A 129674-nucleotide genomic window follows, 5' to 3' on the forward strand; every position below is an offset into this window, starting at 1 on the left:
GGACATTTTTTCGTTAATGACAATTGCAATTCTTCTGTCTAGCAAGGCAGATCATAGAATTTGCGCAACTGTAATTTTGGTACAGGTAGGAGAGATTCTCACGTAAGGAAGATAGTTTAATTTTCATTCTGATTTGACTGCTAGGAGATGGGTCAGAGGAACTATCCATTCAAGTAAATCATAGTACCTCAAGACAATAAGAAGTGCGTATAATCCACCCTGCTCCCTTTTTGCTTTGAATGCCAGGAGGCTCAAAGCCAACTATACTGTTCAGTTAAAACATTAAAATTAGCCTAGGGCACTGTTTTAGTTATCTATTGCTGTGAACAAACAACCCCCAAACTCAGTGACTCAAAACTATTTTTATCTTTCATGGTTCAGTGAGTTGACAGGACTCAGCTGGGCAGCTCTTGCTTGGAGATGCTTATGCAGTTTCAGCCTGATGGTGGCTGGAGTTGGAGTCATCTAAAAGCTCAACTGGGGTAAGCATGCAAGATGGTTTGTTCATTCACAGGTGTGTCCTTGGGTTGAGAGGGCCGGAATGGCTGGAGGCTGGCTGTCTCTCTCTCTCCAGATGGCTAGCTTGGGTTTTCTCACATCATGCCAGTGGTCGCAGTTCACACATGGCCACTGGCTTCCCCCAGAGGTCATACTGGGGGGATTTATTCCTCCCCTGCAAGGTTATAATGGGAGATGTGGTCCCTGGGTGGGGTCATCTTTGGAGACATGTTACCACAGCTATTTATTAACCTTTTATTATTTTTCATGGTCTCATCAGGGATGTATCTTTCGTTGCGAGCCTTTTTTTTTTTTTTTTTGAAGTAGGTGAGCATGAATAATATCTATATGATGCTTTACTCTGGTCTAGGGCTTGATAATTGACAATGCACCCACCTGTGCTACATTACCTGGCCTTCATGACACCATGTAAATGGGCAGATCCAGTGACTTTATCCTTATTTTTACAGACGTGGAGATGGTTTCAAAAAGGATTAGTGGTTTGCCCAACATCACACAGCTGGAAGTGGTGGGACAGCACAGCTGGACAGTGGTGTCTGAGATGGCAATCTATGTCCTCAAGCACTGGGTGAAGCCCAGACAGAGCCCTAAGCCTAAAACTCAGGTGTGACTCCCCACCACGCTGCACAACACCTGCTTGCCTCTCCGTCACCCATTCCCAGCAGGAGTTCAGTGCAGTGGTGCAAGCACGAGTCCTTGAGCAAAACTGAATCCAACCTGGCTCTGCTGCTTCCTAGCTGTGGAGCTGGGATCTTTCAGACGACTCAGCTTCTGCATCTGTAAAATGAGGTTGTTGATGACGCTGGTGCTTATTCCCTCTCAGGGTTGTCATGAGGATTAAATGAATTAATGCATCAAAGTCATACTTGATAAGAACTTTAAAAAGAAATCTCTCGGTGAAAAGCTGTAGAGATAAGTAGCTATTAAGAGGACTCTGGTCTAGTTTTCTCTTCTTTATGCTTTTCTTGATTTTATATGGACCATACTAAGCGCCCCAGCTGATACTGACATTTTACTTTGCTGGATATTTCATATTATCGGATAGACTAAAAGCCCTAAGTCAATGTTATTGCCTGACTGAGTATCACGATTTCAGCTGCAAGATGTAGTTATAAAATATTGTCAGGACTTGTCGACACAAGCTGTTTTCCCCAAGCTTTAGTGTGCACTCACTTTCCCTCTGCAGTTATTTACACTGACATTCTCTCCTTTGGTGCCCAGTGGCTCTCTCCTCTCACTCTCCATCCCAAGCAGATCTGCACATTCACACCCAGCTTCTCTCCACTCTGCTGCTTTCCACACACATGTTCTTCTCAACACACTCAGCCAAAGACATCCTTGCACCTATGGACCTTCTGCATCCCAGGGCACCTTCCTTCCTCAGACCCCCAGTGTACAAATATTTCTGTGCTCACTGAGCCTGAAATGTGCCCTCCATCCCAGGTTCCCCCGGGGATATGCTGGAGAAGATTTGCAGCCACGCCACACAGGGCAGAATGCAGACCTGTGTATGAGTGAGGAGGCTCTAGACCCTTGGCTGCACCTGCCCAGGGATGTTCGGTTCACACAGCTCTTCATCAGTGGCCAGAGAGTGGATTGCCCTACTGCCCACCTGGACACTGCACAGACATCCTGGGCGCAGTCCAGAGAGCAGACGACAGCTGCTGCTTAAGGGGACAAGTGTTCCCGACCCAGGCTAAGGGAAGCTGCCTGTTTTTCCCAGCTCGGGGTTGGGGGAACATTGAGCTGAATATGCACCTATTCAGAAGGGCAAAGAGCCAAAAATAACTAGGAGCAACAGCATTTCATCTGACAGGCCCAGAAATAGAGCTCATTTCAGAGCTACAGACCGAGTGATTCCAAGACCTTCACCATCCCCATAGAAATACACCTTCAAATTCCCACAGGAAAATTCTGAGGTGACACACGAACTACCATCCCCTCTTCACTACAGCTTCTCAGAGTGAGGGCTCTGGGGCCCATAGGAAGAGAGTCTGCAGAGTCAAAGACCTGAGGCTCGAAAGACAAGGTCTGGGGATCAAGACATGAGGATGCTATCCGGTGGAATGTTCTAAGGAAGGAAGAAGTAGGAAGTAATTGATCAATATGGAGATTGCAAAACAGGAAGAACAGAGATAGAAAAGGGATGTAGGGAAGGTAAAGAATAGGTGTTATGAGAAAAACAGAAGTACTGAACATTAAGAACAGTGTGCAGTGGACTTCCCCGGCGGTCCAGTGGTTAAGACTCCACCTTCCAAAGCAGGGGGCGCGGGTTCAACCCCTGGTCGAGGAATTAAGATCCCACGTGTCTCACGGTGCGGCCAAAAATTTAAAAAATAACAACAACAACAAAAAAAACACAACAAAAAAACCCAAAACGGTGTGCAAGATTTAGCTGAATCCTGAAGGTCACCCTTGGCAGAAAAAAAAGCCATGGTCTTCCAATCAGAATGGGAGTATGTTGCCTTCTATTTTTGTTTTCTTCTCTTCTATTTTGATGTAAAAGGCAAATGTCACAGTTCAGTCTATGTTCTGAATATCAGAAATTGCAGGAAGGAAGTTGGGGATGGAAGAGGCTGCAGGATTCCAGAGACCCCTGACTGTGGGGAAAAGCTGTGTTCTATTGGAAGAAGATCTGGGGAAGAGTAATGAATAAGAAAGGAAAAGGAGGAAGGAAGATAAAAAGGGACAGGAAAGGGAGGATGGAAGAAAAATTGAAAAAGGAAGATGAGGGGTTCAATTTTATTTAGCGAATTTGTCTAGGAACTTTCTATACAAGGCATGAAGGGTTTACACAGAGCTGACTAAGAAACAACCCCTGTTTGCAAGGAGCTTATAGTCTATCTGAGGAGGAGAACTGGCCAGCAAACCAGCTACAAAATAAATAAAGCAGGATTACACAGGCAATGCTTGGTGGGGCAGAGAGAAACGACCAATTGAGTTTTTTTCATATGTTTACAATTTTATTTAGTGGCTTTTTAAAATTGAAGTATAGTTGATTTACAGTATTGTGTTCGTTTCAGGTATACAGCGAAGTGAGTCAGTTATATATATATATATTTTTTTTTTTCAGATCATTTTTCGTTAAAGATTATTACAAGATATTGAAGTTTGTAATTGAGGTCATGAGGGGAGCTCCCTGGAGCTGGGGCCCTAGGTTTGTCCAGGGCCTCCTGAAGGGCCTCTCTGCCACCTCTGTAACCCCTAGGTAAGCTCTCTCTGTAAGAGCAGATTTCTTGACCCTACACATCCTTAATATTTAGAAATGTGGCTTCCACGTGCCCAGCAACGGACAGCACTGATCTGAAGGTAAGTTGCTACTCATCCACAGCAAAATAAGACCAAGACAAGTTAGGAGTATTTCACAAGCAAATGATATTCAATTCAAAGGACTGTCTTTTATTACGATGTTAGGTCTTTCCTAACTTTTTGCTGGTTAAAATGCCCTGTCTTTTTAACGAAATAATGTTGATAGAAGATTGTGTATTGGGGGGTTATTTTTTTGTTGGTTGGTTTGGCTTAAATATTTTTACTTGGCAAGTTGATAGCTGGCCAACTGCATTGGTCCCTGAGATTTTTCTGATCTCCAACCATTTCAGAGTCTGAGAACTACCGGCCTCGGATGTTATTCAGTGCCCACCCAGCAAGCAGATTCTCCCTAGCCCCTTTCCCTCCAGGTCCCTGGGTGCTCCTCCACGGAGCTTGGATAAGCGAGGCTGCCATCCTCCTTCCAGACTCCGTTGCCTTTGTCCTTTCCCGTGTTCAGGTGTGGCGTCATTTACCTTTCACTGTCTCTTTAGAGGGGACGTGATGAACTGACTTATACTTCAGCAGTAATGAGCAATACCAGATTAATATACTCTCCCCAGGGGCCTTCACATTTCAGTGGAGTATTAAAACTTAAGTCAAACCAATGAATTGTAATAGTGGAATTTTAAGCCCTTCCACAGGACAATGGAAAAGAGGGCTATTTTTAAATAAAGGCCCTCTGAAATCAGACCACACCCTTCAAATTACCGACACAAACATCTAGAGAGAAGGCAAGGGCAATAATGGATTCTGTCTTCTGGATCAAAATTTCACACTCCACTGTGAGTAGAAATTCTGACCTTCTCTTCCTCTACCCCTCTGCAATACAGAATTAGTCAATCCCATCACCCCCTGCCCTGGGCCACAGAGCAATGTGAAAGTCACTTTTAAAGGACGGAATTGTGTTTTGGTGAGTTTTCTGCATGACTGATGCTCCTCAGGATTCCCAGGGCCTGGGGCGGTGCCAGACGCACAGTAGGAACACAGTAGAAGATGAATAAGTGAGACATTGGCTATACCAGGTTAAAAATAGCCCAGGCCCCTAGGGGGTGCCTCCACATTGACTATAGTTAGGTAAATTCAAACCTTTAAAGCTCACAGGCTTGAAAACTCCAATTCCATAAATCCTGAATGCCTGAGGGACTCAGTTCTCTGAAGACCAGCCCAAACCGGGTGCAGTGAAGGAGGAGAGAAAATCCAGAGGAAGGGCCAGGAAGACAGGTGGAAACCCCAGAAACGCTGTGAAGTCCTGTTCTCTTGAACTGGAACAGTTTTCCTTCCACACACATTAAAAAGTATAGTCTACCATACTGATAGAAAAAACATGGACATGATCTAGGACAAAGCCACCAAATCTTTTATCCCCTTGGACACTCAGTAGCATAAATGGAATGGTTTTCTACATCACACAGGAGAATTTTGAGAGCTTTGGGTCTGTGGAAGTGGGACGAGGCATTGTCAAAGAAACCCTCAGATGCTTTAATGTGGTGGCCTGTGGATGAGAGAGGAGCAGAGTGACCCTTTCTTATCAGCCGGTGGTTCTGGAAATGGGGTCTCTGGATTGGTGGCAGCGTCACCTCCCAGCTTGTTAGCAAGGCGGCTTCTCAAGCCCCACCCAGGACCAGCTGAAGCTGCAATTCTAGCCCAGCAGTGTGTGTTTTAACAAGCCCTCCTGGTGATTGGGATGCACGCTGAAGTTTGAGAACAGTTGACATAAGTCATGACTTTGCAGTAAGTGACTTGGAGCCAGGAGCCTGACCCAGCGCCACAGCCCTTAGGTGACCTAAAAAAGGTAAGGGATGACTCAGCTGAGGTGCTGAGTGTGGCCAGGGCTGTACTGAGATGGCTGAGGGCACATCCAGGCACGGGCGATTCCAAAGCTGTTCTAACCCCACCCTGGGCATCCTGTCTTCACCACCAGCCTCTCCTGACGCCTGTCGAGACTTGACCTGCTATGGTGGCACCTCCACTGGGAAAGGGCTGTATCCTCTCAGACTCCCATTCTTTTATTAGTTCCAATCCGCACAAATCCACCAGTGCCAAAGGGAAGCTTCTGAGAACTTTCGAAGGTGGGTTAACTGTTTCAGAGCAGCCGCGGGCCCAAGCAATTATCTGAGTCGCTAGACACAGCCACTCTCTTCCCAGAGCGCCAGGGCTGGTGCGAGCTGGGGATCCCTCTGTCCAGCCGGGCCCCTCGGCCTGGCGGCAGAATCCGGGTCGCCGAGCAGCCAGTCCCAACCTGTGTCCCCAAGGCCGAGGATGTGCCTGAATTTTTTTTTTTTTTTTTTTAAAGCTGTGCACTTCAAGAGCCTCACGCCTTTCACTTGGGGCTTGAGCACAACTGACTTGGCCTAATTAATTCATTTTCTTTTCGGTCCAAAGTGGAAGCCGGGGCACAGGGATGCAAATCAAATACAAACGCGATTTGGGCGCCGGCACTCTGGACAATTAAAACAAAGAGCTCGGCGGCAGCGGCGCCGGCCCGGCACAAAACCCTCGGGAAACATCCAGAACGTGCCGCGAACCAGCCGGCAGGGTGCGGCGCACCCCGGGCTAAAACTGTGCCCGGAGGGAGGAGGCCCCGCGCCTGCAGGTGGACAGGTGGAGGTTGGTAAGGGTCAAAATCCAGCCTTAAAGACTGGAAGCTGGGCCACAGCGCGGCGCGAGTCCACGGGGGCACACTCGCACTGCGCCCGACGGGAATGGCGCCCTCGCCAAAAAAGCAACCAAACAAAAACCCATTGCACGGGCGGGAACTAGGCTGCAGGACCCGCCAAAGGAGTGGGTGGGAGAGAGAGGATGCGCAAGAGAGGAATAGAATGAGAAGAGGAGGGAGTGGAGAGAGGAAACGGATTGAGAGAGAAGGAAGCAAGTGAAAAAAAGAAAAAAGAGGGGGTTAGGAAGAGAGAGGTGAGAGTGAGAGAATTGTAGAGAAGGAAAAAAGGGAAGCGGAGGGCGGGGAGAGGGATCGCGGAGAGAAAGAGCGCGGAAGGGGGGGTGGGGAAGGAGGAGGAAAGGAAAGAAAGGGAAAGGGGGTCTGGCCGGGAGCGGGGGGGCGGCGGCCAGGGGGCGGGGCCCGGGTCAGTCCCCACCTGCGTGGGCGCCTGCTGCCCGCCGGGCCGGAGGGAGCGGCCGGGAGGCGGGCTGGGCCGGGAGCGGAGGGGAGGGGAGGGAGGGGACGGGGACTGGGAGGCTGGGAGGAGCTGGCGCTCGGCTGGGGCTGCGGGGGCGGCGACGGCGGGAGCGGCAGTGGAGGCGGCGGCGGGTCCGGCGGCGGCGGCGGCGGCGGCGGCAGGTGGCCCCGCGCGCAGCGGCCGGCCCGGCCGGGGGCGGGCGGGAAGGTGGCGCCTCGGGCGGGGGCCGGTCCCTGCACCAGGTGACCTGTTCCGGCCCGGATCCGGGCGGCCTCGCCATGCAGCGGCGCGGCGCGGGGCTCGGGTGGCCACGGCGGCAGCAGCAGCAACAACCCCTGCCGCTCGCGGCCGGCCCCCGGGCCGCAGCCATGGCCCCCCCGAGCGGCGGCGTCCCCCCGGGCCTCGGCGGGCGCCCTGCCTGCGCGCTGCTCCTGCTCTGCTACCTGGTGAGCGCCGGACCCTGCCCGGGTCCTCCCCTCCGCGCGGGGCCCCGGGGACGCGGGTGGGGGCGGTCGGGGACCTCCACCTCGCGGGCGGGTGCGGCACGGCTAGTTTTGTCTCTTCCTCGCCGCCGCACCCTGGGCGCTCCCGGCACCTGGGACGGGTACCCGGGGCGCAGAGAGCGGTGCGTCGACCGGAGTTGCGGCGCTGCGCTCTCGCCGGGGTCCCTTCCTCTCCTTCCGAGACCCGCTCCAGACCCGGGTCAGGTTCCCCTCGACACCCAGTGCTGTCCCCCACTCCACCTGGGAGCCTCGCCACCCCGCGTTTCCTCCCTCCCCGCTGCGCACGGCTCTCCAGCTCCCTCCCTGCCGGCCCTGGGCGTCCCTCACAATCTTCTCGAGGTTCCTTTCCTTCCCGAGCCCAACTTCGCCTCTTTCTCTCTGCGAATGCCACCGGCCTCGCCCCTCCTTTTAGTTTCCACCCGGTCCTCATGGCCCGGACCGTTTTGTGCGGACGCACCCGGCGATGAACCTCGTATTTCCAGCGCTCTTCAACTCCTCCATGGTCACTCCAGCCAAGTTGCGGCTGCCAGAAAGAAATCTAGTTCTTTGTAGCACGCTTACCGCCAGAGTGGGGACTTTAGCTGCGTCTTGAACATTGTCATTTCAGAGAACACGTTTGGCTCATGCGTGTCCGTTTACAATTTGCACACTTCCTGGCTTTTGTTTTAGTCATCAACTAAATGGCAGTAACCTGTTTTTCAAAACCAACTCATTTAAAATACCAGAGTAATTTAGACCCTCGGAACAAGGTGGGGGAATATTCCCCAATTCCTTTGCTGGCTTGCTTTCTTCTGCTTTGAATCTCCTAAACAACAGTAAATTTACAGGAGGTGACACCCTTTCTGTCCAGCCTACCTTATGTTCCAGGATCCTGCAGAAACCTTGGGTTATCTCGCCATATATTACTGTAAATAAATGAAATGGAAAATGCTGAATCATGAAACTGATGTAATAGGAAATTCACAGAATGCTGAAAAAAAAAAGAAAAGAAAAAAAATTGAGTAGTGTTATTGTCCAGAATTCTTTTCATTTATGTGGCATTGCCATTATTTGGAGACTTTCTTCTTGGAGGCAAAAAACTGCTTAGGAGACACTGGCAGGAATTAGAATTTGATTCCAAAGAAATTTGCCACTCAGCCCAAGTTTCTTTTGACACCCTTTACTTGTTGAATGTTTCATTTCTTGAAGCAAGAGGATGTAAAAATGCAAATTGTAATTCTGCCTCTTCATCTACCTGTTGAGCAATCCATGCTTTTCCTCATATTGTAAAATAAGCCAGTACCAGATTTTGTGGTTGGCTTTAGTTCATATTTTTATAAGAAGTTGTCAGTTAACATGAATGATTTTTTTCACCCAGGAGATATTATTATTTAATATTTATGCCACAGGGTTACAGCACACAGGCTCATAAATAAAACTGCCATAACAGATGACAGGGTTGCAGTTTAAACAGATGATTCCCGTCCACAATGCACTGGTTACCCACAGAGGCAGAAATGATGTAGTAGAGCAGTGTGTGAAACATTAATGTACAAGTGGTCAGGAAAGTTCCACGTGGAAATACCAAGACCTGGCAAGCAGAGACTGCTTCTTGACAGTTACAAGAAATCAGAGAAACAAGAGCAATAAAGGCCTAAGTGGTCCACAGGAGCAAAGAGAGATGATGGAGCAAGTATAAAAGTGCTGTATGGGGGCTTCCCCGGTGGTGCAGTGGTTAAGAATCCGCCTGCCAATGCAGAGAACGCGGACTAGAGCCCTAGTCCGGGAGGATCCCACATGCCACAGAGCAACTGGGCTGGTGAGCCACAGCTGCTGAGCCTGCGCTCTAGAGCCCACGTGCCACAACTACTGAAGCCCGAGACCGTACTCCGCAACAAGAGAAGCCACCGCAGTGAGAAGCCCGCGTGCCGCAGCGAAAAGTAGCTCCCGCTCACCGCAACTGGAGAGAGCCTGTGCTCAGCAATGAGGACCCAACGAAGTCAAAAGTAAAATAAATAAAATTAAAAAAAATAAATTTATAAAATTTCTGTGTGGACCAAGGGGGATTTGAGACAGCAGATCACAGAGAGGAGAAAAATGATGCCATGGACAGACTATGGTGAGTTAGTGAAGTGGTGAGATAGGGCTCCAAAAAGAGAGATTACAGAAAATACTGTAATGTGGAAAATTACTAGAGCATGGATGAATGTCTTGGCAGACAAGGAGGGGATGGATTTTGGAACTACCATGGAGAGGGAAATGTCAGTGCTTCCTGAGTATGTGTGTTTCCTTCAGATGGGCTTCGGATGTGCTACTGTTAAAAAAAAAAAAAAAAAAAAAAAAACCTTGAATAAACAAGAAAACCATTTTTCAACTGAATGAGAAAGTTTAGCAAAACCCGGGGGAGCAAAAGTGTGACTTGGAAAATGGGCTTCACCTTTCTTTCTAAAGGTCTAGCCATTGGTAGGGATTTTGCTCGAGAGGTATGTTCTACCAGAGAAACTGCTGAAAGGTAAGCCTTCTTGACCTTGGAGAAATTCAGTTGCAAATTGGGGAAAATGTAAAACAGCTGCATGAACACATGAAAAGCATAAACTACTGAGAAAAATGCATAAGTGTGTGTCTTGTACATCAAGGAATACTTCCTAGAGAAAGTGATTGGTCAGGGCAGGGGGGTGGACAGATAGAGGGCAGAAGTCGAGCAGAGTAGCTAAGCAGGACCTCAGGAATAGTTAGACACTAGAGGAAGAAAGCTATCCCATAATTTGGAAACCTAAATAATAATAGTAGTAGTAGTAGTAGTAGTAACAATAATAGTTTGCATTGTGCTAGGTTATTTATATGCATTATCCAATATTAATCTTAACAATAACCTTGTGAGGTAGGAGCTAGTATGATCCCCATTCAGATGAGTTAACTGAGGCTCAGAGAGGTTAAGTTAGTTGCACTAGGCCACACAGGTAGTCCAGGTTTGAAACCCAAGTCTATCTCCTTCCAGAGCCCCAGTTCTAGCCGTTCATTGCCTTCTAGCTTATTGCCTTCTGGATTTTGCTGCTTGTAACCCATTCCCCTTATTCATAGATGTATGGGCCATTAGCAAAGTTCTCAAAATTAGCAGCTTCTGTGAAATTGGCCAGGATGTGAGGTCATGTCTAAAGTAGCCTAAAATATGCAAAGCTGGAAGCCCAGGCCACAGAGTAGAAGCAGGATGTTAAAGAGGGGAAAAAAAAAAAAAAAGTAAAGCCAGAAGATATTTGCCATCACAATAGAGAGGTAAAGTATGGGGTCCTTGTATAATCCAGAGGCAGCTGGCAGAGTTTAGCACTTGAGTTTGTATGAACATGTGTCCAAGAGTATAGCCAAGTGTGCCTTGGAATGTATTCCAAAGACAAATTGTCCGTGATTTGGGGACTGACTCCTGTTTTGTGTTATCCCTACGTATTTGCTGGTTCTCAAGAGGTTGAGAGAGGCCTTCTAGTCAGATGCCTTTAAGCCCCTGCCACCCTCATGGAGAACAGGGTCCTGAGGTGATGGGCACATTCCTTCTCCATCGGCTGGGACAGAATAACCTTCAGTAGCAGCCCAAGAACAGTACTGTGACTGTAGCTAGCGTACTGCCAAAGCATGAATAATTGTGACGAGGCCTGAAAGATAAGTCACGGGACGATGCCAAGCAGATTTCTGAAAAGATGATCCCTGGTTCCAGCAGCTGCCCCCCAAATTCTGAGATCACCAAAGGTCAAGATGCAGAGAGCCTCCTCAGAGAGGGTGGGGCCTTGAAAGCAAAAGGTCACGGAAAGCGCTTCCACTGAGGTTACGGGTGCTGAGTGGTGGGGTCCATGCTGGTCTTTCTCTGCCTCAGAGACCCCCTAGCCATCCTCGTTCATCGTTAACTCTTACCTTCCACCAGACTTGGCTAGAACAGCCTGAGACTGCCCAGCCCCATTTGTGACAATGGCACTTGGAGAAGGCAATTCTGTCTCTTCCAAACTGATCTCGAAGTATAATTTTTTTCTAAAATGAGAAAACAAATCTCACAATGGCTGGTATTGGTGTCAGCTGTAGAGCTGAAATAATCCGAGTGGACATTTGCACTTGTGAGACAACCAGAAGACAAAGAAACAAGAGGGCATTAGCGGCACAGATGCAGATGTATGTGAGGCTCATTAGCAGACAGTGACTGTGAGAGTCTTGTACAGAATTCTCTGTAAGCGACCACAGACCATCAGTTATCCCTCCAGAAGTGTTCATTAACTCCTTGCTTTGTGTAACACAGGACCTAGGGACTTCAAAACAAGGTATAGAGACCTTCAATTATCCAGTTTGTGCAAGAGTGATTATGGATATTTGAAATACAGAGACCCATCCTCTAACTTCACATCAGCCAATAGCTGCCACATTCATTCCAACCAGAGTCCCTAAAATCTCCCAACTGGCCGTGTTTGCCTCTCGCCTTCTCTTCCTGCTGGCTGCCCGTTGGCAAAAGTGTGGGAGCCACCAATTGGCTGAACGGAGCAGCTGGAGGGAAGGTAGCAGAGAAGGCGTAAAGAAGCCAGGCAATTCACGGAGAAGTTGGATAGACTGGAGTAGACTGTAAATAGCCTGAAGTGAATTCAGTTACCCTGTTTATTGGCTCATCCCATTCCCCGGAGAAAGGAACGGAGGGGCACGAGGGCATGCGGGATGTGAGGAATTGCTGAGGAGGTTCTGCTTTGGTGGCTTGTCATTTGCCTCCCAGCCTCACCCGAAGAAGGGCTGAACCAAGCGGGGGAGTCGGCTCAGTGCAGCGTGTGTGTTTGTGAGTAAGATAACATCTACCCTCCCCAGACATAATGCATGGTGATCTGATGTGATTTTAGCCCCTCACCCCACACTTTCAAGACGGGAGTGAGCCAAGTCCCAAGATTCCCCCACCTGTAACCAGAAGGTGGTGACAGGTGTAGAAGTGGATGAGGTGAGGGCATCATTTTGGGTGTTTCTGGAGGGCAGCAGGCACACCATCACCAGCTTTGGAGTCAGCAGCTATGGATTTGAATTTTGGTTCTGCTTTTTAGTAGCTGGTTGTTCTTGTGCAAGTTACTCACCCTCTCTGAATCCATTTCATTTCCTCAGCTGTTAACTGGAATGTTGTGTCCCTCAGAGAGCTCTTGTGAGGTTAGAGGGGAGAAGTTCTATGAAATTCAGTGTGAGAGGATGAGGTTAGAAGTGAATGAGAAGACTTACTGCGTTTGTCCCCGTGCCTAGCACGTAGTAGGTACTCAATGAAATTAAACTGCACCAAACTTGGTTACCCTCTCATAATTTGTGTTAGCAAGAAATAGCATATGAAACAGTATTAAAAGGGGGAGAGGATCCAACACAGCAAGGAATGTTGATCGTTATTGCAATGGCGTTTCTCTAGCCAGCTCTCAGGTTTGGGAAGGCATACGGGTCGGCTGGGAAATGTTTCCCAAGGCTCATCTTGACCTCGAAGTCCATATTGATGTCATCGCTCATTCTGCTTAATTGCGTGCTTTGTTGACATAAACAGAATTTTTGCTTATTTCTAGTTGGCAGATATCGGAAACGTAGGCCTCTTAAGCCAATGCAATTACCTTTTGACCTCTGGAAAGTTTGATCCAGCCAGTTTGGAGAGAGGGCGCTCAAGAGCCAAGGTTTTCTTAGGTGACTGTGGGGCAGAATGGACAAGGATGAGAAAAATAGTCAATTGTTGTTTGCAATCAGACATACCCACATGCACATGTAAGTGTAAATGGACTGCCCATAGAGAGACACAAGTGACGTGAGTTAAGATTTTCTAATCTCTGTTTCCTTAAATAATAAGTGGATCATATAGAGAAAAGAGCCAAGTTTTCTCACATCTTTGGAACAAGGGAAGGTTATTTGAATAGAGTTTCCTCTTACTGATTTTTAAAGGAATGAGATGGACTCATCCTAAAAAAAGTTCAGGTGGTTTTGATAGATTATTTTTTCCATCCAGAAGATACATTAAGTTCATCTGTTTCTTGATTCCCAGGCTGAACGGAATGCATTTAGAGTTCCAATTTTGGGTCTTTTATCAGGAACACACACGAAATGACCCATTTCTGTCTTTTTTTAAAAAAAATTACAAAACATACACAATTACACAAAGACAAAGGAATCTATGTTTTGTGACTGTGTGGGATGTTGTCAAATTTGACTTTGATTAGGGCTTCATTCTGGTATAAACAGATGTTTGAGGGCTCAGGCATCTTTCAGGGCCCAGCTCCGTTGTGTGCGGAGCAGATCAGCAGCTTCCAAGGTGAAACATCTATGTGGTTGCCTAAATGGCATAATTTGAGGGGCACAGAGGTGCCCTTTACACCGCAACTATCTTGCTTACAGCTGCAGTGCATTTGGCCTTTGTTTTTAAGGCATTATCTCCACCAGGCTGGCCTAGAAATGCAGAGATGTGACATTACCGCAGTGTTTCTTCATTATCACATTAATATGGGTGAACTCGCCAGATGAGCACGAGTCCAACGGGGGTGGAGGGGCAGGAAATTTAAAATTTTTAATTTATATTTTTTGGTGTGGGGAAATGGAAAAGTTCTAGAATGTAGGGCAGTTGTCTGAAAGGGAGAAGTCCACCCTAACGGGACAAGGTGGGTGCGAGTGCCACCTTCTCTGACCTCACAGTCCCCCGGGTCAACTCTGACCCCCAGGGGCCCAGTGAAATGTTCTTTGGAAGGAGATTAATGAGGCTGGATGAAAAACAGAGACGTGCCAACCCCCATCCCCCCACCTGCCCCAAAGAACTTGTGAATGTCAGGAAAGTTTCGTGGGGATTCAAGATTGGATCGAGTGCTTTGGTTTATATGCAGGTGCCCCCAGGGCTGTGGGGCAGTTGATCTGAGTTGGACCACCGAGGCACCTGGCAGAAATGCCCACGCCTGGTACTTATTTCAGCAAAAAACCCTTAGCCAAACTCTACAATGTGCCGAGCTCTATCTTATAAGCCGGGGACGTAACAATGAACAAGACGTGGACTCTGGCTTCATAATTTCTAAACAAAGGAACGTTTGGGTAATTTTTAGCTTATGTTAATGCAACCTGGCATGTGAAAATACCTATGAAGGTTGGACACGTGTCATGCCCGTAGCTGAAACTCTTCAAGTTAATTGCCTTATTTTCCTGGCAGGAAATAGCTCATAACACACACATAACTTGAGCCAGGAAATCAGCTGCAGCTTAATCAATATTTAGAATGTGATGTGTCTCTAATCGGTGTTGGTTTTGTACATAACAGAGGTAGCCACGACTCATGGCGTAGCAGCTGCCCGCTGGGTCTGCTCCAACCCGCAAGATGCCAGCTTCCTATGTTACATAGGTGCCCACGAGAAGGAAGATTGCAAAACCTTCCTGAGGGATTTAGACCATGCTCCTCAAATCACATACAGTAACTCTGAGGTCCTCTTTGGGGCTGGCATACCCCCATCATATTAGGGACATCACCCTATCCCTGAAGTTACTCTTCTCTTGTTCCCCAGCTGTCACTAATGTTTCTCTCACTTCTTTAAATATCTATCTCAGTCCATGAAATTCTCGTTGTTGTTGTTGTTGTTTTTTGGCTGCGCCAAGTGGCTTTCGGGATCTTAGTTCCCCAACCAGGGATGGAATCTGTGCTTCCTGCAGTGGAAGCGCGGAGTCTTAACCACTGGACCGCCAGGGAAGACCCGTCAGACCATGAAATTCTACCTCTTTTCCTAGCCTAGCTCCAACTTCTCATCCTACTTAGATCTTTATTGAAACATTAGCAAGGTGTCAACATACCTATGAGGGACCCTTGGCAAAATAGCAAATCAAGCCCCATCAACCACATGTATAGGAAATGATGCCTGACTGGGTTATTCATCTTATTTCCCCTATGTGATTGTTCCTTTAAAAAGTCTATCTTCTGTCACTCTGTGTTCTTTAAAACTCTATAGCACTTTAAGTGGTCTTCTAATTCAGCTGATTATTATATGATCTTGTCATCTTTGAAAATGGCTGTAATCTAAAATAATGAGAACACATTTTCATAAAAATGACAAAATAAATAATACCTAATAATACAAAAACTCTATCTAGAATAAAAGCTTGATAGTCTATAACAGTGATCTGCAAACTATGGCCCCCGGGCCAATCCGGCCAGCTACATTTTTCTGTAAACAAGGTTGCACTGGACCACAGCCATGCTCACTGGCTTGTGTGTTGTCAATGTCTGCTTTCTTGATACCACACTAGATGGACATCAAGCGGCTGAAAAACCCAAAATAATTACCATATGGCCCTTTTTTACAGGAAAAGTCTCTGACCTCAGATCTAGCATAGCACCACTGGGTAGAAATATGTGAGCCACAAATTTGAGCCACATATGTAATTTCACATTTTCTAGTAGCCACACTAAACAAGTAAACAGAAACAGGTAAAATTAATTTTAGTAATGCATTTTATTGAACTCACTGTATCTTAATCTTATCATTTCAACATGTAATCAGTATAAAAATTATTAATGAGATTTTTTTTTATCCTTTTTTGTGTTCAGTCTTTGAAATCCATTGTACCTTTTACACTTACAGCACATCTCAGTTTAAGTGCTTAGTATGACTTGTGGCCACCATATCGGATAGCATACATCTAGGACCCATCAACCTGGAATTTACTTTTACTTCACTTGAGACTCTGAAGCCAGTGAAAACAAAATGATCTTCATATGCGTATATGGAGATTTCCTTAAAAACAGAATTTCAATAAAAAGTCCTGGAGAGAATACACAGTCAGGTGTCCCATACCTTTATCATTATCATCTGTCACCACCCACCTCCACAATGATGAGCCTGGGGTCTGGAAATTTGTGGGTCACCAAGCAAAAGTGAAACTATATTTAGCATGATGCTGTGCTTATTAATGTGGAAAAGTGGGCTGGGGCATTTTTAGCAATAAGATGTAAATGAATTAACTGCACTTTCCAATGAAATTTAAGGAAATCAGACAGCTCTGTTTAAAAGAGGTTTTCACTGGAGTTCCTAGCATCAGCAATAAAAATGTGATTTAAAAAAACTGAGGTGGGAGAACGGGGCCTGGGTGAGGTATTAAGGTATACGTGAAAAGAACGAGGAAGAGGTTTTAAGTCATTCTTTGAGAAGGGACACAATGTGATATTTAATATACCACAGCATATCCTGGACTCTGCTCCCTATTGTCTCACTAAATAAGCAAATGTCTCCTTCCGGGGAGCTGAGAAAGGGAAGCCTTGGGGGCATTTGGACGGAGGAGCGCAGGTCACCCATGGGCACCACTCTGGTCCAGCTCCCATCAGCACCAGCAGTCTCTGGCTTCGGCTAAACGCTGCTATGGGCTTAATAGCTCGATTTGAATCTTGAGAAGGGGGCCACGTCTCAGCACATCTGGCCAAATGAATAAACCATCCCTTGTGGACAAATGCTGGCTGTATCTGTCTTCATATGAAAGCAGAATCAGCCTGGAGGTCTTAGGCAGCTGTGGAACGGCAAATCTTTGGTTTCATGGTGTGTGCTGTGGGGTGGAGAATGTCAGAGTGGGCATGAGGAAAAGGAGCCCGGCTTCCGGGCCGGCCTCTGCTAAGCCTGCAGCTGCGGGATGTCGGAGAACATCCCCTCGGGGTTGCCATGTCCTCGTCTGAAAACTGGGGTGGGCTGGCTTATCACCAAGGGCTTGTGACCCTCATATTCCCGTGTCCTTTTGTGTCTTTATTTACCCCCCTTCTGTCCTCTGGCCAAACCCGGCTGCTTGCTAGACCCCCAGGACAGCCGCCTGTCCCTCCTTTCATGTCTCTACTTAAACTGTTCACACCACTTGCAGTGTCCTCCCTTTGCCTCTCTACCTAAAGAACTTCTCTTCATCCATCGAAGCCCAACTGAAATGCCATTTCCTCCATAAAGCCTTTCCCAGAGCCCCCAGTCAGAATTACTGTCATTTGGTGCTGTGTTCCCTTAGGATTTGCATTTAGTTTGACTGGAGTGCAGGCCATGTTCTGCCATGTGTCTGTTATTTGTAAACGTGATTCTCTGATTCCAGACTTCGCGTGTTACTCACCTTTGGCCCTCCTACAGCCTTAAGCCAGAATTGAAGAAAGAGGTCCCTATTTCTTCCTTCTTTGGAGAAGACCACAGTGACCTTTTTCTTTAAACTTGTGGTTAAAATATTTATAGCCTAACATTTACCACTTTAGCCATTTTTAAATTTATAGTTCGGTGCCAGTAAGTACTTTCACATGGTTGTGCAACCATCACCAGAACTCTTTTCACCTTGTAGAACTGAAACTCTGTACTCATTAAACCACAGCTCCCCATTTTCCCTCCCCCCAAGCCCTGGTAGCCACCATTCTACTCTCTGTCTATGAATCTGACTACTCTTGGTACCTCATATAAGTGGAATCAGACAGTATTCTTTCTTTTGTGACTTTCATTTCACTTAGCATAATGTCTTCAAAGTTCATTCATATTATAGCATGTGTCAGAATTTCCTTCCTTTTTAAGGCTGAATAATATTCCATGTGTGTATATACCACATTTTGTTTATCTGTTCATCCATCAGTGGACAGTTGTGTTGTTTCCACCTTTTAACTATTATGAATAATGCTGCTGTGAACCTGGTGTAAGTCTATGAACATATCTCTTCCAAGCCCTGCTTTCAACTTAGATATAGACCCAGAAGTGGAATTGCTGGATCATATGACAATTCTGTGCTTAATTTTTTAGGAACTACAGTACCGCCTTCCACAGTGGCTGCACCATTTTACATTCCCACCAGCAATACACAAAGGTTCCAAATTGCTCTGCATCCTCTCGAACACTTGTGGTTTTCTTTTTTTAAAAAAATAGTAGCCATTCTAATGGGTGTAAATTGGTCCAAAGTAACCTTTTTGCTATTGTGTTACGGATGTCTAAATCTCAAAGTCACATTTAGAAGAAGAGCTCTTAGCATCCATCCATCCGTGCCTCATGATCAAAACATTGCCTTAATTTCAGGACCAAACTTTCCAGATTTCTTCTGGAAGGAAAGTCCACACTGAGAGGGCTTCATCATCTAAAGAACTAGATAACTAACACAACATTGTAAATCAAGTATACTTCAATATAAAATAAAAATGGAAAAATGAAGAACTAGATAAATAAACCTGCAGCTAAAATCTTTCTTGGCACCTGTGGCACCATGCATGATGAAAGAATCAGACAACACAGCTTGTGGTCCACGCCTGCCTGTGTGTGATTTGGAGCAATAGAAACCTCTTGCTGGCCCATTCATCATGCATGCCTGTCCTAGCTCAGAACTTATGGAGAAAAAGCGCCCCAGCTGGCATCCCTGATATGTGTTCTCTCCGGTGCACTTTGAACTCTTCTCCCATCCTTTGATTTGGCTGCATTTGACCACCATTTGAAGTCAGGACAATAGTTTGGAAATGTCTGGAGTCGGATTGCCTCTTTTTCACTTTAAGGCACGTTCACTGCTCCTGGCTTTGTCGTGAACTAGCTCCATCATTTGGAAACCAACTCTGGAATGTTTGCCACGTAGATTTGAAAGTCCCATCTTGATGAGCAGATGCTACTGAGTCTGGAGAGGGAGTTTAATGTGGCCTAATCTTCATTTGTGTGTATGTTGGTTTTTCTCCAATTATTCGGTAGTGCTTTCGACATCTTTTATCTTCCACTTTCATTACATTATGTAAATGGATATTTTTTTCTTCCAGGAAAATAATGATTCACGTATCTGTTAATATGATCATTTTTTTTTTAATATGATCATTTTTAAGGTTTCTCTATTTTTTTTTTTCTTTTCAGAATTTTGTACCATCTTTGGGTAGGCAGACTTCCCTGACGACGTCGGTGATACCCAGAGCTGAGCAGAGCGTGGCTTACAAAGACTTTATTTATTTCACTGTCTTTGAAGGAAATGTTCGCAACGTTTCTGAAGTCTCGGTGGAGTATTTATGCTCTCAGCCTTGTGTTGTCAATTTGGAAGCAGTGGTTTCATCTGAGTTCAGAAGTAGCATTCCCGTGTACAAAAAAAGGTGGAAGAATGAGAAACATCTTCACACCAGCAGGACACAAATAGTACATGTGAAATTTCCAAGCATCATGGTTTATAGAGATGATTATTTCATCAGACACTCCATTTCGGTATCTGTGGTGATACTACGCGCCTGGATTACTCACCGATATAGCGGTGGAGACTTGAATGTTAAATGGGAGGAAAACTTGCTACATGCTGTAGCGAAGAATTACACCCTGCTGAAGACCATCCCACCTTTTGAACGCCCTTTCAAAGATCATCAGGTGTGCTTTGAGTGGAACATGGGTTATATTTGGAACCTTCGAGCAAACAAGATTCCCCAGTGTCCTCTCGAGAATGGTAGGTCGTTTGCCTTGCTAGGAACCTAATTCTCATTTTATTTCAGACAGCTTTGATCATAAGAGGAGGGCAGGGGAAAATTCTTGTATTAGTGGTGGGGGACAAAGCAAATGGAATCTGTAATTTTGGACTTTGGGGACGAAAGAGGAAAAGTGAAAAGGTGTTGAGAAGAGACAGAGTAGCAGAGAATAGGATTGAACAGGGAGGTGAGAGAGGGACAAAGAGCCATGGAAGGGGTACCTTGAGAGGCTTGGATCTGCTTTGCATTGGAAAGGAGCTTTAGTGCCACTGAAATGAGGATCAGGAGAATCTTCCTCCCCGTCTCCCTCAAAAATCCCACATGTGTCAGTTTTCGTGCAGCATTGGCTTTTCAGCCAAGCCTACCTGGGTTCAACTCCTGGCTCTGCCACTTTCTGCCAGTGTAACTTGCAGAGTCTCAGTTTTCTCATCTGTAAAATGGGGGTAATAAATAACAATTCCCTCAGGGCAGTATTGTGAGAATTAAATGAAATGTGCTCAGCACAATAATCATCACTCAGTAAAAAGTAGTAGCCACAGTGATGATAGAATGCAAACTCTGTATTGTATCCTAAACGTCACAGGGTCACAGCCACTGAAGGATCAATAGAGGAGGCTCCCGTGCCCTTTCTCAGCCTCTTTGAAGCACTGGGTTTGGAGCTCTCTGGCTACGTGCATTTAGAAGAAGGGGGGCTGAAGTTCTCTCCATTGTTGCGCGGGCACCTTGCTGTATGGATGCTGAGTGCCTGCCAGCTCCTCTCCATATCCTGCAACGGAAAGCCTATCCAGGCGTGCTCCCAGGCGCCCGCCCGGAGTCGGGCAGTGTTTCCTAAAGTAGGAGCCTAAGACCACCTGCAACAGAACCACCAGGGCTCTTGTTGCAAATGCAGTTTTCCAGTCCTCATCTATTTCCTGCTCAGCCAGGATCTGTGGGGCGCAGGGCCCTGGAATCCACATTTTAAATACATTCCCATGACTCTGATGCACCTTAAAGCTTGAGAACCTCTAGAGCAGGGATAGAGCTGGTGGGACTTTGAGTTGCAGTGGCTGGACCCCCAGGCGGGCTTGGTGGGTGGAGGAAGTCCACAGGCCTGTGACAGCAGACCCAGGGACGTGCCTGACACCTCTTAGTCTCCAAGAGGACTGGTTTGGAGCAAGGTGACTTCAGGACACAGTGAGAACACTGGCAGTGAGTATTTCCTGGGGCTACCCCGGAACATCCCTGCATATAATGAAAACTTAAAGGGCCAGAGCCCACTTGCTGTAGAGCCAACACATTTGGCAGTAAAAAAAAAAAAAAAAAAAAAAAAAACAAAAAAAAACTCTTTATTTTGAAATAATTAGAGATTTGTAAGAAGTTGTAAAAATGGGAGAGAGTCCCCTGTATCCTTCCCCCAGCTTCCCCTAACTGTGACATCTTCCATAACTATAGTACAATGTCAAAACCAGGAAACTGACGTTGATCTAATACTCTTAACTAGACTGCAGACCTTATTCAGCTTACACTGGTTTTTACATGCACTTTGGAGTGTGCGTAGTTCTAGACAATTTCATCCTACATTTTATTTTAATAGCCCTCTTCTGTGTCTGGCTTATGTTTGTGCAGTGCTTTAAATACAGAAATAACTAGAAGAAGAAGACAAATTCCCTTCCTGTGTGTGCGCACATTGGGGGTAGGGTGGGGTGGGCAATTAAGCCTCTGAAATCGTTGAGCTGCATGCGTTTTGATGATCAGTGTGCGTCCCTCTTCCAGGCAGAACCCCATGCTAGTATCCATCTGGAATGCCTTCCGCAGGGATATCTAATTTGTTAAGGAGAAGGAAGCATGGGGCGCACGCAGCCACAGTTTTGCTTTGCCTCCGATTGATTTTGTCAGGGCTTAATGATTCCATTTCATGTTTGGCAAATCACATATTTCTCATTGAAGAATGACTGAATTGCAAGCTGGAAGTTTTCAAATGAAGTCATTTACGAACCGGTTGAGTACTTAGGGCTCCTGAACATACCCTTAAACTGTGAAACGTCTTTTCTTTTCTTTTGTTGTTCCTTCCCCTATTCACAGGGCTCAGGAACAGCACAGAGGGATTTTTGTTCTCCCTGCCTCCTTCAGACCATTACTTTTGGGGTGAGAACCAGTCTAATAACGCAGAGGAAAACCTTTTCTAAGAGTCACTGGAAATAGGTGCGGGGAGCTTCAGCCACCCTCAAAACCAACTGTTTGTATGGCTAAGAAAAGGGGAGCACTTCCTCTCCCTCCCTTAAAAAGACAAATCAAAAGAGTGCCTGCAGCAGTCCTGTCAGAGTGTCCACGACCTCTGTTCTTGATTTTGTCTGCGCGATGGAAGGGGGCCAGGCCTCTGGCTTGTTCCCAGCAGGGGCTTCTTTATTCGGCTCTTGAAGAGCAAGAGTCAAGTGGGAACAACAAGGTGGCATCAGGGCGCCACGGGGGAGCTCTCAGGCCTGGCCTCGTCACAGTCTGCAGCCAGCCCTGGGGTGGGGTGGGGGGGGGAGACATTTTCTGTGTCAAGTGCCTGATGTCATACAAGAGGTCTGCGTCTGAACTAAGTACCCCCTGACTCGCTTGCCTTTTCTCTTTTTCTTTGCAAAGAGAGCCCAGTCCTCACTCACCAATGTTCTGTGAGTGTGGCTGCAGTCCCCCTCCATCAGAGCCTTAGCTTCGGCTCCCAGGCCCCGAGCTGTGTGCGCCCAGACGCTCTGCAGCTTACCTCCTGGGCTGGGACTCTGCCAGGCCGGGCCGGTGGGCTGATTGTCGGTGGAGGTGCAGCCGGCTTCTGTCCCGCCCCGCTGAGTAAACCGATCCCAGATCAGAAGCCGGCAGCCTTTCAGGACACGTGTGTGCCAAGGCTCGGCCACGTGCCCTTCGGATGCACCTGTTCCTCCTGCATCCTGGGTGTGTGGGCCATCGGCGGCTGGGTCCCCCCTGCCTGAGGCCACTTACTGTCCATTCCCCCGGGGGAGGGCACCGGCCATTAGCTGCTGCCCCTCACCAGCCACACGTGTGCCTGACTCACCCAGAGGAAGAAATCAACCACACAGGCCGGTAGCTCTAGGGGCGCACCTGGACTTGACGTCCTATTTTGACAGGTCAGCTAGCCCTGCGGCCTCTATCTTCGGCCCGTCACTGCATATTCAGTTGCTTCTCACCAGTGTTTGCTGTCATCCTAGTCTAAGCCACCACTGTCCCTGTCTGGACTCTGGCCATAAGCTGCAAATGGCCTCCCCACTTGCCCTCGTTCCTCACACGGCAGCCGGTGCAAGCAGCTCACCGCACCCCCTGCAGGCGGCTCCTCCCATCACATCAGGAAGGGTCAGCCATGTCCCTTAGCACGGCCTGTGGAATCTGTCCCTGTCCCCTTGCTGGCCTCATCTCCTGCCACGCTCTGCCACGCTCACCCTTGCCCACCTGTCCCAGCCACGCAGACCTGCTTGCTTCTCCCTTGATGTACCAAGTTCGCTCCCATTTTCGGACATCTGCATTACTGTCCCCTCCGCCTAAGATGCTCCTCCCCCAGATCACTACGTGGCTTGCTCTCTTATCTCATTCCTACCTCTGCACAAATGGCGTCTCATCCGGGACAGCTTCCTTGACCACCTTATCTAAGGCGGCAGCTCCACCCCTGCTACTCCCGTCCCATCGATATCCACCTTTTATTTCCTTCACAGCCTTGGCACGGCTGGACCTTGTAATTAAATATATGTAATGGCTTATTTGCCTGTTGAGTGTCTCCATACTAGAACACAGGCTCCATAAGTCCCGCTTTGTCTGGTGCCAGTGCCCAGCGCGACGCCCTGCACGCGGCAGGCTCGCGGTGACTGTTTGTTGATTGAGTGATGAATGCTGTGGGCCAAGGGGCAAGGACCCTTTCTCTCTTAGCTGATGTGTGACCATCACACTGTGACAGCACCCTCACACGGCTATCGTAGGGAGCATGTGGGGATGGGCGGCACCCTCCACTAGCCTTCCCTAGGGCCAGCACACTCTGAGGCTTCCCCGGTGGAGCCCGTTTGGGCTGAGCTGGATAAAGCTGCAGTGATTCTCCTTTGCAACCACACATGAGCTCACCTGCACCCTGCACATGCCCTCTAGTTTGAGTCTGTGATCTCCCACCCCTATGCCTCGGCTAAAGAAGCTTCTTTTACAGGCAGCTGCTGTCCCTGGCTGCCCCCCAACACTCCCCCACCCCCAGTGCCATCTTTCATGTCTTCCTGGCAAAATCATACTCATATTTCAGTAGACAGCTCAAATTTCCCCTCCTTCCCCCAAAGCACTTTTCTTTTCTTTTGACTCCCACATCAGAAATTAACTTTCTACCCTCCAGCCTCCCCTAGTTCTCTGTTGGTACCCACCACCCCCTTATGATGTGTATCATGTTCAATTCAATAAAGATTGATTGAACACCTATCACGTACCAATTTCTTTACTAAGTCTGAAGGCTCCAAGATGCAGACATGGTCCCTCTCTTTAAGGTGGTTTTACAGGAAGTAAACACAGCTACCAATCGTAACAGCTACTTTCCCTTACTGAGCACTCGCTATGTGCCGGGAACTGGGCTAATTGCTTTGTGCGAGTATCTAATTTAATCCACCCCGTGCTCTACTGTCGTTATTTACAGAGGAGGAAACTGACTCAGAGAGGTAGAGTAATTTGTCTAAGGTCACACAGCTAATAATGGAGCTAGGACTTGAACCCAGGTCGTTTGGTTCCCAAACACCATGCCTAACCATTAAGCTATACTGCCAGATGACATCATGAAGCCATTTACTTATTGAAGTCACTTATTCATTGAAAAAAGTTACTGAGCAGTCGACGTGTTAGGCACTTTGCTAGGGTTCTTCACAGAGGAAGTGCCATTTGAACAGAAACTTGAAGGATGAGTAGAGTTTTCACTGTCAGAAAAGGAATAAAGGAAAGGCATCCAAGCAGAAGGGAAAAAAAAGAGGAGGCAATGCAGACTGATGGGGGAGTGGGGACGAGCCTGCATCCCTTGGTGTGAGGGATGGCAAATGAGTTTCATCCTGCACGCCAGCCCAGAGCGATGGGGGTAGCCACCTAGAGCACAGTGCTGAGAGGGATTCTGAGGCCGAGTCTGTGCTTAGTGAGAAAGAGTGCCATGCGGATTGCTTACCGATGTCTGCCACGGGTGAAGTGTGGAGTAGCAGCACTTGAGCCATTATTTGTTCAGGTAGAGTCTCAAGTGTGAGATAGGCAATTCAGGAAATAAGACTGGGAAGGCAGGTTGGGGCCGCACTTTGGAGGTTCTTAAATGCCAGGGTCAGGTGCAGTAAGCATTCTGTCCTACTTCTACCTATATGAACGTTTTCCTGACCTTCCCTCTTAAGTCAGAAACTGGGGAACCTGGAAGTTTCCTTCTTCTCCACTCTCTTTTCACTGACAATTCATTCTCATTTTCAGGTCCAATAGATTGGAAGTGGAATTTCTTATAACAAAATTCCTTTACAACAAAATCATAGAAGACTAAGTCAAATTTTGGAGACAGACTTTACGTGTCTCTGTGAAAATATCAGTTTATTCAGTGAGACAATTCAGGTTAATGACATGACAATACTTTTTGTAACTATAAGAACTACACATTTGATACTTCTGGAAAAAAAAAGACACAGTTCTTTCTTTCCCCCAGTTAATCACTGTAGACTGGATTTTTCAGTAATACTGCTAATGAGTACCTAGCATCTGCATTGCCCTTTACGATTTTTGAACCACTTTTCCTATGCAGAATGTCTCATTTAATCCTTAGTAGCCCCAGGGAAGGACAGTATTCTCATTCTCTCCTTACAGAGGGGAACACTGAGGCCCAGGGAACTCGTTAATGGAGTCCCAGTTCTTGATTCTTTCAACTTTGCTAAGCCACCTCTCTGAAATATGCTAATACAGTCCTAACCCAGGTTCTAACTTAGAAGGAATACACTTTTTTATAAGTTGAATTTTCACTGACCTGGATCATCCTGTTTTCCTCACCCACTGGACTTTGCCTCTTTGAAGCGGATTGAACCACCACAGCGCCCAGCGCGGGGAGACCTCTGCATGCGAGTGGGAGACCTCTCCCCGCCTGCACGGAAATGCTCAGAGATGTTGTTCTCTTCCCTTGTAGCCAAAAAAGTAATACATGTACCTGGTGGAAAGTTCAGAGAGCATAAAAGGGTTTGGGGGAAGAGTAAATTCCCACCCACCCTACTCTTTTGGTCCTATTTCTAGAAGCAAACTCAATAACACTAGTTTCTGTGTCTCCTTCCAGAAATGTTCTCTGCCCTGTAAGCATTAGGTTGATAGCCCCTTCTCTTCATACACACATTGGAGGATACTATAGACTCGGCCCTGCGTTCATTAACAATACGGCAGAGATTTTTCTATGTCAGTACTTGCTACACAACCCCATTCTTTTCAATAGCTCCTTAGCATTGCGTTGCCTGACACTCCATAATTTATTTACTTTGTCCCCTGCTGATGGTCATACAAGTCATTTCTAGTCTTTTACCAGTAACAACAAGGTTTCTCCAAACATCCTTGTACATGTATCTTTGTACACACAAATAAATATTTTTGGAGGATAAATTACTGGGAGTGGAATTTATTTATTCTTAAGACTCCTGGTATTGAGTATGTTACAGACTTCCTTAGTCACTCACTTCACTGCCTAGTATCCTTGGGGTGGAAGTTCTGACCTAAATCATACTTGCTAGAAGGTAGGGTTTTTGTTCTCAGGCTTTGGCTTTAAGGAAAATAAAACTCCAGATCGCTGCTGCCTGTTTAGTGTCCTGCATTTGGAAAGCAGATTGAGTTATCGACATTCTAATTTTACTTCTCTGGGTGGGAAACTCTTAGCTTCTTTTCCTCCAGGTTCCCCTTACAAACTTTTAACCACAGTTATTCCTTGCCTCAAGACTATCTCTAACTTCCCCACAAAGGGACTGAGGATCTCAGCTGCATCACTGTGATGTATTTGAAGCTCATCCTGAATAGGGCTTTGTTATGTAGAAACGGGCCCTTCCCCAGAGCAGGTGTCCTCTCAGGGCTCTGATCACTAGGCTGAACTGGAGAATGGGCTATGTAACCCCCCCAGCCACTCCACTCAGGATGATACTCAAAATACTTAACAAATAGTATGAGCTGGGGGCCCCAGTCAGGCTCCCCCGGGCGCTGGCCCTGGTGCTGAAACAGGATGGTGCTGGAGATCCTTGCTGAGCCGGGTTCTACTCTGAAGGAGAAGCCAGGGTGGATGGGTAGTGGGTGGGGGCTTTGGAGGTTCAGGGCAACACCAATCATCTAACCAATACACTGACATGTTTCAGTACTTTAACAACCAGTACAGCCGCTCAGGGGCATGCCAGCTGAACACCAGTCCTAGCTCTCTCTGTGAGAGCTTGTGAGATGTGATGTGGTTTAATAAAAAGCTCATTGTTTTGCAGTGGCAGACCAGGTTTGAGTCATACCTGGGTCTCTTATTAGTTATACAGCCTTCAACAAGACACTAACCCTTTTCTTGTTGCCAAATGAAGGAGTTTGCACCATGTTATATCTAATGCCTCTTTTTGCTCTAGAATCTGAGGAAATAAAACAAGCAAAATGACCAAGGGGGTAGGTTCCAAACCTGAACTGTTTTCCTGGCATTTTGTGTTTACGTCATAATGATGCCTTTTCCCTACCTAACTTCCTCGTTCAAGATTAGCCAAAGAAATGGATCTGGGGGAAGGACCTGAAAAAAGAGAGACTTAATTTTTGGCTTGGGCAGCATGGGGCACGTTATAAAATTATGGAACGTGTTGGGTGAAAGACACGTTCAAATTCTGACTTGGCCACAACTATGTTCATTTGATCATTCATCCATTCATTCATTCACTCCCTAAATATTTATGGAGGCTCTATCAAGTGTTGGCCACTCTTCTGGCTCTGAGGATGGAATAATGAATGAAGTAAAGTGCATGCTCTCTTGGAGCTTACATTCTATGTAAGCGAGCCATTTAACCTGTTTGGGCCCAAGTTCTGGGCTTAAGTGTTCCTACCTGTAAATTCTTTAATGGGGCATGGCACTGGTACTGTTACTCCCCATTCTAATGCCTATGACACCCATCACTCATCATTTATAGCACTCCAAGCAGCCAGTCAGTTACTAGAAAATGTTATCCTGGGCTAGGTGAATTCTGAAGTCCTTCCCTGCCCCCAAATTTCATTCATATTAGTTATTTCTAATGAAATGGAAAGACAATATTATACTGAGGGAAAATTGTAATAGAACTCCAAATCAAAGAACCATTAAAGCTACTGATTTTACAAGAGAACCACCATCGCTTTGGTTTGGTTGGATACAAAAGATATGTGTTTATAAAAATTATTTTAGATCTTTGCATCTTAGAGTTTCCCTCCACAGGCTTTTGCTGCAAGTTCTCCTATTCAGCCAGCTTTTCTTTGATCACTGGATAAAGGAATGGCTCATCAACATTCACTTTTAACTCCCTTCACTTTGGAAACCTCCTTTATGAAGCCTCCTTTTACTGGAGTCAGGTTGGGCAGAATGAAATCCTGTTCATTTTGATAAATGTTTCTACTCTACACTGGATAACTCAACATCAATCACTAGCAGAAGGCTTCCCAGGGGGCAAACATGACCGTCTGGTCTCTTATGTTCCACTCAACATGGTGGAAGCCAACCAAGGTTGGCTGATATCAACCTCTTGGTGAATTTTTTCCTTGGATTCTGAAGACACCCTTGCAGTATTTCCACTTCTAATCCCCTCCCTCCACTCCCGTAACTAACCAGCAAGCCCGGTGTGCGCAAATTGAGCTCAAATTGCAAAGAAATAAGGTTTGAAGTATTTTTGTTGGAATTGATAACTCCACGCTTTTGGATTTCCAAATGCATTTCTGAGACTATGAAAACATTGCTCTTATGATTTCCAAGTTGTAATGAACCAGAGGTACCTCTTTATATAATAAAACATTTTTCCCCCTTGAGGAATGAGAGCTGGGGTGTCCAATATCCCGGGCTGAGGCTCCTGTAATTTCTTCCAATATTGGCATTCGGTAACTTGCGCAGAAGTCAACTCTAAGAAGCCCAGGAAAATAGATTATTTCCACCATTTAATTATGGATATTTAAACCAAGGAACATTTTAAGAAAGAGAAAAGTGATCTTTATTTCTAGGTTGTATTCGGTGAATTTTTTTTCTTTGAAGGGGGGTGGGGTATTGGAAATAAAAAAATCCATATTAGCCTTGTAGGTATTAAATATAGATGAAATAATTCAGTTTTCCCTTTCAGATTTGTTATGGATGCTCCTCTTTTCTAGAACCACAGAATTCTCACACATTTGCAAAATAAAGTGGAAGCCTCCCTAGTTTTAAGGAGTATGGTTAGTAATATTTGCATAGGGTAACACGTTGAGGTTATGTGGAAAGTCTGCACAGATGAAAAAAAAAAAAACTATGCAATTTTAAGTGCATAGATTCTGAAACCAGACTGCTCGAGTTTGAATCCCAGCTCCACCTCTTATTATTCAACCTTCTCTAAGGCTCAGTTTAAAGGGGGACAGTAATAGAATCTACCTCATAAATTGTGAAACTAAGCAAGATTATTCCTGAAATGTGCTTAGCATGTTGCTGGCATATTCTAAGTGTTAAATAAATGTTAGCATTTTGGCAGCTGTGCATCTATTTCCTCATCTATAGACTGGGGATAATAATGAGGATTAAATGAATTTATATATAGATATATATTTTTTTATACAGTAGTGTGGACCATAGTGAGTGCTACTGAAGTGTTAACTATTATTACTATTACATAAATTCAAAATGCTTTTCTTAGCATTAGAAGGGCAGGATGTGAAATGGTTAAGCACATAGACCCTGAGCTGGAAACTTGAAATTTCGCTCTACTACTTATTAGCTCTGTTACCTTAGGCAAGTTATTTTACCTCTCTATACCTTGGGCTTTTCATTTGTAGAATGGGACTAAAAAAGAATCTCCTTTATAGGGTTGCTATGAACACAAATTGAGATAGCTCTGTAAAGTGCTTCTCAGGTGCCTGGCATATATTCAGTGTGCAATAAATGTTTGCTAATATTTTCAGACTCTTCATTTAAATGTTTGATGGGAGCTAGGCAGTGGGTTCCAGGAAGAATGTGATGTTGGAAGCAGTGTTTTTCTGGAAATAATTAAAAGGCAGCCGTCTTGCTGTTTACAGATGTGGTCACCCTCCTGGGCTTTCTCTTTGCCTCCAGTGGAGAAAACACAGGCATTGTGAAGAAGTTCCCGAGATTTCGGAATCGAGAGCTAGAGGCCGCCCGACGCCAGCGGATAGATTACCCAGTGTAAGAAGAGGCCGGTGATGGGGGCCGGTGGGGCGGTAGTGCTCTTTTTATCTGAGGACCAGAGCAGGCTAGTGGAGCCAGTTAGGAAGACCTACCTTTGTAATATGCTTTGGAAAAATGATGAGATCTACATAGCTTAGGCAGAATTTGTGGACCTGGGAACCTCAAAGCATTCTGAAATTATTCTTGCACTTAGCAATCAATCCTCGCTTGACCTTGTATGTTGGTGCTGGGAATGACCCAAGTAGGTGAGTCAGGTGTTGGATCCTGAGGCTTTGCAAGGTGTCAGGTGCAGCCAGCCACAGCCCTGCCAGATTGCAGCCTTCACTTTGCCTTTTCTGTCTTGGAAGATTGGATGAACTGCTTGAAATCTCACAACTTCTGATCTCCTCCACTGATTTCAGCAAAACCCAGATATATTTTTTTCCTTCTGCTGAATTGAAGATGCTGAAAATTGTTCGTGGTTCACCTCAGACTGGATGGATTTAGCAGGGTGATTTTAATTCTTCCCATGCTGCTGGCTGTAGAAAGATCTTGAGTCACTTTACTAAGCGTATGTTCTTGCTAAGCTTCCTTTGTAATAACTTATCTTCATGAGCTTGCTCAGCTGGGTGGGTCAGGAGGGAGCTGTGTGGTACCATCTGTTTGCATATCTTACCACCGATTCGAAGGCCAGATGATAAAGCCCAGAATATTCTAAAGGTCTTGTTGGGATGAGTCCCCAAAGAACCTGGGGCTGCTGCCCCTTTAACCCAAACTGTGAATTGGTTACTGGGGTAATGGAGAGCATTCTCTGTACGGGTTTTGACCTTGATTCATGTTTCACGTGCAGAATGCATTACTCCCAGCTTATCTTTAAACTGCTGGTCACTAGCACAATGTGTGGCATCAAGCAAGTGTTCTAACAGCAAATATTTGCTGAATGATTGGTGGATCACATAGCTTGGCTAAATGTGTCCTAGTTAAGTTGACCACTGTTATTTTATCCTCACTCCACAAATCACAGATGGACAATATTTTTTCAACTAAAATAGCCCTAGTCCAGAAATGGAACAATTAGAGTAGTTGTTCCACATTGGTCAGCCAGAACTGTGATACTGAATAACCTAATATGGGCATTAAAATTGTATCTGTGTGTCCTGATTAGCATATAGTGGTGCCATTTGCAAATTATGGCATTTTTCTGCCTTACGGCTTTTATCTTTGAAAGAAACAAAATTGCTCAAAAAGCCCTAATTATGTTTTTTTTTAAATCATTGAAATTAGAACAGCTTCTTATCAAGTCACCTCTTATTAAAATCCAGATTTTTATTCTGTGTCTGGCTTTATAAGCCTTAATCAAGGATTCAAATGGTGGGCCTGTGCGAAGCTCAGAAAGGCACAGGAAGAGTTTTTGGTGCAAGGTACCATGTCTGCTAGTTTTGTACAGCGACGCTTAACTCCTGTCTTTTGCAGTTACTATAACTACCTCCTTTGTCTCAAAAATCAAGCTTTGCAAGCTGATCTCCCATGATGAACACGAAGGCAAATTCATCCCTTCATTGGAAAGAAAGCAATTTACTCCGTCATTGTTAACTGTAATTACCTGCTCTTGGATGATATCAATCTGCAGAATTTTTTTTCTCCTCACTCTTACAGGTTTACTGTTTCACTGTGGCTTTATTTACTCCATTATTGCAAGGCTAATCTCTGTGGGATTCTGTATTTTGTTGATTCTAATGAGATGTACGGCACGCCTTCTGTATTTCTTACTGAAGAGGGTAAGTATGAAACAGAACCTTTAGAACGATAGTGTAGTTTTCTTATGCTCTGTCTACTGGCAGATACGTCTGTCTAGAATAAGGAATGTTGTCAACGTGGCAATTCAATGAGAATGATGGTTTCCAAATATGGGATTCAAGTTAAACTTTTTTTCTGGAAGCTTAAAACAAACATATACAGATGAATGCACATATGTGTTTTGTTTGTTTTGCTTTGCTTTGCTTTTATTTAAAGGAAGAAGGAATGTGATCTAGTCTTATAGCTTTTTAGGACAGTCGTCGAAAAGATATAGCCCCTTCATTCACTCCTAAGTATTTTCTGTCATTTTCACAAGCTTTCATTTTCCTTTTAGGCCACTTGCATATTCAAATGCATCTTGTCAAAGGAGAAGACCTTGCTGTAAAAACGAAATTCACCATACCCTTGAAGGAGTGGTGTCGCCTGGATATGTCTTTTAATGGCGGCCAGGTACTGAAAGCTGGCTCCACCGTGATTCATATCAACATCGTCACTTAACTTTAAGCATTGCTGTAAAGTCAGGGAGCTAGGAAATCTGCAAAAACAAATTTGTGGTATCTGATAAACTTTTACAACCATAACACTTTTTTAATCAAATTTTTATAGTTGGAAATTTAAATCATAAGAATTCTATCCCATTTAATTAACTTTTAAAGTGCTTCTTTCGACTATATTGTGAATGAGTAAATAATATAGCCAGCTACATAACCACAATTATCTGAGCAATTGAAGCCTTTTCTCCTAGCGAGATAGGCTTTGGGGAGATAAATGTTAAGACAGCTTTGGCCATATTTATATAGTGTTATCAAATCTACAACTTTTTTACAGGAAATTTATTGGTTAGTTCAGCCAAGAAATGGTATGACTGTTTTGGGCAGTTAAAACAATTGCTTATGCTTGGCATTAAACCGACAAATAGCAACCAACAAACCTAAGTGATAATTCTGGTGAGATGGAGGTTCTTTAACTACTTTGTACTATAAAACACTGCACATAATAGTTTCAAGCTTTCATAACACAGATTTTATGGATTATGGCAAACCTCTTGCTATAATTGAAGATAATTCCATTTCTTCATATATACGGTGTCAGTATGCTCCTTTTTTCTGGTTACTTTATTTTCTCATCAGCTTTTCTTGTTCATTTGTAATTTTCCGATAACAAAACTGGAAAAGACATTTTGTTTGTCTTGTGTATTGGATAATACACAGACTTCCCTTGGCGGTTAGGTCTATCACATTTCCTTTTTCTGAAGAGAAAAGAAATCAAGTCAGTCCTTGTAGCTTTCCTGAGGAGAGTCTGTAAGATGTTAGCTGGCAGTTTTTGTATGTTTGTTTCCTTAATGCTGTTAGGTGACATTGCTGTGGTCCATGTTTTAGCTTCTCATTTGCATGAGGATTATGGCGGCATAGCTTGGCTGCTGCATTCTCTTAAGGTCAGCTCAGTACCATGTGTCACTTAGGTATCAAATCATCAGAGCAAATCACAGATATTATTTTGCACCAGCTGTATGCAAGGCACTCTGCTCAAGGAGCTTACAGACTATTTATGGAAGTCACATTAAGCAGGTGAAGGGGTGTCATAAGGCGAGCTTAATTGCCAAATGATTCGTATTGATTCACAGAAGAGAGACAGCACTTCACCCTGGGGTGCTCAGGGGAGGTTTCATGAAGAAGGTTCCTACGGATGGGCAGAGTTTAAATGGAGAAGCAAGGAGGGGGTACTTTAGCACATCATTGGAGGTTGGCAGATAAACCAGTTTGGAGTAGAAATTCGCTGCCTATAGAACGCTAATAGAAGAAAAAAATGTCTTTAGGGCTAGAATGTGGAGAATCTTGAATATCATGGAATTTAAATTTCTAGTTGCAAGGCAGCACAGCGTCATCGAAGCTTTCGGAGCAGGAGAGTAAATCAAAGTAGTTCTTTAATTAAAGAGATGAATTTAATGGCAGAGTACATGATCGGGTAAAACAGGAGAGGAGAATTAGGAAGACCAGATGCAGTGGAAAGAAAAAAGAAGTAGATTTTTTTTAGTAAACTTTTGCCATTTGCCCTTTCGTCTTTCCATCCCATCTGGTCTCTCTGATCACATAGGTTCCAAAATAGTACTTATTGTTTTTCTACACAAAATCCAGCTCTGTGGTGAGACTACTATATTCATTGCTTTGACTAAATGGACACATTGGCTTAAAGTAAATGGTTGGTTTAGAGAAACAACTGGTCTGACTCATTTTCTTCTCTGAACCAACATGCTCTATATGGCTGAATTGGGTTGGATTTTATGGGTTAGCTTTTCTTTCATAGACATGGTGTTGGAGCCATATCTTCGACAATCTAATTAAGCCAGAATGTGTTTCCTGAACACTTGCTCTGCGCTAGCACTGGGGGGAATAAATTAAGCCCCTTAACCCCAGGGGCTTATGTTGTAGTCCCAGACACGAGAAGAATACATGACAGCTAACAACATTCGCGACGAAAACATTGTCACCATTGAAATGACAGTGACAATTCTCAGCGCTGAGGGAGAGAGGTTGGGAAGCCACAGTGCATGAAGAACATTCATCCCCTGTCTTGTTTTTCCCCCTAAGGCTCTCCTGGAATCACAGTCAAATTCCAAGAACTCCTTGTTGTATCTTACACATTTCCTTGTCTTTTTACGCAACAAGCTTTCAAGCACGAATACACCAAATGAACCTTTGGCTGGTAGTGTGGAAGTGTCCACAACCCACTGGGGGAAACTGCATTATAGATATTTTTATCACATTAAGTCATTTGGAGGGACTTTCCTGGTGGTCCAGTGGCTAAGACTCGGAGCTTCCACTGCAGGGGGCATGGATTTGATCCCTGGTCGGGAACTAAGATTCCACATGCTGCACAGTGTGGCCAAAAAAAATTTTTTCAATAAATAAATAAAAATAAAACGACCAAAATACTTCTTTAAAAAAAAGTCAGGACTTCCCTTGTGATGCAGTGGTTAAGAATCCTCCTGCCAATGCTGGGGACGCGGGTTCGAGCCCTGGTCCGGGAAGATCCCACATGCCGCACAGCAACTAAACCCATGCGCCACAACTACTGAGCCTGCTCTCTAGAGCCCACGAGCCACAACTGCTGAGCCTGTGTGCCACAACTACTGAAGCCCACACGCCTAGAGCCCGTGCTCTACAACAAGAGAAACCACTGCTCGCCGCAACTAGAGAAAGCCCACTCAGCAATGAAGACCCAATTCAGCCCAAAATAAATAAATTAATTAATTAATTAAAAAAAAAAGTCATTTGGAGAAATTGTGTCTTAAGTCTCAAAATATACACAGGGCTAGTAAACTGCTCCTTTTATTTTTTGCAGAAACTGATCAGGTGAAAGACTATGAAGCCTATTTTACGAGTAACTGATATCCAGGACTGTATTTATGATGTGGGGTCTTGAGGCATAACTGATCCTTGTGTATCTCTCCCAACATAGATAGTAGTAACCACCAGCACTGGACAGGATTTGAAAGACTACCATAATCAGACCATTAGGTAAGTGTGATTTTTCTTTTGATTCAAAATTTGCTGGATGAGGGTTAAGGAACCTTCATACGTTAGCCCTCAACCCTGAAGTTATTCCCACCCTGTCTGATTCAGTTTTTTCAAGCATGGACTGTGGCTAATCTGCCCTGGAGCTAATCTTTGTACTATTTTTTTTCTTTTTTAAATGTACAAAAACTCTCCGTGTTTTCCCCACAACCTTTTTTTTTTCCAAGCAAGAGAAACTTGTTCTCTCTCCAGATCTCACTGTAAATTATTCCTTTCATGACACTTTATAATTTGTTTTCTTTGAAAATTATCTTCTACAAAGGATTCGGAAAAATAAGAGTATTAATGTTGCTTATTGAGAAGGGTTGGTAAGTTTGGCCTAGTATAGAACATAAAAGCAGACAGCCTTCATATTTATGTTTATAATGTAAATTTGAAACGTATGCAACTATTGATATTGGGGTAACTTTTCAGTCTTATATAACGATTCTCTACAAGAGTTACAGAAACTGAGAATTGGGTCTTTTTCCTCATTTGTCATATATTTTTAATTTGCTTCTACATCCCTGTTTAAGAGTGGGTCTTACAGTGTCAGAAAAATGGGGCATGAGCTCTTCTTTAGGAACTCGGGATATCTCATCATATCTAGATTTTATATATATATATCAATATATATAATGTGTATATATATATATATAATGTATATATATATATATATAGATATATAGATATAAATTCAAATGCTTAAGAATAAGTAAAGGACAGAAACAAAAATTAGCAGCTTAAAAAAATAAAATAAAATTAGCAGCTTCATATGTATAATTTTAAAAAATTTATCAGGGGAATTCCCTGGCAGTCCAGTGGTTAGGACTCCACACATCCAGTGCAGGGGGCATGGGATCAGTTCCTGGTCGGGGAACTAAGACCCCGCATGCTGCACAGTGCGGCCAAAAACAAAAATGTATAAAAAAAAATGTATCAGGACTGTTGGGCACTTTGGCTGGCGGATGGGGGGTGGTTCATTCCTTCATCCTTTAGTCATTTCACTACGCTCAGCCAAAAACCATCTCTCCAAACAGGCTCCATTCACTCAGAGTCTCCACACAATCCAAATTTTCTTGGAAACCAATTATTAGAGAAAGGAAAGCAAAGAGGGGTGATGACAGCAGAGTAGGGGATGTACATTCTACTTCTTTTTTTTTCCCCCACCATTTCTGTTTACATTTAAGTCAAACAATTTCTTTTAGGCTCTGGGCACATAGAACAATTCTTTTTTTTTTTTTTTTTTTTTTTTTTAGAACAATTCTTATTTTCATGACTGGATTAAAGGATTAGAGTTATAGCGAAAGGCTAAAGCAGTGTTATTCCTTAGCCTGCGAAGAGAAAGTCAGGGGGTGACTTGATAGCTATATTGAAGCATAGAGGCTGAGGCCTTAGAACAGAGCAGAAGTCTTAAGTGCACCAGGTGGATTTAGACCAGTGTGGAAGAATTCAACAGATATGCGTTTTGTTATATAACCAGCGGCCATGGGCTCTTCTATGAAGAGTTTGAGAATAGGAAAGGCCTGGGAGTTTGCTTTGGAGAAACAGCTGATGTGTGGCCCGTTTAGAAATCTCTTCGAGTGCCCTGTTTTGCCCCAGAAATTAAGGGTTTGCATTTCAGGATGTGAGGTCTAAAATAATGCCTGCCCTTTCTCCCCTGACACCCACATGCAACCTCAGACACTTTTGACAACCGATTGAATTTCATAAGCTTTTTTTCATTTTCGATGTAAGGGCTTCCTTTCCTCTTAAATCCCAGAAGCGTAGCTGCTGACACGAGTGGAGTGAATCACAGTAAGATCCAGGGCTGGGACTAGGGTGAGGCAAGGGAGGCACCTTCCGCATAAAATGTAAGGAGACACCGACAAAACTTAGTCATTATATTAGTTTGCCAAGGCTGCTGGAACACAGTACCACAAACTGAGTGACTTAAACCACAGAAATGTATTGCCTTGCAGCTCTAGAGGCTAGAGGTCCGAGATCAAGGTGTCAGCAGAGCTATGCTCCCTCTGAAGGCTCTAGGGAAAGATCTGTTCTAAGCTTCTCTCCAGCTTCTAATAGTTCCTTGGCTTGTGGCAGCATAAAGCCAAACTTCACGTGGCATTTTCCCTGTGTGAGTGTCTGTCTTTGTCCAAATTTCCCCTTTTTATAAGGATACCAGTCATATTGGATTAAGGGCCCACCCTATTCCAGTATGATCTCATCTTAACTAATTATATCTGCAATGACCCTATATCCAAATAAGGTCACATTCTGAGGTACTGGGGGTTCAGACTTAAACATGAATTTTGGGGGGAACACAATTCAGCTCATAACGATAGTCATGATAAATAACATTTAATACAGTATTTTTTTTTGCGTTTTTTTTTTTAATTAATAGCTACTCTATTTATTTATTTATTTATTTGTTTGTTTTAGCTGTGTTGGGTCTTCGTTTCGTGCGAGGGCTTTCTCTAGTTGTGGCAAGCGGGGGCCATTCTTTATCGCAGTGCGCGGGCCTCTCACTATCGCGGCCCCTCCCGTTGCGGGGCACAGGCTCCAGATGCGCAGGCTCAGTAGCTGTGGCTCACGGTCCCAGTTGCTCCGCGGCATGTGGGATCTTCCCAGACCAGGGCTCGAACCCGTGTTCCCTGCATTAGCAGGCAGATTCTCAACCACTGCGCCACCAGGGAAGCCCCTAATACAGTTTTTTTAAAAATCAAGATTAATGTAAAGAATCCATGATGAACAAAATTACAAACTTTTAAGTAAAGATGGAATCAGTATGATCATGTAAGATTCCTGAATTCAGGACTGATTTTCAGGTACATACCAATTCAACATCCCGGTGAAAGCTTTGAAATGATTCCTTACCTGGTAATACGCGCAGTCCCCAGGCCCAAGACTTCCCCTTACCACTGTCTCAGCTGCCCTTCCCCTGGGACCCCCTCCATCAATAGAACAACTAAAGAATTAATGTTGGGCCCACCTGGGATTCCTGTGGTTAGCTATTTGGAATCTCATTCACCAGAGAGATTTCAGAATGGGCCAAGGTAGTAAACTAAACATCAAATATTGTAGATGGTTATAGGTGTTCCAAGGAAAGCCTCTTAATCCTTTTTATTTGTTCTTGTAAAGTAAACATAATGATAGCTGTTATCCCGCAAAAGTGGTGTAGGAAGATCAGGAATTAAGTGCTCAGAAGTTCAGTGCTGCAGTAACAACTGCAGACTTGTCTAGTGTTGAATTCATTCATCTGTCCATCCATCCATCCATCCAGTATACATTCATTCACCCAACACATTTACCACATGCCTGACACAGTGCTGGACTCTGGGAATAAAACGATGAAAATCAAGAATACAGTCCATCCCTGCCTTCATGGAACTAAAAAATCTAGTGGGGGGAAGACAGATCTTAAACAAATACATTCACAAATAAATTTAAAATTACAGATTGTGATGAATGCAGGGAAGGAAATAAATAGGTTGGCTTGAGAGGATCTCAAAGGGGCCAGAATTTAGGCCAGGCCCTGAGGAAGTGACACTTAAGATGAGAATTACTTTAAGCGGTGAGAGGGACAGCTATTTTGAGGCTTTAAATTCCCCTGCTAAAGAACCCATGAGCAGGGAATTCCCTGGTGGTCCAGTGGTTAAGACTCCGCACTTCCACTGCAGGGGGCCCGGGTTTGGTCCCTGGTCGGGGAACTAAGATCCCACATGTCCCTGCCATGTGGTGTGGCCAAAAAAAGAACCCATGAGCCAAAACTGTTCCCTAATTCTGAGTGAGGCCTAGTTAAAGACAGAGGCAGGCAATCTTTCCCCACTGCTGGGTCCTCCACAGTAATAAACCAGGGCACTCTCCCACATCCAGATAAGAATAAAGATAGTTTGCCAGCTTGTCTGAGGCTTGCGGAAGGGACTGGCTTGGACTTTTGAACTGTCTAGCTCAGCTCTTATGTCAGCAAAATTGATGACCATCAAACAATGCACAGTGCAAGGAATCTCTTGCAGTCTTGGTGCAGCCACTGAGAATTTTAGAGGAGAAAAATTTGGAGGCACCGCTGTGGAGGGAGACGGAGCTGGAGAGATCTGTTAGTTGTATTATACTGACGATAAAGAATTGCAATCTAGTACCATAGGGACCAAGTAATTTATTGATTAGTTGAGAATTCAGTTAAAGCAAAGATCCATAAAAAAAAGTGGGTAAATATTTTATTTTAATTTAAAATATCGAAATGTGCATTAATTTGCCAATCTTTCTAGCTAGAGCCTTGCCTTTGAGTATGGGTCTACTGATTGGAGTTCCCTGTGATCTTTCTTGCATAAACGGTACCCAATTTCTGTTTCTCCCAAATGAAAAGAAAACAAAGACACTTGTGAAACTATCAGAGCCCAAAATCCATCTAGATTTCTTCAGTTTCTTTTTCCAGCCTTTTCCAGCTGTCCTAATTCCACAACAATTTTTTTAGTAACCATTCTTTACTGAGTCTACTGAAAATATTCAACTTAATTTTTAAAGAATGAACATCTCTTTCTTCTCCATCCCTATTTTATCGGATCACATAAGATTGAATTACATTGTATGGTTACAATGACCATACAGTTGGCAATTGACAGGTTTGGGAACAAACACATCTTACGTAAGCATGCAACTCAAAAAATGGCAGCAGGGACTTCTCTGGTGGCGAAGTGGTTAAGAATCCGCCTGCCAATACAGGGGACACGGGTTCGAGCCCTGGTCCAGGAAGATCCCACATGCCGCACAGCAACTAAGCCCGTGCGCCACAACTACTGAGCCCGTGCGCCACAACTACTGAAGCCCATGTGCCTAGAGCCCATGCTCAGCAACAAGAGAAGCCACCACGATGAGAAGCCCGCATGCTGCAACAAATACCCAACGCAGCCAAAGATAAATAAATAAACTTAATTTTAAAAAATGATAGCAAAAGTCCAAGTTGGAGTAGGTTAATAATAATAACTGTAGTTAACAGCTATGGTGCCTGCTATGGTGCCTATGATGTGCCAGGCACTGTTCTAAATGCTTTGTTTAAATATTAAATAAATTTTCCCAACAACCCTGTAGATAGGTACTATTTTTATCTCCATTAAAAAATGAGAAGACAGGGAATTCCCTGTCGGTCCAGTGGTTAAGACTCCGTGCTGCCACTGCAAGGGGCCCAGGTTCGATCCCTGGTCGAGGAACTAAGATCCCAGAAGCCATACGGCGCAGCCAAAAAATAAAAAACCATTTTTTTTCAAATAAAAAATAAAATGAGAAGAAGCCTCCAGAGAGGAACCTCCAGCTGGCAAGCATCCAGCGTGTTGCAGGGATGAGCCGTGAGGTGAGCTGGTGAGTTGATTAAGCAGAGTTCTATTACGAGAGCTTCTACTGCAGAAGCGTTGCTTTGCGTCCCCTGAGTGCTGGGTAATACCTCATGAGGGTAGTCGGAATGTTCAAATCTTTCGAAGGTCTTGAAAATTTTAATCAATTCGCAGCTCTCAGAGATAATAACTTTGTGGTCCCACGTAAAAAAAAAAAGGAGACGAGACCATCATCTTCTTAGTGCCCTTCAAGCCTGAGATTCCAGAAAAAGAAATAGCAGGAAATAAAGCATTTCTTTTCCATGTTAGTTGCCTTTGTAGAAAGCTGATTTCTAAGTGTTCCCGCTTGCCGCCATCGGTTGATGTTGTCAGAGTGCCCATTTCTTCACCTTTTTGTCTTCCTTCCAGCCGGGAGCACCTGCCCAGGGTTGGGTTTCTGCTTAACAATCAGCCCGTCCTCTCTCCTGGGATGACCCCCCCCTTGCCTGGCTTCTCCGACCCGACCACTGGGGGCTGCTCTGTCCCGTCCGTGTCACCCTGGCCCATCGCTCTTGAGGCTGCCGGGCTCCTGGCGGCCTGCCTGACATGCTGTGTTCTTCCCTTCTGCTGCCATCTGCCCTCGGTGTTCCCTGGCTCTTTTTGTCTTTGCCTGGCTTCTCACTTGATGCCGATCTTGATCCCTCCTTGCTGTTCACATATGCTCTGATGGCACTTTGTCCACGCATTCCTATTTTACTTTCTAAATAGGTAATAAATTCACATCGTATAAAAATCAAAACAATGTGAAAAGGTCTACAGTTAGATGTCTTGCTTTCAGCTCTGTCTCCATCCACTCCATCCCCTAACCCCCATGCCATGTGGAAAGACTTTTATTAGTTTCTTATATATACCTCCAGAGTTTTTTTTAATGCAAATACAAAAAAAAAATCCATTCTCCTCTTTCTTGGATAAAAATATATTTATTGTTCTGCTCTTTCATTTTTATTTTTTCACTGAACAATGTATTTTAGAGATTATTCCAGGTCAGTACACAGAGCCCTTTGTCCCTTTTTAAGCTGTGTAGATGTCCAGGGCCCATTGGATGGATGTGGGTACCAGTCCTCACTGACAGACACCTAAACTTTTTCAGTCTTTGGTGGATGTAAATAATGCTGCCAGGAACAACTTTGTGCATTTTATTCATGCTGACCCATTTTTTCCCTCCATTTTCCTTCCTGATCCTTTAAGTCTTTCAGGACAAAGTGGACTTCCAACAAATCACCTGTGCTGACCACTTATCTTTGGCCAAGCCCTTTGACCTTGCTGTGGCCTCCTTCTCCTAACTCTGAATTTGACCTCAGTTCTTATCTAATAGGGTATGTTTTTATTTTCCTCCACATCCACCTTCTATCTACTCAACAAGTTTTCTTTTTTTCCTTTTAGAGCAAAATACTTCCAATTAAGATCAGCAATTCCAAATAATTCCAATGATGCTAAACAATTTCACCAATATCAATAGGCAGCATGTATTAAGTACTTATGGTGGAACTTAGGATTACCAGAGGGGAAGGGTAGGGAGGTAGTTAGGGAGTTTGGGATTGACATGTACACACTGCTATCTTTAGAATGGATAACCAACAAGGACCTACTATATAGCACAGGGACCTCTGCTCAATATTCTGTGATAACCAGGAAAAGAATTTGAAAAAGAATAGATACATGTATATGTATAACTGAATCACTTTGTTGTATACCTGAAACTAACACAACATTGTTAATCAACTATACTCCAATATAAGATAAAAAGTCAAATAAAAAATAAATAAAAAGGAAAAAAAGGTACTTACGGTGGGCCAGGTGCTGCTAGATGCTGTACGTCTTTACTTAATCCTCTTATTAATCCAGTAAGAGAGGAATTATCATTTTACTAATGAGAAGACTCAGTCTCAGAGAGGTTAAGCAACTGGTCCAAAGTCACACAGCTGGTAAATAGCAGGGTTGGGATCCTAGCCCAAGTCTGCCTGACCCCACCATGGTCTCATCTTCTAGAACTAGAGTGAAGGGTTTGCAGAAATTTGGAGTTTTAAGTCAAGGAGAAAGAGTCTTTAAAAAAAAAAAATCTGTTCAAACCCAGAACTCTCTTAATCCTTTGTTCTTCTCTAGCTTCCGAGAGGATTTCCATTATAATGACACTGCTGGGTACTTCATTATTGGAGGGAGCAGGTATGTGGCTGGCATTGAAGGGTTTTTTGGACCCCTGAAGTACTATCGCCTCCATGCTCTGCACCCTGCACAGGTGAGCCCAGGGGACCAAGGAGTTTTCGAATGCTTATGGGTAATGGGCGTGTGGCTCAGGGCTGTGGAACCAGTCCAGTGTAAACAAAAGATTTATCTGAGCCGGACCTCGCATCGGCTCTGTCACCAAACATAATTAATATTGAGGCTTCCCCTTCCACCCTGCAAACGTGATAATAGATTTTTGTTAACGTTTGGTTCATTTAGTACTCATAAAATGGAAACCATTTACTTCCTCTGTTTTTATAACTAGTAGCTTAATTATAGAGTCGATTTTTATCAGGCTCTTGCCTATCCAGTGATTAAGCTAATGAAAGGAGAGAGTCTTAGTTATTTGGTAAAGCTTCTTTTATATGCTATTATTTAAAGTATCAGAGAGGAGACAGTTCAGCAAATAGGACTCTTGGTTCTGCTTACTGCTCGCTCCAGAAACATGAGCCTTTGGCTCACACTGGGTGGGTGGGCTGCGGTGGTGGAGATCATAGAGGGCTTTGTAGTCAGCATTGAATTCTCAAGTCCAAAACCCACCCACAAATGGAATGGAATTGTCCGAGTCTCCAGGCCAGCTCCAGCAGGGCTGGTGGGTATTAGAGGGGGGGCTGCCCCACGAGGGAACATTCACCCTGATTGCTTTTTGTGCCTTGGTAAGGAGATCACCGGATACCTAAAAAAGGAACATTCTTTCATTCCTGTGACCTTGTGGGATTTGTTCTGGGAAAAGCAGGGGTCACTAGGCAAAGTCAATTCGGAAAAATGGGGCACCTTATCACCCATAGGTCATCTTAGAGCCCCTGTTGAGATACCTCTATAAGAGGAAAAAAATGAAATTCTTTTATTCATGTGTGCAGCCAATACTTATTAAGCACCTACTATGTGCCAGGCTCTGTGCAAGATGCTGAGGCGTCCAAGATGAATTAAGGTGGTGGCTTTCAAACTTTTTTTTGAAGGTGGTCCACAATAAGAACTCTAGTTAATAGCATGAGCAGTACATACATAAGCATATATAATACACATATACATACATACATACACACATAATATATACATATATATATATAAAACACAAAACTGAAATAAGAATTTTACTAACGATACAGATTCTTGCTATGTTCAGTGTACTCTGATATTCTGTGTTCTGCTCTATAAAAAACAAAATCACTGCTGGTTACAAACCACTGAAATAATTTCACAACCCTCCAATGGGTCATAACCCGTATTTTGAAAACCACTGAGTTGAGATAAGGTCTCTGATCTTGAGGAGCTCCTGGCCTGGGTCTTAAACAGATAAGTCATGAAAGAATGGGGTACATGCTTTAATGAAGATGTGAGCACTGTGTCTGGCAGTGCCGAGGTGCGGTCCTCTGCATCGGTACATGTACGAGGGTGCGGTAGGCTGTTAGGGAGGCTGCCGTGAAGGGATGACCTTGGATCTGGCTCTTGGAGGTTGAGTAGGAGCCTTCTAAACAGAAGAAAAGGAGAGGAGGCTTCCAGGCCACAGGTGCAGCACTGGTAGACTTGGGGTCCTTTGGGAACTCAGGGGAGATGAATGTCATTTTCTGGGGATAGCACATAGCGGCGGGGAAGGGAAGAGGATGAAGGCCTGGTCTCTGGGAAATCCTGACACTTAAGAAGCTCTGCAGAGGAGAAGATGACACAAAAAGAAGCTAGAGGGAAGCAGTCAGAGCTGGCGTGTCCTTGAATTACTAGTAACACCCTTCCTTTGAGAATCCAAAGCAGATGATCTGTGTACAAGCAAGCCACCTGTTGCTATCAATGGGAGAAGGAAATCCACATGAACGTAGCCTCATGGGTACCCATGGGTGTTTGATGACAATTGTTGTTCATTCTGTTTTCTTGCCCTCTTGTAGATTTTCAATCCCCTACTTGAGAAGCAACTTGCTGAACATATCAAGTTATATTATGAAAGATGTGCAGAGGTTCAAGAAATAGTATCTGTGTACACATCCACGGTACAGCAGGGGGACAGGAGACAAGAAGCATGTAAGTATTGAACTTCAGGAGAGCGATTTTTAGCTCCAGGCATTTGTAGCAACACGCTTGGCTTCTTTCATAAGGGGGTTGAAATAGAACATATGTGACTTGACCAATGGGGGCAAGTATGACCTCCCCAGATGGATGCAAATGATAGTGTGCCTTCCACCTAGATCCCACCAAGACCAACAGCCAGCAAGAACCCAAACCTGCCTCATAGCTTCAACTAGCTGTAATTTAGTTTAAGAATATAAATGAGAGTGTTTTGAGCCTCAAATTACATTATTCCCATCCATAATGGGATCTTAGGCCAGTCTAAGAAAATAAAAATGAATTGGAAAATAAATTAATCATTAGAAATGTTTCCCCGTCAGTGCACTTTTGTCTTGGACCATTAATATCTGAATATTAGCCTTCAGAAATGTTGAACAATGGCTTTGTTGTTTGGGGCTGGGTTTTATTTTTTAAATCTTTGAAATTGACTCATTCTGGAAGACATCGGTAACTTTTCAACAGAAGGAATGAATTTCAAATAGACTGCTTCCGTGCCTGCCCATATTTGCAGACATCCTTTCATTCATACAGAGTGTGTATCTGTTATAAAACTCATCCCGTCTTGTCTTCCAATGTTCCAGCACTTACAAATTTCTCTGGCTATAGCTCTTCTTGCATGATACGGTGGCACTAGAGTTAGTCACATATGTTCTTTCTGGAAGAGAAATTCCTGTGGGGCCTTTGCCATCAGCAAAAGTAAATTGAGTATTTCAGTCCTGCCTAAATAATCTCAACATCTCCAGAGCCGAGCTTCCCATTTCAGGCCATGGAGGAATGGATACATGTTGAACATACCCCATTCTGATAGGGTTCACATAAAATGGTCATAGGAAGTGATTAGAGACGGTGATAGGTAAGTGTAGAAAGGCAGCACTTCTGCAATTTAATTTAAGAATAGGCTATACTAGTCTCCCAGCTGCTGCTCTCACCGCTGAATCATCCAGAAAATATGATGCTGTCAGAAGAAGGGAAGATATATAGGAATAGTAATACCCCAAACAGGAAAGAAACTGATTTTGATAGCTGATGTAATTTCAGGAGAGATACCCAGAGTCAGAAGGCCGGTCTTGCATGCTGATCTGTTTGGTGGCATTGGGAAGATTCTCCTAACATCTTCTACTGCCTTGCCTCCCTGGGGGTCCCTGTGCTTTGCTCCTCAACTCACACTGCCAACAAAATGGCCTAGATATTGTCCTCCTGGGGACCAGTCGGAGGCCAGCTGCTCATTCTGTGGAATTATTCAACAGCTATCAGCAACTTTGGCACATTTCCCTTGGACTTGGCTTTGAATTTGTGACCTCGAGGCAGAGGCATCGTAGCCAATTTCAAATCCCTGATGCACCCAAACCAACATCCAGTAACGCTAAGTCTGACCTCTTATTTCTAGTTCCCCGTGGAGGAAGGGAGTTAGAGAGGCAAGGCTTCCCTCTAATAGTATCCTGTACTTCCCTTTCCTGTAGGCGACCTCCGGAATTCCTACCTGGACCTGAAGCTCAGGTACGGGCGGCCCTCGATGTGCAGAGCCCTCCTCTGGGAGAAGGAGCTGAAAGCCAAGCACCGAAGCTTGTTCCAGGCCTTGCTGGAGATGGGTTTGGTGACAGGTAATTGAGTCTGTGCCTAGCTCGCCTTTGGATGCTGGTTAGGAAGGTCCCTGTTTTTCTCCTTTCCCTCACCCTCTTTAGTGATTTATGCCTTGAAGTTATTTTTAACCCTAGTGTTCTAGCTTAATTTCAAATTTAAATTCTGCCCTTAATGTGTCCACCACTCAGTGTATCTGTGCACATTTTCAACCCTAAATACAAAAACTTAAATTTAGGAATCACTTGAGCAATTCTTTATTTAAAGCCAAGGCCACAAACAAGCAGCTGACAGCCAGAGCTGGCCCCCAAATGTGGTTGCTTTGGCATACACATTGTTGTCAATTTAAAAAAAATTAGTTACAGGGATCTAAAAACTTCTATGAAAATGCAAATTTCTAGCTTTTCTCAGAAGATCCAAAGATCTGGCGACGCCGGGCCTCCGTTCCTGAGTGGCAGCAATTCCAGAGGTGTGTGGATGGGACAGGCAGTCTCTGTCCATCCACAGCCCTTCCTGCCTCTGGTTGAGCACCTCCTGCCGACTTCAGTCATGGATCTTACCTGCCCGGGCCCTCGGGCCCTTGAACTTGAGACCTTTGATTTGAAGTACATTTTTTTTTTTTTTTAGAGGTTTTTTTTTTTTTTTTAAACTTTGGGTTTATTTATTTATTTATTTTTGGCTGTGTTGGGTCTTCGTTTCTGTGCGAGGGCTTTCTCTAATTGCGGCAAGTGGGGGCCACTCTTCATCGCGGTGCGCGGGCCTCTCTTGTTGCGGAGCACAGGCTCCAGACGCGCAGGCTCAGTAATTGTGGCTCACGGGCCCAGTTGCTCCGCGGCATGTGGGGTCTTCCCGGACCAGGGCTCGAACCCGTGTGCCCTGCATTGGCAGGCAGATTCTCAACCACTGCGCCACCAGGGAAGCCCTGAAGTACATTTTAAGCAGCATCTCAGGAATCTGTGTATGTTTTGCAAATGTGTCCAGCTTAAGTCCATTGTGATTTAGGTTTGCATAGTAATTAAGTACATACTGTAAGACTACAAGGAATCTTGAAACGATGTCTGTTAGGAAGAGGAGAGAAGCTGGAGGTGTTCAGCCTGGGGAAGGAGGGTAATGAGAACTATCTTAGCGGTCAGCAGCAGCCCATGGTATTCCTGGGCATATGACCAAACGCTTGGGTCAAGGCAATGCAGAAACTGACTGCTGCTGCATATAAGAACTTCCTAAAAATGACAGTGTCCAGTGGAATAGACTCTCTTTGCAGATAGTGATTCACCCTCACCCCATCTTGAAAGAATTCAAACCATACAAGATATTTCATCTTTGGTTCATTTGATATTTGCTGAGTGACTGCTCAGTTACTTGGCTAGACTTCAGAGGTAAGTAAAATAGTACAAGGTCTCTGCCCTTGAGGGACCGACTTGAAAGCAAAGAAAAATGGTAATGTATTTTTAAAAATAAAAGCTATGGGAGTAATTGGCAAAGGCACAAAGAAGGGAGTGGTCAGTTCTACTTGGAAGTCTGGAGTGCTCCAGGAAGGCTTCCTGGAGGAGGTGACACTGGGATTGATTCTTGAAGGGTCAATTGATGTTTGCCAGATAAGCAAGGTGGGAGTAGGTATTGCAGGCAGAGTACAGGCAGAGACATGGGAACAGCATGCCATTTTTAACGATGTGCAAGGAATTTGGGAAGCAGGAGAAGGCCTGGAGAGTGATTATTCTTTTTTTAAAATTATTTGTTTATTGAAGTAAAATTGATCTACAATGTTGTGTTAGTTTCAGGTATATAACACAGTGATTCAGTTATATATATATTTTTTTTTTCTTTTTTTTCAGATTCTTTTCTGTTATAGGTTATTACAAGATATTGAATATAGTTCCCTGTGCTATATAGTAGGCCCTTGTTGGTTATCTATTTTACTTGCAGTAGTGTGTATATGTTAATCCCAAACTCCTAATTTATCCCACCCCCCTTCCTTTCCCCTTTGGTAACCATAAGTTTATTTGCTATGTCTGTGGGTCTATTTCTGTTTTGTAAATAAGTTCATTTGTATTTTTTTTAAAAATTCCACATATAAGTGATATCATATATTTGTCTTTCTCTGTCTGGCTTACTTCACTTAGTATGATAATCTCTAGGTCCATCCATGTTGCTGCAAATGGCATTATTTTGTTCTTTTTTTATGGCTGAGTAGTATTCCAGTGTATATAGATACCACATCTTCTTTATCCATTCATCTGTCGATGGACATTTAGGTTGCTTTCATGTTTTGGCTATTGTAAATAGTGCTGCAGTGAACATTGGGGTGCATGTATCTTTTTGAATTATGGTTTTCTCCAGATATATGCCCAGGAGTGGGGTTGCAGGACCATATGGTAGTTCTATTTTTAGTTTTTAAGGACCCTCCATACTGTTCTCGTAGTGGCTGCACCAATTTACATTCCCACCAACAACATGGGAGGGCTCCTTACTAGAGCTCAGACTCCATCCTGACAAGTTTGGGCTTTACCTTGTAGGTGACGGGGACCTGTTGAAGGGTTTCAAGCAGGGGCTAGAGGCATGATCAGATCTGGGTTTTTGAGGTCACTCTTGTCAGCAGTGGGAGACTGAGGGAGGTAAACTAGAGTGCTGTGGAGCTGGAAGCAGGGGGGCCACTGCATGGCCCAGGGCGGAGAGGATCGGGGCCTGAATGGGACAGAGTGATGTAGACGGAGCCAAAGGATATAAGGGGTTGGCTCTGAGGGACTTCGTCACTGCCTGGATCCGGGAAAGGGAGGCCATGTGGAGTCAGGTGTCAGCATAGCCTCTGCAGCCAAGTGACCTGATTCTGATATTAACTTAGCACTTACTAGCTGTGTGATCTTGGGCAAGCCACTTCATTTCGCTGAGCCTCAGTTTCCTCATCTGCAAAACGGGGATGACAATAGTCCCTCTCTTCTAGTGTTGGGTTAAAGAATTGACACTTAGAAGAGTATGGGCACTTAGTAAACTCTATGTAAACAGCGTTTCTCAATCTCGGCACTTACTGACATTTTAGATAATTCGTTGTTGTGAAGGGTCTGTCCTGTGTATTGTAGGATGTTTAGCTGCATTTCTGGTCTCTACCCACTAGATACCAGCAGCACTCCGTCCCCTCCCATAAACCTCCACCCAAGGGTGACAACTAAAAATGTCTCCAGATATTGCCAAGTGTCCCCAGGGAGGTCACATCGTCCCCGGTGGAGAATCACTGCTGTGTAAGTGTTACACTATTAACTACCAGGCAGCGACAATTGCTGGGTTTTCGTGGGTCTTCTGGGAGGTGGTGGAACTGCCCCCTGAGACAGGTGAACGGAAGAGGGTGATGCGTGTTGGAAAGTGTAGGCTAAACGGGCGAAGACCACATCACCTCAAAACTGGCTTTATGAGGTTCCAGATATATTTAAGTATAGTTTTACTGATTAGGAACAGGAGTGAATCATTTTCACAAAACATTCTTTTTCAAGCAAATACTCTCAATAAAGAATGTTTTTGTGTCATTTTTACTGCTCAGAAGTTTCTTTTAAAGAATGCAGAATGATTTTATTCTCTGTGGAGCTAATTAACACAGATCATGAACCCCCAAACCTTGAGACTTGATGGGCCGCAGTGCTGGGGAGTTGTCACACTGCAGCATAGACACACGTCCAGCTGCCCTCGGTCAGGCTTCCGGGGCCCCCTGCCTGGGGGGAGAGGGGGCACAAAGCCGGATTTGCCACTTTAGGGCCCACTGCTGGTGCCCAAGCAGCCAGTCAGGTCCTTCTGGTGCCAAGTCTGCTTAGATCAGCGCCAGGGAGCATACCCGGAGGGGCCCCTATCTCCCTGGGCATGTAGCCACTTGCATCCCGCCTCTCCCTGCCGTTTCCTGGCGCCCAGAAGCAGGTGGGGAGGGAGGGTGGGCAGGGTAGGCAAATCTCCAGAACCAACCTCAGGCTCCCATTCTGCCTTCACCCCCAATTTTTCTAGTTTACGTTGTCCCATCCATAGGGACTGGGAGCCTCCTGCAGGGCAGGGCTTACACTCATTAAAATTCATCTGTACCTGGCACACAGCCCTTGCTGGGGGCCACCATAGTTAACTAGATAATCTCTGTGGTTAACCCTGGAGAGAGATTCGTGTCAGACATTGTGCCCAGTTTCTAACAATCCTGAGAGAAGTGCAGAAGATTTGATTTTGTAAATTGAGGGAAAAAAAAAAAATTACATTATTTACATATCTTTACTCTGGTCTCCTATAAAAAGAAGAGTAGTCAGACTGGTGTGACTATGTATCTATTCCTGGTTCCTCACATAACTTTTGATCCAAGTTTATCCTGCTGTGAGTGTCTAGCTGGCTTTGGAGTGCTTTGGACAACTCTAGTCAATAGGAACTATGTTTGCATCATGTTTTCTGCTGCTGGCCTGAGCTGTTTGGTCCTGTTGACCAGTAGACTTTACTAGAATATCCTCATCATGTTACATTTCTTGTATGTGAGATAAGCTACAAGAACAGACTCAAGGATCAGATGTTGGCTGCTTAGAATTCTTGCTGTAGGGACCGAGTAGGTGCAGTCACAGAGATGAGGAATGAAACCGTGTGAGTAACTTAAGTCACTCGTATCACAACCTTCCATTCATTCATTCACTAGACAAGTATTGACCAAGTGGCCCAGGATAGGACAAAGATGGGGCCATGTTTTGAATGAGAGTGACTTAGGTTAAATGCAAAGAAAAACGTCAGCTCCCATAGCTCCCACAAAGGGAATCAATTGGTGGAATCACTTTTTTCCTGGCATTAAAAAATATATATATGACAGCATGAGACGACGGCCTGTCATTTCTGGTTCTTTGCGACACTCACCCTTTTCTTGGCAGCCTCTCCTCACATATACAGCCAACTCTACTGCCAGGCTGCTGCACGTGCACGCTTCAGACGGCAGCGTTTTCCCCCCGACACTGTGCGGTTTTAGATGGATCGCCTGCTCTCCCGCTGAGCCAACGACGTACTTCAAGGGAGCCATGAGAACGGTGCAGGGAGTGCGGAGCCGGGAGCTCACAACCAGTAGGGGTGCCCTCTGCGTTCTGCCCAGTGAGGTCAGGAGCGGTCACCACCTTCTAGCTGTTCCCAAAAGACTGAGCTCTGTTTTTCTACTGCACAAGAGAATCCCCAAATATTTACACCCTCCCTCTTTAAGGACTGTAATTTTTAAAAAATTGTGTGGTAACATGCACATAATTTAAGACTCTCCATCATCACCATTTTTAAGCGTACCCTTCAGTAGCGTTAAGTACGTTCACATTGTTGCACAACAGATTCTAGAACTTTCTTATCTTGCAAAACTGAAACTCTGTACTCATTAAACCACAACTCCCCACCCTGCCCCCACCCTTAGTCCCTAGTGACCACCATTCTACTTTCTGTGTCTATGAACTTGACTCTTCTAGATACCTGATATGAGTGCAATCATACAGTATTTGTCTTGCATGACCGGCTTATCTCGTTTAGCATAAGGTCCTCAAGGTTCATCCATGTTATAGCATCTGTCAGAATCTCCTTCCTCTTTAAGGCTGAATAATATTCCATTGTGTGTCTATACCACATTTTTGTTTATTCATTCATCTGTTGATGGACACTTGGGTTGCTTCCCCCTCTTGGCTATTATGAACAGTGCTGCTTTGAATGTGGTGTACAAGTATCTCTTCAGGACTCGGCTTTCAGTTCTTTTGGCTGTATACTCGGAGGTGGGCTTGCTGGATCATACAATAATTCTATGTTTAATCTTTTGAGGAACCATTATCCTGTTTTCCATAGGGGCTGCACCGTCTTACATTCCCGTCAACAGCGTGCAAGTGTTCCAATTTCTCCACATTCTCACCAACACTTGTGATTTTCTGGGTTTTTGATAATAGCCACCCTTATGGGTATGAAGGGTAATTTATGTTTGTAAGTTATATACTGGGGAAAGTCTGGTTTCATAGGAATGAAGAATGTAATGCTCTCATAAAGTGACAGTGTCTACGAAAGAGCTTCACAGACAGAAAGGTACCCTATGGATATGAGAGACAGAGTCACCCGGATAGGGCTCGTCTCATCTGCCTTGACTTACAGCGCTTTGATCCTATGGGCGTCTCCATTACTCGCTTGATTGCAAGCTTGTTGAGGGTAATGCGAGAGGTGTAAGTATCCCACTATGCTTCCTATTCCTTCACAGTGTCTGCAACGGTGCTGGGCATACGTTAGGTGCTTAGTTATCAATCCTTCTTCCATATGACCCTATACAGTGCATTTATGCCCCACTCCCCTCAAAGAACACCCCTCAGCCACCCATGCTCTTCAACTTGCCTGCCTTGTAAGCAGCCTTCAAGTCCCAACTCAAACACTGCCTGCTCACATCGTCTTTCCTGTCCCCCCAGGCAGTCAGCTCCATCTCCCCTGCCCTCCTTGCCATTTTGTAGGTGTCCCCTTATCAGTACCTATCTTACCACATTACAATATTGATTTGTCTGTCTGATTCCACAGTGGAGCTCAGACGTCTTCAAAGACAGCAACAGAATCTAGGTTTCCTTTGAAGACCCTCAATAAGTATTTGTTGAGCCACTGAACGCACTCCAGATGAATAAGTGATCTCATTGTAAATACTAAAAACATCTTTTTGGGTCTGTGAATCAGTGAAGGAACAAGGAGTTTAACTTCCAGGAGATACAAATTCAAGGTCTACGCTAGCTAAGCCATAACACCAATCCAGACCGATGGAGTCTGTGGGCTTATTTGCCTTTTCTCCACATTCTTCTCACTTTTCTCACGCTTCCTTAACCTGCTTCTCCCTCAGAACCTGCTGTCCTGGCTCTGAAAACACCTTTGCAAATATAGTCCTGTTTGCCAGGTCAGCCAGGATGCTGTCTCTCAACTCTCCCCTGACAGCAAAAGTAGGCCAGGATCCTTCTTCGTCTATGCACGCCCATTGCAAAAGAATTCCCGAAACACAGCCCCCAGGGTTCTTGCTTTCATATATCTGTAACCTCGTTGCTGAGGTATTCAGGTGCCCAGATATGAAACAGCCCTAAGGTGCATGCAAACCCAACTTGGCACCCCTGTATTGAGAACCTCCAAGCATGGTGCTGGGCCCTGGGACGACCGTAATGAAAAGCGTAGACTGGCCCACACACGAGTCTTTGCCATGTGCCAGGGGATGTGGAGGAAGGAGGCTTCTTACACGGTGACAGCTGATGTGCTAACCTGGTATAAAATGCAGCTGTCCCCACTGGTGGTTCTCACTCTGAAGCATCACAGGACTTGTTCTTCAATTTCCAGAGTCAGCATGCCTTTGAATTAAAGAGAGCAGTGCTGGGCTTCCCTGGTGGTGCAGTGGTTAAGAATCCATCTGCCAATGCAGGGGACATGGGTTCGAGCCCTGGTCTGTGAAGATCCCACATGCCGCGGAGCAACTAAGCCCGTGCGCCACAACTCCTGAGCCCACATGCCACAACTACAGAAGCCCATGCACCTAGAGTCCCTGCTCCACAACAAGAGAAGCCACTGCAGTGAGAAGCCCACGCACCTCAACGAAGAGTAGCCCCTGCTCGCCGCAACTAGAGAAAGCCCATGCACAACAACGAAGACCCAGCCAAAACGCAGCCAAAAATAAATAAATAAGATAAATAAATTTATAAAAATAAATAAGTAAATAAGTAAAGACAGCAGTGCTCTTGGGGCACCCAGCTGCAGCGCACACAGATGTGGCAGCCAACCCTTCGTGCCTCCGGCATTCCGGAGCCACGGCTCTGCCTCCTGATTGCCTCGAGTGGCCCAGGAATGCTCCTGTGGTGCTCTGTCCTGAAGTTCACCGCTGTCCAGGCTCTGGGGGGCATCCGACACAAGACCCCATGTTCAAGACTTCAGGGGGACCATTCTGCTTGGTCAACCTCTGTGTTGTTTCCTGGGGAAACTCCAATTCTTTAGGAAAATGGCTCTTGTCAGAGCATAGAAATTGCTTTATTTGCATTGGGGCTTTTTCTAATGCTAGGCTGGTAGTATTTTAGTATGCATGCCTTTTCATCCTTTAAGAGGTATGCTGGCTCTTTCTTTGTACTCTCCTCTCACACTTTTCTTGACAAAATGGAACCCTTTGAATTCAAAAACCCTCTGAATGGGGCTCTGGCATCAGGGAAGAGAAGTGGTGAGGACCGGCTGGTAAGAGGCGGCAGGAATGGCAGAGCTAGGTGGGGCTCCAGGCCAGAGAGCTGGTATGGTAGGAAGGAGAAAGGAAGGACACGATGGCCCAAGTGCAGGGGGGACTCGAAGGCAGGGAGGCCCAGGTAAGCGTGACAGGTGAGTGGACCAGCACGCCCTCCAGACATTTGCCCTGAGTCCAGAACTGTTTACTTCCTTTCTTCCTTTCATGCTGGACTGGGCACCTCTGAGCCCATGGTAGCTGATGACTGTGGCTACAGAAAGTCCGAGGTCTGCCAGCAGATGGTTCTCGGGAGGAAGCCACGTCTGAGGCTGGGCTCCCCTCCCAGGGCTGACACCGTCTGCATTGTTCCTTCAGGGCCACAGCCTGACTCCTGCCCCAGGCTTCAGATAGCAGAGCACAGGGGACGACGTTCCTCTACACAATATGCAGACAGGTGCTGGCTGCACTGTCGTCCCTCTAGCTTGTTTCTAACTCTTCTGATTTTTGCCAACAATTGCAATGTTTATTTGGAGACTAAAACGCAGAGCATGGAAATGGTAGAAACACAATGGGGTTATTTAGTAACGCCAGGATCCTGTGTCCTTTAAGAGCTATGTTCACTGTTGTTCATTAAAGGACCTTTATCTTATTTTTTTTAATTTAAGAAAGCATCTTTATAGTTTTTTTAAAAAATCCACAGAGAGAGAGAGAAAGAGGGAAAGGGAAGGAGGGAGGTTTTACATGTATAAAACCAGACAATCTGCACAGGACAGAAAAGTACAAGTAGTTTACTTTTGAGAGAGAAATAAGCCACTTCTTTGAGTCTCGGGAACCCAGTGGAGCTCATCAAATGAGAATGCAAATGAAGGATGTGCTATGTTTTTCTAAATCAGTAAACTTGGTGAAGATCTTTCCTTTTCTGGGTATATGGTATTTTCTCCTTTCACATTTTTTTCCCTTTTCAAACTTCTTCCCTGGAGGCATTACACCTTTTGGAAGCTTGAAACTAAAAATGACTTTCCTGTTGTTGTCTCGTTCCCCTCATAAGGAATAAGTCTGCCTTTCTTCTCCCAAATTCTCCATCAGAGGCAGCTCTGGTTCCTTCAGTAGGTGACTACCTTCTCATTTTCTGCTTTTTGCCTCTTTTAATGTTGAGCGTGGGCTTCCCTGGTGGCGCAGCGGTTGAGAATCCGCCTGCCAATGCAGGGGACACAGGTTCGAGCCCTGGTCCGGGAAGATCCCACATGCGGCGGAGCAACTAAGCCTGTGTGCCACAACTACTGAGGCTGCGTGCCACAACTACTGAAGCCTGTGCGCCTAGAGCCCGTGCTCCGCAACAAAAGAAGCCACCACAATGAGAAGCTCGCACACCACAACAAAGAGTAGCCACCGCTCGCTGCAACTAGAGAAAGCCCGCGCTCAGCAACGAAAGCCCAGTGCAGCCAAAAAATTTAAAAAAACAAAAAAAACCCCAATGATGAGCGCACAAATGGTGACCTTGTGGTATTGCTGGAAAAAGGAAAAAAGAGCAAAGTAAACAATGCTGTGCTACTCAGGGAGATTAAGAGTTCATTAATGCTGGTGGTGCCTTTGTTTCCTTAGCTTTTGGTGTAGGAAGAAAGAAAAATGGGAAAATGGCTCCTACTTCTATTTTGTTTGTTTGTTTTTCATTACTCCATTAATCTCCATAAATAAGGCATGTTTTTTAGTTATAGATCTACTAGAAAAAATGCATATGCTAAACCAGTTGGGTGAAATTAACAGTTTCATTAAATGGATTTTTAAATTGCCAGTTTTATATCACCAGTGACATCAGAGCTTTGATTTTGTGCCACATTTGGAATACAAACTTTAAAGAATGTGCAAAACGAGCGGTTTTCCTTTAGAAGTATTATGATTTTATTATTATACTCACTAGTGCAGAAAATTGTCTAGATTCTTTTGCAGAGAAAATACAGATTGGTAATGTCTTGGGGGGGGAGTTAAGAATTTTAATAGGTAAAAGAAATAATGAAGGTTTTTCAACCTGCCTCCGTTTCAGTCTGCAAAGTTTTTTTGTGTGTTTGCTAAGGATTTGAACTTTGTGAAGGATCCCCCTCCTGACCCTTATTCTCCTGCAATCCCAGTTACCTGGGCAATCCCAGTAATGATTTCTGGGATTCTGTGCCAGAGGTCAGCAGGGCAAGTGTTTCATTTGGACCTCCATTTGGCTTGGAGTCTCTTTTCTCCTCTGAGCCCCCAAAGCCCATGTCTGTGGGTACTCAGGCAAAACTCATCATATTAGTTATTTTTTTAAATGCCTATTTTATTTTATTTTTTGTGTGAAATGGCTCTTTTTTTTAAATTAATTTTTATTGGAGTATAGTTGCTTTACAGTGTTGTGTTAGCTTCTACTGCACAGCAAGATGAATCTGGCAGAACAGGTAAGGCTGGAATGAATCGTTAACAAATTGTTAATGTTGCTTTGCTCAGAGTGTGCACAGAGGGGCATCAGAGATGAGTAAGTATTTAAAAGTAAATATATGAATAAGTAGGAGTAGGATTTACTCTGCAACTCCATCTGAGTACTGCAGTACACACCAAATCTAGCGGAGAGGGTTCTTATCCTGTCTAATGGTTGGGTAGGATGGACTTTTTCTCTCAGCTATGCAAAGGGAGAATCCAAAAGGAGATCCCCGGACTCCTGGTGGAAAAGAGGGTTATTAATCAGATACATCCCAACAGATGAGCAGAGGGAAACGCTCGAGGATGTTCATTGCTGTGTTGCTGGTTATAGCAAAACCAATGGAAGCAACCCAAGAGTCTAAAAATAGAGAACCGGTTGGAAAAACGGCACTGCTATAGAATGCAATACTATTGAAACTTTAGGAAGAATGAGCTTCTGACTGCTGTGGACAGGTATTCGTGGTGTGTGGTTAATTTAAAAAAGAAAGTTGACAGATAAACAACAACGATTTACTGTCTAGCATAGGGAACTATACTCAACATCTTGTAATAACCTATAAAGGAAAAGAATCTGAAAAAGAATATGTATATATGAGTCATTTTGCTCTACACCTGAAACTAACACAATATTGTAAATCAAATATAGTTTGATAAAAAGTTACACTCATAAGGGAAAAAAAGTTGAGAGTCCAAACCTATAGGGGCTTTTTGGAAGGAAAATGTATATGTATATAGGCAGATAGAGGTGTAATGAATTATTGTCTATGCCAAGGAAAAGTCTGGTAGTATATACAGCAAGCTTTCAACAGTTTATCTCCACCATTAAAGAAGGTTTGGGAGAGAGAGGACTTCTGTTTTTGTTTTATACAAATCTGTATTATTTGATTTTTTTTTTTTTTTTACAACAAGCAGCTATTTCTTTAGGGATTAAAAACAAAACAGAAAGAGGAGCAAACTCCATGTGTTTAGTTAAGGTGTTGTTTTTAGCACCTACCTCTTGGGATGGAAAGTAAGTAAAAGCAAATCCAAGCTGCTGCCTCTCAGAAACCTGGAGAGGGCGGAGGTGAGGGGTTCCAGGAGCCAGGAGATGGGACTGCCTTAGCGCTGGGTGAGGGGGTAGGTGGGCTCCTTTTCCACAGCTCAGCAAGTGAAGGCATGTGCCCCCCTACCAGGGGCAGCCAGCCCGCCTGTGTGCCCAAAGGGATAGGCATTAGCTCATAATCAATGGTTTGGGTTTCACAGTTTCATCCGTGGATCCCACTGCCTTCTGTGTTGATGTCTTGGAAGAGGCATCAACCTCTGCCGAGGAATTGCCCTTAAATCCAATCTCAAATCCTCTCATTGAGAGTTTTCCCGCATTGGAAACTCATCTCTGTTCATTCCTTGATGGAGCGCTGATAGAGTGAGTCTCTTGTTGCCTCCTGGAAGTTGTTAGTGACATTTTAATTTGGGATGGAATGAAGAAAATCAAAGAATAATGTTGGGTATAATTCTTAGGGGGAGAAAATTTCCGTTTTAAATAAATTGACCACATCTCTTTAAATGGAAATTGTACCTATGCAATCCTATATAGCCGTTTGTAACATAGCATCTAGTAGATGCACAGAATAGAATTGTAAACGTTCATTGGCTGAATTAATAAAACGAGAGAGGAATAATGTAGACGGACTTTAAAAGACTGTAACAGATTATAGGGCCATATAACTTGCCCATCTGGACTTAAGAGTTTAACAATTTATGGGGGGATTAGGTAAAAGGAAATATCATAGCTTAAAGCAGTCGCGTAAAGAGGTCTCTACTATGGTGGCAAGGTTACCTATAAAGACAACTGGTTGCCCATTAATCAGGAGGCAGGGGGAGCAGGGTGAGTAGGAGTCTTGCTTCTGTGACCTGCCAAGCTGGATTCTAAGCTTGTCTCAGCCATTTGCCAGCTTTGGTGACTTTGGACAAGTTAGTCGACTTCTCCAGGCTTCGGTCTCCTCATCTGAAAAATGAGGACGTTAATAATAATACTTACCTCTTAAAATTTGTTTGGATTACATGACATAATTTGCATAAGACACTCAACCCAGTATTTGGCATTTTATAGGCCCTCAATAAAAGTTGACTCATTCTTTTTATTGTATTTAGAAACCCACAAGGAAAACCGGAAGCAAAAGATGATAAGAAAGCATCTCAAAATAAGGTTCTTGTGCTCAACTTTTTACAGCAGCACCTAGGAACTATTTCTGAGATAAAACACACCCCCCTTCAGAGTCTTAGAGGGAAAAAAAAAATCTCTCTGGCAGTTTCGGTGGTCCTGACTTGGTGGTGAGTTACACTGAGTAAATTACTCTCTTGAGGCGCTCTCTCAGCTATAGAAGGCACATCCTTTTCTCCAGGATACTAGGCTGTCATTTAGTGCCAAAGGAAAAGCTGTTTATAGAATGACATCCTGGCATCCCCAACGGGTTTGATTTACCTCCCCGGAAGCTGGTATATATCAAGTCACTGAAGGACCAACCGTATTAATAACTCAGGTGATTTAGTTGGCTGTTCCCACTTATTTTGTCGACCCCATGGTAGTTAATTGTGTGTTCTGTGAATTGTGTTATTTACAGTGCCGAGGAACCAAAGTGAATCCATATTAGAAATTGGTGGGCGGATGTTTGAGAAGGCTGTAAAGAGACTTTCCACTGTTGATGGTCTTCACCAAATTAGCTCTGTCGTCCCCTTTCTGATGGATGCCAGCTGCTGTGGATACCATAAAGCATCCTACTACCTCGCAGTCTTTTATGAAACTGGATTAAATGTACCTCGGGATCAGCTGCAGGTAGAGTATTTCGCGGGCTCCAGGAACATCAGTTACCTGCCTTATATTTGCAAAGTAAGGCTCTCATGCCCCGGGTGGAACTGGACATGTTCATTTTCCCTGGAGTCCTTTAAAAACTTTACACTCAAGAAAAACAGCCTAAGGCTGTGTTAAATACAGGATCTCCCGCTGTCAGTGAGTGAAAAAGGGCACTTTATCCATTTCTAGGCACAGCATGGGGATATGATTGGTATACTGACTGAGGAATAGTTTGAGCAAGGCTTACCAGAATCCCAGTCATTCAAGAACAGTTGCCTCTTACCCAGTTCTTGTAACTATTCTGGCTGTGGGTCCAGCATCCCATATGACTTTTTAGCTAAGTGAAATCATCTGGACCTCTAAGCAAAGTATTGTCACATCCAGCCTCCTGTCATTAAAATAAATGTCATACTAGACGGTTTTGTGGTATTGAATCCAAATTTATTATGCAACTTGCCTAACATTTGGAATCGCATTTTTATAAGTGCTGCTAAATGGTCCCTGATCACTTTTAGTTTTTGTTTGGGCACATGGGATCGTTCATCCTGGATTTGAAGAGACTCAGACTGTTTAGACCTTCCCAGGTGGCTCTGTGTTCCTTTCACTTGACTTCTTTGTGTGTGTCTCTGGCTGTAGAAGCTCATGATTGATGGCATGCTTTCCCAAGTCCCTGAGGCAGTCCCCACCAAGGTGGAATAGGGTAGAAGATTCTAGCCCCATCTCTGTCACAAAATGGCTGGTTGCCCAAGGACATATGACTTAACTTTCTGAGCCTCTATTTCCTCAACTCTGAAATGAGATGGTTGGACCAGTCAATCTCTAAAGACCCTTCCCAACACTAACGTTCTGAGAGTGTGAAGTTGGGACGTGGCCAGCTATTCAGATCATCTGACCATAGGTGACGTAGCTGAAGTGGACCAAGATCCTTAGAACAGTTGTCAGATACACAAAGAGATGCTGTGAGATAAGTCAGGGGAGGACTCCCAATCTTCACTGAGAAAAGGACAAAGGAATTTTCAGCTGTTAGACATTGAGAAGGACAGATAGCCATTAGAAAGCTCTTGTGGCTTCTTTTCTAACGTTTTTAAAAAAGGCATGTTAACTTGTTTCTGGAATGACTAAGCTCATATGTAGAGGTGAGGCCAGATGACCTTTCTATGTTTAGGATTTTGTGACCCTTTTCTATGATCTCGTGAACACTGTCCTTTTCTTCTTAACAGGGCATGTTGTATAGTTTGGTTGGAGGCCAGGGCAGTGAGAGGCTGTCTTCGATGAACCTTGGGTACAAACACTACCAGGGTATTGATCACTACGCCCTGGACTGGGAGTTGTCCTACGCCTACTACAGCAACATTGCCACCAAGACACCCCTTGACCAGCACAGGCTCCAAGGAGATCAGGTACGAGACAGAAGTGGGTGGAAACGGTTATGGCCCTGCTGACTAGAGCTTCCTGAACAGTTTTTTATTTTATTTTTTAAAATTATTTGCTTTATTTATTTATTTATGGCTGTGTTGGGTCTTCGTTTCTGTGCGAGGGCTTTCTCTAGTTGCGGCAAGTGGGGGCCACTCTTCATCACAGAGCGCGGGCCTCTCACTATTGCGGCCTCTCTTGTTGCGGAGCACAGGCTCCAGACGCGCAGGCTCAGCAATTGTGGCTCACGGGCCCAGTCGCTCCGCGGCATGTGGGATCTTCCTGGACCAGGGCTCGAACCCGTGTCCCCTGCATTGGCAGGCATAGTCTCAACCACTGCGCCACCAGGGAAGCCCTGAACAGTTTTATTAAGCGTCTGCACCTGTGGCTGGTTTATTCGCTGGCCTTTAGACTACAGGCATAATCCAATGGAGAGAAAAGCTTTCTTGCATTCTCCAATTCATATTTCCTCAGTGTGTTCTCAGGCTGAATGCAAGGACCATCCTACATCTATGCGTGAAAAGTGTGAAAAGCTTTTCATGAGTGAGAGGGCCGGTATGGGGAGGGTAGATAACGGCCCTGGACAGATTTTGATTTTGAAAAAAATGTGTACCAGAAACATAGGCATTTTGTCTTTGTTCCAAAACCATGTGAAAGTGGTGGGGTCTGGAGATGTTTTAGTCAAATTAAGTGAGGGCAGTTAGCCAAGGGCTCCTCAATACGTCACAAGCAAATGAGGTCTACATAACGAAGAAGCTCCATCCCTAGCTGTGTTCCTGCTGCCGGACACCTTGGGCAGAAGCGTCTGCCCATCACATGAGCCTCAGTGCTCACAAGTGATGGACAGCAGGCGATGTTTGAAGACCCTGTCCCATCCTGGATTAAGAACTGGATGAAGGGCACTAACTCCAGCCCCTAATTTTGCAGGTTCCCACGTCTTATTGACTCATTAGGCAAAGAAATCAGTGGTTCACATCTGCCCAAAAAACAACATGTTACATTGGACCAACTGATGGTTTGTTTGGGGGACCATGAATAAAAGGGTGTATAAAGGTGATAGTATAAGAATAAAAAGAAAGCTGCCTTTAGATGATGTAGATTTGCATCCAGCAGGAGTAGATTATGACGTGGTTGGCTTCTTGGCATGTATTTTTCTGTATCTCTTTCTCCAGAATGGTTTTAAGATGTTTTCATGGTCACAGCACTTGAGGTAGTTGAGTTAAGTGCAAGTAGTCTGTACCAGGAGATGGCAATTTTTTTCTGCAAAAGACCAGATAGTAAATATTTTAGGCTCTACTTTTACAGTCACTATTGCAACTACTCAACTCTGCCGAAGACAATATATAAACCAATGGGGTGCCTGGGTTTGTGCAGCCATAGACAGGAGGTTACTGCATGGTCAGATTTGGCCCTGGTTTACGCCATAAACCCTTAATTTTCCCCCTTATGCTTGGTGAGTCTGGACTGATAGCAGGATTGTGGAATCTGAGGCAGAGCAGCTAACTGGGAACCAGACCGTTCACTCTTCCCCGTGCTGCTCCTGTGTCGCACTCAGAAACCCCCAGTGGAGGAAACTTGCGCTTTGACCATTGGGAATGAATGGTTTCTGGAAAAGAAATCTACAGTGGCCACTGTACAGTTACGAAATAAATGACTCAAAGGTACATGTTGTCAGTGAACATGAAACATGAATCAAGCTATAAAATGCCCAAAGCCTGTCTGTATAGACATTCTAATTCTTTTAGAAAATAATGATTTCTTCTGAATAAACTTACACACTCTTATCATTGTCATCTGTATTCTCTCAGCGTATATAGGCTATGTGCAAAATCTGACCTCAGTTTGACAGGAATTTATTTATTAATTGATAAAGTTTTTTTTCTAAGAATTCTTCTGAAAACACATTCATACAAAATCAAGCCACAAAATAATATTGCCATTGTTCTGCTAAGCCTGAATGTGTTAATAAAGCCCTGTATGTATATATTATACTTTTAGGAATTCTAATTCAGCATAATTTAGCAAGGGGAGATGGTATGTTGCTAACAAGCTCCTTTTCTTTTGAAGATTTGGCCCGTGAAGTGTTATGATTATGAAAGAAAATGTTTAATTGGTCAGAACCAGAGAAGATGAATAGAGAAGATCCATCTTGCAGCTGGAAAGTCGTGTGATTAAGAATCATAGATAGGAATTACACAGTTAGAAGAGTTGTATCATAGCTCATTTTAAGAATGTGTAATTAATGGTTTCTTGAGAATTTAAGCAGGTGTCATACATTGATTTAAATGTCCTTTTGTTGAGAGATCTATTAATTCACCAGCAGCACATAACAAATGAGGAGATGTGGAAAGCCAGACCCCTAATTAACAAACCAAGGATCCGTCAGTAACTTCTTTCTTGATTCTTGTTTCATTTTCTCTTTTATGTAACTCGTGGTTCCCATCAACTTCATCTTCTTTATTCATAATCTTGCTTCATGTCACTTCTTTATGATTTAGGGAGACTCTGCTTCAGGTTAAAGAGAAAGAAGATGGTAGGGTTTTTTTTGATTTTTGGTTTGTTTTTGTGGCTTAATCCCAAATGATTCCTTTCATTCTCTTCACACCTCAGAATTTGCTCTTCTGAAAGATTTGGTCCTCAGCCTTCTCTGTCTACACCTTCTAGAGGGCAGGGGGTCTCATCAACATCCCTGGTTTCAACTGCCCTCCACATACTGATGACATGCACATCTTATTCTCAGGCTGAGGTCTTTCTTAAAACCCCCACCTGCAATCGTAACATACCACAAAGGGAACACACCACCTCCTCCTCTCCATTCCCCACAGACACCTCAACCAATGGCACCACTGTCCGTGCCAGCAACGGGGGAGTCACCTTTGATCCCCGCATCACCCTACCAGTTCTAATCCCCAACAGCGTTACATGCAGCTCTCCTTCATCATCTCTCCCCTGAGTGACTCTGACAGCCTCCTGTTCTACTCTGAGTTATGGAATGAATTGACTCCTAAATTCATATGTTGAAGCCCTCACCCCCAGTACCTCAGAATGGGACACTGCATTTGGAGCTAGGACCTTTGAAGAGAGGATTAAGTTAACTGGAGTCATTAGTGGCCCTACTCCAGTATGACTGGTGTTCTTACAAGGAGAGGAGATTGGGACGTAGATGAAACAGGGGGACAGCCATGTGAGGACACAAGCTAAGGAGAGGGGCCTCAGAAGAAACTAAACTTGCCAGCATCTTTTTTTTTTTTTTTTTAATTAATTAATTAATTAATTATTTATTTTTGGCTGTGTTGGGTCTTCGTTTCTGTGCATGGGCTTTCTCAAGTTGTAGCAAGTGGGGGCCACTCTTCATCGCGGTGCGCGGGCCTCTCACTATCGTGGCCTCTCTTGTTGAGGAGCACAAGCTCCAGACGCGCGGGCTCAGTAGTTGTGGCTCACGGGCCTAGTTGCTCCATGGCATGTGGGATCTTCCCAGACCAGGGCTCGAACCCGTGTCCCCTGCATTGGCAGGCAGATTCTCAACCACTGCGCCACCAGGGAAGCCCCTGCCAGCATCTTGATCTTGGACTTCCAGCCTCCAGAAGTGGGAGAAAATTAATTTCTGTGGCTTAAGCCACGCAGTCTGTGGCGTTTTGTTATGGCAGTCCTGGCAAATGAATTCACCTCCTAACTGGCCTTTCTGTTGCCAGTCTTGTCCTTCCCCATTTTCTTCCCACGGAGGCCACAGCGGGCTGTCGACTGGAGGTTCTCAACCTGACTGCACATCAGAATCACGTGGGGACTCAGAGAATACCTCTGTGCAGGCTCCGCCCCACAGTCTTATTGAAGTGACAGAGGGAGGGCCCAGGCATATAATAGGTGTATATATGTCTATGTGCATGTGTAGCTTTAAATAGCTCCTCAGATGGGCGTAACGTGCAGTCAGCGTTGAGAAGTACTGACCTGGAAGCACTAAGTCCAGCTCGTCACTTGGCATAGGAGACGTTCCTCGATCTGGTTTCTCTCTGCTTCCCCAACCTCAGCTCTCAGCGATTCCATGTTTGGCCTGCCCACCCTGGCAATGCCAAGCTTTTGGTCACACCATGCTGTCCACAATTCCTGGCCCTGCTCAATCTCCTCTGCCTGGTTTGCTTTCTCCACTCCCACCCCCCTTTTCCTGCCTCCTGACCACCCCCTCCTGCTAGGATGCTGGGCTCAGACACCACCACCTCCTTGGATCTTCCCTTTGCTGTGCCGCCATGGCACCCGGGCACACCGCCGCCATTGCTCTATGATGGGTGCTGTGTGCGGGTCTCGGAGCCGGCTCCCCCAGTAGACTGTGAGCTCCCTGAGACAGGCACCTTGTCTGTTCACGTCGGTGACCCCAGTGCCCAGCCCTGTGCTTGACATGTAGTTGGCACTGACTGTTTACTGATGGGATGGTGGGCAGCATGAGAGTGCCGAGTATCCGGTGATGGACACAAAGCGATCACGTCTCGTTGATTCTCTGGTGCTTTTTGATGCAACCAGTGTTCATTGTTGATGGCAAGCACCCAGCCACTTGGCTTGCAACTCTGCCCCTCTTGCATTCAGCACCGCCTTTGTATGAGGAACCCCCCGTTTGGGGAATCTTGGGTACTTGCTTCCCTGTCTCTCTCCATCATTACACCTGATATTCCTCCATTCTTACTTTAAAATCCCTAAAATGTTAAATTTCAACAAAGAAAACTTACACCCCCCCCATTGGGAGCCAAACACTATAGCTGATTTTAAACACGCTAAGAGGCAGGTTCCTCACGGTGGTGTCTACAGGCCCTGAAGGAAGTAGTGGTTTAAGTGTAGCCTCTGAAGTTGCCCTGCTCCTGAGTTCCCAGGAGCACTGGCCGGAGTGTTATATTTCACGACTTCAGAGAATGCAGATGCTCCAGAAAATGGGGGCTGCCGAGAGCCTTTTCTCTCCAGGTCCAAATTCCACCACATCCTTCGCCCTCCCTACTCCCTCCCGGCTCTGCGCTCTGTCCTGCCTTTCCTGTGATTGATTGCAGACAGCTGATATGATGTGAACACTGCCCTTGCAGCCTATAGGCCTCGAGCGGAGAGAAAGGAGGTAAAGCATATGAAGAGTCAGTGTCTGTAGGACAGTGTGATGCCTTCTCTGACACTGGGTCCAGGGGCATCTGAGGACTGTAGAGTCTCTGGACATTGGACCTCCCCTAACCTGGTCAGCCGGTTTTAACCCTACGGTATAGGCTATGAACTGCTCATTCTAGAGACGTTGATTTTACAACACAGCAACAAAAACAATCCACCTCCCCGGGAAGGCACAGAAGATTCCAGAACTGGTCAGTCTGGGACTCTGAGTCCCTGTCAGCTTCTCCCCAGCTCTGCCCCCCACCGTGGCCTCCACCGTTCCTTCTCCACACCAAAGCTTCTTCTGGGATTGGTCACTTTCCCATCTGAGGCATCATTCCCTGGTCTCAAAATGTTTGATGATGAACAACCCAACACCGCTCCCTTTTAGGGGTTGTTCCTTCATCAGATATCTTTGTAGATGGTTGGCTTTCACAGAAGGCCTTGGACGTGTGGCTCTGACTGGTGCTAGTTGCCACTCTGGGGACCCCAGAGCTGTGAAGACACAACCACTGGCCCAGGTGTGGCAGGCAACTGTGGTGTGGCTCCAGGGCCAGTTTGCCTGGTTCAGGTCCCAGGTCTGCATTCACCGGGTGTAAAATCTTGGATAATCCCACTCACTTTTCTGTCTCTGCACAGCTTTTTCACCTGTAAACACTGCCATGACTGTCTGTACCTCACAGAGTTTATAGCATGTATAAATTAATCATATGATGTGCGTTGAGTGGACCTCAGCACACAATGTGGATTCTCTCAAATGTTTCCAGCCCCAGCACTCCCTCCTCAGATCTGTCCCTATCTTCAAAAGCACCGAATTCTCTTAGATAGATCTTCATCCCCCCAACGTAAGGCTTTGAGCTGTACAAAACTGCAAATACCAACAGGAAGGCTAACGTTCTAAACTGCTATCAGCCCTTTACATGCTAGAATGAACTAAGGACCTAAAAAATGACGAGTTACCATTCCTGAGAGCTTCCCATATGCCAGATGCCCTACTAAGATCCTCACAAACAATCTCATTTAATCCTCATGCAACTCTATGAGGTCAGTACAAGTATTGTTCCCATTATACAGATGGGGCAACTGAGACTCAGGGAAGCCGAAGAACTTGCCCAAAGTCACACAGCAAATGAGTAGTGGAGCCTAGATTTGAACCTGGATGTTACTAACTCTTCACACTATAAAAAATAATGGCTAATAGGTGGAGTGCTTTTGATGTAGCAGATACCACTCTAAGCTTCATTTTTATGGATATAGAAACTAAGGCTCAAATAAAGTCAGTGGCCCAAGGCCCACAGGTAGTTAGTGGTGAGTTAGAATTCATGTCCACTGGGTCTGGTGCGAAAAGTTGTGCTCTTAATGACCCTGCCCTACTGCAAAGCTCAACAGTACTACCCAGGGAAGCAGGAAGGGGCTAGGTCAGGAGACAGTGATATAAAAGACAAAAGAATTCCTTCTTCAGAGTGATGCATGGTTGCCCAGGTCCCCTGCAAACGTGGCCTTTGCCAAGACCCCTCTCACGACACTGTTAGATGGAGTTCATTATGTATAAGGGGAGACGATGAAACAGCCCCCATCTGCTTCTCCCAGTTGCATGAGTCATTCACAGGATGGTGCGGCTAGGTGAGGACTATGGGCCCCACAGCCAGCCAGCCTGGGTTTGATTCCAAAGTTTGAAGAACGTAGGTAAGTTACTTAACCTTTCTGGGTCTCAGTTTCCACATCTGTGAAATGGGGATATTGATGGTGACTGTCTTGTAAGGTTGCAAAGATTCAGTGAGTCATTCTGGGCCAAGCAACTGGTCACCGCACACAGTTCTTGCTGGTGATTATGATATGTTACCACTGCCAGAGAGTAGCAGAAACACCTAAGAGTATAAATCCTTTCAGGATAGAAACTCTGGCTTCATGTGTTCTGTGTTTCATTCAGGTCCCATGACAAAGTTAAGGAGGAAGAAACAAAATAAGGAAAAGAAGAAAATTAACCCCAAATCAAAACACCCAAACTCTCCAGTTGAATGAAAAACTTCTAGCTGAGAATTCTGTTGTTCTAGCAGCCTTAGCTTCAGCCCAGGATTCCAGGGCCTTCCCGCTAGAGGGCGACATCATGGGTGAGCCCATCAGAGCCTGTCTTTGGAGTCAGACCAACCTGGTTTCCAGGGCTAGCTCTACAGTGCGACCTTGATTTCATGGTTTCACCTTGTGAGCTTTAGTTTCTTTACATATAAATTGAGGACACTGATATTTGGGCCACAGCCCTGCTGTGAGGATTAAATGAGAAAAACGTTTGTTAAACACGCTGCACATACTTGGTTTCAGTCAAAGGTGGTGGGCATCATTATTCCAATTGTTGCTGTTTGCTGGGAGGCGTGTCAAGGTTAGACATCCAGCAGGAATTGATACCACTGGGTTCCTAGCTCTGTCCCCAAGTCTGCCCCCTATTGCCCCTGAGAGGGACCTTTGGCTCCACATGGCCGTAGCTGAGTGACCCTCTTAGGAATGGGCTACAGGCTAGTGCTTGTGAATCTAAGTCATTTTCTTCACTGACAAACAGAAAGGGTCAGAAGGGAAATCAGGCCTGGCTCCTTGTTCTCTAAGGCTTCTTCCCAAACGCATCCAGATCCAATTTTTTCACCATCTGCTTGTGGCCCTGAAGCCCTTCCCAGGCGCTCCTGGTACTGATAGATAGCGTTCATCATGTATAAGGGGAGACTGTCAAACAACAAGACCATTTTTTGGATAAGCAGCCAAAATTTATACATAAAAATGAGTCTTATTTTCTTCAAAGGAGGCAGATACCTGGGAGGCTGTGTGCAAATTCAAAACATTTTGTGAACTTTCCCTTGGGTTCCTCTTTAGAGCCTCTGGCACATTCTTGCTCACATCCTCAGAGTTAAAATGCCCTCTTCTTTTCAGTGTAGATTTCATTTTGAAATAGCCGAAAGATATCGGAGGCTGAGCCTGCTAAATAAAAAGGGTTTAGTCATGCAGGATAATGACACTTTGGAATAAAAAAAATAATAAGGTTATACTTAGAAAATCTTGATTTACCTTTTTTGATGCCGTGTAATCTGGCTCTGCGATCAGTAGCACAGAGGTGGACTTCTGAACTAGCCTGAGCAATGGAAGAGGAAGTGGAATAAATTTTGTCCTCCCAAGGAAAACACTTTGATAGGAACAAAAATACCCATTTAGATATAGGACATGTGATCCATTCATTTAAAAAAGAATCTGATCTCATGGCTCTGTGGACACACCTCATATTTCAATTATTCATATAGTTTTTACTTGAGCAGTTGCTGCTTTAAGAATAATGTCATGTCTTTTGCATGCCCACATCATTTGGATATTTTCATTCTCCCTTCTTCTCCCCTCCTTTCCTCCCTCCCTCCCTTCCTTCCCTCCTTCTTTTCTTCCGTCCTTCCCTTTTAGGCATACGTTGAGACAATTAGACTAAAAGATGATGAAATTCTCAAGGTACAAACCAAAGAAGATGGAGACGTCTTCATGTGGCTGAAGCATGAAGCTACTCGAGGCAATGCAGCAGCTCAGGTAAAAATGCGTTCCACAGTTTTGGAAAGTCTCTCAGCCACAATAGACCAGGTTACGCCGTGATAATAAAGTATCCCAAACCTAGTGGCTTAACACAACACCAGTGTATTGTTGTTCTCTGTTGTTCTCACTACACGCCCAATGGGGGTGGCATGGGCTGTGCTCTCATAGTCCCCTAGGAACCCAAGCTAACAGAGGCTTCACCAAAACACGCTTCCAAAGCCATTGCCGCAGGATGACGCCGCGACACATCACAGGCTGAGTCTTAACGCTTCTGCTCAGAAGGGGCACGAGTCATTTCTCACATTTCATCGGCCAAAGGAAGTCAGCTGGTCACTGTTGACCTGAGTGAGCCAGAAAGGTAGTCCAACCGGACCCAGAGGAGAGAAAGCCACGATATTTATGATCAGTCCTAAGACTACCATCAGACATTTTAGTGCGTCAGATAGAAATAAAAAGAAGCATCTTGGGGTGCAGGAGAGATTAGGTGGGCATCGAGAAGAAGGCCACAAAATCAACTAGGAGAATAATAGAAAATCTGTGTTGCATGTAAGACCAAAAGGATCGACCTTGTCTCTTGAACATGTTTTGTCTTTTGGATAGACCTGTAAGAGGTACAAGAAAGGGCAGAGGGATGGGAGGACCCCCCCACCCCATCTGACTTTTTGCCCTGATTTCACTATGAAGAAAAGTCCTTATGGGAGCCAGCTAAGGCTGATTGCACTGGAGGAAGGAAACCTCCTTCCCTAAGGATGGATTTAGCTTTTGCTTTGTGTTCCCAGTGAGCACAGTGTCAGGAAGAGCCTCTGCTCTGGGTCTGCTAAGCAGGCAGAAGACCAGAGATGGGAAAGAGAAAGAAAACCAAAGAACGCATTGACAAACAAACACTTCAGAGACCCTGTAGTAACAGGTCTCCCACCCCTCCTTGGAGGTCTTCCTAGCGTCTCAGAAGATGCTTTCCTGGAAGTTATAAGGTTTTCTTTTGGGGGGTGGAGGATGGAAGAGAAGAGAAGGAGATGAGAGGAGAAGTAGAAAGAAGGAAAGAAAATCAAGGCCCACAAGGGGCCAGAATGATAACAAATGTTGCCTGTGCTTCTGTCTTGGGCTCTGTCCCAGCCTGCAGTCTTTCTAGTTCAGGAAGGAATTCCAGTGCATAGTTCGGGAAATGCTGCTGCCGGATTTCATGGGTGCCCCAGAGCTTGCGTGAACATTCCTAACAAAGACACTTCTTCCCTCCTTCATTCAGCAAATCTTTGTTGCGTTGCTTCTATGAGTTTCTGTTGAGTTCTGCTGGGTGGGAGCTGGGGGCACAAGGGCAGACAAATAACGTCTTGAGATCCCTACCACCAAAGACCCCCAGCCTCGATCGAGTCTCATGGTGGAGCCAGCCATGTAGACAGATGCTGGGATAGTGCTGTAGGGAGATGCCCTGATGTGGATGTGCACAGGCCTCCATGCTGTGCACTGGGCCAAGAGGACGGACAGTACCGCCCCAGGAGAGGGCACTTCACGAGAGCAGACAGTGTGCTTGTGGATCCATCAGCTCTGGCCTGGGCGCAATAGATTACTTCACGTACACACACACACACACACACACACACACACACACATACACACCCACACATACACACACACCCCACACACATACACACACACCACCAACACACACACACACACACACCCCACACACATACACACACACCAACAACACACACACACATACACACACACACACCCACACATACACACACACCCCACACACATACACACACACCACCAACACACATACACACACACACACCCCACCCACATACACACACACCACACACACACACACCACCCACATACGCACACACACCCCACTCGCATACACACACATACATCCCACACACATACACGCACACACATACACACCCCACACACATACACACACACCCCACACACATACACACACACTCCACCCACATACACACACACACCCCACTCGCATACACACACATACATGCACACACATACACACACACCCACACACACCCCACACACGCCACACACATACACACACACACCCCACACATACACACACACACCCCACTCGCATACACACACATACACGCACACACATACACACACCACCCACACACACACACCCCACACACACATACACACAACACACACACCCCCACACACATACACACACACCCCACCAACACACACACATACACACACACCCCACTCACACACACACCCCACACACATACACACACACACACACCCCACTCACACACACACCCCCCACACATACACACACACACACACACACCCCGTCCACATACACACACACAATTTCCAACTTGTGTTAATGACTTGTATTTACACCAGTTCATCTTCAGGGCTCTTGTCCCCAGGAGGAAGATAACATGTATCTACTTAAATCTTGGTTCTCAATATAAAAACATTTTAAACTAGGTTTGCCTTCCCCTCTTTTTAAAGTCTTGTTTATTAAGCATAACACAGGGAAGTCATTATTCTAAATTGCTATTGTCTTGAAGCAACGGTTGGCCCAGATGCTGTTCTGGGGCCAGCAAGGCGTGGCCAAGAACCCGGAAGCAGCTATCGAGTGGTACGCCAAGGGTGCCCTGGAGACTGAGGACCCCGCGTTAATATACGACTACGCCATCGTGTTATTTAAGGTAAGAATCACTCAATTTGTGCTGAAATTGCACAATTTCTATCAGACTTCCCAAGTGGTTTCCTGTAGGCATGCAGGCAATCAGGGAGCCTGTAACTGAAGAACCTTAGGACATGCTTCTGTCAGTCTGGATGGAAAGGGGTATTTGCTGAAAAGGCAGAGTCAGAAGCAGTTCCCTGCTCTCGTTTTTAATCATTTGTCTTAGGTTTGACACCTGGATTCTCTCTGCTTTTGCAAGGACTGGCATTCTGGAGAAGACACCCATATTTTACAGATTGGTACACGGCCAGCAGCCCCAAAGGTGCTGCAAGTTCTCTGTCAGGCAGAGTTATCATTGAATTACAGCTAAGACCAAGTGCATGTTTGGACTGGATCCCAACAGTCCCGTGGATCGATACAAAGATCTTGGTTTTAAGCCAACAGGAGAGCAGTGGGACGGACGGGAAGACCATTAGCCCAGGAGATAGAGGATGGAGTTCAAATCTCTCCTCTGAAACGATTAGCTGCATCCTTGGACTTATCCGATCTCATGAGACGCTGGTAATGACCACAGATGGAGTGAAATAACCTAAGGAAGGGGCTCCAAGAAATGTAAAATGCTTTACAGAATAATAATATTTCACATTGATTGATGCAGTGCTCATTACCTGATGTACATGTATTAACACATTCAATCCTCGAGACAACTTTGCGAGGTAGGTATCACGGTGTATTATGATAGCTGTTTATATGTGTGGTGACAGAGGCTCAGAAAGGGTTTGTAACTTGCCCAAGGTTGAACAGCTGGTGTGTTTCAGACCTGGGACTGGAGTGCTCTTCACCCCTGAATGCAGAGACATCAATTTACCAATCTTGGAAAAGCTGTTGGCTCTAGTAAGGAAACCCTTGGTCCCTATGTCCAGACCCAAAGGAGGCAGCTGCCCACAGAGAGCGAGTGTCTTCAAACAAGGACGTGGATGCACGTGGCTGAGCTTATCTCCAGAACCACAGCTGTGGCCGCTCACTGATTAACAACCAAGAGCCCAGACTTTTTCTTTGTAGTCGTTAAATCAACATAGAAATGGTTTGACTCTTAGCCATATGCCAATGCATTCGTATATTTATATAATAAACACCCATTCTGGGCTGACAAAATGCCAGACTCTGTGCTAGATGGGGGGACATATGGATGCATGAGCCTCTTCCCTTACCTCAGGGGTCTCAGATACTCGTGCGGAAGACAGAGGACTGAGACAGGCACAGAGGAGAGGCACCAGTCCACCAGAGTTGGGGCTGGCCACTGCCCCAAAGCGCAGAGAAGATAAAGGCATGACTCAGACATTACTTCTGCCCACCAGGAGCTTGAAATCTAAAGGGAAAGCGAAAGACATAAATAAATGATATGGGAGGTGACAGTATGTTTCTTCAGGGTCTGATTTCCCAAACCTTAAAGCTTTTTTGGTTTTCCTGCATTCTAAGTCATCTCTGAGTGGGAGGATGGAAGCCCTTTATCTACATCTCAAGGCAGATTTTTACCTCTAACTAAAGATGTCTTTAAGTATTTTCAATGTAAAAAAAAAACCCATACAAAAAATGAACTTTCCAAACATGGAGAACGGCAGTGTGCTCTCGGCTTGTTGTCTTGTGTGGATATTCAGCTTATTGTATTCAAAGATGGCGCCATGATGACGGCTATAGTTTGTCCAAGACGGTCAGATACATCCCATTTCACATCCACATGAGGACGGAGCTTGGACTTTTACTGCAGCAACTGTCCTCCATGGATTCATTCAGTGGATGAAGTTATTGAGCACTTGCTATGCATCAGGACTTGACACTTCTCTCACTTTACAACTTCCAGTACTACTCAGACTTGTGCATAGTGTGTAGTCTTTGTGCAAGAACTCACCCCACTTCTGATTATATAATTACACTGGAAAATCCTTGGCCTAGAACTCAGAGTATCTGAGTTCTGGTTGCAGATCTAACTGCGAGGTTTGGGGTAAGTCAACCCCTCTGGGCCCCAGTTTTATTCCTTGAAAACAAAGAAGTTGGAGAAAAACTTTGAGTGCAACCAGGTTCTGACATTTTGTCATCCTGGTCGTTCTGTTGCTTTCCCCGAAATCCAAAAAGGTTTTGTCTCATTGCTCCATCCACTTACTACAAATAGCCTTCATGTCCTTTTGTCTTTCCTCTCCCTCTCTAATTAAACGAAGTAATGGTGCACTTCTGAAAAATATTTTCATCTTCCACTTTGCTTCAGCTCATCGGTTTTATGAAATAGGTAAGTTAAAATCGAGTAGAAACTCATTGTATGTACTTTAACCTTTATTTGGATTCACAGTTTTATTTTGGGTCCTGGAAAACTACAAAGACAGATTCTGCAGCATGTTTTCTGTATCCTGTAAGGAGGTTACGGATCATTATACTTTCTCAGCATGGGAATTAAAATATATAGGAGAAAATACAGCATGGCAGTTATAAACTTGGACTCTGGAGCCTGCGTTCAAATCCTGCCTCTACTCCTTGCTCACTGTGTGATTCTGGGCAAGTTTCTCTGATGAGAATGATAGCAGCACCCCGGCTGGGGTTGGGAGGATTAGATATGGCAGGAGAGTTCTTGGCCCACGTTAATTAACACAGGAATGTTTGCTAGTGCTCTCTTCATTTACTGTAGAGCTAAGAATTTAAATAGAGTGAATAGCTGTATTCATTGCAAAGCCCTCTAACATTATATCACACGTGACCCTGTCAAGCTCTGAGTCTGAGACCAGGAGGACTCCATGGGCTGTGTAGGTCGATAACAGACTCTAAGTGAGCTTGGAAGCATCGGGGTTTTCATCCGACTCCTCTTACTTGGCATCTGCATGGTCAGAGCTCTGTTGAGAGAGCCCTCAGGGACCCCTCCTGCTCCACCATTTTCCCACGTGGTCCTGCAGGCACCCCCGCGTGGTCCCACGGAGTCCTGCTCTTGTAACAAGAACTCGAAAGCCACATCTCTCTCTGTGATGCACAAACCACCTCTGCTGGAAAAAACTTGATTTTGCTGGAGGAAGCTTGTCAGTTTGGCAGCGTCTGAGGGAACAGATTCTAAGGGGTCCTGTCTCCTTCACCACTGGCTCTCGAGCTGGTTCTGAAGCCACAGTGCTCCACCTTGGGGACTCCCACGAGGACGCTGGAAGGTTGCAAATGACAGCCTGATAACTCTTGACTGTCCGACACAGATAAAGTGTTTTGTCTGCGCGCATATTAGGCAGTCCCCAGAGAAATACAGCCAGGATGACCAGACTCATTTAACCTTATTCATGGCTTCTTCCAACAGCACCTGCGGATTGACGGGAATATGATTCACTGGACCATCAATGGGGAATTTTTATGGATGCTAAGCTGGGAGGGTGAGGTTTATTGCCTCTCTTCTACAAATATATGCAAAATAATGACGATGATGATGATGATGATGATGTAACAGCTCTGTATATAGAAATTTTCAAGATTAGATTTTTAATTGAGAAGGCTTGGGCTTTAGTATCTTCTATTGAACACTGACAGATTGGTGTGATGGTTTTGCGTGCAACTCTGCGTTTATTTTCTTCGTGATCATTGCTGTTTATCATTGTTTAGGGTCAAGGAGTAAAAAAGAACAGACGGCTTGCCTTAGAGCTGATGAAGAAAGCAGCTTCCAAGGTAACACTTGTGCATATTGTCAGAGGGAAACATTTCCATCACACACACCCACGCTCTTACAAGTCGAGGAGAGTGAATGGCCAGCCTTCTGAAGAAGGTAGAAATGCAGTGGGGAGGGAGGGGTCGCTGGCATTGCAGTGATTAGTCATTTTTGAGCTACAGCATATACAGAAACCTGCACAATGAGGACGGCAAAATTCGAAAGCCAAACTCACTTTCCAGTCAGTAGAATTCAGACCGATTTTGTTTGAAGGCTAAAATTATAACCAAGGGCTGCCCTAGTAACAAGCAGCAGCAGGGGAGCTCTTTGAAATTGAATGGGTATAAATGCCATTGAATTAGGAAAACCAAAAGCCTGAATCCTCTAAGGTTAACCCTGTTGTGTCTAATGCTCATTTGCTTCTCCGTGCTTTAACAAAGGGGCTGTTTATCAAGTTTATTGCCGAGTTTAGGAATTATTTTCCTTTTGTCACTATTTACTCTTCAAAGTTATCTTCAAGCCAGCTAGTTTAAATATTGCACTACAGAATGGAGGTTATGATATCACCTGTGAGGGGACACACACACACACACACACACACACACACACGCACAAGCATGCACACAGGCATGCATGCATATGTATCCCTGCGTGCAAACCCCCAATGCATGCACATCCACACGTGCACACACACATGTGCGTGCATACAGATTTGCAAGTAAACGGACTGGTAGAAACCGTAATTTTACAACCTTGACAGGGCCCTTTATAGCCCTACAGGCTCTTGAATGTGCCTCCCTCCCCAAGGCAGGTAATATTTGCCCTATCAACAAAGACTCCTAAAGTAACCATGCCCATTTTTCTTCCTCAATTCCCTTTCTTTAGGGAGCTCAGATTGTCTTTTTTTCTGTAGAACAGGAAGTTGGCGCATGGAGTAAGAATGCCAGAAGGCTTTTTCTCCACCTGTGTGGTTTCTAGAGGACACGTGACCCAGGAGAAGGGAACCACTGAAGCCCACGCCAGCTCCTGACCCTGACACAGACTATAGGGCAGAAACAGAAAAGCAGCTTAATGGTGGTCACTGAGGGCATGGTTCCTGAGCATCCTAAAATGGGGAAGTAATGGGGCTTCCTGCATCTCTTTAGCATGCTAGTGGTAAATTGTTGTCTAAGGTGCTTTATTCTGAATGTAGTTTTGGCAGAGCTGAGATGAATATTGGAGGAAATGCAGTTTTATGGCCTGGAGTACTCGCATTCTTAAAAGTGTTACATGATTCTCACCCATTCGTTCTGCAGGGAGTTATTAAGCCCTTCCTCTTTGTCAGGCACTGTGGTGAAGCACAGAGGTTGATTTTTGGAATTAGCTAAAAGTCATTTGGATACAGCTGGAAATGTCCGGAATAAGGTGTGAGCATTAAGAAATAAAACAAGATTTCTTGTGGGGCTCCTGATCTGGGTCCAAATACAATTTCTAAAGGACATTCTGGGAATGTTTTGAGTGATGACAGGTACCTTTGAGTAAAGCTGTGTGTCTGGAGGCGAGCATTGCACAAGCCATTTTGATATGTATTCCGTAAGCTTATTCCAAAGCTGGTTCTTGCCACTATATACCACGTGGTCTATTACTTCATGGAAATGCATTCATCCTGCAAATTCTCAGGAGGCTGCCTTGCATCTGGTACCGTGCAAGGCTCAAAACGAATGCCTCTATGACTGATCCTCGGCACTGACACCATCCCAAGTGTTGACTATCTTGAGGGCCTACGAATCTGAACCCTACTCTTGATCCTCAGGGTGTAGGATTTGGATTCTGTTTTGTGTGTCATCAGCGTTCAAAGGATGGCTTTCATTCGTTTGTCGAGTATTTATTGAGCACTTACTCTACGCCAAGTACTAACATAGGTGCTTGGAATACAAAACAAAGATCCCTGCCCTCATGGAGCATCTGTTCTAATGGGCCTTGTCAGTTTCTTTCTCCTGGTCTTCCTGGCACCTGGAGTCCAACGTGAAAAGTAGGAGGTATAGCATTTTAGGAGTCGTTGCAGACTGAAAAGGCTGCAGGCTGGTATCTTGGCATCCATTATTGAGGGATACCTGTCCTTCACTTCTGAAAGGGGAGGTAAAAGAGGTTTGGTTCCACTCTTGGACCCTAACTTAACCGGTCTCACAGATGCAAGGACACTCACTGTTTGCTTCTCCAGCCCTTTTCTCCCCTGCTTGTCCATGGTCTTGTGGATCTGGCAGGAAAGGAGGAATCAGAGCACCGAATGCCCGGGTTTGCGCACTTACACCCCTGCAGGGCTCCTGAGCCTTCAACAACCAGGCTGGAGCAGGTGGGGGCATCTGGGGAGAGCAGAGGCAGGCCCCTGAGAGCACGAATCAGCAAGAACAAGGAGGCTTAAGACTAGATGCACATGAACCAGGCCTTCTGTGGTACGGTCCCAATTTAGACACAGTTCTGAAACCACCCCCCTCCCCTCTGCCTCAGCCCCAAGCAGTCCCACAGCACCTGTGCTTTACAAGTAGGCCATTGCGGTTGCTTCCCACAGAGGGTTTGTTGGTGTTCAGGGCAGAGTAATCAAAAGATGGGCAGGCAGGTCACCTAGAAATCATCCCAGCCAGGGCAGGTTTCCGGCCTCCTGTCACAGTTGAGCGGTCATGAATTTCAAGGGCATTGTTGATACTGCAGGGCAGTAAGAGGTCTTCTGTAGATGAGGGCATTGCGTAAGAGCCCATGGGGCTGAGAGATGATTTGGGGGCCAGCATCACTGCTGAGCTGGAAGGCAGAAATCCCAGCAGCAGCCGGGTGAAATCCTCCTGGGAAGACGCTGAGGCAGCCTCATGTTTTCCAGCACTTAGCTTTTCTTTAATGCCATCTGCCCCCCAAAAAGAGTCAGGAAAGGTTTTTCTCAGACTCAGGCAGAATGCTTTCACAACAGTTGATTCTCTCTGTGTTTGGGTTTTTTTTGTTTTTTTTTGTTTTTTTTAAAAAAAGGAATTCCTTTCTTGTTGTTCTAAAATCCAGGGATTGCATCAGGCAGTCAATGGCCTGGGATGGTATTACCACAAATTCAAGAAAAATTATGCCAAAGCGGCTAAGTACTGGTTAAAAGCAGAAGAAATGGGGAACCCAGATGCATCATACAATCTTGGAGTCCTGTACTTGGATGGCATTTTCCCAGGAGTTCCTGGAAGGAATCAAGTGAGTAAGACTTGAGACCAGCTGTGCAGCTGGTCAGTCACTTAGTCATGAAGCAGGTGTACTGTATGCCCAACCCAGACAAGGCCCCATGGGTGGTGCAGACACCACCCAAGACACAGACCGTGATCTTGAGGAAATCAAGTGCCCAGTTAGGAAGACAAGATGGTGAAGAGCAAAGGCTGGCATTAGCCAAACGCCAAGTGTATGCTAATTGCTGTGACCCAAACAGTTCTGGAAAGGGGAAATAGTGAAGGCCAAAGCAGTCAGGAAGGCTTCATGGAGGAGGAAGCCTAAGCTGGGGAGAGGAGAGGGAGATGATGCAAGGTGACAATGAGAGAGAGATGGTGCGGAGATTGATGACTGATCTTACTGGAAGCAAAGAAAGCTGGGTCCAAATAGGGTTGCCTGGTATGAGACCAGATTTAATAATAATGTAAATAACAATAACAATCTTCAGCGTTTGCCGAACACTTCCTCTAGGCCAGACACTCACAGACACTTTCCGTTCCGACTTTCCATGTCATCCTAACTACCCTCTGGGATAGTTACTGTTATTATATCCATTTAGCAGAGTAAGCAACCGAGGCTCTGAAAGGTTTCATAACTTAGAGTCATACACTTAAGTGGAGTCAAGACCTGGTCCTCATGTGAAATGGAAACCCCTTGTTATTAATAATAATATTGATGATGGTAATAATAATCTGAGCACCATTACATTCAACAAATTAATTGAATGCTCACCCTATGCCAGGCACTCTTCCAGGCAGTGGGGATACAGCAGCACACAAAACAGTCCCTGCTTTGGGGAAGTTTACATTCCAGTGGAGCAGAAAGATAATAAACAAACAAATATATAGTATGAGGGCAGGTGGGATAAGTGTTATGGGGAGAAATAAAGCAGGATAGGGAGAACCGAGAGGGTAGAGATTGGGGGATGCTATTTTATAAGGGAGATCAGAGAAGGTCTCTCTGATATTGTGACATTGTACAAACTCCTAAAGGAGTCTCGTGAATGTCTGGGAGAACATTCCAGAAAGAGGTAACAGCCAGGGCAAAAGCCCAGAGAAGAAAGCAGGTTTGGTGTGCTTGAGGAATAGCAGGGAGGCTGAGCTGGCAGGAGCAAAGAGCAAGGAAGGTGCAAGGAGGTGACAAATCAGGTCAAGGAGGCAGCTACGCTGAGCGAGATGGAACAGCTCTGAACAGGGCGGGAGACGCTGTGTTTCAACAGGTCCCTCCTGGATCCTGGTGGAGACTGGGCTTGAAGGAGACAAGAGCAAGAGCCAGGGGGTTAATGCATTGAGCCCAAGTGAGAAAGGATGGGCAGTATCAGAAGAGACGCTGAGATGTGACTAGATTCTGGGTGTATTTTGAAGGTCAAGGCATCAGGATTTGATGATGATTGGTTGTGAGGTGTGAGGCCAGGAGAGGAGTCAGGATGACTCCTGAGTGTTTGGCGTTTATTGAGATTGGAAGAAAAGGTAGCATTTAATGGGATGGGCAAGCTCTAGCAGCAGAGTTGGGGGTCGGGAATCAGAAAAAAATTATTTTTTGTGAAGTGCCATACCAAGCCTCGAATACACGTTATCTCATTTAATCCTCACACCATACTTTCATGCTAGCTACTATCAGAAGCCACATTTTTTGGTTGCAGAAATTGAGTTATTCTCTTAGTTGGAGAGATTAACTAACGTGCCCAAGGTCACGCAGCTAGTAAGGAGCAGAGCTGGGATTTGAACCCAGGCCTGTCTGACTCCAAAGCCCATACTTAAAAATGGCAGTTAACTGCCTGGGAAAAATAATAGTAATCAGTGGAATGTATACCAGTCTAAGTGTTTGTTTTCTTTTTTCCCTCCACCTCTCTCTGACTACTAGGAAGCTGTATATTTTTATGCATTGCAAATGTCTTTTACCCCTCCCACACATCTGCCAGAATGGGTTTTTTATTGTCATATTCTAATTCTCACCTTCCTACTGGAAATGCAGTTTTTGTGTCTGAGTTTGAAAAAAGGTATTAAGCAAGGTTAGGGAAGTAAATGCCTGAAGTTTCACCTGGTGTGACTTTTGATGCTGTCTTCTGTCTGGCTGGCAGGGGTTACGTGAGGATCTGATAAGGTGCTAATGATATCCGTAGGGTCTTGTTATCTTATTTATTGGGTAAACTTAACAGAATAGCTGCGGTCAAGGTTACCATGTAGAGAGGCCAGCTTCTGTGATTGGCTGTCTTCCTGGAACTTGACTTGGTTTTCTTAAAGATGTTAGAAGTTATACCTGTGATGATATCAGGCGTTAAGTGCCTCAGGACCTTAGCTCTGATGAAACCAGCCCAGGAGGACTTCTCACTAATGAGACTGACGTTTACTCATCTCTTTACAGACATTAGCTGGTGAATATTTCCATAAGGCTGCACAAGGCGGACACATAGAAGGAACCTTGTGGTGTTCTCTCTACTATATCACAGGCAACCTGGAGACATTCCCTCGAGATCCCGAGAAGGCTGTCGTGTAAGAACCTGCCAGATATTGCATATGAAGGGAAAGCCATATATTCAATACCATATTCACCATGCCTGAGAAAATAGAGTTTTCTTTTATTCTTTTTTTCCCGCATTTAAAAAAAATTTTTTTTTACTTTAGGCTGCGCTGTGTTTTCATTGCTGCGCGTGGGCTTTCTCTATCTGCGGCAAGCAGGGGCTACTCTTCCTTGCGGTGCGCGGGCTTCTCTCGTTGCGGAGCACGGGCTCTAGGAGCGCGGGCTTCAGTAGTTGCAGCACACGGGCTCAGTAGTTGCGGCACGTGGGCTCAGTAGTTGTGGCACGCAGGCCCTAGAGCGGGTGGGCTTCAGTAGTTGTGGCACGTGGGCTCAGCAGTTGTGGCCCACGGGCTTAGTTGCTCTGTGGCATGTGGGATCTTCCTTGACCAGGGCTCGAACCCGTGTCCCCTGCATTGGCAGGCAGATTCTTAACCACTGCGCCACCAGGGAAGCCCTTTCTTGCATTTTTAAAAATTCATCTTTATTTTTATCAGTTACACATGCACATAAAAAGCCAAGTCATTTGAAAAGACAAAAATTAAAAACAAAAATTTAATTAGAAAAAGTAATAATTTGACAAGAAAAAACAGGAAATCTCTGCCTCCCTCCCACACACTCCATTTCCTGCTCCCTGGAATAAATCACTTTTCATCTTTTAATTATTTCTTTTTTATTTGCCTCTATGTCTAAATAACATGCTTAAACCACTATTTCTTGTTATACTCATTATAGGCATTGTCTAATGATGTCTCACTAGGAAAGATAAAGAGATATAGTTTTTTCACTCTGCCACCTCTCGCTACCCTGCATGCTCATGCTTCCTGCCCTCTCCCATCTTCCCCATAAATATATCACTGGTTTGGTTGGATTGGGTTTACATTATTATGGGTAATAATGGGTTTACATTATCATGACAGGGTTTACATTATTATGACAATTTAACGCTATTCACAGCTGAGCCATGTAGTATACTGTGACTACTCTTTCTTCCTTGCATAACTTTTTGTTTTCTATGGGATAATAATTATTTTTTATTGTTATTTATCTGCTTAGCTCTGTCTGTGTATTTATCATTTCTATGTACTCGATCTCCACATTCTCCTTCCATCGTCTAAATCTCTTCTCAGTATGTCTACACCCATCAGGTACTCTATTGATTTAATCTTCTTGGCAATGTCTCTCTTGGAGTCTTTGTTTAGGAAGAGCTGTCCTTCTGAAATCAACTTGCTAGAACTCTTAATAAAGATGATCTTTTTCCATGTTAGTAGACTTTTTTCATTAGGTACTTTTCACATCTTTTTTTCCCCAAAATGACAACTCCTAAGCATTCATTAGAAAGGGCACTGAATGCAAGGCTCTCAAAATGTATCTTTCTTTATCTTCTTAACATTCAGTTCTGGTTTGTTGCTCCATAAAAATTCTAAGAAGCAAAATATTCCCCAAGTGGGATTTATTGAAATCATACGAAGTAAAAAGCAATTATTTAATTTGCCATAGTTTGGATATTTTCTCTTCTGTTTCCTTTTCAGATGGACAAAGCATGTAGCCGAGAAAAATGGCTACTTGGGCCACGTCATTCGCAAAGGCCTCAATGCCTACCTGGAGGGCTCGTGGTAAGTTAGATTGAACTTTCTCAGTCCTTACCTTTCAATCTGTCAGTGTAGTCTTATGAGATGGAGTCTTAAAATGAAACCGAAAAAGCAATTTGCAGGGAAATCACAGCCTCCCGGTAATGATATTCAGAGTATCACCGACTGATTGGCTGTTGATTAGAAAACACAGCATTTCCATGTTTAATTATACACAAAAATTAGTTCTCTAGAGGGAGCGTCCGCATTCATCAAATTGAGAGACACATGAATACGTTGACTTCTCTTCCCTTCAAACTTGCTCTTCTTGGTTTCAGAGTCTGGAGACCGCACAGGGGGTCCTAGCTGACCCTCTGCCTCTCACTGGCAGGCCACAGAAAGTCCAGGATTTCCACCTTGTTTGTGGGAAGGAGCGAAAGCAGTGTGTTTAGGGCTCAGGCTACATCTTCCGGTAGATATTTTATCGCATCTTCCCTAGGATTGCTGGAAGTCACTCACCAGACCTCCAGTGTCACAGCCACACAGACTCATTCTTTCTAAGCTTCTTCTGATGGAGTTAGCAAATTTCATCCTGTGCTGAATGGGATGAGACCCCGCACATGAGAACTTGTAAATGCCCCCCATTTGCAGTTACTTGATTTTACAAATAAGGGCACACTTCTCCAAGCTCTACCTGAGTCCGTCTTTCTGTTTTCTTCTGTCAGCCCTCAAATTCTGTCCTACTTTTCCTTGGGCCATATTTTCTTGGCTCGTTTATTGCCTAAATGATCTGGGTATTTCCATAATAACTAAAAAAGATATGCAAATCAGCACATATCCCATCTGTCCACCGCCTCAAAGACATTAGAGCAGACCTATCACTGATCATACTCGGATCCGAACCTTAATTAAAAATTAAAATATAAGTCCCAGAGAGCGCCATTTTCTTCTTTGGTCCATGGGTGCCCACGTAATCAACAGATAGCACCTCCGTGAATGAGAATCTCAAATTAGGGAATTCAGGGAAAATGAGCCCAGGGAAAACAGCACTGAATAACAATGTTTATTATTATCATTCTTTAAAAGTTTATCATCTGTGGCCTTACTTTGCATAATCAGAAAGAAATTTTTTAATGAAATGATCATTTTCCAATTGATACACCTTACAATTTGTGGGCTGTTTTATTTGTTTCCCAAGTAAGCTTCTGTTCATGAAACTCCCAAATTTGACTTTTGCCCATTTCTACTTCTCACCCTCAAAATTTCCCACCCTTTATTCCCCACAACTTCTTAGGGGAAACTAAGCATTCAAATATCAAAATGTTTGTATGTGGGGTTTTCCCAAAGGGAGAGCACATCTGTAAACAACCCCCAACACACACACACACACACACACACACACCCCAAGATGTCTGACACTTTCCCACAAAGAGAGTATCTGCTAATAGCTTATCTTTCTTGCCGACTTTTGAATTTAACATCACAAATCACTTCAGGGAGCGCATTTAAAAATTTGCTGTGAAGGTCAAGAGGAATTAAGATTTCGTGGCCTGCTGTCTTTCTTAGAATATTCAGCCACATCACATGATTGATTTTGGGGGAGGGGGAGCTAGGGATTACGTGTGTTCTACACTGTTGGTGAGTTTGGGTTGAGTTCAGCAGATTTTACTGGGTACACTTAAATGCAGGGTGCCTTGCCATAGCTGCGGGGGATGCCACAAGTAGGGCTGGGGGAGGTCTGCTGCCTCATCTCTTCCTGGTGCTAAACTACCTGCAGTTTCTCAGATGGCTCATATTCTCTCTGACCTCTGGGCCTTTGCACTTGCTGTTCCCTCTGCCCAGAAATCCTGCTTAACTCCTTACTCCCTTTTGTCCTTGGATGGGTCATGATGGCTGTTTACTTGTTGATTGCCCTGTGATGTGTATCCCAGTGCCCAGCACTTAATGGCAACTGGGGAGTACTCAAAAACTACTGAGAGAATGAATTAAGGCAAATAGATGGAACAACTGTAACTCAGGAGCCATGAGCAGTATATAAAGTGCATCAGGGATTTGGAGGAAGAAAAGACTCTACCTGGTTTGGGGGACTTAGGTCAGCTTTTATGATGGAGGTAACAGATGATATGGCCTTGGGGGATGGGTGGAATTTCCACTTAGTCATGCAGAGAACAACACTTTTAGTGAAGGGAATCACAGGAACAGAAACAAAGAAATAGGAAATTTCAGGGTATGTCTAGAAATTTTTAAGCCACCAGTTTACCTTGAGGGTAAAATTTGTAAAAGGGAATGCTATATGACAAGACCAAAGAGGTGCTGCATTATGGGAATTTAAATAGCGGGTCATATACTTTTTACTTAGCCTGTGGAGCAGTGGGGAGCCCTTGATGGTTTCGGGAGAGGGTAGTGACATGACAGAGCTGGGTTCTGAGATTCCTAACCAAACGTCTGCGAATGATGGTGAAGAGAAGGGAGAACCTGAAAGGGGGAGCTAGTTCAGAATCCAGGTTAAAGGAGCTGAGCTTTTGAGCTGGAGCTGTGACCTGAGCCAGGTAAGTTGTTTTCCCTTCTTTTATCACACAGTAATTGATACATACCAAATAGTAGGTGATATGTAGGTAAGTTCCAGAGTATAAATGAACACCTATAACCCTACCACCCTACTTAAGAAAATGAACTGTTGAAACCCCCTGCGTGTTCCTCCCAGATTAAACCCACCCGTGGCCCCAATATCCAGAACTAACCATTGTCCTGAATATTATTGTTGCTCTGCCCCTTGCTTTCTTTATAGCTTTTCTATATATGGATATATTCCTAAGCAATAGATTTGACTTGTTTCTGAGCTTCATATCATTAGAATCATATTATATATAATTCTTCACTGCTTTTTTTTGTTATTGTTTACTTCACCTGATGTTTCTGAGATTCATAGGTCATTCATTTTCACTGCTGTCATATACCACAATTTATTTACCAATTCTCATATTAACTTGCATTTGGGTTGTTTCCCATCTTTTTTTAAGAACAATGTGGCCATGAATATTTTTTATGCATATCCTGCCACAAATAGGAAAAGTTTCTCTAAAATATGAACTTAGGAGTGGGGTCACAGGCTAACCATATGTTCAACTTTACAAGATAATGCCAACTGTTTTCCAAAATATTTTACCAATTTACGGTCCTATCAACCACATATAAATATCTGTTTCTTCATATCCTTGCCAATTTTGACGCTGATGCTAAGTATTGTTAAAGATATGTCTTAATCTGGACTTGAGACCATTTCCTATCAACAGGAAGAAACACTTAGTATCCATTATAGTGGGACTATCTTTGTCAAAATATATTTGAGACAAAGTGCTTTTCTCTCTTCCTTCTCTCGGTGCCTCCAAATGCCTCAGGGGTTAAACTGGAAATATATGAGCATTGGCTTCCCCACATCGCAACGTGGAATTTTTTGGGTCCCATCTATTTTGTTGTAATAGAACTAAGTCATCCATCAATGTCCCAAGTCCATCCCCTTGTTTCATTTTCTGTGAGTGAATTTATTCTGGACGTTATTTTCAAATTACATGTGTCAGTTTGATGAGCTTGTGCTTTTCTGTGTTGTTCCAAGATTTATATGGGATAGTTTGAAAGAGGAGTGTGATGGAAAAAAAGGGCATTTTGCTGTTTAGGCAAAATACTGAAGATAATGTTGTCATGCCCGAGGCTATCCTCGGACACCAGGAGCAGTCTGCTAAGGAGAGGTCGCCTGTCGTGTTTCATTTCTCTTTGTCTTACCCCTCTGTGTGTTTCATCTGTGAGCTAAGTGTTTTACTGTCCTTTGTCTTAAATATACCCCAAATACTTATTTAACCCAGGAGGTTAGCCAGATTCTAGTAAGCTTGAGACAAGACAGGCAGGCATGCAAGATTCCACTTGAAAGAGATTCATCTTTTTGCCTTAGAGCAGGGTCCTAAATTCCACTGAGACCCCAGGATTCTTTTTTTATCCTTCCAGTTTGGGCTGCTTTAGACATTGGCAGAAAAGAACCCAGAGAAAACAATAGATTGTTTGAGAAACTGCTCAGAGATACTCAAATTCACAATTCACAGAAAGCAGCCAAAGGATTGATCATTAAGATGTATCATTATAAAAGTTCTATAAATGGATGTGCCGAGTCTGAAGTGGGAGGGTAGCAAGTGTGCCCCTACACACATCCTTTACTCTAAATCCCCTCCTCTCTGCATCCCTGCCCAGCCCCCAACCCCCCATCAGAATGACTGCCTGGGGACTATTTCACTTCAATGCATCGGAAATAAAGCAGCTGACCTCTGGTCGCTTCCTAAACCTTGAGGACATTCACAGAAGGACAGAACAGTTTTGTGGCTTTGGGCCTCCTGCGCAGAGCACATACTGAGCAAATGTTTATCCCATGAATATAAGGATAGAAATATCTGTAATTAATATTTTCAGGCAGACTCAGTTGAGACACAAGTAAGAGCAAAGTGCTAGGAGGCTAAGTGCGGATAGGGTTTCTGCAGAAGTGTCATGTCTCCGAAGTCTTAAGGTGAGACAGTCTGTTCTTCAGTGTTCTGACCCTTGCCTAGAGTTCACACTTAAATATATGGAAACAGATGGTGGTGGTTTTGGAGTCTACGGCCTCTGCTGATGGCTTCTGCAAGATGGAAGACAGAGGTGGATTTCTGTTCAGTGCTTCTATTGACATCAATATTTTTAGACATCTCTTTGATGATTTTAGTGCTTCCTCAAAGGAAATACTTGAGAATTCTGTGAAATTTCCTCCCGGCTTATACAATAATTGGTCAATTGAAGTCTTCCTATAAAATGTGTTCCTCCCTTCCCTCCCCCATCTTCCAAGTAACTTTAGAGGCAAGGTATTGTCTTTATAAAATTTATCATAGTGACTGTTCTTACAGGAAGTGTCAACCTTGTGTCCTCCACTCCCAAATTCTAACAGTCTGCCCAACTGCTAAGACAACCTCATTTTATTACATTGCAGTTATATGAACCCCATTTCATCCAGTTATGGCAGCAGAGGGAGCCGACCTGATATTTGACCTTGGGCCGGCAAGTCTACACCATGTCCTTCCCTTATCCATCCAGTGGGGGAAACTGAGGCACTGGGGCAAAACTGAGTGTCTGAGATTATAAGACCTTTGGAACGGGACCTAATTGTAGAATGATGGAGTCTTTCTGCTGAACTTCCCTCGAATTTAGTTCCCCCATTTGGGGTCCGCTCCGAGGATTCTTGTCACCAAGCACGATTCTTGCAAGCTATGTAAGAAAACGTCTGGGGGTCTTTTGCGTTGTTGCAGTTGCAGTTGTGGTTCTCTTATGTGGCTTGTCCTCGCAGGGGAAGCTGCTTAGCCAGCCTTGTCTCTTTAGCATGAGTCATGCCTAATTGGTCGGCTGCCTTGGGTGTCTCAGAGGCCCGGAAGCAGCACACTGCAGCCACGTGGCCGTGACCTGCAGTAGGTCTGATTGAAGGTCTGCCTGTCCTAATTTGAACCCCCAGTCACCTCCCTCTGTCCCCACGGGATGGCCTGCCAGGAGATGCTTTAGCCATGTAGAAAAGATGACTTCTGGATCTGCTTACTTATTCCCCCGACCCAACTTCCCCCCACCCTTTCTTAAACCGTTTCCTAGATGGAGCTAAAATTAAGAAATAGCTCTTAATATCAGCTACTGAAAATGGAAATAAGCTTTAGAAACAACAATTTATGGTTAAAATGAAGGAAATCAGATAAGTAAAAAGAAAATAAAAATCACTTGCATTCTCACCACCTAGAGATAAGTACCGTTAGCATTTTGGTAGATCTTTTTTTTTTTTTTTTTCCCTGCATATATGTATTCGTGTGTGTGTGTACATGTGTGGATTCAGTTTTATTTTTGTTTTACAAAAATGAAATTGCACTGTTTTTTATCCTGTTTGTTTTTTTTTTTTTACACAGTGGAAACTTTGGCATAGACATTTTTCTACATTTTTGAATACTCTTCAACATCATTTTTAATGGCCTCGTCTGAAAGTGGCTGTACCATGGGTTAATTGAACTAGTCACTGATTTTCAGATATTTGTTTCTTTTTTTTCCCCCACTCATAGAAACAGCTCTGCCATGACCTCTGTTGCCACAGAATCTTTGCACATGTTTCTGATTATTTCTTAGAATAAACCCTCATGAGGCAGAACTGTTGGGCCAGGTGGTATGTACCTTCGTAAGAGTCCTCACATTTAACTATCGCATTAATTGGCTTCCCACTAACAGTGGTTGTAGGAATAGGTCCATTTTTCCCCAAGCTCTTGCTATTATCTGTATTATGAATCAGGTGCCAGTCTCAACAAATGAAAAGTGGTCTCATTGTTTCGCAATTATTCAATTACCAGTGGTGTTGAATATTTACTTTTTTCAGAGTGTTTTTGGCCATTGGTATGAAGCCCCTTGTAAACTGCCTCTCCTTTGCCAAACTTCTAATGTACCACAGAAGCTCAGCTTTAATTAAGCTTGTTCAGAGTCGTAAGCCCCATAAAGCCCTTCACAAAACAGGACCCAAAAGTGCAGAGCTTTTGCTTAATACCATTTATCTCCTCTAAGCGAGGATGGAGGATGGAAGGATTTCAAGGACCCAAAGCTAATAGACAGCTCCCCAGCCAGCACTCGACGTACCATTCGGCCAGTAGAGGTAGCTGTTGTATCAACTAGCTCCCCAACCTTATCTGTGAGTTCAGCCTTTTAAGAGAGAAAATAAATCAGTGCATGCAGTATTTTTAACAACAGTATTTATTTAAAAAAAAAAAAAAACTCATGATTTTGTGGTTTTAAAAAAACTGCTTATTTTGTGCCCTCTTACGTGTGAATATAAAGCTCTCTGTGAGTATTAGTAAGAGCCACTCTATGAAATTTATTATTAATCATCTATTTTTAGGCACGAAGCTTTGCTGTATTATGTTTTAGCAGCAGAAACTGGAATTGAAGTGTCACAGACAAATTTAGCACACATCTGTGAGGAGAGGCCAGTAAGTAAATGTATTCTCCTCAGACTAGAAGCTCTAAGGTTAAGGATAATGAATTGGGTTTTATGGAGGCAAAATTAATCACTTGGTGGAAATATTAATGAGTTAACTTTTTCTCCCCCTTCATCCCCTTAGGACCTGGCCAAGAGGTACTTGGATGTTAATTGTGTTTGGAGATACTATAATTTCTCTGTTTTTCAAATCGATGCTCCTTCATTTGGTATGTATAGAGAAATGGGTGCTAACTTGAAGCATTGGAGGCTTTTAATCTTTAGTAACAGGGAACATCTAACAGCTTTGTGTGAAGTGTAATATTTCTAAACAATTAAGAAACAGAGTGAAAAATCTCGGCTATTAAGATCTTCCCTAAACTCTGCCCTCAATCTCAGGCAATACATTTCTCTTCATCCATTGTCTATCGAATGCCTGGACCCACCATTTCTAAGGAATCAGCGAGAATTCAAAAGAAAAAGCTATTCAGGAGAGATTCTCTGGGCCAGCCTTTTGCCTTTTTGCCCTCAGATGGATTCCCTGTCTTCCTGGCTCTACCCTGTGGGCTAGAGGGCTGACCCTCAGTAACTACAGTTCCCAGACTCCTTTGCCCAGTGGCATCTGATTATTTTCAGCCAATGGAAGGCGCTGGCAGGAAATTGCAGGGTGGGAGGAGGTGAGAAGCGCCAGTATTTCTCCCCTTGTCTCTCTGCTTTGGGCTGTGTCTCTGGCAATGGCTGCATTTCCATGGTTCCAGCTCCTGCCTGACAGTCCATCCTCCGTGGTCTCAGCTGGCCCCCAGGCCTAGGAAGGTAGTGGCTTCCTGCATTGCTAATCTCTGGGTTGCCTTCTGTTCCCCATTTGCCCTTTCAACTCTTCCAACACCCTGGCAACCAGTTCCCAGTGTTAAAATCCCTTTTTTGAACTACCTGAAGAGGATTCTATTTTTCTGATTGGACATTGAGTGACACATACACTCAAACAAAACTTTTTCCTCAGAGGAAAGATAACATATATGGCTTAAACAGAGTAAAGAAATACGCATCAGTCATCAAACCCGGGCAGCAAAATCTCGGTGCCCCAAACAACCTTGGCCGTTGGGGCTGTGTTGTTGCAGACTATGATTCTCACAAACAGACCCATTTAGGAGAGCTACCCAGCGAAGCAAGAAAATGTGTCTAGAAATGGGAGTGCTCAGTGCAAAAATCTTTTTTTCCCTCCCCACGTCAAGGAAGCCTAAAGATGTATCCGTATCCAGATTCTGGTGGGAAAAACTCGCAGTCATGCAAATGGGCCAATCATTTAAAAGGTCGGTCTGAAATAAAACTACTTGTCCTTTTTGTCCTGCAGCATATTTGAAAATGGGAGACCTTTACTACTATGGCCACCAAAACCAATCACAAGACCTTGAGTTGTCTGTGCAGATGTATGCCCAAGCAGCGCTGGATGGAGACTCACAGGTAAACGGCAACAGAAATGAGCCCCTGGTGATGCTTCTTTGTGAGGTTGCAAAGTCACTTCTCATCCGTGTTCATGAGCCCCTCACAAAACCTCTCTGAGGACACTAACCTGAATGGCGAACGTTTACTGAGCACTTACTATGTTTCCCCTGCCATTCTCACAGCAATCTTGTGGGAGTGGGGATAATTAGACCTATTTTATAGTAAAGAATATCAAGATTGTGACAAGGTGATAAGTTGCTCAAGGCCAAACAAGCAAGTAGTAGGTGAAGCAGCCAGAGCCTAAACCCAGGTCTCCTGGCTCCAAACCCAGGAGTCTTTCTACCAGATTCCATCAAACTAGCTCACCAGGTAGGAACTCAAGAAATTGGAAGTGGTCAAAATGGGAAGTAGTTTGCTTGCACAGCTGAGCCAATACATTAGTGATAGGACTTCGCTCTCAGTGACCTTTTTTTTTTGGGTGAGGGAGACTTCTTATTTTGGAATATTTGTAGAGTTATAGAAAAGTTGCATAGTCACAATACCATTATCAAACTAAGAAATCAGTGTTGGTTCAGTACCATTAACTACATTTCAGACTTTATTTGGATTTAACTAGTTTTTCCACTAACATTATTTTTATGTTCCAGGATCCCACACTGCATTTAGTTGTCATATTTCTTTAGTCCTCTTCAATCTGGGACAGTTTCTGTCTTTGCTTATCTTTCATGATGTTGATGCCTTTGAAGAATACTGGTCAGATATTTTGTAGAATGTCCCTCGATTTGGGTCTGTCTTCTGTTTTCTCGTGAATAGACTGAGGTTATGCATTTGGAGCAAGGATAGCCCAGATGTTATATGTCCTCCTCAGTGTATCATATGTGGCATACATAGTGTCAGTATGTCTTATTATTGGTGAGGCTGATCTCAATCACTCGGTGAAGGTGGTTTCTACTAGGTTTCTTCCATGTAAAGTTAATATTTTTCTCTTTCTAATTTATAGATATCTTGGGGAGATAATTTGCAACAATGCAAATATTTGATTTCTCCTCCAACTTCTGCCCACTGATTTCAGTATCCTTCAGTAAATCTGGCCTGCAACAACTAACTGTAGTGTGCCAATGATGATCCTTCCTTCTACATTTGCTAATTGGACTTCTCTTGTGAGGATCTCAGGGCTGTTTCATGATGGAAGCTGGAATAGTTGTTACCCTCTTATGCCACAGGTTTCTTGTGTGATTTGTGATCTGATCACAAAGCAGAAGTTGGAAACTCATCCCCATCTTAGTCTTTTTTTTAAAAGGAGGTACTACTTTTACCCCACATCTTTGTGCCTTCACAGCTATTTGTATATGGCAAGTCACTCAATCACTGACTCTTTGTTTTCTCATTTGTGAACTGGGGATGATAATAACATCCACCTCATAGGTTACAAGGATTAAATGAGAGGTTGGACGTAAAGCACCAAGCCCAGCACTGAGTATGCTTAGTGGATATGAGCTATCCTTTTATTATTATTTCTTCTGGAATGGAATAGGAGTTGGTACTAAAAGGATTTGCTGGTGAGCCAAACTCTCCTAGATGATATATGTTGTTACTCAAAATTAGGCCTGGACCTAATTTTTTTTTTTCAGTTCTAATTTTTTATTTTTTCACAAGACGATGTTATAAAAACGTTAAAGAATAATTTTTTTAAAATAAATTTATTTATTTTATTTATTTATTTTTGTCTGCGTTGGGTCTTTGTTGCTGCGCACGGGCTTTCTCTAATTGTGGCGAGCGGGGGCTACTCTTCGTTGTGGTGTGTGGGCTTCTCATTGTGGTGGCTCCTCTTGTTGCGGAGCACAGACTCTAGGCACGCGGGCTTCAATAGTTGCAGTACGCGGGCTCAGTAGTTGTGGCTCGTGGGCTCTAGAGCACAGGCTCAGTAGTTGTGACGCATGGGCTTAGTTGCTCCGCGACATGTGGGATCTTCCCAGACTGGGGCTCGAACCCATGTCCCTGCGTTGGCAGGCGGATTCTTAACCACTGCACCACCAGGAAAGCCCAAGAATAATTTTTAAAGAGAAAACAAATCAAAGAATGCACCCACAATTCCATGTCAGGGGCTTTATTCCTTTGGGTTTTCTTTTTTTTTTTTTTAATTCCTTCAGTCTTCATGTCCCTTTCTAGTCCCAGCCACAGGCCAGTGGGTCTCTTTAATGGTAACTAGAGCACACGAGCCACTTGAAAAATCTGCTTCTTCTCACGTATTGTAGGAATGGGTGCATTCTATTGCATGGTCTCTGTAATTATTACTCTTAACTGCTGCCCCATATCCTGCTGAGCTGATAGACTGTAATTTATTGTTTTATCTTTTGATGGACATTTATTGTCTTGTTTGCTAATTTATTGATTGATTTGACACATGTTTATGTAGTCCTGCCATGTCTTAGACACTGCTTAGTGGTAGGGACACAAGATGAAAAGATAGACAATATTTTTGCCTTCATGGGATTTATAGTCCGTTAAGGAAGACGTGAAGGTCATTTCCTATTGTGTTGCAATTATAGCAAGTGCTACAATGAACATTCTCATATTTCCATCTTTACCTCCATTTGAATAATTTCTTTATAATCTGAGGGATGGCATTGCTAAGTCAAACAGTCAAAATGGTTTCATGGTTACATAATAATAGTGTATTGCTGATTTGCTTTCTGAAACTGTTTCCCAATTAATATATCACCAAGCAGTGCTTAGTATAAAAGGATCACTGAAATCTTGTCAACACTGGATGTTTTTGTGACTTAATTCTGCTGATTGAATGATTATAAGTTGATCCTTCCTTATTGCTTCAAATTGTATGTATTTGACTACTACTGGGGATGGACACTTTTACATATACTCGTCTATGATAATTTACCCTTTATATTTTCTTACGTGAATTCTCTATTCTTACTCTTTGTCTGCTTATCTACTGGAGTTTTGATATTTTTTAATTTAAATTATAATTAGTTCTTTATACATTTGTCCAGTAGATAGTGTACCTTAAGCTATTACATTGCATACAAATATTCCCCTAGTCCATTTTCCCATTTATTTTAATCTTGTTATTTTTCCATTGTTCAGAGACTTTAAAATTTTATAAAGTCATTTTCTTCTTTTCTTCTAATACCTCGAGTTTTAGGAGAACCTTTCTTTCAAAAAGTGGAGAAACAGTCTATTTTCTGCTTGTGTGTGTGTGAAATTTTAAGACACCTAATACTTGTATCTATTTAGAGGTTACTTAGCAGCAAGGTGGAACTTAAGATTTGAGGCTCTGAATCCTGTCTGCTTGCATTTGAATCCCCTTTCCAACTGTGTGACCTAGGGCAAATTCCTTAACTTCTCTGTGCCTCAGCTTCCTAGTAATAATAGTATAGAGGATAACAGAACCTATCTCAATTTGTTGTTGTGAGGATTAAGTGGATATATATATAAAACAGAACAAGCCCTCATATATAACATCACTCAGGAAATGCCAGCTGCTGTTATTTTTATCATGATCATCACATAGCCTGCTCGTGAGACTCCTGCAATTTTACAACCTGGGGGATGGTGATTTTTATTTAGAATCAACTAAATGAAAGGAAAGGGAGGATATAAGTCATTAAAGCATGACTATGAGTTCTTTGAAGGGCAACAATTCAGTGGAATTTGTAAAGCCGTAATAGTAAGTGGCGCATCATTTTTTGTTTATTTCTTGGTCTGGCCACATGCTCAGCTCATGATGATGGACAGTGCATCTCCTCCAGGTCCTATAATAGTTTCCATCCTCTATGAAGCACTTCAACCATCAGGCTCTTAACTGTGTTGTTTTACTGGACCTGCACAGCCCAGTAAGGCAGGTCCTACCTCTGTGGGTCAAGAACAAGATATATAATGAGCGGGAGGTGGGGAAGCGTACCAGAGTGGAGGGTCTGTACCAAGAGGAATCAGGTGAGGAGGTTTTCCTCGCTGCCCTAGGAAAGATCGGACGAACACCTGCATGTTACTCTGCACATCGGAGGCCCTCTCTGCTTAGAATGTCAGCCCCGAGCACACCCACAGCCACATTTGTGAGAATTCTGATATACCGATGGTGACCCAGGGTATAGTCTGTAAGTGACGGACACTGCCTTTGAGTCGATATTCTGGGTTTGTTGATGATACAAGGGCACGTTTTCCAGCGAGTTCTGTTTTGAGAGAATGAGCAGGAAAGGACAGATTCCCCCGGTTGACTGGCTTCTGAGCAGATGGGACACAGCATCCTCTGAAAGCCTCCTGGTTCTCCTGCAAATAAGTTTCTCAGACGCATATATTTAGGGAAACAATTCATCAGTGAAGATGACAAAACCATCTGGCTCTAGGGACTGAAAAAAAAAAAAAATCTAGAGGTTGTAAAAGTTTACGTTCTGATGAAGGGTGTCCGTCTAGGTTTTATTATAGGGAGTGAATGAGTTTGGTTTGTGGCTTGTTTTCAGGGATTTTTTAACCTGGCCCTGCTAATTGAGGAAGGTGCTATAATCCCACATCATATTTTGGATTTCTTGGAAATTGACCCGACTATCCATTCTAATAACATCTCCATCGTCCAAGAACTGTACGAAAGGTGAGTTCAGAGCCTCTTTAATACTGTGGCAGCTAGAGGAACCCAAGTGGGTGGTGTTTGCTTCTTGGTTAAAGTTAGCCTTGGTCTTATTTTCTAATGTCAGTGGTTGTAAAGGGCTCAGGATTTGTTCTGATTAGAGAACACTCAGCTGGACCCAAACTTAATTCCCTTTTCTAGTATCTGAGGATTAAGATATAGAATGTGCTTGATTTGAAGTTAAAATGCTGACTAAGTTTTTCCATGAGAGTGGAAAAAATAAAGTGTCCAATAAGATGATGCTTTTCTGCAAGATAGGGAGGCATCCCAGTGTCTGGACTTTGGACACAGACACTCAGATAAAAGTGCTACTTGACAGCTCCTATGCTGCAAGGTCCTCCTTGACCTGTCTTTTTATGGAGGACAAGACTGACCTTTTTCTGAGATTTTTGCCAGGATCCTAGAATTTCAGCGCAGTCTCACACCCCTCAGGACTGGTTTTACTTCTTTTTTCTCTCATTTTACATGTGCTCATTTGACCCAAAGCAGAAGGATGTGGGTTTGAGGATCTGCAAATATCGGTCGAAAGTAATGCTACCAAAGTTTGGCAACACTGTGCTTTTTGTCTGCAGGTGCTGGAGCCACAGCAGCGAGGAGTCCTTCAGCCCCTGTTCCCTGGCCTGGCTTTACCTTAACCTCCGGCTTATCTGGGGTGCCACCCTGCACTCTGCCCTGGTAGGAACTGTCTCCCCTCAGCCCTGTCCTCATGGTCCCTACCCTTTGTCAGCCATCTGACATGTGCTTTGGATGTTTGCAGATCTACTTTCTGGGAACCTTCCTTCTGTCTGCATTGATCGCCTGGACCGTGCAGTATTGCCAGTCTGTCTCAGGTAAAGATTTATAAAAAGCCAGGGCAATATAAAAATTGTAGGAGGGACTTCCCTGGTGGCGCAGTGGTTAAGAATCCGCCTGCCAATGCAGGGGACACGGGTTCGAGCCCTGGTCCGGGAAGATCCCACATGCTGCGGAGCAACTAAGCCCGTGCACCACAACTACTGAGCCCGCGTGCTGCAACTACTGAAGCCTGTGCGCCTAGAGCCCGTGTTATGCAGCAAGAGAAGCCACCACAATGAGAAGCCCACACACTGCAACAAAGAGTAGCCCCTGCCCTTCATAACTAGAGAAAGCCTGCACGCAGCAACGAACACCCAATGCAGCCAAAAATTAATTAATTAATTAATTAATTTAAAAAAAATCTTAAAAAAAATATAGGGATTCTTTTTCCTTACTAGAAAAATGACACTCTCCCTCCTTAGCCATTCTACTTCCTTTCGTTAGGAGGATCGTTCACATGGTGATTACCCCTAGGGCTGTCTCATAATCTCTGGTTGATGGAAGGCTCCAATTATCGTTACATTTTTCAAAGTAAGCAAGGATTTTTTTAAATAAGATGCTTAAGAAATTGAACAAAAATGTCTTCTCCCATTCAAAATACACCTGCTATCAAAACTATACCTTGTGTGTCTTAAAACCCAGTTCTGAGGCCCCCTCCAGCATGAAGTCTTCCTATTTATCCCAGTCGAGGAATCAAATGTGTAGGATGATAAACAAGCACTTGTGATGAGTAAAAATACCCAGCCACTTAGATTCAGAGGGAGGGGCCGAGGGGGACAGTAGAGCCAGCAGTTAGTCTAGTGTGGATTCCACTAGTCACCATCTCTTTTCTGAGCTAGTGTAAGGCAGTAGTTAAGGAGATAGGCACTCCGGTCCTTTCTAGCTAGGTTTAGAGTCCAGGCTTAGCTCTTCTTTAGCTGTGTGACTTATGGCCAGTTATTTCACTTTGCTGATCCCCCAATTTCTCATCAATAAAATAAAGTTATAATAGTAGCTACTTCTCAGGGATGTTAGGAGGGTTCAGTGAAAAAAATACACATGACACCAAAATGACTACTGTAGTTCATTGTTAGCTGTTGTATTTATTGGGCCTATAAAACCCTCTCAATAATGTTAACTGTCATGTTTATCTTCCCTATGAGACCATAAGCTGAGTCAGAGGAAGGCCTTGGTCCCATCATTTATGATCTCACACTTAGTAGGTACTCAAATTTGCAAACATCTCTCAGGGGAGAATTCCAATTCCCAACCATCTTGGAAGCTACAGAAGGACAGAATCACTCACGAAGACCAACGGGGACATTCACACATGGATACATTAGGGCTGGACTTGGCATTTGAGCATCGGCACAGCTGTTATTTGTGTAGCAGATAATGAAAAGCAAAAGCAGTGCATTTCAGCACAGATTGGATGGTGAGACAGAAGCCACTGTTCCGAGAGGCTAATACGGAGTCATTTCCCCCCATTTACCTGAGGAGGTTAACAAGGAGCCATCAAAAGCCCTTCCAGGTTTGATGCCCTGGAACACGCCGGCTGATAAGTTTTCCTCATGCAAATTCTGTCCCATCCCTAAATTTGTTACCAGGTATAGCGCATTTATTTTGCATCTTGTCGGTGTTTTCCATTTCAAATTATCTTTGTCTTTTCTACTCTGTAGAAATATTGTTACGATTATTACAAATGCAATTCCGTTAGAGGAGCTGAAAATTGTCTTTATGATTTTATGCCAGCTGGTAGCCATGAAAATTCATGGGCTGGCGGAATGGCTTTTATCAGAAGTCGTCTTTTTTTCCTTTTTCCATAGCTTCATTATCAGTCCCTCCACATTCCCATCTCCCTGTCCCTCCTGCCTTTTGATATACTTTCCCCTTCCTATGTATCCTTTGCTCTTTCACTCATTTGTTTTTCATTTTTTTCAAACTCTTTCACTTGCTTCTTCCTGTACATACCTCTTCCCTTCAGTGAGCATTGGAGAAGTCTGGATAGGATCTTAAAAATAATTTAATTTTATGCCCTTCATTTTACAGATGAAGAAATGGGGCTAAAGGAATGCCGTGGTCTGCCCCAAATCACAAAATAGAGTCCGTGAAAGGATGTAGGGCAGTAGACTTCTGAACTTTTTCACACTCATGATACTCTAAAACAGTGGCTACCATCTGCCTCTGACCCACTGTCCCCTTACATAAGATGTATTTTTTAATACATTTTTTTGGTACCTTGAAATGAATGACAAGTAATCTGCCTACACACTTAGTTTTAAAAATAATGCCCTAAACAGCAATATAAAGGAGAAATAAAAAGAAAGTAATTATAATAAAATAATATGTATTTCAATATGTAAATTCTAGCCCCGTGCTTCTTAATTTCAGTGTGCACAGGGATCTGGTTAAAGGCAGATTCTAAGTCAGTCAGTCTGTGGGTGGCCTCTGAGATCCTGCATTTCTCACAAGGTTTCAGGTTACATTCACGATGCTGTTCGACACAGAGTCGTAAGGGCATAGAAGTTAAAAAAAAAAAAAAAAGGGGTCTCCACATAGTTCCAAAACGTGCCCCTACAGTGGTACATACCAGCCCTGTTAGGACTAGTGTTGAATTAAAATATGTAGTAAATTATTTTCGTATTTTTAAAGTCCTCCATATAAGTGCAAATTTGTCAATGACTTTGAAATAAGAGGGTACTCCATCAGTGATTGGACAATGGGGCAAGGGGGATGGAAGCCTAGAAAAGCAGGAGAGAAGCACTGCAGGGGCTCATCAGCGGGCAGAGTTTCTACCGCGGGCGTCTCTCTGAGGAGCTGGTGCCTGAGGTCCATGAGCCACCCCGTGGGAAGGTGACGGATGTAGTAGATGCTGGTGGTAACCCTGGCCGTGGTTAAGCTGGCACAGGAACGCAGCCTAGGTGCTGACTGCCAGAGTAGAGAGGGACAGGATTTGAGAGTTAAGAGCCTCCCTTAAGGTGCTGGGTAGGAGGATTGTGCTCTAAGTTAGGGATCTCTGTCATTTTGTGATTTGCATTTTTTCCAGTCAGGTGTTTTTAAAAACTAATGATTTATGGCCAAACCTTTAAATTGAGCTGTCCATCCATTTTGCGTTCAGCTCCAACTACCTTCATTTTCCTCCTGAGTTTATATGCTTTGTGATATATAGTCAACACTTCACCACACTTGCCACAGGAAACTGTCCTGCGTTCAGAAGGCTAGCAGTGTGGGACAGTAGCTAACAGCACAGACCGCTAAGATGCTGGCCTGTCACTAGCTCTGTGACCTTGGGCAAGGGAGGGACCTTCTCTGTGCCTTAGTTTCCTGTTCTCTAAAACAGCAGAATTAGTAGTACACCTATGTCATATTGCAGTTGAGAAAACCCAATGGGAGAACACTGAGTAAAGTATTTAGAACTCAAGAAATGTTAGCCCGGTAGCTCCTAAGGAGTAATGCCCTCTAGGGCATTTTACTTGCAATTAAAGCACGCTGACACCAGGTAGCGCCTACGCTTAAAGAGCTTGGTTTACCTCAGTAAGTAGCAGACACCACTACCAGAGCCTAGCATGCTTTTCTATGCTATTAGACTCTTTCTAAAACATAAAACTCTTTTTTAAAAAACAGCTAAACAAAGATACTGACTAGTCTAGCTAGCGTACCAAAACAAGTCCACAAAAAATATTGCGTATGCAAAAAAATCTCTTTTATTTCCTTTGAGGGAACTTGTTTTTGATTCCTAGCTTGCACACTACGAGGCAGCTCAGTCTTTCTTGAAGCTGATGCCTCCCAGGGACGTGCAAAGGTCCCTGGGTTTTTGGTAGCACTGACCACTCGGATGGTCACTAGTCTGACAGCAGAATACACATTGACCCGGGCCTACGCCATCCTTCCAGGTCCGTCGGCTTTGCAGCTTCTGGGTCACCTACAAGTCCCATTTTCTTTGCCAAAGCTGAGCACCTTTTAGCCTCTTTTTTCTGCCAGGTCTTCCTTTCTCAGATTGCTGAAGGGCAAGGTGAGGGCTCCGCTGGGGTACACCCACAGCCAGTCTCAGCCACTTTCCCACACTCCAGAAACCTCCTTTCCCTGCCTCACTGCATCTCTAAAGCACTTTCCCTCTCCCCCTCCTTGTCAAGGATGCCAAGCATAATTGCTTTAATGGACCCAGGCTTTTGGAAAAACAAAAAAATCCCAAAGTAAAGTATGTCTAGAACCATCTCCATTTCTGTCCCCGCCACAAATCTCCCCTGAGACTGAAAAGGCATGGAGGCTGGCTGGCTGCCTGATGTGAAGGTAAAGGGAAGAATAGAAGGAGAACATGTAAAAGACCGCTTCAGAGAGAGAGTCCTGCCTTCCTCGTGTTAGTGTAGACTTTATGTCTAAATAGAATACACAGTATAGAGCAAGAGCTGCAGAACTACCAGCTCTGGGCATGACGTGGTCACCTTTTAAACCAATGTCAGCCTATTCAAAACATTCATAATTTAAGCCAACTCATCCTTTTTGCCTAAGTGGTTAGCCAAGTGGTCTTTTAAAAAGAGTAAGATGATATGAACAAGATTAATTCAACCTTTTCCTACTCTTTTCCTGTCCTCTACATTTCCAGTTAATGAGGTACTAAAATTACAGTAAAATGTCACAAAGTGGTATTCATGCAAAAAGCAGCAGCCTTAAAGTCAGAGTGATTTAATGGTGAGATTTTACTTTTCTCCTATCTCATTACCCTTGGTGCCCTCCCGGTATCTTTACTCATAAGAAATGTTTAAATGACATGGATCTTATACGTGGACGGGTCCCTGCTGGATCCAGAGGCCCAAATGAAGTAGATTAGATCTTATTCATAGTATATGATTTCCAGAGCTTCCCTCCCTCACCTCCTTACCGCCCCCCCTTCACCTTTGTAAATATTCTATTATCTCTGGATTCACCCAATATATTCTCTCCTATTCATCTTTCCTTTATGCTCCCATCTGGTCAACTGGCAAGCAAATATTTCTCCTGCAATGGTCCACAACAGAGGTTGACCAATTTTTTCCGTAAAGGGCCAGATAATAAACATTTGGGGCTTTGAGGGCCATCTCTGTCACAACTACTCAACTTTCATTATAGTGCAAAAGCAGCCATTGACAATACAGGAAAACAAATGATATGGCTGGTCTCCAATAAAATGTTACCGTGGACATAAAGATTTGAATCTCATATGTTTCTCACATGTCACGAAATAGTACTCTTCTCTTGATTTTTAATCAACCATTTCAAAATGCAAAAACCATGCTTAGATTGCAAGCCATACAGAAACAGGCAGCGAGCCACCTGAGGCCCATGGGCTGCAGTCTGCCAGCTCAGGGCCAGCTCTTTATTATTCTCACTAATATACAGAAAATGGTCCCCCAAGCAGCAAATAATCCAAAAATCACTTTTATTTGACTCAGGAATAGACTAATTTTTTAAGCAGCACACTGATTTTCCTCATTACCTTGATTCTAATCCGGTAATCAAATTAGGACAGATTCCAGGTGATCGGAGACAAAGAGGCCACTTTAAAATTATGACGGGCTGTTTGGGGGGTTTGTCCAGTGATTGCAAACCGCTGTTGGAAATGGGAGCGTTATCACGTGGATAATAACAAACTTACTGCCGAAACATGGAGCATTTTTGTTATGCTCTGACAAGAAGATTTCAGTGGTGGAGATGCTAATTATGCATTCCTTCTACATTTACACAGTAGCACTTTTTTTGTTTTAATCAGAGAACTGATTGCTGATTTATCTTGTTACCATGGTGATTTAAACATTTCCCTGAGCTTGAAAAGGAAAAATACGTGCTTTAGTACTTCATTAACTTCCTCAGAGAATCATCAGAAAGATAACTCTTAGGGCCCAAGAAGTCTTGGACACCATTTAATCCAAGCCCCTCAATTCACAGATGAGGAAGCCAAAGCCTATGAGATTCAAGCATTTTAGGACTGAAATGTCTGCCATTCTGTATCTACCCCAAAGTCACCTATTAGTGGTAGATAAATGAGACTTGCCCAGAACAGGTCTCCTGACTCCAGCAAATGGTCTTTGTACCACATCACTGGGTCTCATGGTCCCTGCCACGGTTAGATCACCTGCCAGAGTGATGGCTTTGACCTAGAAGCGTCACATCATTATGCAACACCTGGGTCCCCTCCCCACCGCTACCACTATCCTGTTCTTTCAGAACAGTCTCTGGATTCACAAGGTTTTCTGTAGCTATTGGAAGGGGTTCCTTGGAGAATTCCTTTACATATTCAAAAACGTCAGAGGCTTTGGAGCCCATTCCGGAATTTCCTAGTATAGCCTCTTGCAGGTGAAAATCTTGAAGGGCTTATCTAGAAGTCAGATGGTCAACAAGTGATGGCATCTTCTACAAGTCGATACATTTCAGGATGGACATTTGGGAACCTTTAAAAATGGTGCCACCTACTGAAAATTGTATAAGACTCAAGGACTGCTGAGCTTAAGAGCACTGCTTAAAGGCAAACTAGCAATTGTTCGCACAAACCATGGCCACTGTGCTAGCTGTATGTCCCACACCTCTGCAAACTGGTACCGCCATTTTACAGATAGAGAAACTGAAGCTCAGAGAGGTTAAGTAGCTTGCTCAAGATCACTCAGCTGGTAACCGTAAGGACCATGTGACTCTGGGCTTTCTGGCTTCAAAGTTTTGGCTATTTTCCTAGGCTACTGGGGTCTAAAAGTGGACTATAAACATCCCAGAAACAAACGCCCCAACTCTTTCATCAGACCTGCAAGTGAGGCCCCAGAAATTGATAAATCAGCACATTTCCATGGTAAACCAGGTCACTAGTAGTAAGAGCTAACATCTGTTGAGTACCTAGGCGAGCCAGACACTGTTCTAAGAACCATATATACGTTAACTTATCTAATCCTTATAAGAGCAAAATAAGGTACAGATATTCTTATTTTCTCCATTTTTTAGAGGCAGAAGGAGAGTAGGTAGCTTGTCCAAGGTCACATAACTGATAAGGGGCAGAGAAGCCGGGTCCCAGAGCCCACAATCTTATGGACAGGATACTTCTCAGCCTTAGTACGTAAAGCAGGCGTGTGGGCCTCAGCACTAGTGATATTTGGAGCTGGATTACTCTTTGTTCGGGAGGGGGGCTGGCTCAGGCATTTTAGGATGCTTAGCATCCCTGGCTTCTACCCACCAAATGCCAGCAGCACCCCATCCTCCAGTTGTGACAACCAAAAATGTCTACCGACATTGCCAACTGTCCCCTGGGAGTCAAAATTACCTGCACTTGAAAACTATTGACATAAAGTATAAAACTTTATAAGCTTCCTTAACCTTTATGGTGGTTCAACCTCCTTACTAAAGGTAGACTGATAAACCATTAAACCTAGTAATTATGTTTTCCAAAATGTATACACATTTACTTAAATAATTCAGTTTAAATCAAATTTGGCGTATCATCCAAATGGAATCAGAATGTGAATAAAACCAACACTCTTTCTGATTGATTGGTGTAATCCATAGCTTGCATTGCATCAATACTAGGTGAAAAAAAAGAGATAGGACCATAGGAAACATAGACCAAGGAGTTCCTTCCTTCCTTCCTTCCTTCCTCCCTCCCTCCCTCCCTTCCTCTCCCCCCTTTCTTTCCTTCCTTTCTTTCTTTCTTTCTCTTTCTTTCTTTCTTTCTTTCTTTCTTTCTTTCTCTTCCTTCCTTCCTTTCTTCCTTCCTTCCTTCCTTTCTTTCTTTCTTTCTTTCTTTCTTTCTTTCTTTCTTTCTTTCTTTCCTTCCTTTCGTTCTTTCTTTTACACACCCCTGTAAAGTCACAGAATAAATGCAGAACTTAGAGTCCCAGAGATCTTTGCACACCTATTTCAACCTGCCATTTTATGGGAGGGGACACCAAAGTCCAAAGAACCTAGATAATGGGTCCAAAGTTGCTCATCCAGTTAGTGCCAGGACCACTAGTCTAGAAACATCTCTCCTGGCTTGCAAGGGTCTAGGTGTGGTTGTGTGTCCTGCACGTACTGTTTTGAATATTCAGCACTTGTTGTGCATGTGTCTCTGCAGCCAGCGGTTCCCATGCGACACCAGCCCGGGCCCCCCGAGACCCTACTGCCCCCACTGCAAGTCCATCTGTGACTCCAGCTGCAGACACCTCTGCTCAGGACCAGCCCACCGTCACCAACAACCCGGAGCCACGTGGGTGAACTGTGCACTCCATGTCTCTCCAGATGAGAGAGAATCCTTTCAATAGCTGGTATTGGATAGCTGGGGCTGGGGCATTATACACCTTAAATGTCTTGTCAACTGGATGTGAATTTTGCACTTGGTGTCTTTTTTTTTTTTTTTAAATCAAAGAAATACCCAGAGCAGACAGTGGTTATACCAAAGGTTATCAAACAAATACAAGGAGTATCCTGATCACAGGGACATGTCGGGGAGGTTAAGTGGGTCATTGAGGATGTCCATTTCTAATGACTGTGTGTATGGGGGAGGCAGAGTGTGCCTTGTGGCGTATCCGAATCCTTTTACACTGAGATGTATTTTAAGAATCTTAGCCCCTTGTTCATTCCCTTTTATTAAAAAACAGAAAATTGTGACTTCTCTACCAGTTAGATAATATTTGGTATGTGTGTTTGCCACTGCCCTCCTCCTCGCAGTCCCATGGACAGATTTCCATTTGACATCCAAGACCCAGCAAGTCTAAGGCACCTTGAAATAAATGGGTTAAGCCTGGAAATACAGGGAAGGCAATGGCTTTGTAAATTGGGTTTATATTTTTCTCCTTGAAGTTTTCTAGGGCTGTAGTGCTTCCGAATCATTTAATGACACTGTTGGATATCGTTTACCTTTCAATTGCAATCCATAAAATAACATTTAGAAAATTCTTAGTATTTAAGTCTACTCTTTTCCATGAATTACCCATTAGAATAGACTGGCAGCAGTGGAATGCGCAGGAAACAAGCCTTTAGCTCACAGGCTCATTCCCCACCCTTTATGCCTGCCTGCGTCTGCATAGGGGTGTGTGTGTGTGTGTGTGTGTGTGTGTGTGTGTGTGTGTGTGTGTGTGTGTGTGTCAGGGGGGACGGGTAGAGAGGAAGAGGAAGAGCAGACTCTACGCTGTATGCTGCTAAGGTAGTAAATAAATTGCAATACTGTGGGTCCAAACTACTCTTTGCACTACTTTATTTACAGTAGCAAATAAAAATTATTTTTATACCATTGTCTCCTGGGAAGTGTCTTTATTTCCTTTTTCAGAGTTACTGTTGTCATCACACAAAGTCCTAAGGTCCATGCATTCTCCTCAAGGAGGCAAAAAATGTCCCCTCATCAGAGGGATTAATTCTGGTAACCATTAACATTTCCGGATAGAGAGGTGGCAGGAGGCCTCTCTCCAGTAAGCCCGAGCTCAGGGTCTGGCCCCTGAAATGTTTGCACAGTATCAGCCATTGTTTCAGGGTTCTGGCTGTTGTAAGGCTGGATTTCTATCAGTTCTGGGTGAGGTCTGCGCCCCATCCTCTTTCTCCTATGTGTGCTATGTGTACTGCTCTTGTTTTAGGAAAGGTTGTCCTTCCTGCTTGCGAAAGAGCCAGACTTTGGAGTCAGACAGCCCCGGATTCAAATTCTGGTTCTGTAGCTTACTAGCTCAGTAATCTTGGGTGAGTGATTAACCTCTCTGAGTCTTGGATTACTGTTTTACAAAATAGGGGCCATAAAATCCACCTCTTGGGCTTTTCGTGAGGCTTAAGAGGATAACATATGTAAAACTCACAGCACAGTGCCCTGAACGTGGTTGGTTGTTATCGTTATTAGAAAGAGAAGTCTGAGGGGCCAGATCAAGTGCTCTTTGGTCTACCTAGATCCTCTTCATGGCAAACTCACCCATTCCCCAGCTGCTGGGAGCAGAGGCTGCTGAAAGTTCAGAGCTGCACCCCTCACTGGGAGCTGCCATCAGCAGCAGGGGTCTGCCCAAGGTTAAATCCTAGCCAGAGCAGCTCAGCGATTGTTGATGTCAGGAGGCTTTTTCAATCTCAGCGCTATTGACATTCAGGGCCAGGTGGCTCTTCGTTGCGGGGTGGCGGGGGGGGGGGGTGGGCACTGTCTTGGGCATTAGGATGTATGGCAGCAGCATCACTGGTCTCTACCCATTAGATGCCAGTAGTGCATGCACCGGCTCCCCCAGTGTACGTGCACACACCCAATCCCCTGGTGTGATAGCCAAAAATGTCTCCAGACATTACCCAATGTTCTTTGGGGGGCAAAATAACCACCCCTCCTTCACCTTGACAATGACTGATGTAGGAAACCAAAGGCCCCTTTCCTCGATTTGGAACAGTCCTTGAAGGGCCATCCCAGCTCCAGAACACCACCTTGGTGGCACACTCATTGTAGCTCAATTTCTCCCTCTGCCCAATTCCGCCTTCCTTGTTTTCACATGGGATTTCCTGACATTGCTCCTGTAAACCTTCACACACAGCCCTGCACTCAGAATCTGTTTACAAGAACACAACTTTATTAGTCTGCTAGAGCTGCCATATAAAAATAGCACAGACTGGGTGGCTTAAACAACAGAATTCACTTCCCCGCAATACGGAGAATGGAAGTCCAAGATCAAGGTGTCAGCAGGGCTGGTTTCTTCTGAGGCCTCTCCCTTGGCTTGTAGATGGCTGTCTTCTTCCATTATCTTTATACAGTCTTTCCTTGTGTGTGTGTCTGTGTCCTAATCTCCTCCTCTTATGACACCAGTCCTATTGGATCAGGGCCCATCCTAGAACCTCATTTTACCTTAATGACCTCTTTAAAAGCCCTGTCTCCAAATACAGTCACATTCTACATTCTGTGGTCCTGGGGGTTAGGACTTAAATATATGCATTTTGGGAGGACACAATTCAGCCCATAATACCAACCTAAAACACCATGGAAGGTTGGTTCAGGTCCAGAATGTGGACTTGTGGGAGCCATCTTGATCGGAGACAATTGCCCCCACATGCTCACCCCAGCTGACGCTGGAAAGATCTGTGTGGTTCCAGTGCCAAACCACTTCAGGTGAAGCCGGTAGCTCACCTGTCGAGTCCTGTCCCAGCTTAGGCTCCTGTTCTCTTGGGAGTTCTCAGGCAGTATGATGTGGGTCCAGCCTCAACCTCCATCTTCTCTCCTCAGGTTCTAAACTCAGTTCCCACAAGGCTGATGTCCAAGCTAGCTGGAATAGAACCCCGCACAGTGAAGACAATGGGGTAGGGGTGGGGGAAGAAAAAAGGAATGGGAGGATGGGGTCCGGAGATGATATTCAGTTACTTCCCTATTGTCCCCTCCCCTTGGGACATTCTTAGACCAGAGGGTGCAGCCCTGTAGATGTGAAACAGAGCTAGCACACAGATGTGATCTCTTTGGTCCAGCCAATATTTTTAAAAATTTGATTAAGTTGTTATCTTAAAATCAATGATTAGAGGCTTTTCCTAGAAAAATCTACAGATGTGAAAAAACTGGGCTTTCATTGCTGCATGGTAAGAATTAGCTGAAGCTGAGTAGGTCTGCTCCTTTTAGACAGAGCTTGTGCTTTCTGCTTTGCCCCAGTCTCCACCATTCCCTGCTGTTTAAACTTAGCCCACGTAGGTATTTGAATTTATTATCCATGCTTTGGACTTGCTTCTCTTCATTCATAATGACTTTATTTTGGCAAGTTTGAGAGAGACCCCCAAATTCATCTACTGCTTAATCACTGTAAAGCCCCCGGGAACTGGGGAAATGGTAGTCTTTCTTTCCACTCTCTGATAGAGGGAAATGCCAAGTTGTGAATCATTTGAAGTCCCAATAAAGTGCCCAAAAATGTTGCAGGATAAAATGTTAATTAAAAAATAGTATTTTCGGGAATTCCCTCGTGGTTCAGCGGTTAGGACTCCGTGCTTTCACTGCCAAGGGCGCAGGTTTGATCCTTGTTCAGGGAACTAGGATCCTGCAAGCCATGTGGCACAGCCAAAAAAAAAGGGGGAAAAAAATAGTATTTTCCTACACCAACAAGTAACTAAAAGATAAAATATTAAAGAATTATATTTATTAAAAACAAATATTTAATAAAATAGTAAATATTGTAAATTAAATTATTTCATTTACAATAGTAATACAGTTATAAAAAGTCTAGTAATTAACCTAACAATGAATTCACTTGATCTTTAGCAAGAAAATTTTTTAATTTGAAGGATGTAGAGGACTTCCCTGGTGGCGCAATGGTTAAGAATCCGCCTGCCAATGCAGGGGACATGGGTTCGAGCCCTGGTCTGGGAAGATTCCACATGCCATGGAGCAACCAAGCCCGTGCACCACAACTACTGAGCCTGCACTCTAGAGCCCGTGAGCCACAACTACTGAGCCTGCGTGCCACAACTACTGAAGCCCGCGCACTTAGAGCCCATGCTCCACAACCAGAGAAGCCACCACAATGAGAAGCCCATGCACTGCAACGAAGACTAGCCCCCACTCGCCGCAACTAGAGAAAGCCTGCACGCAGCAACAAAGACCCAACACAGCCAAAAATAAATAAGTAAATTTAAAAAAAAAATAAGTAGAGTTAGGAAATTAGCCAATCATATGTAGAAAAATAAGACTGAAACTGTACCTCATGTCCTTTATTTTTAAAATCCCAAAGAAATTAAAGATTTAACTGTGAAAAATAGAACTGCAAGGCTAGTAGAGGAAATAGTAGGAGAATATTTTACACATTTTGAATGAGAAAAGATTTTTTAAAACAATATATAGATTTCCCCTCTTCAAAAATGAAGGATTTCCATTCAAAAAAAGGCTACCACAGTCAAATTTGGTGGATTGGTGACAGACTGGAAGAAGGCATTTGCAACATCCAACACCACAAAGGATCAATATCCAGAATGTACTAGGAATGCATGCTAATCAACCATGACAACAAACAGAAAACCCAGTGGAAAAAATATTCGAAACCTATGATCAGGTAATTCATGAATGGAGAAAATTTAATGACTTACAAGTAGATAAAGAGCTGCTCAACCTGGCTTGAAGTCAAAGAAATATGAATTAAAATCAAAAGGTATAACTTCATATCCATTTGGGAGTTCCTTAAAAAGTTAGTAGTACACTTCCTAATTTAGTGTTGCCAGATAAAATAAAAGATACCAAGTTAAATTTGAATTTCACATAAACGGTGAAAAAATTTTAATATAGGTATGTCCTAAATATCACATGGGACATATGTATACTAAAAAAATTACTTGTTGTTTATCTTTTTTTTAAGTTATAGACTTACATGGTTTTTTTAAAAAATTTTTATTTATTTTATTTTTGACAGTATTATGTCTTTGTTGCTGCGCACAGGCTTTCTCTAGTTGTGGCGAGTGGGGGCTAGTCTTCATTGCAGTGCGTGGGCCTCTCGTGGTGGCTTCTCTGGTTGTGGAGCATGGGCTCTAAGTGTGCGGGCTTCAGTAGTTGTGGTGTGCAGGCTCAGTAATTGTGGCTCACGGGCCCAGTTGCTCCGCGGCATGTGGGATCTTCCCAGACCAGGGCTCGAACCCGTGTCCCCTGCATTAGCAGGCAGATTCTCAACCACTGCACCAACAGGGAAGCCCCGAAGCTGTAAAATTTTATTTCTAATTTTTTTACTCTGTATATAACAGTGTGTGAAACTCTGGTGGATAAAACAAGCATTTTACTTACTTATAGAGACAAGACCAACAAATATACAAAGTTAAATAAAAGCACAAGTGTTAAGATGAAATTTGAGTTAATATTTGCAAATATTGAACCAGTATATTTTAATTTCCCCTACAACTCGTGTTCCTTTGCAGCCTTCTCCCTCGGAGAGAGCCCTGAAGCTTACAACCAGAGGGTAGAAGAAAGCAGGTGTTTGATTTCAGATTAACAGGATAATGGACTAGCAAACTAAGCCTGCTAGAGGTGAGTTTCCTACAATCTTTAGTATATCAAGGGATAGGTTTGGAGGACTAGTTCATAGATTTTTCTATCAGTAGTGTAAAGACAGTATCCCTTCCATTTGTGACAACTAGATACTATGGTTAAAAGAATATAATAAAGGGGCTTCCCTGGTGGTGCAGTGGTTGAGAATCTGCCTGCCAATGCAGGGGACACGAGTTCGAACCCCGGTCTGGGGGGGGTCCCACATGCCGCGGAGCGGCTAAGCCCGTGGCCACAATTGCTGAGCCTGCGCGTCTGGAGCCTGTGCTCCGCAACGGGAGAGGCCACGATAGTGAGAGGCCCGCGCACCGCGATGAAGAGTGGCCCCCACTTGCCGCAACTAGAGAAAGCCCTCACACAGAAACGAAGACCCAACACAGCCATAAATAAATAAATAAATAAATAAATATTAAAAAAAAAAAAGAATATAATAAAGGAAGTAAGAGAAAGATCCACTCCTTCCAGCCTGAAGGGTGGTGGGGAAAAGAAAGAAGAGAAAAACAGAGTCTAGAGGAAGAAGACAGATGCCATAGTTCTCCTTTTTTATATCCTCTCAAGTCCCCAGGAGGACTGACCCTCAAACTTAAACACAGGGGCATCCTGGGGCATAGAGAGATCTGTCCTGCTTCCATTGGAAGGCGCCATGACCCCTGACCATACCTGGGGCTCAACCAGTGCCTCTGTTTGCTGTAGCCAAGGGGAAGAGCCTGAGTTTGGCTTGCCAGTTTTCTGTGTGGTTAGAAGGTGTCCAGACAAACACCTTATATCACATTGAGAAAAGAAATTATGCAATGAGAAAATGTGTATTTGTAGAGGTTGTGGAATATGTTTATAAGCTTGCCAATCAGGAAATGCTAATATGACAAACAGTTCACCATTACTTCCTTCTTGGTTTTTGCTAGAGATTAAGGTTTCTAAGGGTTAAAAATTATTATGTGGATATAATTAAACTACTAGAAATAATAAGGGAAACATTTCAGTATAGAAGAAAACTAAGATGTGTGTTTCTAGTAAACAAAGTTATGAAGAAAGGAAATGGATTTTATTAAGGGAAAATGAAGTGATATTGTCCTGAAGCATCTCAAAGAGAGATACTTAATGATGCGTATTTGGTATATTATATTACACAGGAAGCATTGTCAAATAAAAGGTAACATTTAAAAAAAAAAAAAAGGTGTCCAGAAAGTTTTATGTGCCCCAGGGGGAAGATGTGGAAAGTCGCTGAGGGTGCTGGCTGTCAGGACTCTAGCAGGGACTGCAGCTTTGGGAATCTTTAAATACCAATGAGAGCCAGAAGTGGAGCCCATCAGTAAGAGGAAGCTGGAGACGATGTCTGGAAGCAATGCCCAAGATGAGGGAAGCGACCACAAGTTTCCTGAAGCAGGTATTAGCTTCAGAGGCTAGCCCAATGACTAGACAGTATGAAGACATTGTACACATCACCACAAGCATCCCACTGTGAAAGGAAAATCAAAACGGAGTCGGTATTGCTAAGGAGCTCTCGAAAATAGAGCTGGGAGGTCACTAAGGAAGTGTGACTTATGCACATCAGCCTGGATGGAATCTGCACTTTTGACCTCATGAAGTGACCCAGAAAAACTGCCAGAAACTCAAGATGCTTATTGAATCTTTACCCTAAAATAACTCGTGACAGTCTATATATGTTTCATACCCCTACCCTAAAACAATTTGTGATTCCTCAAGGACAAATATTTTCTGACTCAGGGTCAGAATCAGTCACAATTCTTACCAGGCAACTTTTAAAAACTTCACGGCTTTTTGTTTTTGTAAGTGCTTCTTTCTCTTCCTCAAAACACTGTTTCAGGTTACCCAAATCTGTGCCTCCTGAATTGTAATTCTTAAGACCCTAAATAAACTCTTCTTATTTGCAGTCTCCTGAGTTATTTTTTTGACACCACAAATTCCAACATTGATACCATCTTACAGAGGAATAGTGTGTCTATGTGTAGGGGGAGGGGGATTCTGAGAGAGCAGGAATTTTACCTAAAGAAACTAAACTACCCAATGGCACAACATTAGTTTATTACATTGGAATAAATAGTTTCCTGATTCTACTCCTCTACCCCGCCACCCACCATTACCCAGAGGACACACACTCAGAAGGAAGGCTAGATTATAGACAAAATTAAAAAATATATTTCCAACACACATGAGCGTAATAAATTTGTAAATCATTACCAAGATAAGACAAGGGATGTTTCAAGGCATTCGGTGCTCAAGGGCAATAGTGGTGGCCAGTAAGTGCCAGATAGTCTCAGAGGTGGGGTTGACTCTTGCAGGATGGGCAGAATTGGGGCCAAGCAGATAGAAGGGGACATGTCGGATGAGGAGAACCTCGTGAGCAACGGCCTGGAAGTGAGGGCGGGCACATGGAACAGAAAGCTCCTGCTGGGCTGTGGTGCCCCTGTTGGTTAGCGCAACCTGGGAATTCAGCAATGAGTAAGCTCAGAAAAGGCAGGCTCTGAACAGACCTGGACATGCCTTCTGGAGACTTTTCAAAAAGAAAGCCAGAGGATGTTAGTTGGCCCCACAATAGGCCAAGAAGCTGCAGGGTAGCAAACATCTTCGACATGTCACTGAGACAGATTGAGATGATTCTTTAGAGGGTATGTCTAAGGCACTAGAAACACCAAGGGTCGTTCTCCTAGTAGGTCATCTTAAAGAAACCGGGGACTTGGAACAAAGGCTAGCTGGTACACTGTAAGGAGAGCTCTTATTTTCTAGTTTCTATTCACTCCAGGAAGAAAATGTCCTGGGTCAATCTGTGCGAACTGGCCTGGCTCACCTTACGTGCCACCTCCTGTGGCCGAGCCACTCAGCCAGGCAGAACTCCTTGCCGAGAAGTCACGGAACAGGAAAGGGTGCTGGTTCTATGGGAGCAGCAGCCACTCTCATTCATTGCTGGCGGGAATGCAAAAGGGTTCACCACTTCGGAAGACAGTGTGGTGGTTTCTTACACAACTGAACATACTCCTAACCTATAATCCAGCAATGGCACTCCATGGTATTCACCCAAATGAACTGAAAACTTCGGTCCATACAAAAACTTGCGTACAGATATTTATAGCAACTTTTTTCATAACTGCCCAAACTGGGAAACAACCAAGATGCCCTTCAGCAGGTGAATGTATAAATAAACTGTGGTCCATCCAGATAATGGAATATTATTCAGAGCTAAAAATAAACAAGCTAGGAAGCCATAAACAGATGTGGAAGAAACTTAAATGCATATTACTAAGTGAAAGAAGCCAATCTGAAAAGGCTACGTATTGTATGATTCCAACTATATGGCATTCTGGAGAAGGCAAAACTATGGAGACAGGAAAAAAGATCAGAGAGGGGTGGGGAGGGATGAATAGGGGAGCACAGAGGCTTTTAGGGCAGTGAAAATCCTCTATATGATACCATAATGATGGACACATGTCTTTATACATTTGCCCAAACTCATCAAATGTACAACACTAGGATTAAACTGTAATGTAAACTCTGGACTTTGGGTGATTATGACGTGTCAATGTAGGTGTGTCAATTATAACAAATGTACCACTCTGGTGTGGGATGTTGATGATAGGAAAAGCTACGCATGTGTGGGGTGCTGGGAGTTATGGGAAATCTCTGTATCTTCCTTACAATTTTGCTGTGAACCTGAAACTGATCTAAAAAAATAGTCTCAATAATTTTTTTAAAGCTAACAGAGATCAGTAATAGTTTTAAATGAATAATGTTAACATTTGAAGAAGAGTCACAAATGTAAGAAAAATAGTACTCATTAGGACTTTAGGAAATTTGGGGATTCTGGGAGACCTTAAAATAGTTTCATCCCCAGGGCTTCCCTGGTGGTGCAGTGGTTAAGAATCCGCCTGCCAATGCAGGGGACACGGGTTTGAGCCCTGGTCCGGGAAGATCCCACATGCCGCGGAACAACTAAGCCAGTGCACCACAACTACTGAGCCTGTGCTCTAGAACCCACGAGCCACAACTACTGAGCCCATGTGCCACAACTATGGAAGCCCGCGCGCTTCAGGGCCCGTGCTCCGCAACAAAGAGAAACCACTGCAATGAGAAGCCCGCGCACTACAACAAAACATAACCCCCGCTCACCACAACTAGAGAAAGCCCGCGCGCAGCAGCGAAGACCCAACACAGCCAAAAATAAGTAAATTAATTAATTAATTAATTTAAAAAAAAAAAAAAAGAGAGAGTGGGTGGACGTTGGGACCATGTGATCTGAGCTAAAATCCTGGCTTTTACGCTTCTTAGAGATCTGCCTGGGGCAAGAGACTTAACTTCTTTGTGCCGCAGTTTTCACATCTGTAAAATGAGAATCAGAATATCTGCTTCTCAGGCTGTGGCAAGGATTAAATGAGAAAACAAAAACTGTGCATCTGTCTGAGTGTCTAACATATAGTAAAAACTTAGAAGACATTAATCCTCTTTTCCTGTTCTCTTAGTTCAACAGCAAGTCTGTTGTGGTTTCTGTATTATAAATGTGGAGTCCTTCCTAAGTGTTTTATTTACAATTTCAAGTTCACTGACTCTCTCAGATTAGGGTGAGATCTTATTTTAGTTAATAATTCACTGCAATAGAATATGAATACATTTTGAAAACTGTAAAATACTGTACTGTAATTACCAACTTGGATAATGCTCTTCACATTCAGGAGTATTAGAAAAGCAAGTGGAGGGAGTAAATTACTCAAGTGATGGAAATCACATGGCCTCCCCGTACAAAGGTTAGCCTGGCATGTTGGTATGTCAGCTGCACTGAGTTCTGAACTGGGGATTTGGATGTAACCTCAATGGTTTGCATCATTTTTTCTTTCCATTGCATTGGATAAATCATATCAATTTGAAAAGTCAGTCAACTCATGTTTGATGAAATCATAAACAGCGAGAAATCCCCCCACTTACATGCAGGGCTATAGTCCTAGAAATGTTCTTCCCAATCCTTTGTTTGACATGCCAAGCAACCTGTCCCAATAGCTCCCCTTGTTCCCAGACCAGGGCTTGAGATGCCTGCTCTTCTTTAACTGTCTTCATGCCTGTTCCACAGAGATTAAAATCACAAGGGGAAAACCATTCAATGGGGAAAGAATAGTCTCTTCAACAATTGGTACTGGAGCAACTGAATTTCCACACGCAAAGGAATTAAGCTCAACTCCTACCTCACATTATGTGGAAAATCTAACTCAAAATGGGTACATGACCTAAATGTAACAGCTAAAAGTGTAAAACTCTGAGTAGAAAACTGGAGTAAATCTTCATAAATTTAGATTTGGCAATAGATTTTTAGATGTGATGCCAAGCCAAGAGCAAAAACAACAATGAAAATAGATAAATTGGACTTTATCAAAATTAAAAACTTTTGTGCATCCAAGGCCATCATCAGGAAAGTGAAAAGACAGCCTATGAATGGGAGAAAATATTTGCAAATCATACATCTGATAAGGTTTTGTATCCAGATTATATAAAGAACCCTCACAACTCAACAAAAAGACAAACAGCTCAATTTAAAAAATGGGCAAAGGACTTGAACAGACATTTTTCCAAAGAAGATATACAAAGAGCCCACAAAGCACATGAAAAGATGTGCTTAGTCGTTAGGGAAATGCAAACTGAAGCCACAATGAGTTACCACTTTACACCCACTAGCATTTTTTAAAAATGGAAAATAACACATGTAGATGAGGATGTGGAAGAATTGGAACCCTCACACATTGTTGGTGGGAATGTAAAATAGTTCAGCTGCTGTAGAGAACAGTTTGATAGTTCCTCAAAATTTAAACATAGAATCAGCGTATGATCCCACAATTCCACCCATTAGTATATATCCTGAAAAATTGAAAGCAGGGACTCCAATGAGTGAATGTACAAGCATGTTCGTAGCAGCAGGACTTAACAATAATCAGTAGGTGGAACCAGTCCAAATGTCCATCAAGAAATGAGTAGATAAGCAAATTGTGGTATATAAAATGGAGAATTATTCAGCCATAAAAAGGTACTGATACATGCTGCAATGAGGATGAACTATGAAAGCATTATGCTTCGTGAAAAAAAGTCAGAAACAACAAAGTCCCGTATTATATGATCCATTGATATGAAATAATCCAGAATAGATAAATCTACAGAGACAGAACACAGAACACAGGTAGCCAGGGCCTGGGGGAGGGATAAGGCGTTTTACTTTGGAGTGATGGAAATGTTTTGGAACCAGACAGAGGTGACGGCTGCATAACATTCTGAATGTACTAAATGCCACTGATCTGTTCATTTTAAAATGGTTAATTTTGTGTTATAGGAATTTTGCCTCAATAAATTATTATTTTTTTAAATCATGAGAGGTCCAAAGCCATTCTTCAACAAACAATCCAGCAGGAGTAGATAGGTGAGCCCACTCTCTAGGGGACGAGGGTATTTCTCTTGGTCTATAAAATAAGGATGATAGTAGTTCCTGCTTCACAGAGCTAGTGGGGGAATTAATGAGTTAGTCCTTGTAAAGTACTGAGAACAGAGCCGTGAGCATGGGGAATACTCCATACATGTTTTCTATCATCATTATTAATAATTCTTGCTTAAGGAACCCACTAGAAAGCTTCCTGAAAAGTCCTAACACAAAAATTTCTTCCTTCATTCCTGTTAAGATTATAAAAAATCAATAGCTCTGCCTTTGAAAAAAAGGTGGGACAGAACTAACCTGAGTGTAACTAGCATCAGTGGAAACTACTGTCAGGTACTTTGCAAACACTACCACGTTCATCCTTCCATCTTCTGGGTGGGTATACAGCAGCTGGGAAAACTGAGGCTCAAAGAGATTAAATAACTTGACCAATACCTCACCGATGGTCAGTGGTAGATACAGAATTCAAACCCACTCTGGCATTTATCCAAACGTATAAGCTTCCTTCTGGGCCAAGCCGGTTGGAGGGGTACCCGGGTGAGAGGTGAAGGAGGAAGAGGAAGAAAGAACTACGGGGCAAAGGGAAAACCCTCTTGGGGTGTGTGGGGGGGAGGGGCAGTGGGGTGCACACCCTGCCGACTGGTATTCCCAGCACCGCTGACTTTCTAATTGGCCTTGGCAACATCCTCGATTCCTTTCACGATGCATTAATTGCAAGCACCAGACTGGGACCAGCGTGATGTGGTCTCACCTCGCTACGTTCACTTGCTGATTTGAAAGGAGTTCTAAAATATTGGGCAGGACAGATGCATGGGAAATCTGAGACCTCTCCCTGTCCTCTACTTCCACCTCGCCCCTGCCCCACGCCCACCGCATCACCTGGCGGCTTCTGCTCGCGCTGTGTGTGCAGAGTCAAGACAGACGTGTGTGCCCGGATCACCTCTTCATAGGATGATGTCTGGTCCCTGCCCTCAGCCCCGCCCCCCCCCGCCCCCCTCCGCACCAACACCCCAATGGATCCAGAATTGCCTGGATAATCAGCAATATAAAGCTGACCTCAGCGAATCAGCACTCGCTTTAGTTGCTTAGGACCAGGACCAACCAAGAGGGAGGCAGGGGCATTGCTCCCTCGCTGAGCTGGGGGTGGGAGAAACTACAGAGCCACACTTTAATAATGAAACGTACCAGCCAGCTCGGCAGCCTGTGGCTGCTCAGGGTTGACGGCAAATCCCCATCCCTGGGCAGTCTGGGTGCCTGGGACACAGACACTCATCTCCCCCTGGCGCTGCCCTCACCGATGTCACTGTAACCCTAAGCCTCCCCTGGGCTCTCCCTCTTCCTTCTACCCACTCGGGTCTCAGAGTACCTGGAAGGCTGCACTGGAGCTTGCTTGCGTTTTACCCACGGCTGGAGAGTGTGGTTCTCTGTGTAGAGGATCTCTCAACTAGAGGAAAACAAAGCAAGTTGTAAACCCACCTTTGGAACTAGGGCACAGAATTTAAGGGAGCACTTGCACGACCCTGAGAGTTAGCGCCTCCTTCAATTTTGCACCCCAGGTGCTTCTCTCGCCTCATCCCAGCCTCGTCCCAGTTGATCCTTGCAGGGCTTGGTCATCTGCACACAGAGAGCAGCTATGAGTCTCAGGGACTCCATGGACCCTGTCCAGGAGGCTGGTGACTAACACCGGAAGGCCAATTTATTCACGTATAGAGTTTGGGTTTTTAAGGCAGCTATAGATTACAGAATGGGAGAGGGATATAAGAATAATGCCAAATCCTTACTGAACTTCTGTGTACCATGCAGTATAGGAAATGCTTGACACTCAGTAGCTTACATAATCCTCACAGCAACCCTGTGAGACAGATAGGTATATGAATACATCATCCCCATGTGACAGATGAAGAAACAGAGACCTGTAAGATTAAGGAATTTGCTTAGGATCTTGTCGCTACCCACGTGGAGGAATCCAGATGTAACCAGCAGTGAGATGTTTTGGAGACCATTACAAAGCATTGAAGGGAGAGATGAAGAAGGTATGGGGCTTCCCTGGTGGCGCAGTGGTTGAGAATCTGCCTGCCAATGCAGGGGACACGGGTTCAAGCCCTGGTCTGGGAAGATCCCACATGCCGCGGAGCGGCTAGGCCCGTGAGCCACAACTACTGAGCCTGCGCGTCTGGAGCCTGTGCTCCGCAACAAGAGAGGCCTGCGCACCGCAATGAAGAGGGGCCCCCACTTGCGGCAACTAGAGAAAGCCCTCGCACAGAAACGAAGACCCAACACAGTCAAAAATAAATAAATAAATTAATTAATTAATTAATTAAATTAAAAAAAAAAAAAGAAAGTATGAACTTCAGGGGCAGTGGGAGGCAGAGGGGGCACAGAATTTGATCAGTATCGCAAAGGGGAAATTGACAGGCTGCTGAGCCTGGTTGTGGAAGGCGAAGCAGAGGAGGGAACTGAAGACAGCTCCCAGGTTTGTGGCTTTCAGTACTAGGTGGGTGCATGACAGTTCTAACAGCCACAGCTTTTGGGGACAGTAGAAGCTGACATCAGAAACAAAGTGCTCATTTCTGCTGAAATAAATAGTTCCATATGATTCATGTGGAAGCCCCAGTTAGCGAATGAAGGGATGAGAACCGGGAGGTGTGAGAGGTGTTTCTACAGATTTATCAGGCAGCCTTGTGGACCTTCCATCTTGAGCTACTCTAAATAATTCTGAGATCTTCTTAGGCTGTAAATGGAAACATGTGACTCCTCAGGGTTTCACCCTATCCACCAGGATCAAGTCCAAATTCCTCAGAGAGCATGCATACCCTTCTTTATCTGTATCTGAGCAAGCTTATCTATGCTTCCAAGCTCATCTCTCACACGCTTCCACTTATAGCCCAACCTGCTACCCTGCAGGCAGTTCCTCGAAAATGTTCTAATGTCCTGTTCTGCTCCTAACCTTTGTCTCCCTTTTCTTAGAAAGCACCTCCTTTAGCTCCTCCTCCCTTCCTCAAGCCCTTTAACCTGTCTGATGACAGATAGCTCCAGCTTCCTTGCAGTGTTCAGATATCACCCCTCTGGGGAGCCTTCCGCCTCCGCCTGCCCCAGCCCTAAGTCATTGGGTCCTCTCACCTACTCTATGTTTCTCTGAATCAACAAAATTGTGTGTATTTAAGCCTCTCGAGAAGCAATATAATTAAGAATATCCCAGAATATCTGTATTTCCCTACCTAAGTGTGGTATTTATGCCCCAGCAGGCACATGAAAATTTGCTAGGTGGACTTGAATTTTTACAGCTATGCATTTGTTTTAATGTTCATTAGAAGAAAAAATAGGACTCACACATCAAAACCATGATTTCACAAATATTGGTGCTTAGGAAGAAAAAGTGGGTGGCAACGTTAATGAAATAAATGTAGAAGTTGCAGGGAGATGGAGCAAACATTCTAAAGGAGAGATGCTAATTCCTGAGGTTTGGAGCAATCTCATTTTAATCCTTACAACCACCCTGTGAAACAGATGTCTTCAAATTTCTGCGATAGCAGCCCACAGAAGCCAAATAACTTGCCTCAGGTCACAGGTCTTAAGGAAGGTTAGAATTTGCTCTGAGATTGGCTTGATTCCTCCTGTCCTAGCAAAACTCACACGCTGGCTTTGTCTAAGTGTCAGTTTCTCTCCCTGGACAGCTGAAGTGCCTTGAAAGCAGGAATGTGCCTTCACTGTGTATACGGCCCATGCCCAGGGCATCCCAGTGCACAGCAGAAGTTACTAAGGTTCTGTGGAAAGCACCGAGGGCTGCAGGAGTGACTGCTGGGCACCACGCGCCAAGCATTTTCACAAGCATTTGCATTTAATTCTCCCAACCCTCTCGCCAAGAAAAGGTGATTGCTCCCTTTGCTGGCTACACAGGTGAGAGTGCTGGTGATCAGAGTCTTGCCTTCAAGCTAAGAGAGGGGCAGATTGGGATCAAACTCACCAAGCTGCCGCAGAGCCGCAGGGGACAGTCTCGTGAGGCGGGAGGGTGGGAGGTGGAGAGGGGTGGTACCCTGCAGACCTGAGGCAGGTGACATTTAACCCCCAGCACATTGTTCCTTTCCAGGCTCGGAGGTCAGCAGGCCCAAGCCACAGGAACTTCCTGCCCTGGCAGTACACACAGTCACTTGGGAGGTTTCTTTGGAGTCCCAGGAACAACCCCCTGGTTACTTAGATATTAGGAGATGAAGACTTGTTCTTGAGCAAGGAGAGACTCCAGGGTCAAATCCAGTTTCCCAGTTGACACACTTCCTAAGTCATTCAGGTTTTTCTTTTCTTTATTATATATTTTTTCCTAGGGACAAAATCAGTTCAAAAAATTGGGAAAAGGGGAAAAAATATAAATACAAGCATTTCTGTTTTCTTATATATTCATATATAACGAATATATATAACTATAAATAAATATATAATATATATAATTTTCTTTATAAATGTTTCTTACAACCCAGAAATGACTGTTAGCATTTCTGTGAGTGTAGGAAAAAGGAGGAGAAAGGAAGGAAGGAAGGAAGGAAGGAAGGAAAGAAGGAAGGGAGGAAGAAGGGAGGGAGGGAGGGAGACAGGGAGAGAAAAAGAGAAAGCTTGACAAACTATATGAAAAAGCATCTTGGGACTTCCCTGGTGGCCCAGTGGTTAAGAATCCATGCTTCCACTGCAGGGGGCACGGGTTTGATCCCTGGTCTGGGAACTAAGATCACGCATGCCGCGTACCCAAAAATGAAAAAGCGTCTTACTTTTTGCCCTTTGCTGAGGGCAGAGTGCCTCCAAGTACGATTTGAGAATTACCAGCATCAGAATCACTTGGGATATTTTCTCGAAATGCAGACTCCTGGCCCTCCATCTCCTGAGCTGCAGTGTCTGGGATGGGGCCTGGGGTTCTGCATTTTAACAGGTTCTGTGAAGTTGCGAGCACTCCAGGAACAAGTGGCCCGGAGAAGTCATCCTGGAGACGGGACGATGGAGGGGCTGCTTTAGGTGGAGGAGAACCTCTCCAGTGCTCACGCCAGGGCCTGGCCTGGACATCTGCATTTTTGAAGGAAGAGCCCCACCGTCCTGCAGAGCCCAGGGTCACTGTGCCTGCCTTGGCTTGCCTGGATGCTCATTGACTTGGGGCTTCCTCTGTGGACACCCGAGATGCAGGGAGTTTGGAGGTCCCTGGGCCTGGACAGAGGAGGGGAAATTGAAAGGAGGCTGCGATCTGAGAGGAAGGAGCTTGACGAGCACCAGGGAGGTAGGCCAGGGAACAAGCCAGACAGGTGACCAAATGAGGCTCACAGACTGAGTTGAGATGAAAGTTTTCTTTTTTGCGTTGTGCGCACTGTGACATTTTCAAGGTTTTAGGAAAGCCTGTGACTTTAACACAGTCTTGGTGCTTTGGGAGCGGGAAGGAAAGGGTAAAGTGACACCAAGTAAAGAAGTAGTAGCATGACCTGGAGCTATGGGCAGGAGACAGAAGGTGCAATTTGGAAGGAAAGGTGAGCAGTCACAACCAAAGGTGTAAGCACTCCTGGCGATCCATAGAACTTAACAGGAATGAACCAGAATTCTTGTTATCCTGGACTGAATGTGAATTGTAAAGGAAATGTCTGGAGAATATAGTGACACTTGTGTATCAACACACACACACACACACACACACACACACACACACACACACACAAACAGCTTACTTCTCCCTCTCTCCAGGTGGGCCCTAGGAAAGAGGAGGTGAAGAGTAAAGTCGGCCAGCAAAGACTCATTCCTACCCTAGGCTGGGGCCAGGCACTCATCGAGAATAGTTGGGCCATTAGAAGCCCTAGGGCCCCAGAAGCCCAGTCTGCACATTATCTGGGATTAGAGGACTTTAATCAGGTGGAAAAATTTTATCACACAGCCTGCTTGCCCTCTGGTGTCTTTTACAGCCATCTAATTGCCAGCAAGTTTCAGCTTGACTCACAGGAATTTGAACCCCAATCATGCAGCTCTGAATGTCACACTCAGGTCTGGATGAACAGAGACATATTCCAGGAAGTAGTATTTCCTAAAGAGTCTTGGGGAGAGGAGGGTATGCACCTTGGTCCCCACTCTATCCCTTTCCCAACTTGCCCCTCTCTCCTGACATTGCAAACTCATCATATTTTCAACTCCAATTCTAGGGATTTTTAAATTTTCTTGTTGTGGTTTATCTTTTTATGACCATATAGTTTATGCTATGCTAAATGGAAAGTTTAGGAAGGTATAATAAAAAAGTTGCATGTTATCTATGCACTTTTTTCTTTAATAAAGGTTACATTACATATAATTTTGATTCCCCCTTTTTCCACATATCTTTCTAGGCTTATTTCTGGGTAGCTAATGGCATTGTTGCTATTGTGAATGATATTTCTTTGCACTTTATTTAGAAATGGCTAAAACTTTTGGAATCATGGTAAATAATTGTGGTGGCAACCTGAATCTTTGTCTTGTTTCTGATTTTAATGGGAATGCTTTTGGTGTTTAACTTTTAAGAATGATATTAATTCTTATTTATACCTGTTAGATGTTGGATGTTGAGACAGATGTTCTATATCATGAAAAGAAAGTATGTTTTCTAAATCAAACTTTATTTTTAAATAAATCAGAAATGGATATTGGAGTTTATTAAATTTTTTCAAAACTGTCGAGAGGACAGATATTGATGTGAATTTTATGAGAAGTTTTATATTAAACCTTCCTTACATTTCTGACATAACATCATTTGGCATTTTATATACTGCTTGGCTTCTTTATTGGAGCTTTGTTTAAAATTTTTGTCTCTATATAAGAAAACATTATCTATTTTTTTTAACTTTTTGTCTGAATTGCTTTAAAACTGAATTATGACACAATCCATAGTTTCCTCTGTTCCTTGTCCTAGAACAATTTCTTTATCATGGGAATTATTTATTCCTCAAATGTCTTTTTTTTTTTTATACAGCTTATAGCTATTTTATTTATTTATTTATTTTTTTTTTTTTGGCTGTGTTGGGTCCCCGCCTCGCGTGAGGGCTTTCTCTAGTTGTGGCAAGCGGGGGCCACTCTTCATCGCGGTGCGCAGGCCTTTCACTATCGCGGCCCCTCCCGTCGCGGGGCACAGGCTCCAGACGCGCAGGCTCAGTAATTGTGGCTCACGGGCCCAGTTGCTCCGCAGCATGTGGGATCTTCCCAGACCAGGGCTCGAACCCGTGTCCCCTGCATTGGCAGGCAGATTCTCAACCACTGCGCCACCAGGGAAACCCTCAAATGTCTTTTTTAAAAGAATGTTCTTTTATAATTATTTAGCCCAGCATTTTTTTGTGGAGGCAATCAACTTTTCTTTCATGGTTATTGCTTTGTTTAGGTTATCTATTTCTTGAGTCAAGTTTGGTAATTTACATTTTACTCTGGAATCATACCCTTCATAAGGATTTTCAAATGTATTAGCACTGAGTTGCATCCAGAATATAAAATTTTCTGTATCTGAAATTTTATCCACTACTCAGTATCGTGTAGAGATTTAAAATGGCAGGACCTAAGGTTTAGAGGTCCTGGTTTTAAGTGTCCATTCTATTTCTTATTCCTATGATGAGCTTAGTTAGATAAGTTACTTTGACTTCTTTGATCCTGGCTCCTGAAATGTAGAAAATGAAAAATAGAGCTATTAGTATTCTGTCTTTCATAAGGATGCTGGGAGGTGAACTGGAGCAGGTAAAGTGCTTAGCTAGTGCCTGGTACATGGAAAACAGTTGGTAAATGTGGGCTATTTTATGCATCTAATATTGAGTATTTGAGTTTTCACTTTTTTCTTTATTATAAGGCCTTTTTAATAAGCCTTATATGAAATGTTATCTATTTTATTGTTGTTTTTTTAAAATCTAAGACTATTTACTTATCCTTTCTTTTTTCTAATTCAATTTCTTTCTGTTTTATCTTTGTATTTCTTTTCTCTGGGTTTCCTTCAAGCTACTTTGCTTTCTAACTTTTTGAATTTACTGCTTCATTCTGTTACTGTCATTCTTGCTGTTTAATAATGAAAACATATGCTACTTTGAATTTGCTTCTAATTACAGCTTTGTCAGGCCCTATAGGGTTGCTGCATACTATGCTCATTTCTGCTGGTTTCTAAATATCTTACAGTTGCATTTTGGTTTCATATTTGACAAAACAATTACTTAGGAGAGAATTCGTATATTTTTGTAAGGTTGGGTCTTTCTGTTGATTCCAGTTGTGCTACTAATATTGGTTAGAGAGTGCTCTGAATAATTTGTGCTTTGGGGAATTTATTAAAATTTTTTTGTTGAACATATATAATTAATTTCAAAATAATCTGTGAGTAATAGAAGAGCTAATGTTTGCAGAAAAAGGAAGTCCAATATTTATCTATTAAATTGATCTTATTGATCATACCATTCAGACTTTTTATATCATCACTGGCTAATAGAAATATACTGTGAGCAACATATGTGATTTAAATTTTCTAGTAGCCATGATAAAAAAGTTAAGAAAAATAGGATAAATTAATATTAATTAGCATATTTTATTTAGCTTACTACATCTAAAATATTTTAACATGTAGTCAGTATAAAATATATTGAGATATTTTACATTTTTTTCATACTAGGTCTTTAAAATCCAAGGTGTGTTTTACATTTACAGCATGTCTCAATTCAGATGCTAAACTGTCATCAGTAATTGCTCTATATTTAGATTCCATAAAATTTACAGTTGAAAAAGTAGATTCACACATTCAAGTTGATCTAAACATTCTTTAAAAATCATCAATACCGAATCAAGTATCATTTAAAAAATTATATATGAATTAATTAAAATTAAATAAAATTTAAAGAATTAGTTTCCCAGTTACAGTAAGCACAAGTGCCCAATACTTGTGGCTGGTACTTGCTGTACTGGCCAGTGCAGGACTATATCCTTTATTTTATTTATTTTTGACTGCTAGATCTATTAAACAGAGGTGTATTAAAATATTCAACTACTTTTAAGAAATTTTTGTTAATTTTTTTAGATGTGCTAATGGTATTGTATTTTTAAAAAATTTTTATTGAGATACAATTGATATATAACATTCTATTAGTTTCATGTACAACATAATGATTCATTATATGTATATATTACAAAATGATCACCACAATGTCTAGTTAACATCCATCATTGTGTATATTTTTTAAGCATTCTTATCTTTTAGAAATGCATGTTGAAATGTTTATGAATAAAATTATCTTATCTTTTAGAAATGCATGTTGAAATGTTTATGAATGAAATTATATGATCTTTGAGCTTGGTTTTGAAACAATGTGGGAAGGGAAGAAGTGGGTTGGGATATAGGTGAAAAAATACTGGCTCTGAGCTGATAATTGTTTAAGCATAGTGAAAGGCATGTTGGAATTCATTATAATTTTCTGTTTACTTTTTTAAGTGATTGAAAATTTTCATTATAAAAGATATTTTTAAAAACATTTTGGATTAAATATTTTCCCTTTATGAATTTTTTCTATCAAAAGTTTCCTGTATTTTGCTTTATGTATTTCAAGGCTATATTATTTTCTGTTTATTTTTATGATCATAATTGAGAAATTAAATAAATATAATGAGAAACATACAATCAGAATGTAACTTTACTTTTTTTCTCCCACTGATCTTTAAAACTTGTTCAATGGAAAGTTCTTTCTTTGCTTCCTCCTAAAACCCCACAATTTTTCTAGTCCTTGTTAGGTTAAGAAAAAAGTCTTAACATGAAAACAACCTAAATGTCCATTGAGAGATGAATGGAGAAAGATGTGGTATATATATATAATGGAATATTACTCAGCCATATAAAAGAATGAAATAATGCCATTGGCAGCTACATGGATGGACCTAGAGATTACCATACTAAGTGAAGTAAGTCAGAAAGAGAAAGACAAATACCATATGATATCACTTATATGTGGAATCTAAAATATGGCACAAATGAACCTATCTACTTTATCTATGAAACAGAAACAGACTCACAGACATAGAGAACAGACTTATGGTTGCCAAGTGCGAGGGAGGTCCACGGAGGGATGGACTGAGAGTTTGGGACTAGCGGATGCAAACTATTGTATATAGAATGGATAAGTAACAAGGTCCTACAGTATAGCACAGGGAACTATATTCAATATCTTGTGATAAACCATAATGGAAAAGAATATGAAAAAGAATATATATAACTGAAATCACTTTGCTGTACACCAGACACTAACACAACATTGTAAATCAACAGTACTTCAATTTTTAAAAAAAAGTCTTAGCTTAGAGAATGAACTTATGGTTACCTGGGGGGAAGGGTGGGGGGGAGGGATAGACTGGGAGTTTGGGATTGACATGTACACACTGCTATATTTAAAACAGATAACCAACAAGGACAGTATTATATATAGTAATATAAAAAAATTAATTAATTAAAAAAAGAGGAAAAAAATTAAATTAATCATTAAATGATAAAAAAAGAAAACAAAAACAAAACAGAAAGCAAAATTATATGTGGGGCTTCCCTGGTGGCGCAGTGGTTGAGAATCTGCCTGCCAATGCAGGGGACACGGGTTCAAGCCCTGGTCTGGGAAGATCCTACATGCCGCGGAGCAACTGGGCCCGTGAGCCACAACTACTGAGCCTGCGCGTCTGGAGCCTGTGCTCCGCAACAAGAGAGGCCACGATAGTGAGAGGCCCGCGCACCGCGATGAAGAGTGGCCCCCGCTTGCCGCAACTAGAGAAGGCCCCTGCTTGCTGCAAATAGAGAAAGCCCTCGCACAGAAACGAAGACCCAACACAGCCATAGATAAATAAATTAATTAATTAAATTAAAAAAAAAACTATATGTGAATAAACATGTTTTGATATGTTTGAGCATCAAAAAAAAAAAAATATACTTCAAAATGTTGGCACCAGTTATCTAGGAAAGGGCAGGAATGAGTTCTTTTCTTCGGTTTTTCCTTTAATGTCTCTGTGTTGTTTGCTTGAGGGCACTGACTCTATATTGCTTTTGTAGATAAATGGAAAATTCAATAAGGTATTTTTTATCAAAAGCACTCAAAAGAGGAAGGCCTCAAAGTGTTCCAAAAATTTTTGTTAGAAAAAACTACGGGTCTTTTCCTCCCCTTTTAAGTGAGCCGTGGTGACCTGTCAACCGTGAAACAAATGAGAACTTGTGAAGTTCTTGAGCTCACTTGCTTTGTCCTCAGGTACTGAACGTTCTTCCCTGTGATGTTGTTGGAATGATTAACCTGTATTAAGAAGGAGGGACTTTCAAACAAAGGTGAACTTCACTCCTGCCTAAACTATACCTAAAAATTTGCTTGAAGTGTTCTGAATATTGAGATTAGAAACGTCCAATCAAAAGATCCCCTATTAGTGCAATTTCATCATGTAACCGATCCACTAGTTAGCATTCCTCTCAGTCCCAGGAGGAACCCAAAGCAGCGTCTCGAATATTGTCCTTGGTCTCTAGAGGTTTATCATGGAGATGAAAAGTCTAAAAACGCATAAAAAATTAGA

At 43.8% G+C, this 129674-nt stretch overlaps 1 protein-coding gene across 1 annotated transcript; it reads left to right on the top strand.

Moving 5' to 3' along the window:
* The first annotated feature begins 7059 nt into the window (after positions 1-7059).
* On the top strand, positions 7060-107010 carry SEL1L3 (SEL1L family member 3). Its single transcript, XM_082389254.1, has 24 exons — positions 7060-7408; positions 19267-19837; positions 30072-30198; positions 31837-31958; positions 32312-32427; positions 35437-35495; positions 42980-43112; positions 44980-45112; positions 46618-46758; positions 59948-60159; positions 61398-61577; positions 70135-70254; positions 72804-72944; positions 76544-76606; positions 79611-79787; positions 82161-82288; positions 83846-83929; positions 90810-90900; positions 91033-91117; positions 92239-92348; positions 96809-96936; positions 97545-97647; positions 97730-97802; positions 105854-107010. Exons 1-24 carry the CDS (start codon positions 7241-7243, stop codon positions 105991-105993), a joined length of 3405 nt encoding a protein of 1134 aa, XP_082245380.1. The 5' UTR covers positions 7060-7240; the 3' UTR covers positions 105994-107010.
* The last annotated feature ends 22664 nt before the right edge of the window (positions 107011-129674 follow it).

The sequence above is a fragment of the Balaenoptera borealis genome (genome assembly GCF_965194805.1).
Source record: "Balaenoptera borealis genome assembly, chromosome: 4".
Lineage (NCBI taxonomy): Eukaryota > Metazoa > Chordata > Mammalia > Artiodactyla > Balaenopteridae > Balaenoptera > Balaenoptera borealis.

What these genes read in the sequence shown, in the direction of transcription:
- SEL1L3 (XM_082389254.1), top strand. Translation starts at nt 7,241, where the DNA reads ATGCAGCGGCGCGGCGCGGGGCTCGGGTGGCCACGGCGGCAGCAGCAG. An exon ending in ATGCTCTGCACCCTGCACAG is followed by an intron (nt 43,113 to 44,979) that starts GTGAGCCCAGGG and finishes GCCCTCTTGTAG; the next exon opens with ATTTTCAATCCCCTACTTGA. An exon ending in ACAGGCTCCAAGGAGATCAG is followed by an intron (nt 61,578 to 70,134) that starts GTACGAGACAGA and finishes CTTCCCTTTTAG; the next exon opens with GCATACGTTGAGACAATTAG.